The following is a 144,179-nucleotide window of genomic DNA, read 5'->3' on the forward strand; positions in this document are numbered from 1 at the left end:
TGTATATAACAAATTTTTCTAAATTTGAAATTATTTAAATGTAAAAAATCAAATGATAACATTAAACTATAAATTTACTAAAATCTACTTACAAAGGAAATCTGTCTATATCTATTGAAGATATGTAATCTACATTTTTTCGTACCTTTTATTTTTATCTTAATAATTACTAAATTTCAAAAATATAAATATAAATATATATGTGTGTGTGCGCGCGCTAGATATATATTTAATTTTTCTTCTTACTTATATATTATTTAAAAATTTAAAATTATATTAAATTCTATTTTCAATTTTCTAAAATGAATCAATTTAAATTTAAAACCAAAAAACTAAGACTTAATGCGAACTTTGTATATTTTTCTTAAAATATAGGTATCTATATTCTATTTTATATTTTTGCAAGCATATAATTTCAAATTGTAATTAATATGAAAACAATCTTTCTATGTTTTTTTTATAATCAACTTTTCTAAAAATAAAATCTAGATACAAATGCAATCTTTTTATTTTGTTTTAATTTTTTTTTGTATTTTATTGACTTTTTGCATTTAAAATTATAATTTAAGATAATTTAATTTTTTAATTCTAAAATTAAAATGTATATATAAATTGACTATCATTATTATTTTTAAGATTTGTAAAAAACCATGAATCATTGTCAACATATTTGATAATAAAAATAATAGAATTTCAATGTCTTTCATAAACAACACAGATATATGAATATATATATTTGTAGAGAGATGGATAAATTTGCAAATCAAATCCAGGCTATCAAAAATGATTTGAACAATAAATTGAAACAAACTTATAGTTATAAAATAAAGAAAATTTTATAACTAATATGATTTAGCCCTGGTCATATTTTTTGTTGTCATGCATGTCTTACCGTTTCTATTTGTTTCATCAACTTCCCTATAATCTATATGCATGCATTTTGTAACTACTCACTATGTATTTATTATTATATTAAACTCATCAAACAATTCAAACCAATATATAAACTTGATATAATCTATATGCATGCATTTTGTAACTACTCACTATGTACTTATTATTATGTTAAACTTATCAAGCAATTTAAACCAGTATAATACCTGCATATATGAAAAAAAATGAACATGCAAAAAAAAAAAAAAATCAAAATTATTGATAGGAAAAAATCTAATAGACACTACACAATGTTAGAAATGAGAGAAAAACATAGATTAATTGATAAACATATAAGTTAAATAGAAGAAAAAATAGAAACTTTTGAAGAAACAAAAGTAAGAAACTTCAATGATAAAGAAAATTTCAATTTTTTAAAATGAGTTTTTATATCAACTAAAAATCATAAAATCGAAAAGTCTTACAAATTGGGGAGTTCCCACAATAAGCCTCTCGGCTTAATTAAAAGTCCTTCGTCCATTCATTTAATTTACTTATATTTGGAAACACACCACTTCCAACTAGAGAATCTTCTTATGAATGATTATGAATGACGAGATCTAAAGAGAGAGAGATCAAAACATCGCAATACTGAGCAATTTCCATATTCCTTACCAGAACAAAATAGATGTTTGGAAGTTAGTGAGAACAAAGCAGAACATTCAATACGTACCACGCTCTTCTATCGCTTTATCAGGATACCAAATTGCAAGCGTTCTGTAGAATAAAAGAGATGGGGAGGTGAGGAAGGGAAAGAAAGGCAACTGGTGTAGCCATTATCATGGCCATATGCCATAGGATAGCTAGTCCATGTCCCGTTCTTTCTTTTTCTCTTCCACTGGTTTATCGGAAAAGGAACTTTATGGCACAGGCATCGTCATCGTCATTGAAAAGCTTTTCCTTAGGCAGGCGGGCGGTTTTTCTATCTCTTCCGCCTCTACTTTTGCACAACTACTGCCCTTCCGTTGAGGCCGAGGACTTTGAGACAGTAACACAGAAAGACAAAGAAGCGAGCTACACTTTGGAAAAAAGAGTAGGGGATGCCATCATGTTATTGGAGAAAGGGAGGGAACTGCAAGCCAATGCTGATTTTATCCAAGCACTCAACTGCTTCACTCAGGCCAGAAACTTTCCCCATCTTCTTTTCTTTTTTGGCCTAAAGCTTTTACCTATATGTATATACACGGGCACACACAGACTGGCATTCCATGTCAATGAGGAAAACAAGACAGGACAATGTACCTGGAGGTTTGGTTTAGGGACATGTGGGGTCAACAATATGCATAACTCTTGAGCCCTGGCCCAAAATTACCGGGTATCTAGGATTGAGGTGACGTTCAAGTTCTGGGTGGTTGATGGTATACAAATGCCCTTCATGGGGTTTTTGGTAGCTCAAGGATATCTGTATATGGTAATTGGAAAGGAGAAATAAAATAAGTGTGGACTGTGTTAAAGTGGTTGAGATGGGGAGTCACAATTCACCATAGAAACTTGCTTGAGCATGTAATTATGTCAATTTAAAGGGCAATGAGATGTGAATCTAATTCTTTTAGGCGCTGCATATTATTAGGCCACTTCAATGAACAATTGTACATGAATATTTAAATGGTATGGAAATCGATTTCGGTAGTCTGAGCATAAAATAATGTCAATTCAATAAGCGGAAGATACGAATCTTAAAATTAGAACCCGGATCCTTCTTTCCTGCTTAATTTAAATGCTTTGCATTTCATTACAGCAGATCCTTTAATCAATAGAAAAGACGCGTGGAATCTGAGATGGGGGTTTAAACTGCTTAATTAACTTGCTTTGCATTTCTTTCCAACAGATCTCATAATCGTTAGAATAGAAGCATGGAACATAAGCTGGTCAGTGGGATATAAATCTTGAAAACGGTATCTGAATCCTGCTTCCCTGGTTAATTTAAATGCTTTTCATTTCAATAAATAAGATCCCATAATCAATAGAATGCAAGCATGGAATCTGAGACGGGTTTAACCTTCTTAATTAGTCTCGTTCCCCTAAAATGAATCCTGTGCACCCGAACAACAGCTAGACTACTTTATACCTCGGTACCAGTGCTAGCCAGAAGAAATATCATTGTTGGCTGAAATCTTTCATCTGTGAAAACATGAGGCAGGCTGCTGTATTTGTCCACAAGGCCAGCAGCAATTCACAGACCAGCAGCAGCCTGATTAGAGAAAAGGGCGTTGTCAAAAGTCATTGACAAGGAGGCCGTAGGCAGGGCCCCTGGAACTCCTGCCTGACTGCATCTTTCCGATGCACATTATTTGATTTGTTAGCATAACGTTCTATTCATTTTTTTGCATCTCTGTGAGTCCTTTCAGATTTTGGATCCATAAATGTACTGCAGTTTGAGGAGTTTCCCGTCCCACACATAGGTCAGGGCCAGGTTTTGGTTAAAGGTCACACAGCTGCCTTCAATTCTGTGGATTTCAAAAAATGGCAACAAGGCATCTTTTGCAGTACTCATGTGCCATTTCATGCAGGTTCCCTCACCCTTCTCTGGGAGAATAATAATTTAGATCTTATTTTTGTTTATAGTTTGGCGAGTATTAAATTTGTTAGTTTGTTTTCAGTTGGTGCCTGGGTGTGTGACTTGGCAGGAGTGGGGGTTGATTTGGGTGATCGTGTATCCAAATTTAGCAAGGGTGACAATTATTATGACGACATTCAAGACTTCATGGCAGGATTGCCTAAGCAGGTGGGCACTCTAGTGCACTACACTGTTGTGGAAGATCATCTAGTTGCTTTTAAGTTGAACAATTTGTCGTGTTTACTGCTTGCTTTTGCAATGGCACAGCAGGTGTTAAAGACTGTCTGTATCAACAAGGGAGAGAAGCCAGAATATGTTTATGACAAGAGTGCCCTGTTTGTGTGGAAGAGAGCCAGCAGTAGTATGGCAGTCCTTTACCAGGTCCTAATCAATACTTGATTTAAGAACTTTACATTCTCTGTGGGCTTCACGTTTTTTAGTCTCTCGTTGGCTTCCAAATCCATCGGTACCCAGAGGGTGTTGAGTGTGGTGCAACTCCTGGGTTTCAGTATGGGTTTTCCAATCCATTCCATCATGGCCATCCCCATGGATCATCAGCAGCATATGACTTGAAAATGAGAGCAAGAAGTTATGCTTCCAAAACATTGCTACTCATTAGAGCTTTTGTCATTTTCTGTTTAATTTCTTCTAGATTTGCAACAATATATTTCATAAATGAGTGAAATTTAGTCATATTAATTGCAAGTTTTTTTCTGATTGTAAATTGAAGCAGAGAATTAAGTACTTTCTAGAAAACGCAGATATTGCTCAGCTTTAACCATATCTTTGAGCTCGACAAAAATTGCTGGTAATCATTGCTGTATCACAGTTAGATTCTGATACATGTTGGGAGAACCAGTAGATGCTTGTCTTGTATGCTGGTTGGTTTTCCGATGGGGTGTGTGACCTAGGAATTTGTTTTCACTGTTTCAGGCATTGATCCTGGTATTGATGAGAGGATGCATTCACTAATAATTTAATATTAGTTTTTTGTATTTTCTGAATCTTGATTTCATCTCAGCTGAGCTGAGTTCCATCTTTGTTTTGTATAAAACTTTTTGCACTCATAGTGGTAGCAGTTTAGGCTGGTTTGTAGCTTATGTAAACTTCATATTTCTCATCGAGTATAATCTTTGGCAGGTCCAAATAGATAAACAAATTGAAATAACATGTATATTTTGGCCAAAATTTGCTTCTTATGACTATCTATTCAACAAACAGTCCTATATTTTCAACTGTGCGATAAGTTGTATTTTTTTATTGTGAGCCTTTGATATGTGTAAGAAGATTCTTATGAAATGCTGTTTTTTGAAAAATAGGTTTGGAGTTTCATAGTGTTTCTGGCACATTTTTACCAGTTTCGGGCCATTCATGTTAAGTGATTTTTAATGTAAGGAGGATGATTGCCACGGGCCATGGCGATAAAAATAGAGAAGATGTACATTTGCATAGAAGAGATGGTTGGCAGTTGCCTTAAGACATGCCTTCTGTTGGGCATTATGCTGATTGGTTTCGAAAATTGGTAAGCTTGGATGCAGTGCATATCTTCACTGAAGTTGAAGAACCTAATGGGAGAATGATTCGTAGATAGAGCATTTGTCTAAGCAGGTGGCTAAGAGCTCATAGTGCTTGATAAATGGGCAAGTTGTGACATTTTTTGCTTTTGCTTTTGTTTGTTTCTTAAAGTGAATCTTATATTACACAGAGAAATGTAACACTACAGAAAATGGAAAAAAGAGTTGTTTGTGCAATTTCTGTTATGAAAGGTAGAAAAACAAGCCACATAATTTTTTTGAAGTCATTTTGGCTCTCTAGAATACATTCCTCCGAGAACAAATAAGTTCTGCTTTGAGCAATCTGTCTCCTTTAGATATTTGGAGATTTAATCTCATTAATGCTGCACCTTGTCTCCCAAAACAAATCAATAGTCAGATCTGTTGATGGGGGTTTTGCACACCAACACAGAATAAAATGCACCAATTATATTCCACTGTCTCTTGAACAAGGAAATCTCAAGTGCCATTAGGACTGATCGAATGAGATATCGTCAAGGTTCCAATCCTCAGGCCTTGACTAAGCGTGGATAGACTCAGTGGATATGATGTGTTTTGCTGGATTCACAAGGGGACTTATGCAAATGTTTCTCGACTATGGAAGCAATCCTTTCTCACTGCGAATAATTATACCTAGTCTAACTTGAAATCTTCAAAAGAGATATTAAGGGGATTAGGGCTAAAGAAACTAAGCTAGGGTTTTAGATCCCAATGCAATGATAATGATGGGTAATGCTCTAGATAAGTGGATACCAAACTAATTTCTGCTTAACTAGAGTTTTTACGACGCTACATAGATAGTGCAATCTTCTAGGAATACGAAGGAGTTTCATATCAGGTACATGCATTTGAATATACAAAACTGGCACAACTCAAATAGGCATCCACAATTGAACAAAATGCAACAAATTAGGTTTAGACTAACTATGCACTTCACCTTACGTCAACAAGATCCAGATGGTATAAACCAGTAATGCATTATGCATCTTCGCCTGTAACCATCAGAATCACCAAACCAAATTAACACGAAAGAATAGAAACCATGCGGACCTTAGGAGAATACAAGAGTGTTAAATCATGTAGCAATGAGACAGATCTTCTACTTAAGATATTTATTGACATGATCGCGATATGCTGCTGTTCGTTCCAAGTTTTTAGTGATGTTCATACTTTGTCATCTTCCATCGCTTCTTCTTGGTTCCTTTGGTTGAGATAATGGGTGTTGCACACATTGCATAATATTGTTATATTGTATTATTTTATTTTATTATGTAATGTTCCACCTAGAGGGACGTGCAACATGTAAAGATTCCCATGAGATATACTCGATGAGTTGTATTGTAACATTGTGATAATATTTCATGTAATTAATTAAATATTGGGGAAAAAAATTTAAATTTTCAATATTAAATGTGGGGTCAATTGGTTAGGTAGCACATGGTTTATGTAATACCACTTGGTGGTTTTGTGGGACTTGCTACTATATAAGCAGCCATAAGGGTAGTTGTTGGTGTGAGAAAAGTGAGAAGACAAAGGGCAAAAAAGGAACGAGTCGAGCGAGACAAGACTTGACAGGGTAGCCAATAGAGCATTTGTGAAGGTTGGAAGTATGGCATGGGATATGTGAATTCATGCTTATTCACATGGATTGTTTGGTAGTGGCTATGGCTTTGAAGGCTTCTATGGTTGTATTGCAATGGTATTTTTGCTGAATAATACATGGTGATGGATGCTTCTGGAGGCTGGGTTTTTTTCCCTCAATGAGAGTTTTTCAAAGTATATCTTGTGTCACATTTTTGTGGGTATGTTGTCTATTCTCTTGCATGTGGATTTTAATTTCGTGTTTATTTCAAATCTATTATGGCTTATGTGGAAATAGTTGTATTCTTTGTTGCAAGTTTCTTTACAAGTGGTATCAGAGCTATGGTTTTATTGTTATAACCCTAGATTGAATCCATGAGAATGCATGAGAGAATAAAAGAAAGGGCAAGATATATGAGTTGTTTAGTGCAGATCTGAGGGTTTTGGATTTGCTGTTATGATGGGATATTGATAGATTTTGGGCATGTGAAATTGTTGGACAAAAGAGTTTTTTGGATGTTTCATTTAAATGAGGGTTTTTGGGGTAATTTGTAGAAAAGACTTCCTAGGCAAAAACAGACTCTACTATTGGATCCAGGTCGACATTTCCATAAATTTTGATACATAATATGCCCTAGTTTGGCCATGTTTAGAGAAAATAAAAGAGTTTTTTAGTTTCAGCCCATGATGGCTGTCAAATTTAATCTCGTCAGAATTTAAAAAAAAAAACTCGCAGTGAAAATAGTAAAAAGACTATCTTAGTAAAACAACCATAACTTTCTCTCAGGATATTGAATTTCAGACTTCTTATAGGCCTTGGAAAGCTAATTCAGAGCACTACAACTTGATGTAGGTTTGGTTCCGTGATTTTGACATTTTGTCAGGTTCTAAGAGCCCGAAAGTTAGATGTTATTTATTTTGAGCACAAATTATGACATAACTTGGGTATATGGAGTCGGATTTTGGACTTCGAATAGTCAACAGAAAGCTCTTGAAGAGCTCTATACATTGATACAGATTTGGTGAAGGTTTGGCATAGTTTATTTGGTGATATATTAATCTGAACAGTTTATGGTATATATTGACTATGGTAGCATGAGTATATGGCATTGTATATTTTGGAGATTTGGATTTGATGTCATTGAATACTTAGTTTATATTTTAGATTGGTCTCATGATGATATGATTATTAATATTTAATTTGGATATGTATAATGACTTGTTGGGTCTACAAGTTGTGCAGTGTTATAAGTGGTCTATACGTACAGGTTCCATTTATAGCTTGGATATGGGTCATTTTTGTCCATTGATCTTTCATTATTGATGCATATTCAGATTGGTGACTTGGATTTGGGTTGTCTATGCCCTAAGTCACATGATTTGCTTATTTTTTGTTCATGTAGAAGTGATGAGATGTTACTAGGTACAGTCATGGTGGAGAATTGTGGTTGACTATTTTATGCTGAAAAGTTGGATGCATTGAGAGTTAGTTGCTCAGTTCATGGTGCCATAGATTTTTGGCATGACATGATTAGATATACAGGTACATCCTTGATGTTCATTGGCTTGGATTCCTGATTTGATTATGGTGGTATATCTTCTTGGTCGAGGATCATGGTTATTTGGTTTTTTTTGAGGAGCTCATGATGTGCACTTTGAGTTTTTTGATGGTTTGATGCCTTGGTTGATTCTCATGGTTAGAGGATGGTTTTTCATTATGATGTCATGTATAACTTGGATACACGGTTTAGTAGGAGCTTGTGACAGTGATAAGGTGACAGTGCAGGATTAGTTCCTGGTTTGGTTTATATCTTCTTGGTTTGGAGATCTTGTTTCACTTGGTACTGACACTTTGGTTGTGTGAGTGTAGACCTAGAGGATTTTCATGCAGGAGATGGATTTTATGATGCCATAGGTGACTTGGTATCACAATTTAGTGGGATTTGTTGGCATTGATATATTTATTGAGTGTTTGCAGATGTTGGAGATTTGTCTTAGATTTTGTTGCTGTAGAAGCATCTTTGACATTTGCATAGTACGCTTGGTTATCTTCATGGTGTGTGAAGATGGTTAGATCTTGAGGACTCATGGGGTTCTTGGTTATCTTCATGGGGTGTGGAGATGGTTCTTCATGGTATGTGGAGATGGTTTTCTTCATGGTGTGTGGAGATGGTTGCATCTTGAGGACTAATGGAGTTCTTGGTAAAGGTGTGGTTTATGCTTTCATTTGACATGTTATCCTTGTAGTTGGGATGATTTCATTATTATGTCATGAATCATGATATACTTTTGATACGTGTTTAGAGTTATGACATGTTATAGTATGTTCATATGGAGCATGCTATCTCTTTGGTTGAGATGGTTAGATCATGTTGTCATGTTTATGTTCTTGAGGCCATGGTTGGAACTTTGACACTTTGACATTGATCTTGGTTTAGTTTCTTAGTATTGAGTACATTGATCATAAGCTGGATACTTCATGATATTGCTATGTTGCATTTGGAGTTGGCATGGATTGATTGGTTATAGGTGCTCATGGATACTTAGAAACGATGGTGATGCTGATTTCTCTTGGATTAGAAAAGTATTTGTTGGGACGATTGATAGTTTTAGCAGGATAGTCCAAGGGGCATTCCCTTGATATGGACTTAAGACGAGATTGTTCTTAGATGAGTCTTCGTTGGAGACTTGGATATCTTGATGAGCATTCTCATTCCCCACTCTTGCTCTACTTAGCGGTTTGCTACTTGAGAGGTATAGCTCTTTGTTTTTTTTTTCTTCAGGTGCATTATATTTATGCTTGTCTTTCATTGATATGGATCTTGAGCTACGGTACATGAGTTAGTTCTGGAGGGTTCATTTGAGAGATGGTTTAGCATTGATTATCTCCATTTTGCATATGTTGTTATGCTGGTTGAGTTTGGGAGATGGTTTTATATTGAGCATATTCCTTGGTTTAGGAATGGTTTTATGTAATGGGCACTCCTGAATGTCCCAAAAACTAAACCAAATTGCTGAAAGGAATTATGTCAAACAGTTTGCATTCAACTTCTTAAAATCCCTTATAACTCTGGAAATCAAACGTTTATTTGTTTGTTGTGTTTCGTGCATGGAATTGGTATCATACAACATAAACAAGAAAGAAACTACAACAATATGCAAAGTGGAAATGAACTGTTGCTAATAAAATGTTATTTTCAGAATTCATAAAACCAAATACATGGCAGATTTATCAACTCACTAATTACTTCAGCAATATTGTCATAATACTCCAGCCCATGCTTACGAACTTGCTGCTACAATACTTTGTCCTCCAATCAGCCCACTACCTTCATAATACCATTCCCTCCAAGCGGCATAAGCGTCGGACAAGTAGTGAAGAAGATATGAGCAAAATATCAAATCTGCCTGTAGCCGGAAATGCAACTAAACTACCTGATAATGAAGCCAATAAGAAAGAATTCCAAAGGCCAAACCCCAAGGGAATGACGTCTAGAATGTTACAAGAGAGGATAGACGTCCTCAAATGCCAAGAACAAAGCTGCAACTCACACACCAATTTCTTCTCATATTCAACCTGTCTAATGAAGCCACAAATGCTTCCTTTTATTCTATTCCCACGGGTCCCCTCAACTCATATGGGCAATGTGGGATAAAAGATGTGTAATATAAAACATATATTAAAATACCCCTTATGTCTCCCTTGGGTACACATCACCATAAAATAAATATTAAAGTAACACTTTAATATTTTACAATTAAATTAGACGTTACTTTAATAAAACTTCAGGCATTAAAATGTATTAGCAATCGGACTCCGAATAATGCGAGTGATAGCTCATCGGAAAGCTCTCACCGAGGAGTATCGAATCCAATCACCAAAATTGACCTGCACTGTGTTCTGCCGACTTACTAAAAATAGTAAGTATGCCTGAAACTGAGTAAATCAACTTCGTTTTGGCCCAAACTGGAAATGACTAGGCCAAAACACTCCAAGATCCCATTAAACCCTTCGTTAGCCCTCGGGACCATGTAGAACAAGGCTAACGCGCACACACTTGGTCAACTGCTAAAATGGGGACATTACAGTCCGCCCCCCTTGAAATTGCTTGTCCTCAAGCAATCTCAGTCCAGCCTGCTGAATAACCTGCTCACTCTCCCATGTAGAATCTTCCTCCGGCATGTCTTTCCATTTGACCAAATACTACTTCACTATCCTGTTTCTAAGCTTCCTCTCTCTGGTATCCACAATGGCCTCAGGTACTAACACAAGCTTCCCCTCCTCATCCAAAGGGGGTAAATTTGCAGAAGGCACTACACTCTGACCAATGGCTTTCTTAAGCCTAGACACATGAAACACATTGTGCACTCGATTGTCCTTTGGAAGCTCAAGCTCATAGGCGACTTTGCCCACTTTGCGAATCACCCTGTAGGGACCATAAAATCTAGGTTTCAACTTTTCAGCTCCGCTCTTCTTGAGCGATGACTGTCTATATGGTTGTAGCCTCAAGTAAACCATATCCCCTACCTCGAAGCTACGCTCTATTCGGTGCTGATCAGCATACAATTTCTGTTGATTCTGGGCCTGTTGTATATTCTCTTTGAGCACTTTCAGGATGTCCTGACTATCCTGCAATAAGTTTTTGGCTTTGGGCACTCTACTGTCCCCCAAAACTAAATCCATGAAGCTAGGTGCTTCATAACCATAGAGTGCCATGAAAGGAGTCATCTTGATGGACATATGATAAGTGGTGTTATAACAATACTCTCCCATATGCAACCATCTGATCCAAGCCTTTTGTTGTGTAGTTACATAGTTCTTCAAATATCCTTCCGCCCATTTATTCACAATCTCTGTTTGCCCATCTGTTTGCGGATGATAACTAGTGCTAGGTGTAAGATCTGTACCACACAACCTAAACAACTCTTGCCAAAAAACACTCATAAACTTACTATCCCGGTCGCTGACAATGAATCTGGGCAGCCCATGTAACCTGAATATCTCTTTAAAGAAAAGATCTGCCACCTGTGCTGCTGTGTAAGTGGACGGAATAGCAATGAAGTGAGCAAACTTCGTCAAGCGGTCCACCACCACATAGATGCAATCCCTTCCCTGCACTCGTGGTAAACCAGTGATGAAGTCCATCGAAATACTTTCCCATTTCCTATCAGGAATGGGCAAGGGCTGTAATAAACTTGCAGGGAATGCGTGTTCTCCCTTATTCTGTTGACAAACCACACACTCCCTGACATACCTCTGAACATCATCCTTGAGCCCTTTCCATGAAAACCGCTCTCGGATCTGCCTATAGGTCTTGAAGACCCCCAGATGTCCAGCTGTGGGTGCATCATGAAATGCCTTCAGTATCGCCTCTCTCAAATGTGATGACGAAATCAAATAAACCCTATCCTGAACTCTGATCAATCCATCTATCACCTCATAGCGATCATCCTGTATGGTACCTGAAATCAATCAAGAAGCCCAAGCATCTTCGACATACTCTGCTATAATCCGATCTCTCCAATCTCCTGAAATCTCTGCCAAAGCACATAAGTGAGGTCTCCGAGATAAGGCATCAGCCACCACATTTTTCTTACCTTTGACAAACTCTATGTCAAAGTCATAAGCCTGCAATTTAGTCACCCATTTTTGTTGCCGGTCATTAAGATCACGCTGGCTCATGAAGTATTTAATACTGTTGTGATCAGTCTTGATCACAAAACGTCCACCTACCAAATATGATCGAAATTTGGCCAATGCATGCATTATGGCCAACATCTCCCGGTCATAGACAGAATAACTTTTCTCAACTCCTCGGAGCTTCCTACTCTCGAATGCAATGGGATGCTTCTCCTGCATCAATACTGCTCCAATCCCATCACCTGATGCATCACAATGAAGCTCAAAAGGCTTCGTGAAATCCGGTAGAGCTAGAACTGGACATGAAGACATTACCTGCTTGAAATGCTCAAAACACCTCTGTGCTGCCCCTGTCCACACGAAGGCTCCTTTCCTGGTAAGATCTGTCAAGGGTGTAGCAATCTGTGAGAATCCCTTAACAAACCTCCTATAAAAACCACATAAACCAAAGAATCCCTTAAGCTGTGTAAGGTTTGTGGGAGTAGGCCATTCTACAATAGCTCTAATCTTTTCGGGATCAACCCGAACGCCATCTGCACTGATGATATGCCCCAGGTAAAGGAGCTCAGTCATGCCAAACTCACATTTAGATTCCTTGGCATACAATGACTCTCTCTCCAGAATAGATAACACCTCCTCTAGATGATGTAAGTGCTCCTCCCAGGTCTTACTGAAGACCAAGATGTCATCAAAGAAGATCAAGACAAATCTCCTCAGCTGCTTCCTGAATACCTGGTTCATACAACTTTGAAATGTAGCAGGTGCATTGGTTAGACCAAATGGCATAACCATGAACTCAAAGTGGCCATAGTGACATCGGAAGGCTGTTTTCTCAATGTCCTTTGCTCTCATCCTGATTTGATGGTATCCGGATCGCAAATCAATTTTGGTGAAGAAGCATGCCCCATGCAACTCATCAATCAGCTCATCAATCCTAGGAATGGGATACCTGTTTTTAATTGTTTTCTTATTCAGTGCCCTGTAATCGATGCACATGCGCATCGTCCCATCCTTCTTCTTTACCAATACTACTGCTGAAGCAAAAAGGCTCTTACTGGGCCTGATATGCTCCATCTCCAACAAATCCTTAATCGCTTTCTCTATCTCATCCTTGTGTTTCTTAGGATGACGATAGGGAGTAATCATAACTGGTTTGGCTCCCTCCTCGAGCTCAATAACATGTTCCATCCCTCTGTCAGGAGGAACCCCATGAGGAATATCGCTAAATACTTTAGCGTGTCTATCAAGTATCTTCTGGACATCTAGTGGATGACTCTTTTCTTGTGGCTCTGGTGAAGTTGGCATAATGTGGCACTCTGCCGCCCACTCTATGTCATCATGACGAAAAAGTCTCTGCATTCTCCTCAAGGACACTACTCTGCAACCTCCATCTGAAAGCCCTCTAAGTACCACAGTTCTGCCCTCATGCTGGAATCTCATCTCCAATTTCGCTAGATTGAGTGTGAACTCAGCTAGTGAAGCCATCCATGTCATGCCGAGGATGACATCATAATCTCCCATGTCCACAACATAGAACTCATCCTCCAACTCGTAGCCATCTCCAAACCTGATGCGAAGATTAGATATCTTCCGAGTGCATAATAACTTATCACCGTTAGCCACCATGACTCTAAACCCATCATGCTCCTCTGTCTGTAACCCTCTCCTGGCTACCAACTGTGCATCTATGAAGTTATGTGTAGCCCCAGTGTCAATAAGAGATATCACTTTCTGCCCCTGGATAGTACCCCTGACCTTAAATGTGATTGCCTTTTGGGCCCCTGTCAAGCGTGCCAACGATCTATCATCCTTAGGAATGTTGCTCTCCTCTATAGTGTTACCCTCATCTGAATCGGAGTGCTGATCCTCCCCTTCTGACTCTGACTCTTCTGCTGAAAAATACTCCATTTGATTTGCCTTAGCCTTGAGAGAACATTTATGAGATAAGTCCCAAGGCTCTCTACAATGGAAGCACAGCTTCTTCTTTCGAAGTTCATTCAAGTTTTCATTGTCTAGTCCTTTTGATCCTTCTTTGGGTTTGCTATACTCTTTCTGAAATGATTTTTTGTCTATGTCCTTGCGGTAGGAAGAATCTGTTGAAGGGTTTTTTCCTTTGTATACCGAAGGGGCTAAATCTCGTGCCTTTTTAGTTGCTTCAGCTAACGTGAGTGGATCATGTCCCTTCACCCAACCTCGTAATGGATCAGCAAGACCATCACAAAATAACACCACCAACCTCCTAGGAGAGATATCAGTAACAAGTACAGACAAGCGCTGAAACTCGGCAATGTAAGCATCCACAGAACCTGACTGTTTTAACTGTGCTAGCTCCTTGAAATGTAACTCGGGATCCTTAGTGTCAAATCTCCCAATCAATGTTTCGGTGAATTCCTCATAGGATGTAATCTGATTATGCCCCAAAGTCACCATGCCATGATGCCACCATTCATGTGCAACGCCATCCAAGTGCATAGCCGCATACTTGATAGCCTCCTCCTCAGGCATAGGATTTAGCTGCAAGTATGTATCTACCTTCTGCACCCAAGCTCGTGCAGTCATCTTCCCTGAAGCATCATAATAAGGTAAAGAAAGTTTTCCAACTTTCTTCCTCAGCTCAAAGTTTTGATTCCTCCCTCCTGCTTTAGGCATGTGTCTCATCCTCAAGTCCATATAATCTCTAAGAGAAATATCCGCCTGAAACTTTGGTCCACTAGCCTCCCAGTCCCTCCTGAACTGATCCTGTAACTCGGTAATCTGCGGTTCGTTTACTGGTTGAACCGGATCTCTGGGTGGAAACGTGGGTAGAAGAGGTCTTGAGCTCGTAGTCCGTGCTGGGCGTGCAACGTGTCTAAAGTTATCAGCCTCATTCCCATTGTTGCCGTGTCCATTATTACCATTAATGTTATTCTCAGGACCATTGTTGTTGCCTTGGCCTTCATGGTTATTGTTTCCCTCGTTGTTATTGTTTCTCTCGTTGTTATTGTTTCTGTTGTTGGCATCATCTGGATTAATATTGACACCCATCTGTCTAGCCATGAGCTGCAACATCATGTCCATTCGCCTATTCTGCTCCTGCTGCATACGCTGCCCCTGCTCTAATGTATCCAGTAACTATCGAAACAGTACCTCCCCCTGATCTGGACCAGCATTTCTGCCTCCGCCTAATCCTGTATTCCTGTCATCTCGATCACCCATATTATTGTCCTGATCACAAAATATCTCCTCTGTGTCTGTATGGTTGAATTCAATGTCCCCCTGCACGGATGTACTAGACTGTTTGCTTTGCAAGTCTGAAATCCTATTTTGTCTTGCTCTGGTATCGCGGAAATTATAAGACCCCTGTCGCATGCTCAAACATAAATGCTTAGCCTGTGTTTTTTACTTACTTTTTCCCTCTATCCGGCTGTTCCAAATTCCCTATAAGACTTCCACAGGATGGCAGGACTTATAGCTCTGATACCACTGTAATGGGCACCCCTGAATGTCCCAAAAACTAAACCAAATTGCTGAAAGGAATTATGTCAAACAGTTTGCATTCAACTTCTTAAAACCCCTTATAACTCTGAAAATCAAACGTTTATTTGTTTGTTGTGTTTCGTGCATGGAATTGGTATCATACAACATAAACAAGAAAGAAACTACAACAATATGCAAAGTGGAAATGAACTGTTGCTAATAAAATGCTATTTTCAGAATTCATAAAACCAAATACATGGCAGATTTATCAACTCACTAATTACTTCAGCAATATTGTCATAATACTCCAGCCCATGCTTACGAACTTGCTGCTACAATACTTTGTCCTCCAATCAGTCCACTACCTTCATAATACCATTCCCTCCAAGCGGCATAAGCGTCGGACAAGTAGTGAAGAAGATATGAGCAAAATATCAAATCTGCCTGTAGTCGGAAATGCAACTAAACTGCCTGATAATGAAGCCAATAAGAAAGAATTCCAAAGGCCAAACCCCAAGGGAATGACGTTTAGAATGTTACAAGAGAGGATAGACGTCCTCAAATGCCAAGAACAAAGCTGCAACTCACACACCAATTTCTTCTCATATTCAACCTGTCTAATGAAGCCACAAATGCTTCCTTTTATTCTATGAATCTATTCCCACGGGTCCCCTCAACTCATATGGGCAATGTGGGATAAAAGATGTGTAATATAAAACATATATTAAAATACCCCTTATGTCTCCCTTGGGTACACATCACCATAAAATAAATATTAAAGTAACACTTTAATATTTTACAATTAAATTAGACGTTACTTTAATAAAACTTCAGGCATTAAAATGTATTAGCAATCGGACTTCGAATAATGCGAGTGATAGCTCATCGGAAAGCTCTCACCGAGGAGTATCGAATCCAATCACCAAAATTGACCTGCACTGTGTCCTGCCGACTTACTAAAAATAGTAAGTATGCCTGAAACTGAGTAAATCAACTTCGTTTTGGCCCAAACTGGAAATGACTAGGCCAAAACACTCCAAGATCCCATTAAACCCTTCATTAGCCCTCGGGACCATGTAGAACAAGGCTAACGCGCACACACTTGGTCAACTGCTAAAATGGGGACATTACATTTTATGAGTTTGATCTTCTTGTGAGAGGCTTACATCCATGATTAGTTTATATTGTATGGTTTGGGTGTTGTTGAAGCTTCTTGTTGGGGTTTTATGAAGGAGATCATACTTGCACAATTTACATCTAGAGGTGTGTGTAGAAGGACATGATACAGGTTATGATTTGCATGGTTTCTCTTTGGTCTTGGTTATCTTCCTTGATGTTCGGTTTCACTTATATTGGATTTGAGATTAGTTGGAGATTGTGATCACTGGTTTGTGCTCATGTAGGTCATGTAAGAGATGACATGGTTGTTACTTTATCTCTTTCCTTTGTTGGTTTTGGAGAGCTTGGGAGATTGTTGGAGACTTGTTATGAGAGTTGTTCTTGCAGGTTATTGGTCTATGTGTTGTGGATGTCGTTGAGATTACATGGATTCCCTTCTTTGAGATGTTGTGAGTGGATTGGTTATAGATTTGACATTATCTTTTATTGTGAGAGCTTCTTGGTATATATGTGGTAGGTATTGCTCTTGAGGCTTGTGATTGAAGGTTATAGATTGGATATGTTGACGATGTGAGATTCACTTGGTATACCTTTGGAGGTGTGGATAGTTGGATGGGTTTGGCACTTGCTGTGGGTGCTATTTTAGCTATGGATATTTTGACAATTACGGATACATGTGATTACCTTTGGATTAGGTTTTTTGCGCTTGGCATTTCAGTTGGTACATGATTTTATGATCTTCTAATGCAACAGTTTTGGTAGCTTTCTCTTTGGATGGCTTCTATGTATGTCCGGTGGCAGTGGCATAATAGGAGGTGAGATCATTTATGTTTGAGAAGTTGTATACTTTGATTTTGTTGTGGGTATCATGATAGAGCACATGGTGTACTTTGATCGATGATGGTGGATGTGCTAGGAGGGATTGTTCCCTTGTTCATTTATGTGGCTACAGATTGTCCCTATGCAATGTATACAACAAGTGGGAGATTGTTGAGATAATAGGTGTTGCACACATTGCATAATATTGTTATATTGTATTATTTTATTTTATTATGTAATGTTCCACCTAGAGGAATGTGCAACATGTAAAGATTCCCATGAGATATATTCAATGAGTTGTATTGTCACATTGTGATAATATTTCATGAAATTTTTTATATCGGGGAAAATAATTAAATTTCCAATATTAAATGTGGGGTCAGTGGGTTAGGTAGCACATGGTTTTAGCACATGGTTTATGTAATACCGCTTGGTGGTTTTGTGAGACTTGCTACTATATAAGCAGCCAAACGGGTAGTTGTTGGTGTGAGAAAAGTGAGAAGACAAAGGGCAAAAAGAGAACGAGTTGAGCGAGACAAGGCTTGACAAGTTAGCCAAGGGAGCATTTGTGAAGGTTGGAAGCATGGCATGGGATGTGTGGATTCATGCTTATTCACATGGATTGCTTGGTAGTGGCTATGGTTTTGAAGGCTTCCATGGTTGTATTGCAATGGTATTTTTGCTGAATAATACATGGTGATGGATGCTTTTGGAGGCTGGGTTTTTTCTCTCAATGAGGGTTTTCCAGGGTATATCTTGTGTCACATTTTTGTGGGTATGTTGTCTATTTTCTTGCATGTGGATTTTAATTCTGTGTTTATTTCTGATCTATTATGGTTTATGTGGAAACAGTTATATTCTTTGTTGCAAGTTTCCTTACACCTTTCTCTATGGTTCTCTATGATTGTGTGTTCTTTTTCTTGTTAAAGATTCTTGTTGAGTCAATTATTTTGGCAATTTTACTTGTTCACAGTTTTAAGATTTCATAATATGGCACTGCTTATTTGTTGTGATATATTTATTATCGCCTTTATTGTCTATTTGGCATCCATCAAGGCTCTATGCGATTGTCTTGATCCTCGCTGGCAATCACCGTGTGGAAGAGCCTTATTTTTATTCAAGTTATCTTGGAACCGATATCGGGTGGATGATTGAGTGTCTATTCATTAGATTCATTGCTATCTCTATTTTGCAGAGGTGATTATTTTCTCTATGTGGTTCAAAATAGTCTGGAGAGTTTATGACATTCTCATCTAGTTCACATGAAGTTGATGCTGTGAGGGATTCTTGCTTGAGGAACTTAGTATTTTGTGGGACATAGTTGCCAGCTCAGATATCTATGCGTTTCATCCCTTGGTCAACTACATAAGACTATTAATGTGTTGAGGGTGAATGAGCTATTCTTCACAACTGTCACTGCTTATGTATTAAAGATTTAAGTGTTAAATGGATTTGGCAACCATGTGGTTTCTTTAGTTGAAAAATTACAAAAATGACAATCTTAGGAACTGTCTTCTTTTGGTGTATCGTCTGCCCTCTGATGAGGTGTCAGGTATAGTATTTTTCGGGTATGGCATGCATCTTGGTAGGTCAAGTAACTGCAGTGATTGCTTTTACACACTCAGTTTTGTATTGTTCTCTGCAAGTTTGAGTAGCATTATTCTTCCGGTGCAGTGATCTTTCTCTACAGACTTTCAAGCGGATGAAGCTCTAATATTTCTGTGTTCAAAGTATTAATTTTATTATCTGTGAAAGTGTAATATATGCTACAACATCATTCAATATATGATCTGTGTGCATCAGATTTGTGTGGTAAGTCTGTCTTATAGATGAAAGTATCTGAGAGATACTTGAAGCATTTATATTTTGTATTTGAATAGCTGAAGTGTCCAATCTGTATATAAGGCTTTGTGATTGACATTTAAGTGTTATCAATCACAAGCTAGAAAACATTGTATTTGGTTTGAGAACTCAATAAAGGAGAATCTCTTTGGCATGGCTGGGTTTTTACCTCAAACAGGAGGGTTTTCCCAGGGTATCTCTGGTGTCCTTGTGGTTCTTGGTTATCTTTTGTTTATTTTTGCTATTCTGGTTCTAAAACTTAACATGGTATCAGAACCAGGTTGAGGACCAAAATGCATCCTTAATTGAGAATTGGTTATTGTATTGGTCAAGTATGACAGTTCTGACAGGGAAAAGTTGAAAAGGCAGTGGACTCTTGACAATGTTAATGCAAAAGGCAGGAGTCACTGCCAATGGAGTTGTGTGGGATCTGTTTTGAGGTTTCTTTCCAGAGATGTTTGAGGGCATGCACTGTTTACATCACTTTTGCCATTCCTGCATGACCTGGTATATACATGTTCAAGGCTTCATCAGAGGAGGCAAAACATTTACTGGCCCAGGACTTTTGTGGAGAAGCCCTGAGGCCTCAAGAATGCTGTTATTTTCTGACATCAGAAATCTTTGATCAGAGGTCAACTGTGACTGTGGAGGCCCAAATTTCTGAGTCTGAAAAGGCATAAGGGTTGATGACACATTCAATGCAAAGAGAAGTGAAGAAGATTTACAGCTTTTAAGTTTGCTCAGGATCACAAATGGCAATGCTGTGGAAAATGCAAGGGTATGATTAAATTGACATATGGATGCAATTGCTATCTGATGTGCAGGTGTGAACATGAGTTCGATTGCATAAATCTCACATAAAAAACTGGTAGTCTTTTCTGAGGTTAGGAATTGTCTGAAACACTTCTTGGTGGAATTTGTTCTTGACATACAACATGATTGAGCTGAAGTAATCTGTCCACACCTATCAAGTCGGTGCAAATCTCTAGCCCTATCTGATTCTCACTTGGGAATAAGTCTGGACAAAATCAAAGTGAGTAGAGTATGTATGTGGCGCTTTAGACCTCTGGTTGAAGTTAGGTTCATTGCAATCTGGGGATTCTAGAAGACAGAGGGTGTTGATGTGAAAACTCAAGTTGCTTGCTGTTCATATATTCTGGGCATATATGAAGATCAAATATGAAAGGGCATGGTTAAATTGATTAACAACAAATAAAGAGATAAGCATTTTATGTTTATACCTTGAATAATGATAATTTAAAATTCATGCATTAATATTGGGAGTAGTGATTGGTCTGTATATTTCTCTTCTGCGTAGTTTGATTTTGTGACTTATTATTGATCTCTCTAAAATGCTTTCAGGACGGATAGAGAAACAAACATACCCACTCGCAATCATGGGACTGATTTGATTAAAGATCCATTCTGTGTACTTTTGTGAAGGATCAATCTTACCATGGGATGGTGATGAGAAGATTGGAATCTTACCATGGGATGGTGATGAAAAGATTGGAATCTTCGCAGGTTGCTGCAGCTAACATATTAATGATGTCTCAGATTTAAGTGACTGATACTACTTCCAGAGACAATTATCTGATTTAAGTGATTTCAAATTTTATTTTTCAGAGGTGTCTTCTCAGCCATCATAGCTGGAGGTTTGCTTTCTGTCACAAGAAGACACGAGTCATTGTTTTTAAAGGTTCTTCATTACTGAGCCTACAACATGGGTGCACTAAGCTTATTTAGCTATCAAATCCGAGATCAAAGGTGCTTAAGGATGGTGATAGATTGCATTCAACGGAGGGAGAACCTGATGCAACCTACGAGGAAATTATGCAGGCTGAAGAATGAAGACTCAGACTGTCTTATGACCAGGATCTTCTAAAAGGGGGGAGATTACACTTAGAGAGAGCTTCTTTGCAAATCTCTAAGGCAGCAAGGATCAAGAGGGAGCTTTGTGAAGAAGTCTTTATGTCAGTTAAGAGGGTTGCAGTGTTGCAAGGCCAGATCCTAAATTCCGTGGAAAAACACTTCAACTGCAAAGAGCATAATTGCATGTCAATTTGGATTTGACATTTGGTAGCTTATCAAGCTTTCCGCATAGTGTGATCTGGGATGTGGTCAAGGACAGTCTTGGACTTTAGTTTTTCAGAAGTTTCAAAGGTGTGTGTAATCATTCCTCTAAGGCAAGCATTGCAGGCAATTTTGAACAAGGAGTTCGATGCAAGTGATTGAAGATCCAATGGGAGCTTGAGCAGCAGAAGGAGAGCACCAAATCCTTTTGTTGAGGCTCAACAAGCTCGTGTAGCAGTGTGACTGTTATAGCTCCTTGTTTGGTCAACATTGGAGTCAACTGTATTTTTTTGTTATGATAAATCAAAACAGTGAGAATACTGCTCCTGCTGAGAGGGAGTCTGATTATCCGTTACAGGTAACCTTGGACTAGGAGATCAAAAGGTTGATATCTGTCTCAGAGAGAGCCACTTCATCATGAAGTCTTGTTGATGAGATCATCTGTGTGAGAGAATTTTGAGGTGCAATCCCTTGTTAATGAGTTCTTCTCCACGAGAGAAGTTCGAGGCTCAATCTCTTGTTAATGAGTTCTTCTCTGCGAGAGAAGTTCGAGGGGCAATCCCTTGTTAATGAGTTCTTCTCAACGAGAGAAGTTTGAGGTGAAATCCCTTGATCCACCCTTTGTAAGTAGGCATGGTAGAAATGCATTCTTCCTTGGAAGAAGTCTGAGGTGTAAGCCTTTATTCCATCCTCTCCAAGTAGGTATGTTGGATCCACCTTCTGCGAGTAGGCATTGTGGAAGTCATGTGTGTGACTCCATGACTTCTTTTTATGCTTTTATGATTGTAACATACCATTTTTCCTAAGCTAAAAGAAGAAGCATATTCTAACGTAAAACTGGATTTCATAAGTGAATGACATAAAAGTAGTTATATTCGTTACTTTACTTAGAATGAAAAGCTATCAACTGATTTCATTATACAAGAATAAGTTAATAGAAATAAAATAACAATCCTTTGTTTAATTCACATGAACGAGAAAGAGGAGGGGTTTAATGTAAATAGAGGCTGACGTGTGCTGGAGAGTGCCTGGCTGTAGCTTTCGTCTCTTTGGCGGAAAACAAAATTGACTTGGTCAAGTGCGGGATTTGGCGTTAAACGAACTATTGGTTGAACCGATCCATTTGATAGCTGCTTCAAAGGCTGCCAATCTCTCCCAACTGCCCGTCAATGATCTAATCCTTCACAACCGTCTATCAATGATCTCATTTTTGACATCCAATTTTTTAAGGTTTTTACGTTTTGTTTTGATATTGGATGAAAATTTAAAAACGTCTTTTCTAAAGTCTTAAAAAAATAATTTTTATTTATTTTATAATTTGTGTTTTTTAAATAAATATTTACTTAGATATCAATTATAAATATTATTTTATTTATATTAATGTTTTTATAAAAATATGATATATAATTATAATAGATTTTAATAAAAAATGTTTTCTCTTTCAAAAATTAAAGCTAAATTAATTCTATAATTTATGAAATATATTATTTAAATATTTAAAATATGAAATTTATTTAAGTCAAATTTATTGTCAATTTTTTTCTTCGAATTTATGTCCTTGTTGAGCTTCATCCAAATTTTATACTTGCCGAACTTGAACTTGAATTCAAACCTTGTGACTTAGCTAGGAGGGATTCTCGCTGGAGGAAACTAGTCTTTCGTGTTACCTATCTACTAACTTAGATATCTACGTGTTTCATCTCTTGGTCAATCACATAAGACTTTGTATGCATCGAAGATGAACGGGCTATTTTTCACAACCATCTCCGCTTACGTATTAAAGATTGAAGCATTCAATGGATTTGGCAACCATGTGGCTTCTTTAGTTGAAGAAATACAAAAACAACAACCTTAGTAACTATTGACACATTGTTTTGGTGTATCGCGTGTTCTCTAATGAGGTGTTAGGTATAGTATTTTGGGGTATGGCATGTATCTTGATAGGTTGAGTATCTACAGTGATTGTTTTTAAATTTTACACAGTCAGTTTTGCATTGTTTTCACACTCAGAATCTCCTTGAAAACATTCTATTTCTTGGCTGACTTACTCTAGGTTCTGTTGAGTTTTAGAAATTTTGGAGTTGTTTCTTGAGCCTGCTCCATTGTTTTGTTCTGGCGATCGTACTTTGTCTTGACTGTGTTAACTTCATCTGATCCTTGAGTGACTCAGACAGATCCATTTCTCTTGATTTCTTTTGAGGCATTGTCCACATTCATATGTGAACACTTGCACAAGGACAATGCATAGCCACCACCATTCATAGTTGAGAACATCAAATCCACTATCATTCATATTCATTTCAGATCATCATAATCAAGGAGTCTCAGATCAGAATGAATGATGTTGATGTAATGGATAGGGTCAATGAATGATATGGTTTTGGATTTTTTACAAAGTCTTGTATTAGCATTTTCTATCCATTGTGTCATAGGATCAGAATTCATGTTTGGAATCATGGATTTTTGATTAGGATTCAGTGGAATAGGATTTTAGTAATCAGAATTGAAACTCTGATTTAAGATTTTCCAAGTTCTTTGAAATTCTATTTGGGATTTTGGAGTTTGATTTTTATAGGATTTGGATTTCATGATCAGACTTTTAGACTTGCCTTCTTGATTTGGATCAGGTTTTGTGTTTAGAACTCCTGATTTTGATTGGAATCACTGAAATGGAAGTCACAAATTAGAAGTTTGATTTGGGTAATTTAAAATTGGAAATACAGATATGGGGTTATCATTCTGAAACTAGAAACCTGATTTCTGATGATCCGGAGATCGGAAGTAGGAATCAGACTTTAGGTTTGGATTCTCAGATTCTTGAATCTGCAATGCGGATGTGGATCTCTGAATCTGCACCTTAGGATTAGGAATCTGCTTCGCACTCAGAATTGGAATTTTGCTTTTGGAATTGGATTTCTGAATTGGGAACTTGGATTTGTAATTCGGATTGGGTTTCAGATTTGAAAGCCTAGAATCTGGATGAGGGAAGATTGCAGAATGAAAATGGGATTGTTTATAAGGAGGGTGGGTATAGATGATGTCCAATGATTGACACCTTCAAATTTTCCTTACTGGTTGCACTTGATCATGATTCTTGGATATTGGCATTCCAGGGAAAAATTGGCACACCTGAGGGTAGGACAAAGATTGAGTGAACATAGGACTTGCATCAAGATTTGGTGCATGAGATAGAGGTTTTAGGAATTCCTTGTTAGAGATTGCTCCTTTAGCATTTTGCCTCAGGTGGCCTAAAGGGTGGTGGGTGAAGGGAGTATTGGAAATTTGTGATTTGTGTGTGATCCCCACCTATAAAGCTCATGTGTGTAACTCCTCTTGACTTAACATTTTTAGCCTTAATTGACTTGGGCGCATTTGGGAAGATCTTTTGGATTGGCACATGAAGGATAAATTTTAGGAATTTCCTTGTTATGCATTCATCCCCATCTAGACACTTTGTGCACCTCTTTCTTGTTTGACTTAGCATATTAGCAGTATTTCTTTCAACTCCTATAGTCCTAGGTGCATGAGGAGGGATTTTTGGAAATTTCACTTTTGAATCTATCCTTGCCAAACACCGAGGGCCGCCATCTTGCCTTTGACCTCTGCATTTCTGCTCTTGGTTTTAGTTTTGAGGTGCATTTGGAGGGCAAACAAGAAATGGCGCATAAATTGAAAATTTTGAAAATTTGTGCACAAGAGAGGAATTTAGAATTGGCGCATGAAGTAGACACTTGAAAATTTTCTTATTATGGCACAACTCCCATCAAGGGGCCTTGTGTGTCTTGTTTTCTTTCGACTCAGCACTTCACATCGTACACTTTCTTCTATCCTATCCCCCTATCATGCTTTGTGCATCTTCATTATTCACCTCTGCATCTTTCATCTCTTGATCTTCTTGTTTGACACACATGGAGGGTATTTGTGAGATTTTTTTTTTGGGGTTTGTTTCCCTCCAAGTGAGTCCATGCTCCTCATGCATTTAGGATTTTCCACAGTGCAGATTATGGTTTTCCTTGGTCAAAATTCTGATTTCATCATGGTTAGACTTGTTTCTTCTTAGCTCAGCTTGATTCCTTTAAAAAATGTCTATTTTCATGTTTGTAAATTGCTTTCCAGGTTCTAAAGATCACCTCTCCATCTGAGTTTTCTGAAGTCCACCTCTCTATCCAAATTTTGTTCCTTCTCATTTTGAAGGACAGCCTGACAACCTTTCTGTGGTAATAATTTCATGACAATCAAAGCCCTCTCTTCCAAATTTCCCTTTATCTTGATTTAGTGTGTTCCCCTTTAAGGAACTGCCTTCTATGCTTACTTCCTGGTGCCCTGGTATTCAGTCCGGTCAGAATTTTGAAAATTTCATTATTTTTGATCAAAAGAGCATTGAAGCATGTCAAATTTCCAGCTTTAAAATGGTCAGCTATCCATTCCATTCCCTGTGTTTTATGATTTCAAAGGCTCTGGTTTGTTTCCAGCTCCATTTCATTTCGAATATCCACAATTAGAGTCCTGAGCCAAAAGTTGTGTGAGTTTGGAGTTGGCGGGCTATTTTTCAATTGTTATTTTTTTTTGAAAATCTCAACTTTTCAAAAGTTATGTAATGTCCCCTTCTTCGAGATGAAATTAATAATGATAAAGATAAATATAAAACAAATAAAATGTAACATTGAAATAATGAAGTAATAATCGAAAATTAAGTAAATAATTAATAAAATCAATAATATATGTTAATTCTAATATAGTGTATATTGTCACATATATATATATATATATCCAATATGTAAATCTCCATTGAAAGACATAGATTAGTGAGTGAAGACATATAATGTAAAATTATTATATTATATAATTTTAATATACAATTATTTAAAATATGATGTATATATATTTTTTGATCGATAACATAGTATTTTATTTATAAAGTTTTCAAGATTACATCCGCGCCAAAAACATGGCTGAGAGATGTCACGCAACACCCAACCAAAGACCACTAAATAGGTAAATTTGCCTCATCAGGCTAATCCATACAGACACAAAACTTGCCCAAACCATGAAAGTATCAACCCGAGGGCCACAAAACTTGCAGAGGTCAAAACCATTACACTTCTGCAAACGGCTATCAACACACTTCGAGCCACTAGACTGGCCGAGCACGAAAATCTTTACAAAACCATGGACAGAGATGACAAAACACTAATGCCACTAAATTGGCAGCTTCGAAACCTACCCCATTGCCCTGTATAGAGAAAGCAAAAACAACAGACTAACACCAACCCATATTGACATCAACAAATTGGCCAAGAGACGACAAGGCCCCAAATCGGCTATTTAAACCAGATAGCAGCTTCTTCCTTGGAGAAGTTTAGGCTCACAAGACCACATGACGCCATCGCTCCACAAAATATGATGTATATTATCATAGTATGAATTTGAAATATATAATCAAACAGTAAATAAAATAGTAGCATAAGAGTATATCATTAAATATAATGATCTATAATTAATACAATAAAGTGAATAAAGTAATGTATATGTATATTTAGAAATACATCTATAAAGCATATCCTAAATATACTAATTTAAATATTTTATATTAGTCAAAGTCAAACCATTCAATATAAATCAAACTAATATTAAATATATTAAAATGGTCCTAACATAAGCTTATATTACACAATCGTGACCTTTCACTTAGGCACATATATTAGGGAAGGAAAAAAAGAACATTATGGGCTCAGAGAGGAATAAGAGGGAGGATTACATATGGATGGGGTCATCTAAAAATGAAGAGGAACGGTGAGATGGCAATCCAATAAGCAAGGAAGATAGGTAGAAGAGTGCACAGACTTGTCTACAGAAGAGGAAAAAACATTGGTCAAGACAACATGGAGAAAAACAAACACTTTTTAGCAGCCCCTTAAAAGTTAACTATTACAACTTAGCCCATAATCACTGTAGAGAGAACACAGATAAGGAAACTTTGAATATAGTCTACTCTTAAATCATTCAACCACCATACGGGTGAGAAAGTAATAGCCAAAGTTAGAAACATTATGAACCAGCGACTAATATATGTTAGAGGAAATGATGGAATAGACATCAGATTTAATCAGGTTTATTGAGCACAGCTGGCACCAGCTATTTGTGTGGACAGAGAAAATACAATGCTTTCACATGCTGAGGTTACGTCTAATGTATTTTGAACAGATAAAGACTCCTAACTTGGTCAAGTTCATAGGCAGACAACAATATAGAATTAATGTTTAAATGCAGTGATCATATCAGCTATTAATATTACTTCACAGGAGACCACAATTATAGTAAGTCAGTAAACAAACAACTCACCACTAAATAAGTGATGCTATTTTGAAATTAATAACGAAGTCTTGTGGCAGTAAAGATGGAAGGAACTATTACATACAGCAGTGGGGACTGTAAAAAACAATAGCAAGAGACAAAATGATTTTAAAGGGGAAAACGAAACACATGGAGACACACAAAATAAAATAAATATGTGTTACGGAGATTGGCAATCTAGAAGAAGTGTGATTAGCATTCAAAGAAGAAGAACTAATGAATAGACGTTGTATATGGCTATTGGGAATGCGACCCTCAATATTCAAGTATATGATATAAGAAGAATCAAAATGATTATTGTTGCAGGGAGGATTAAAACTATAATGGGACTGAGTATCCTAATATGAATATAGCAATGGGTGCTTATTAAATGGAAATGGCAATCACAAGAACTATATAAGAAAGTGTTAGAAATGTCAGAGATAGTCATACACTCAGGATATCAGAAATGGATATTATATATTGATCAAGATAAATATTTCACAAAGGGAAGCTATAACTTTATCCAAGTATTGGTACATATATTCAAATAGCTCAGATTCATAAACTATACTTAGAGATTCTATTGTACTGAACAAGGAATAAATAGACCAAATCATATAAGTGCATTATCAAATATATAATCGGTCTATCAATCTACTCCAATATCTTGTATATATAAATAAGAGATTGTGAAAACAAATCTCCATTTTCCATACAAGTGTTACTGAAACGAGGCTTGGGCAATGAAATTAGTCCCAAATTTCATACAATCAGATAGGGGACATTCCATTGGTATCAGAGCATGATCCTGTCATCCGGAAGGGTGAAGCATAAATAATGAATTTTATCAAAATTGAAGTATATGAAAAATGGTAGAAAGATTGTGGATACTTTATGGCAGCCCATGATTACATTATACAAGACATTGCAGAAGAATTGTGGATAACTTTGTAAAAGATTTGTGAAAGAAGTAAAACATTACTCCTTTGACGAATAATAATCTCAGAACCATCAACACATAATTCATTCAACTTTGATCGGCATCTAGCAAATTGCATCCATCTCAAGACATAACATGTACTTGGCAGCATATACAAAAGAAAGAACATCAATTACAATGAGTGGTCAGAGGAAGGATTCAAGAAAGAGGAATTGATTATTCAATCAGATGCGATTAAAAAGGGACACAACCGAAACATACAAGAGCAATAACTGATCTAGTGATTTCTTACAGTTAATGATAAATTCTATCTGAATATTGAATCTGTTGAGATCAAGAGAAAGAAGAAATATACTACTCCAAGTAGTCACTATTAAGAGGACAATAATGCATAATAATTCCCAGAAGGAATTAAGGCAGAGCTAACCTCTTTGAAGGACTTCGCAAGATATTCTATAAATGAATATTCTTAGGGAAGTAAGGCGGGGAATCGAGTATTCTCTGAAGGAACCTCTATATATTGTTAAGGGAAAAAAACATGTGCATATGTAAGGTTGGACCCACCCAAAGTGGGTATCCATAAGGCCTAGGATGAGAAAGAACTCTCTCCTACGAAGGATGGATATATCAAGATTGACTATCCATAAGGTTTTAAAGAGAGAAGTATTGTGAGGAGATGGTGCATAGATGGAAAGTTGTTCTAAGTTGTGCAAGACAAGTAGGACCCAAGAAGCTCTCCCAGGAGGCTAAGCATCTAGTCACAGTGTCAACTTAAGAAGGGCTTAGATTGGGAATTAGGATCTTATAGTTTATAGACTTACAAGATTGAATCATATTTTTAGTAATAATCTTATACATGTTTTCTTGGTGGAGTACTAATGTATGATGCAGGTTTATCTAACAAGTAGCTAGGCACCACCAACTCAGGTTGCAGAGACAACAATCTAAGTTTAGAATGTTTGGTTCAAAATATCATGAAGAAATAAATTTTTGTGAAACATCTCCTTGACCTTGGCTTATTTCAATTTCCAGGAAGGAATCTATCAAAGTTTCTAACATGTGTATGTGCTGTGTCTGCATCGTGTCTTCATGCACCTATGCATACATTTTTTGTTTCTTGTATATATCATCATAATTTCACATTTTGAATCTCTAAGTGGTTGTTCTATACACATATAAGAGAAGAGACCCTAGTTATAGAAGTAGGGTCATTATCAAGACCAATTGCAAAGCTTCTCATAATCAATTAATTGCTATGTTCCTCAGAGTTTTTGGTACGGGGATGGCGGGACGGGTTTTCGGAATGACAAATTTTTTTGGCGATTTTGGGGATGGGGGGGGGATGACAAATGGGGATGGCTATATATATAGGGAATTTTAAAATATACATTGAAATTTGCAAATATACATGTCATTCATATGAAACTAAGCACAAAACATGTGATTTAAACATTATAGAACTATAACATACAACATATGAATGCCATCTAGGAAATAATATCCGATTTAGTATCCAGTTGTCAAAATGCATATCAATATTAGTGAACACTGAACAATGAACATTAACAATTGTCAATATCATAATGTCATAATGATAAACATGATAAATCTGAAAATCAAAATCAAAATATGCCCAAAGCTATAGGCCCAAAGGGTAGAGGGCTGCCATAAAGTAATAAGTATCAATGTGTCATAATCATGTTCATGTTCAACATAAACAAAACATAGAAAAATGAAGCAGATTGCTGCTCCTATTCTGCCTCTACTGCTATGGCATCAAAATCAAAGTCCTCACTATCATCCTCCATAGGAAGCGTAGTCTCATCTAATGGAACCCCAACCAATCTTGGTGTTGTGTCATCCTCATCTATCTGGGCCACATCCTCAGGCTCAACATCCCATCACAAAGCTAGTGTTTGCTTATACTTTGGAGTCCGAGAATCTGCAAGTCGAAGAGCATGATGCACTATCACTAGCTTCTCCACTTTTTTAGAGGTAAGTCTATTCCTCTTGATAAAGTGGATATATGAATATGTGGACGAATTCCTCTTTGTAGCTGAGGAACTAGCAACTTGTGCAAGGAGGCGGTTGACAAGTATTTTTAACTCAGGTGTATCTCTTCCATGCCAAGTCCACCATCCAATAGGATCTCTCTGTGGTTGTGGCTTACCCAAGTTTGGGCCACAAAGGTTGGTGAAGTCAAGGAATTGTGCACGAAGAGTAGAGGCATCTTGAGCTGAATAGATCTTATCAATTGCTCTTGTGAAGCCATCCAAAACCTCAGGATCGTCACATGGGAGGCCCCTTCCACCCAACTGTGTATACCATTTGGAATTTAGAGCAAAGGCTGCCATATGAAGCCTGGTATTCATCATGTTCTACCTCCGCGTCACAATTTGCCTAATATGCTCCTCATAAAACCCCAGTGCAAGATCCTTTGCTGCAACAATTCTTTTCATCTTCCCCAACATGCTGTCAATAGTCTCATAGATCTCTCCCAAACTAGGAGCATCAGTATCAACATATCTAATGACATCTACAATGGGTGCTATGATAGAGCAAATATATCTGCAAGATGCAAACAAAAATTAAAATCAGAATTAAAATTTTAAGAATTTTAGACTATTAGTAGGAAAATCAGCAAGCAAAAGACTAACAGTAAATTTAAAAATCAGCAATTTACTTCATTGTGGACCACCAACTCTCATCAAGGATCCTTTGCCTCACCACTTTTGCTTCAGAGGACTTAGAATTAGACCATCGTCCCCACTTTGGATTCACCACCATCAATTGAAGGGCCTCATACACCTCAATCATCCTCTCCATCAAGACAAAATATGTGCAATACCTATAGTAACAATTATAAATTCAAATATTAATAAAGTTAAACTTAAACATTGATGATTAAAATTTAAAATTATAAGCATCACATGTTGATGTAAGTAAACTTATAAATAATTTTTTTAAATAACTTAAAGTTAAAACAAACTAAAAGTAAACTATAATTAAAATTGACATACTTTGTTTCGGTTGGTTTGAGGAACTCCTTAGAGAAGAACTTGAATAGAGCAAGTGAAGTGTGGTGGTTGCAAATAAACATTTGCACTTCTCTAGCTTCTAGCATCGCCTGTTTCACCGATTCAATCTTCCTTATGTCCTTCAATGCATTGTTCAATGAATGAACACAACAAGGGGTCCAAAAGATGTGCCTATAAGCACCCTCTATCGTCAAATCAGCTGATTTGCACACAGGTGCAGAATCTGTGATAACCTGTACAACACTAGACGACCCAATCTCCTCTATGGCATCTCTCAAAATGGTGAACTAGAATTCTACGTCATTCTTTCCTGAGCAATCTATGGTTTTCAAAAGATAAGAGCTAACAGGGGATGTGACAATGATATTGGTGAGTGACCGATGTCTAACATCGGTCCACCCATCTATCACAATAGAGCAGCCCATCCTAACCCAAATGCGTTTCATATCCTCAAATAACAAAGCAACCTCTGAGTACTCTTCATTTAGGATGGTGGTTCATAGCTTATGCTCACCAGGGGGTATAAATAAGGAATTCATCCTCAAAATATCTTTCACCATTTGTTTATAATACGTAGAATGGGCTGCATTATATGGGATACCATTAGCAACAAAGAATCTACCAATGGATGCCTCACACATTTCCTTTGCTTGTGCATTAAACATACTTTCCACCGAACCCTTCTCACCACTGCTCATCTTTCTCTTCCCTCTAGACTAAGTAGGGCTGACACTAGTACCAATGGCGGATGAAATATGCCTAGATGATTGTGAGGGAATAGATGGTGATGTCACTGTCAAATTGTGCCCCTCCATTTCAGCCTCTAAGTGCAATCTTTGGCATTCTGATTTTTGTTCATCAATCAAGTTAGGACAAGTTTCGACTCCTTGGCATGAAAGACCTAAAAAGTGTGACTTCACTCTTGTATAGCTGCCTCTAAAATCATCAAGACAAACATCATAATCCCACACCCTAGTCCCTCCTGAATTCTTTTTATCTTTTGGCCTAGGTGTGATATATTGGAGAAGAGGTTTTTTCCTATTGAAAGGACCCTTTGCAAAATTCTTCATAATGGTGGAAGGGCATATAAACGAATCAGATTTAGATTCAGGTTTTTTTGTAGTCTCACTACTAGCAACATCAACCCCAACCTCATTTTTTTCATCACTACTACTACTAGTACTCCCACTGTTGTTCAATGTGCTTTGTTTCGACTCTTGATGTTTAAATATGCAATAGATATAGGAGTTGAAACAATGAAAAAATAATAAAAAAATCAGACTTTGCAAGCTACGAATCTATTTAAAAAATGATAGATGAAAGTATAAAGAGTTTTATACTTGGTGCACAAAATAGAAGATCAAACCCTTGGTTAAACTCTTGGAAGCAAAAATATCACCTCTTCTTGCAAAATGAAAACTCCAGCCAGCTGCAACACAAAATGAAAACCAAACAAATGAAAAACAACTAAAATGTGTCGAGTTTAAACCTTTTAGGGCATTTGGAGGGGTGGGGCCCACCTGGCTGACCAAGTTGGAGGCTTTGAAATATTCTTTTTATGTTAACTTTTTAAAATTTTATGCAAACAAAAAAGGGGGATGGCTAGCCGTACCTGGTACGGTCAGGGGATGTCTAGATGTCCCCTTTTCGTGCTGGGTATGGCTGGCCGTCCCCCTTTTTTACCTTTGGTGTCTCCAAGTCTCCAAAACATCCCTTGCATTTTTTTACTTTTTGGGGACAGCTGGGGGATGTCCCATACTCCTCCCCCTGTCCCCGAATTGTCGGATTTTAGGCCGAGTACGCGTCCCCGGGGAACATAGATTATTTGTTTCAGGACAAACAATTTTGGGAAGGGCAGACTGTAATGCCCCCTTCTTCAAGATGAAGTTAATAATAATAAAGATAAATATAAAACAAATAAAATGGAACATTGAAATAATGAAGTAATAATCAAATAATAAGTAAATAAATAATAAAATCAACAATATATGTTAATTCTTATATATATATATATTGAAAGACATAGATTAGTGAGTGAAGACATATGATGTAAAATCATTATATTATATAATTTTATTATACAACTATTTAAAACATGATGTGTATTTACTATTATCATAATATGAATTTGAAATATGTAATAAAACAATAAATAAAATAGTACCATAAGAGTATATCATTAAATATAGTGATCTATAAGTAATAGAATAAAGTAGTGTATATGTATATTTAGAAATGCATCTATAAAACATATCCTGAATATAATAATATGAATATTGTTTACCGTACAGGGTAAAGATACTTAACGCATGTAGTATAGCATGATACAACACAGAACAGATACTTTATTCATATATGCAATATGCACTCAATGCTTACAATCCGAATACAATGATTACAACGATCATCTAAAGTCCATTTCGGATGATGTACATATACCTTCCCGAAGGGGTGACTCAAGTGTCACGCGCCGTTCGGATACTATTCTACTCGTCGGCTATACTATAGATTTTACTGACATCATCCCCCCCAAAGAAAAGTCGTCTTCGAACGACAATTAACAAAATGAAATACATTAACTGACTAACTATAGATTTGTTTATGTCACACCACTTTCACATTCATCCCATGCCTACACCAAACTGGTCTCCAAAACACGTTGTATCTATAGCCTCTACTAACAATACTGTCTCCTTAGCCAAGCTGACTGTGATAGCCACCCGTGTTGTGTCTCTGCTTCTAACTCAGGTACATTGAGCCAAGTGTTGCTCTTACTACCTCCAACTGGATGATCAGCTCCTCTTGAGCTCTCTATGCATCCACCAAGATAGCCTCACGTCCAACACCTACTCCGAGTTCCTCAAAGCGTAGCACCCCTCTTGAAAAGCTTGCTCCAGTGCTCTCTCCACCTCTGGCACACAAACACTCTATGCTAGCAACAGTTCCATGTCTCATCAACTGGTCACACTTCCCACCACTGATAATTGCACTAATTGGGGGTCTAGGGGTCAAGGGGCGACACCCTCGCGGAGTCCTGGGGCGTGCTCCCTGTTGCGATACAGGGAAGGGTTGAGGGGCAGCACCCCCACTGCCAAGACCAAATTAGCACTCTCAAACACACACAAAACTCCATGGAACACACCTTTTTTGTGATTTTCTTCCGATCCGATACTCTTTTTGCCAATGGCTTATGTTTTACTACCTTTTTATGTCTTTCCCTTCCCTTCGGTATCATACGTTACTCATTCTAAACTGTTTTGATTTGTCCTTTTTTTTTTAGAACCTCCTGCTTCTTGAAGAGTACGGCTTCTTCCTCTTGGTACGGTTGCTCTCTTCCAATGTGCGGCTATTTTTCCTGAGGGTATACGGCTTTTGTTGCCTGAATGCTCTGGTACGGCCTCCAGAGGGTTACTTTATTGCTACGGCTTCTCTGAATCCTTTCCGTATTGTTGTAGTGCTCTTTAGTGTATTTGTTCTCTTCTTGTCCGTACGGCCGATTACTGATTTACTATGCAAGGTATCTTTTATGTTGGCTTTTGTTGACGTACAATCCTTTTCTCCCAACCGTATGGCCTTCTTAAATGTCTTTTCCTTCTATGTCTATACGGTTTCATGTCTGGACGTACATGTTATGCTTGTAATGTCTGTTTGTACCTGGTATCTACTTGATCGTACGAGTTCTCCTCTTCTGACCATACGCTGTCTTCTGTTCTGGCCATATAGTTTCTTCAAGCCGTACGATAGCCTTATGAGTTCATATGGTGTTCGAAATTAGATGTATGGTATCCACCCAAGCCATATAGATTGTTTTGTTTCTTCCTTTCAGGACCTGAGGCCATATGGTCTTCAATACTACTTCTTATGGCCGTATGGTCCTTTATGCTTCCTTATGCAGTTGTATGGTTAGATATGCTGCTTATGATGTCATACGGTGTGCTTAGCAGCCACCTGCTTGGCTGTACGGTGACTTAGACCATAGCCCATACGGGCATTCAAGTAATCTCCAGCTGTACAGTGATAGCCTTGAGACATGTCATACGGTGAAACCTTTATCTTGTCTATCCCTTCTATCAGTCGTACGGCTACAAATCTCCTCCTTGTTTGTTCATGCAGTCTCATAGAAAATGCCGTACAGTGTTTTATTTCCTCTTTATAATATTGATGAATCTTCAAGGACCGTACTTCTTTTGTTCTTTATAACTTTATTACTTTTGTACCCATACTTAGGATTTATGTTCGACTCTATATTACATTAGCTTATCTTACATATATACATTATTTACTGCTTTTATACAGTCTCTCACTTGTTCGTCCATGGAGGTGCGCTATTTCTTTCATGGTAGACTTCCAACTTTGACTCATTCACTGTGTTAGCCACTTCCTTTTTGTCTAGTGTCCATAGTTTGATTGTTTTGTTATCACCCACTTTGTGGATTTTATATGGATGGACCCACTTTATTTTAAATCTACTTGGTCTGATCTCGCTACGCCCATTATACTTCAACACTAGTTGTCTCGATTGAAATCTATTCAACTTCGAGTGCTTGTCGTGCCATGCCTTTTGCTTGTTCTGTGTAACCTTCGTGGCCCATAACATGAATTCCATTGGCTACTACTCCTTGCCGTCAATAACTGTATTATTGATTCTAGACCCATCACTCCGCACAACTGCAGTTTTTGTTAAGCCCTTCCTCTTTGTTTCTTGTGCAAACCGTACAATGTGTTTTCCTTGCTGTTGGCACCTTTCTAATATATCTGTGGTGCGGCGTAACATTTTCTTTCTGTGCAGTCTATTCATCATGTACCGTACAGTGGAATCTTTCCTTTTGCTGGGTTCGTATAGTATGTTCTTCCCTTCAGCTTCAGTCGTAATTGCCTTTCCTTCTTCCGCTTCTTTGTATTCCTTTGGACATTCATTTTTCTCTCTTTTCTCACCTTCGTGGACTCTTATCATATTACAGCTCGAAAAGAGCTCGTAATCCTCCATCTGCTAGTGAAATAGACCATTCACCGAATCCAAATCGTCGTCCTTCAATCCACCTTCCAACCGTAGGACTCCTTCCTCATTCGGTTCCATTTGCTTCTTCCCTTCGTCCTCTCCTTCTAAATCGGATGATCTAGCTTCTTCTCCCACCATTTGTGTGTGTAAATCAATAATGAATCTCCTGCTTTTGCACTCCATGGATAGGGTGTTCCATTTCCAATCATGTTTTACCTTTGCTTGCACCAACCACCCCTGTTCGAGGATGGCATCGTACCCTCTTCTCTTCAGCAAAATGACCACAAAATCTAGTAGAAATGGTTGCGTCCCGATCGTTACTGGCTATGCCATCAAAGTTCCCAACGGTTTTATCCCATGCTGATCTGCCGTGAATAACTGGAAAGTAGGTGGCCATAACGTGGGTTGTCCTAGCTTTTTCCAAATATCTTCTGGTAGCACATTCACACCTGATCCTCCGTCTACAATTATATCTGTTAGTACAGTGCCCAGAATGCCCATCTCAACTATTGTCGGATGCCTTCCTGTCGTAAGTGCCAGTAGCATCGAGTCTACTGCTGTTGTTCCATTACTATTTGTTCCTGCTTCCTCCGTCACTCTCAGGGGTGGTGTCATATTCATAATAGCCGTTCGCGATTGTGGCTTCGTGAGAATGAGGTCATTTAATTTAATAGTAACTTCTATTTGCATTCTCTGCCTCATCATGTTCTGTTCCGCCAAGTTCCTCTTCAAAGTTTTGACAGTGTCTTTGACTTGTGATTTCCTTAATTTCATTTGCCTTTCTATCTTTGTTTGTGCTTTTTGTAGCCTTTCCTTCTCTTCTTTTGCATCAGGGCATTTTGCTTTCTTTGCCTGCTCTCGTGTGACCGCCAGGACCTTCTCATCACATGTTTCAATGCTTAATAGATTTACGCCTTGATTTGGGCATTTTGAATCTTCGTGGTCCCCCAGACCACACCATCTGCATAGTAGCTGCGACATCTCCTTCGTAGTACAGTCTCTAGCGAAGTGGCCCCAGAGATTGCACACACGACATTGAATCATTGGCCCTCCACTCGCGTTGTACTGTATTCGACTCTGACCTCCATTGTTACTGTTGTTGTTATTGCCACCCCTTCTGCGTCTATTATTGTTGCGATATTTACCCGAAGTTGCATTGTTGCTTGTGTTGTTTCTGGTGGACACTTCCTGCATTAGTAACACTTTCTGGTGTCCTTTTGATTTCATGTTAAACAGGAACTCCTTTAGGGAATGTCTCGCAACTTGGCTAATGTCACAAAACTGTTTCTTCGGGCATGAGCCCTTTGTATGGCCATCTTCTTTACAGTCTGTGCACCACAGTTGTCCCTTCACCATCTCTAGATTCTTTTTCAAATACTTAAATTCTTTCATCATTCAAAGCATATCTTTCTATAACGTTCAAACCTTCTTGTTTGATTCCTCGTCACTACTGCTACTTTTAGAGGATGAATTGTCTGAATCTGATGACTTATACTTTTTCTTCTTACTTATCTTTTGCTCGCTTTCCAAATTCATCGCACAATTATACGCATCGGCCTTGATGTGGGTGGTACAATCTTTATCTTCTTTTTTAGAGCCGGCTGCAGCCCCTCCACAAACCATCGTTTCTTCAATCCATTTGCCAGTTGACTTTCCATCTTCCCAACTAGCTCTTTTAGCTGTCTGGCATAGGCCCAGATTGTTTCATTCTTTCCTTGCTTGGTGCTATATATCTCTGCTACTATTTTGTTATTGTCTCGTAGCAATCGGAACTCTGCTATGAACTCTTTTTTAACATCCGCCCATGTAGTCAGTTTTTGAGGGTCGACTTTTGAAAACCAATCAATTGCCACACCCCATAGGGTTGCTGGGAACTGTCTAACCCAATTGTCCTCGTCCGTCACGCCATTTGCTGTCCATATGGTTTCGCACGTCTTGCAATGTCTGATTGGATATGTTGTACCATCACCATTAAATTTCAGTAATTTTTCTTTGGGCCTGCCATTACTACTTTCTTTTGATTCTGAGGTACCTGTTGAGCACCCACACTGTTCAAAGCACCCGTGCTGTTCTGCACAACACCCGCGCTGTTCTGTACAATCATGCTGCTTCATACAACTGTCCTACTTCTGCCAATTGCGTTACTTGGTGAGAAAAGGTCTTCCTCAAGCGAAGTTGTTCGATTCTCTTCCTGTATCCTTTCGTCAAGTGTATTGGAAACGAAGAGTTCACTCCATGCTTGTGCTCCCTCGACACTTCGAGCCGTGCGAGTTGCTTCCCTTTCGTTCAGCTGCTCTACCCTTGGCGTATACAGGTTAATGAACTCCTCCCTTGTTTCTTCCACCAAATTCAATCGCTGTCGAGTCTCCTCCAGCAATTCCTCGATACTCCTCGGCCTACTAGGTGAGTGAATTGCCTCCGTCTGTGCCCCTTCACCCCCTCGGTGTCCATCGGCAATTTGCTGAAGCTTCTGTCTACGCTTTGCCTGTTGAAGCTTCTTGTGTTGTACGTATTTCATCCTTGTCTTTTACCTTGTTCCTATCTTCGTTAAGCAAATTCGACATTAATCTTCATAACATTCCTTCGTTCCAGGTTCGTTTGGTAACGACGCCAAATGTTTACCGTACAGGGTAAAGATGCTTAACGCATGTAGTATAGCATGATACAACACAGAATAGGTACTTTATTCATATATGCAATATGCACTCAATGCTTACAATCCAAATACAATGATTACAACGTTCATCCAAAGTCCATTTCGGACAGTGTACATATACCTTCACGAAGGGGTGACTCAAGTGTCACGCGCACGTTCGGATACTATTCTACCCATCGGCTACACTATAGATTTTACCGACAACAAATATTTTATATTAGTCAAACCATTCAATGTAAAGCAAACTAATATTAAATATATTAAGACGGTCCTAACATAAACTTATATTACACAATCAACTAAATGGATAATCGTAACCTTTCACTTAGGCACATATATTAGGGAAGGAAAAAAAGAACATCATGTGCTCAGATAGAAATAAGAGCTGATTACATATGGATGGAGTCAGCTAAAAATGAAGAGGAATGGTGAGATGGCAATCCAATAAGCAAGGAAGATAGGTACAAGAGTGCATAGACTTGTCTAGGGAGGAGGAAAAAAACATTGGTCAGAGACAACATGGAGCAAAACAAACACTTTTTAGCCGCCTCTTAACTTTTGCAACTTAGCCTAGAATCACCATAGAGAACACAAATAAGGGAGGAGGAAAAAAACATTGGTCAGAGACAACATGGAGAAAAACAAACACTTTCTAGCAGCCTCTTAACTTTTGCAACTTAGCCCAGAATCACCATAGAGAACATAAATAAGGGAATAATACTGAAAGTTAGAAACATTACAAACCAGGGACTAATACATGTTAGAGGAATCGATGGAATAGACATCAGATTTTGTCAGGTTTATTGAGCACAGCTGGCACCAGCTATTTGTGTGGACAGAGAAAATATAATGCTTTCACATACTGAGGTTACGTCTAATGTATTTTGAACAGATAAAGACTCCTAACATGGTCAAGTTCATAGACAGAGAACAATATAGAATTAATGTTTAAATGCAGTGATCATATTAGATATTAATTTTACTTCACAGGAGGCCACAAATTTTAGTAAGTCCGTAAACAAACAACTCACTACTAAAAGAGCGATGCTATTTTGAAATTAATAGCAAAGTCTTGTGGTGGTAAAGATGAAAGGAACTATTACGTACAGCAGTGGGGACTGTAAACAACAATAGCAAGAGACATAAAGACTTTAAAAGGGAAATCGAAACACATGGAGACATACAAAATAAAATGAATATGTGTTATGGAGATTGGCAATCTAGAAGAAGTGTGATTAGCATTCAAAGAAGAAGAAGTGTTGAATAGACGTTATATATGGCTATTGGGAATGCGATCCTCAATATTCAAGTATAGGATATAAGAAGGATCAAAATGATTATTGTTGCAGGGAGGATTAAAATTATAATGGGACTGACTATCCTAATATTAATATAGCAATGGGCACTTATTATATGGAAATGACAATCACAAGAACTATATAAGAAAGTGTTAGAAATGTCAGAGATAGTCATACACTTAGCATATCAGAAATGGATATTATATATTGATCAAGATCAAAGAAACGTGAATCGGAATCGGATCGGAATCGGCAAGGCCGAATCGAATCGTGAATCGGCAATGAATCGGCGATGAATCGACAAATTTGAAAAAACCCTTTAAATTTAAAGATTTTAACAATTTAAAACTTATTTCATGCACCCTTTATTGAATATAACTTAAGCACACTATAACATCATCAAATAGAAGTTAAAACTTAACATACATAAACATGAAACATAAAATCCATCACATACGTAACTATGTTATCTAAGATTCTAAAATGTAAATTGTAGGCTAGCTGAAGTAAATAGAAATCAAATGATCATAATGATTTAAATCATAGAATGTATGTAAGATGATCCATAAGACATCAAATCATAAATTTATGTAAGAATCTAAGATGAAGATCCATGAAAGTTTGAAACTTTGAAACATATGTCTATCAATGATTCAGTATCAATATCTGTAAACAAAATATAAAAACAAGGCTCCAGCTCAAGCCTCAGGCTCATAGTCATCATCATCCTCAACATCATCCTCAAGCTCGGCTACAGCCTCAGCCTCAGCCTCTGAGTATCCAGTCTGCCTAGTAGCAAGTCGTCTAATGTAGGTCCTAGAGGACTGTCGAGCCATATCTCCCGCATATAAGATGGGCTCACGAATGTCGCTAGGGCCTGTGTCTGTGCGTGCACGTGTGCGTCTACCAATGCCTGAAGAACGTGCTCTAGCTGCCTCAGCCTCTATATCCACCTGGTCAATCCACGCACGGTCTTCCTCAGTGAAGACTGGATCTACAACCTCTGTGAGCCACTCTGATTCTGGATCAATCTCCTCCAGAATGATTGGAGAGGAGTCAGTGCCCAAAATCTGTCTGATCCTAAGACGAAGGTTGTAATGAACGAAGACAAGATCATTCAACCTCTGCACTGTCAACCTGTTTCTCCTCTTCGAGTGGATGTGCTCGAACATGGACCAACTGCGCTCACATCCAGAAGCGCTGCTTGGCTGACTCAGAATACGAATGGCAATTTTTTGAAGTTTTGGGGTTGTGGCCCCAAACATTTGCCACCATCTATCTGAAATAAGGGAAAATAAAAATAATTAGTCTCATTTACAAATTACAAATTACAAGTTAACTCTAAAATTACATAATCAACTTTAAGTTTAGAATCTAGATTCATAAACATTGAATATATTATTTAATTTTTACCTGGCTGTATTGTTTCCCGAGCATCTATGGCTACCCTGCTAGAGAAAAGTGGCCCTTCTTTATTATTGAACTTATCAAGCTCAATAATTGCAGCACTGCTATCCTCATCAGTACTCAACCTCTGGATCACTGTATATAATCCGGTGAGAACCTCCTCATCCGCTTTGAAGTCAGGACGGAAACGAAATGCCGAATTCAAAAAGTAAGCTGCTGCATGGATGGGTCTGTGGAGCTGATTCTGCCATCTCCTATCAATGATGTCCCAAATAGGGGCATACTTCTCCTGCACTCCTGCATACTGAGCTCTAATGGCCTCCTTGGCCCTATCCATGCCCTCATATATGTAGCCCATAGAGGGCTTCTCCCCATCAGCAGTTCGTAGGAGAGATACAAGAGGCTCAGTGGCCTACATATAAAGTAAAACAAAAATTTGAGTCAAAACTTAAACATAGAATAATTCAATAATATAAGGTAAAACTAAATCATTAAACAATTAGCATAGTAAACTGTAAAATATTAAATGTTAAATTGCAATAAAATTACCTTAAGTATTTCTCTAGCAGGTTTCCAAAAACCATCATCATCAAATATGCAATCCACCACATCTATCCCTGCAGTGGTCGTAGCATAGGAAGATGAAATCCACTCCCGCCCAACAAACATGCTCCTCAAATCATCCCTTGATGTCAACAAGGACTGCAAGGTGATGAAATTCGAGGCAAACCTCGTGATCCCTGGACGAGCTAACTCTTTGTCTCCTGTGTACTTCCTCATTGTGCTAAGGACAAATGATGATTATAAATAAACTTACATATGTTTTTTGCCCTTTCCACACATGACTTGACCCACTCAAGTTTGCCAATTTCCTCCAACATGAGGTCAAGGCAGTGTGCTGCACAAGGGGACCAAAATATGGTGGGGTGCCTCTCCATCAAAAGTTTGCCTACAACAATTTTAAGATAATTAGAAATTCAAATTTCAAACATGTTAGAACTTAGAACTTAGGAAACTTAGAAATTCTAAGTTAGAATTAGAAAAAGTTCAAAATTCAAATAAATTTATTTTCAAAACTTAAAAAGTTAAAAGTTTACCTGCAGCAACATAACTTGCTGCATTATCCGTCACCACTTGCACCACATGTTGTTCCCCCACCTCTGCTATAACTTCCTCAATAACCTCACATAAGTATGTGGCGTTTTTTACATGAGCAGAAGCATCAATGGATTTGAGGAACATGGTATATCCTACAAGTAACAAAACAACGAATTATAATTACTATTAGCAATCAACAAATCAAAATTTGAAATAGTCAATCACGATTCAAAATTATGTATGTAGGAAAGTAGAATGATCAATCACCTCCACAGGATACAAGAAAATTGAGGAGTGTTCTTCCCCTCCTATCTGTCCAACCATTAGTCATGATGGTGCAACCCTTTTCGATCCACTCCTTTCGGTTGTCCTCAAGCTCATGCCTCATATCCTCAACCATTTCCTCCAGGAGGTATCCACTCAACTCAGCCTCAGTTGGGGCTTTAAACCCCGGACCACAAATGGCAACTGCATCTATCATGTTCTGCCAATAAGGAGTCCTGTCACAAATAGATAATGATATTGATTAGAAATTTAGATGTCAAAAACTAAAATCATAAAACAAGTAGATATAATTAAAGTTTTACTTTTACTTTTAACTTTAACTTTGAAGATAACAAAGAAAAAAGAATCAATTACCTGGCTGCAATAAATGGAATGTTGCAAAAGTACCAGAATTTGCAAATCTCTTTTCTGGCAGCATCATGAATCTCCTTGTTCAAACCCATGCCCTCAAGCGTGGGTTGGGAGCCAGGAGTAGTGCGGGGCACAAAGTAACTATCCATTCTGCTTTTCCGCACTCTAGGCCGCAATAGGTTGGTGTTGGACTCTGTCTCAGTATGAGACCGACTGCCACTAACACTCACATGAGCACTAGCACTAGGATGAAAAGGAGGCCTAGAAGAACCCTCCCCAACACAACCTACGGATGCGGAAGCTGATGCAGATGCACTTGCAGATGTAGATGCGGTTGCGGATGTGGGAGCACGGGAGCCAATACCTCTTAACCCTTCAAGTTGCATTTTCTTAGTGAACTTGTCTTGTTCAATTTTTTCTAATGCCACTAAACAAGAGCGTTTTGCCTCAGTGGTTTGTTGAGTGCAAACTGTGACATCATGGCCAGGTATGCCAGCAATGTGGTATTTCAATCTATAGATACCTCCCGAATTTATTTTTTCTTTGCAAAATATACATTTTGTTTGATATTTGGTTCTCCTAGGAAACTCTTCATTATATTTCCAGCATTCATCTTTTTTACCCATTGTGGAAATTGGAAAATGAAAGCAAAGGGCTGCTGCAATAAAAAAATTCATGTAAAAAATCAAAGTTTGTAACTAATAAACAAAAACTACAAAACAACAAACCCTAGTTTGCAATTTAGTAAAACTAAAAATAAAAAACATTCAAGATTTGCAAATGAACACTAAAAAAATTTAACAAAAAATGCATACTACACTAACATGCAAAAAAAAAACCAACACTTACCTCTTGCAAATGAGTTGAGGAGTGTTGATATTGACTCCTTAATGCTCCCAATGCAATTTATGGCCTCCCCAAATGGACTTCTGATCTCTTTGGTGCTCTTCCTTCTTGCCGGTTGGAAACCTATGGATTCTCTTTTCTCTTCTTCTCTCTCACTCTTCCTCTCTTCTACTCATACTAAGCAAATAGAAGGCTCTTTAGGGTTATAACAAAGAGGAAAGTCAACTTAGAAAGCAAATAAAACATGTGTTTTTTTAAAAAAATTGAACTTTCTATCCTTGCTGCCGCGGCCGATTTCTGGAGATTCACGATGGCGATTTTGGCGATTTTTGCCATGAATCGCCGATTTTGGCGATTCAGGCGATTCACGCGAAAAAATCGCCACCAGCGATTTCCGATTCCAAAAAAATCGGGAGCCATGAATCTTATCGCGATTTCGGCGATTTCATGGCGATTTTTGGAACTATGATCAAGATAAACATTTCATAATAAGTATCATTAACTATTAAGGATACTATGCTACAAAGAGAGTTCTGGTTAAAAAGAAGTATCTTATAATAAGGTCATGAGTTAGAAGACCTTAACATTTGGAAATATATAGATGGGTGCATGATATATATTCTGATTCTTCTGAGCAATATTTCACAAAGGGAAGCTACAATTTTATCCAAGTATTGGTACATATATTCAAATAACTCAAATTTATAAACTATACTTAGAGATTCCTTGTACTGAACTAGGAATAAATAGACCAAATAATATGAGTGCATTATCAAATATATAATCGGTCTATCAATCTATTCAATATCTTGTATATATAAGTAAGAGACTGTGAAAACAAATTTCCATTTTCGATACAAGTGTTACTGAAAGGAGGCTAGGGCAATGAAATTTGTCCCAAATTTCATATGATCAGATAGGGACATTCCAAGTTAAGAGTTGTAATCTTAACTTTTTTATAAGAAAAGTTAAGAGTTAGAGGTTCGGGTTTGAGTTTTGCTTAATACAAAAAAATTGGGTTAAGAAAAAGGTTAAAATCTTAACAAACAGGTTAAGGTCTTATAAATAAGGTTAAGCAAGTTGAGGATACAATGTTTTCTTCAATATCCTAACCTTCAAAAAGTCAAGAGTTAGGGATTTCTAAATTTAACTCGAACCCTAAACTTTAACTTTTTGGTTTTGCTCTTGGGTTCAATATCTCAGGAAGCCATAACTACCTTATGAAAACTTCCAAGAAAATGCATTTGAAAGTGCAGAATTGGTTCAAGGCAGACATCATTGTTGTAGTTCAAAATTGTAAGATTATTGAAATTGGTAACCATCAAATTGCCAAAGAGGGAGGAGCCTATTCAGTTTTGGTCTAATCACAGGAATCCAGACAGAGCCTTGATGGCCCATCTCTCCTTAAAAATAATAGTCTGAGGAGCTCCAAAGGATCTATCTCACAAAGAACACTTAGTTTTGGAGCAAGTGTTTGCTTAGACAAAGACTCTTTAACAGCTGTTCCCAAAAGTTTTGGGTTGGATATAAAATGAGGAAGTCAAGGCTGGAAGAGTATCCCTCCCAAGACTGTTCAAATTGACACTGCTTGACTGGATTGCTGGTGTGCTTGGTACGATGGAAGGCATATTTGCCGGAGCATTAATGCCCTTGTTTGCCTTAGGAGTCACTCAGGGATTGGTGGCCATGTATGATGCCGATTGCAGTGCCACAAAGTCTGAGATACTTTTAAGTTTTTTTGTTTTATTTTGTAGCGCCGCATTGCTCACACTGATTGCACATGTTGTGGAACATTTCAATTTTGGAATGATGGGGGAACATCTTTCCCTCAAAGTCAGGGAGATGATGTCTACGACAATTTTGCGGAATGAAGTGGGCTAGTTTGATAATGACAACAGTGGCACGGTTTCATCTTGTCTAGCATCTGATGCGACACTTGTGAGGACACTAGTAGCAGATCGCTCCACAATTCTGATTCAAAACACAACCCTCATTGTCATTGCATTAATAATTGCTTTCTTTAAGAATTGGAAGATCATCCTGGTCATATTAGCCACATATCCTTTGCTTGTCATTGTACAAATGAGTGAGAGGTTTTCTTTTTGAAGGCTATTGTGGAAACTTGAGCAAGGCCTATCTGAGGGCCAACACGGTAGCCATAGAAGTGACTCAACAACAATAGGAAATCTCATCAGTAAACCATTGATGGCCAAGCCTCAAAACTCTTTGTAATCGGTTGATGACAACAACACATTATTTAAGAGGTTATAAACAAAATAAATTTGGTTTAACAATTCTAACCAAAATACATCTGTATGGTGTAAGAAGTAACTTGATGACCCCTGCCTACATGTCTACAATGAAAATGGGTGAATTGTTTGTGGGAATGCCTCAGAGAGAGGACGTAACAGAATGAAGAAATTATTGGCTGCATAAAATTGAAGAGGCTTTAGAAACTTTATGCAAAATTCAATTTACGAGCATAAAGCCGATTTCCATCCACTCGATCCATTTGACAAAATGTTGAGATCACTATACACGAAGGTGAGGCATGATATGTGTTACCCATAATGGTGAAATCCTGGTTTATGTGAATCGTATTATTGTCATGGGTACTCTTAGGGTTCCACCGAATGAAGTCTATGAAGACTGGACTATAAACCTTTCTTACTCCCAATTTACTACCAATACCAAGGATTTCAATAGTACAATTGCAAAGAATTGGCTATTAAAACCTGAAAAAGGAGGTTCCTACCTACCACATTCCCTAACTAGAGAACACATGATCCCAGAAGTAAAGAATATCATTATTTTGCTGAATAGGGTGAAAGGAAACCTACACACATTCCTAGGGGAGAATTGGATGTACTTTTTCATCCAAACCATCCTTGATGAAGATAAGAACATTGATTGGCATAAATTATCACAAATAGGCTTCACGAAGAACTTTCACAAGTTTCTGGGACCGTTAGTTTCTACACGTCCTACTTGTTCTATGTCCTAGCTTGTCGTAGAGAATGGGACGGGTGGCCACACCAAGTTTGGTCCGAGAATATGGCCATTTATGATTATTACCTTCCATTCCAAAAGAAGAAGAGTTCAGAAAATTTCAGAAGGTTGCAGGACACGTTCCTGGCAAGACTTGTTTTTGAGGTATAAGGGAAAGAAAGCAAGAGGCTATCCGAAGAAGCCATTTAGTTAATTACAATTTATGGCAGCTTCTTTATACAATTTTGTAAGTTCATGTACCTGAGGTTGGTGGGTTCTAGGGTGAACCGTTGAAGTTGCCTAGATATTGCTTGTATAGATATGTGTTAATTGAAATATGCAGGCAAATTGCTGATGTAGATAGAAGCTTCAAGGCTAGAAGGGCTTTCTTGTATGTTTTTCCTATTGATCTGGGTCACTACCACTGTAAAAGCATTCAGGATGCCTTTAAGTTGGAACTTGAAATAAAAGACATGAATTTAAAGCCTTACCATGCTAGGCCCAAATTTTACAGTAAGGTTTTGCTCAAAACCAATTTGAACTTGACCTTGCGTTCACACATGAGCCTTAGATGGTGGATTATTAGGCTGACTGTGAAGATGATTATGAAGTGAAAGAGATTATGGTCTAAGTTCACCTTGAGGCAAGTTGCTGACTTTCACCTACGTATGGATATTTATGGAATAGAAGAAGCTGAGGGTGAAGAAGTGCTCGACCCTAAATTTACAAATTCAGGCTCTTCCCATACCCAATATCGACTGGAGCATGAAGGAGGAATATGACCTCCAGATAAGAACCCTTGGTGTTGTGAACAGGACAAAGGTATGGCTTAAAGAAAAGATGTTGAAAATGAAGGAAACCAGGAAAAATCCCCAATTAGACTCAACAATTTCTAGTTCAGCCTTATTCGGAGCAGGCTGATGAAATCGTGCAATTTCCTCCTGTGGGTAACTTGAAACTTGAAATTGAAGTTGAACTTCCTATACAACAATAGGTAATCCCAATACCCCAAAGTGGTTTGATCTTTCTATTAGTAAGAAACACAACATTGTACCTTGTAACTGTCCCTATGGAAGATATGGTTAGCAATTGTCAGGGAAAGACACCTAAAACTAAGAAACCAAAAGTGGAAGACATGCTTGAATTGGATGAAAACACTGGGCATTGGATTGCTAATGTGTACAAGTTGGCTAATGTTAAGAGTCGAGATGAAATCATGCCTCAGGACTATGTTGTTGAAAGAACCGTCCTTGGATTAGTAACAAGGGTGGTTGATATGAAGATTTTTAATGCCAATAACCAAAAAATTGCTAATAGAATTTGGAAGGTTTGGAAGGATAAATGAGAGATGAAGCAATCTATAAGGTTGATGGCAGAATATATCTACACCCTACAAAATCTAGATGCCAACTTGGTAGTGGATGTTACCTCCCCCGTTAACCAGAAATTCCTAGATCAAATGAAAAGAGACAGACTAGTAGCTAGAATGTTCAATGATTGGATTGATTCGGTAATGGCTAATGCGGTAAATTATATCATAAGTTTTATTGAGACCAAGCTACAAGCAGAGAAAGTAATCAATGAATCAGAATCTAAACTTAGTGCCTGGGAGGTAGAAAAGGTCAAATGGGATGAGTACATCATTCAAACTAGTAAAGTACAAGCCTATGGTGTGATGAAGTTCTTGACTAAAAAACCTGTTGCTAGTGTTGATGATCATCTACTATTTCTAGCAAGGGCTAACCTTGAATGGAGGAATGCCATCATTGAACAAGGTTTGGATGAATCATTAGAGCTACTCAAGGAAATGGAATATCTCAAAGAAATCTTGGATAATGATATCAAATGTATTGATATCAGATTGATGGACTAAATGTTAATGCCTTATACTTTTTGGTTAAAATTGCCATTTAAAATATTCTTTTATAATAAGAATTAATCGAACAATCTTTTAAGGAAGTTGCAACTTGTAAATGCAGAGAGGTTGCTAAGAAAGAAGCTCAATTATTAGTGTGTTTGTTTTTCCTGATTAAGGGGATAGAGTTTGTGAATATGTTGAGATTTCAAGAGAAGGAAAAATTGTTCACTAACAATATGTATGACAAAATGCCTTTACAGCATGTAGTCTCATTCTACGTAGTGCTCTAAGCCAACAAAATACTTGCGCCAACCATGCATGTAACATGGGGAATCATAAGCAAGGTACATTAGCGAGTTTCTTGGTAAAATGCTTCAAAGACTCATCATGTCAGTTGTTTGACAGAATGATCATCTACTCAAATGCAATATAGATGCCTTGATTAAAGATGGACAAAACATTTGAATGCAATCTCATGTCATGGACTGCAATAATCACCATATATGCACAAACATGGCATTGTAAGAAAGCCGTCTGCATGTTTGAACCAATACTCGCAACCCCATGAGGAAGGAGTCCATGATCCAACAATGGAGTTGAAAGATGAAGCATTTTTGTCAAATAAGACTATTGAAAATGGCTGTAGGAATCTTCATATGTAAATCACAAAGTGAGGGTTTTAGACAAAGATGAGTTTGCAAAAACACTTCCAAAATTTTAAGCAGCCAACTAGTGTGTATGGGGGCAACCGCAATGTGTTTGTAATGTCCCCATTTTTAGTAGGTTCTTGCAGTTGGTCAGGTCAATTCACCATCGCGACCCTCGTGAGTTGACATTGGGATTTGAGGGTCTCAGTTGTGTGGTTATAGGCTTTCCAGTAGCCTAGGGTGTGTTTTGGCTCTGTTTGAGGGACTTACGATTCATAGTAAGTCAATCTGTTGGTTCTAAAGAGCTCAATTGAGTTAGAGGAGTTGGAGGATGCTCTCAGTTTTTATTTCAGGTTCTAGTTTGAGCTCCAAGAATCTTGGCGGGAGCATCTATTTATATTAAATCACCCCGTAAAGTTCATTCATCATCTTTCATCATCAGGATCACTTTGGTGTTGTCAAATTGTGATTTTGATGCCTCTTTAGTTGTTTTCACAAGACGGGTGAATTATTATTATTATTCATATTAGTACACTAAGGTTGCTATTTTTGATAGTGTTGTTGGTTGGTCACCTCAGTATCATAGCTCGTTGGAACCGGGACCAAAAGTTATAAATTATGGGAACAAGAAATAGTGGCCTTACGTGTCAGAATTTGAAGTTATGATGGAAAAAGGTCATTTTTGGAGCCAAAAGCAATTAATAAATCAGATTATAATGACATTTTATTATATTTTAATATTGTGTGGGAAGCTTCTTAAGTGAAGTTCATTTGGGAAACTTTGTGCCATTTGGAGATTATAAATATGAGCCCATTTGATGAGTAAAGCATCCAATTATTTGATTATCTTATTTTGCTCTTGTTGTCTTTGTGACATTTGTGAGTTTGAAGTTTGTGCCCTTGCTGAAGTATAAGGGTTTGGGATCTATAGCAGAAGTATTGTAGATTTAATTTTGAGAGTCCACAACTGAGGTATTGTGGATTTTTTGAGTTTTATTATCGTCTCCTCTTTCTATATGAATTGTGGCTGAGGAGCATTTATACAATTGAATATTATAATTTCTTTGTTGCTGGACGAGGGTTTAGTTTGCAGATTGGAGTTTGTTCTGGGCAGCATTTGTAAGGGTAGACTATGAATGCCAGATTGGAATTGGACTAGGCAGCTTTCAGTTTGACTTTGCAATTACATTCTACGACAAAGACCAGGTTCTTAATTTGTAAAATTCAGTTAATATTACAATGTTTCAAATTCTGATTTATAATCAGCCAACAATTAAATTCCCTTTTCATTATAGTGCTATATGTTTTTTTGATGAATGAATTTAGAGGCTAGTGTGAATCATTTCAGAATTGTTTATTGGCGTTTGGTATTTATTTATGCAAAATTGATAAGGCCAAAATTAAATAAATTTGTGATAAGTTTCCTGTATATCCTGATATTGTGTTTGAAAATTTAAGACATCATATATTTAGTGGTAATTGGGCTGCTTGCCAAGTGTTTGACAAAATGTCAAAACATTGAAATGTGAAAGAAATTGATGCTTCATTTAGCTATTACCAGACAGGGTTATCACAATGGTATTAGAGCGGTTTCTTGCCAACCTGCAGGAATTGGGCTTAGTTTTTATTTTTTTCGGTGTTGACTTTGAAGATTTTCAGATCTGATTTCTAGAGTGACCAACACTTTATTTTCTCCAGCTATGGACAGAAATAGGACTGGCAGTTCTAGAAGTCAGTGGAATAATGAGGAAGTTAGTGTAAAAATGAATGCTTTGCAGGAGGGTTTGGAGAAATTGAAGCTTCATCAACAAAGGTTGGCAGAGAGCTTGTCGAATCCTGTGAGAGTTGAGAGGGTAGCGAGGTTTATGGTTTTTGCCTTTAGAAGGCTAACATCGAGGTTGTAGGGAAGGAAGCTTGAGCTTTCCTCGACAGGTGTCCATGATGCTGATGTACCTATATTTAGTACGACACTTGCTAGCCTCATCCGCAGTGTTGATGATGGACTCATTTCACAGAGATCAGTAGATGTGTCAGTACCCTTGGTGGATATTGGCATTGAGCTTCAGTAGGTTAAGGCTCCCAGAGTTGTTGCAGCTAGTACAGAGACAATTGATGCAGTTGTTACTACTGACACTTCTGGCTCTCTCAAGGAGGGAATTATTATTGGAGATTTGTATGTGAGTTATTATAGTGTTTTTGTAGTACAGGAGGTAGTTGCTTCCTCAGGTGGGACCGAGGCATGTATGGAGTCACCCAACTATGATGTTGGTGATATAGGTGTTACAACGAAGTCGGGAGATGTGGACGTAGATACTATGAGCTTCACCGGGCATGATATCCCTTATTAGATATTGGGTGATGACTCCGAGGAGGTTTTTGATGAGTCCTAGGATTGATGTTTACATGATCTTATGTTTGAGGTGGAAGTTGAGACATGCGAGGAGATTGATATTGCGAGAGATTCCGTTAATTCGGATGAGGAGTAGTGCGAGGGTGATGGCACACGTATGAGTGATCTTGTGGTGGGCAGTTCTGATTTAGTTTCCTATTACAATGTAGTTAGTGAGACAGAGAGATTGCATAGGAGTCAGGGGTTATAGAGACATCATGTGACCAATTAGCTGAAGGTGAGTGATAGTGACATTTCTTCAGCTCTTGGGCATCATGATGCTGTCCGTTAGATGCTAGCTACATCTGGTTGGGGTGCTCCTATGTTTGATGAGTGCGGTGATAGTACTCTTTCTCTAGTAGAGGTTCATGTGCTTCAAGAGGTTGTTAGGATCTTGAAGCATAATTAGTCGCAACTAGTTACTAATCGGGATTACCTTTTGGAGTGGGGTGGCGCTTGTCATGAGAAATTGTTAGAGAAAGAGGAGGAAGTGGTGGAGCTCACCCAAGAGCTTGAGGTGATTGTGGTCTCTCTACAGTGTACTTAGTGGGCTCTTCAAGAGTCATAGTCACAATTGGACGAGGTGACCGTGGAGTTGGAGCATGTTTGGACCACACCATCCCCAGATCCAATTCAGTTGCATATTGTGGCTGGTGGTGAGTTTGCTTCTGTGGTTGGGGATGATGGACGTGATGATGTAGCCGACACATCCGTCCAGGATATGGGTGTAGTAGATACGGATGAGATGAGACTATCAGGGGAGTTGGGCTCTCATGCTGATTTGCTTCCTTTTGCTGGAAGTGAATCTATTTCTTCATCTCATATAGATGATAGCATTGGATAGTTGACTATGCCACATTTGCAAAGGGATTAGCTATGGGTCACAGCGGAGCAGGTTGATGCTTCCACATATAATTTCTATTGCATAGAGTCCATGGAGTATGTATTGGAGAGTTCAGATGCGAGGGAAGATTCATACAGATTGTCTGAGGGTACTCTCATCCGAGGCTCTCGTGCTATTCAGAAGTTGGTGGAAAGATTGTAGAGACTTTGTCTACTATGCTTCCCCATAGGGATTTCGAGGTTGGGTTTGCTGAGAGGGTTGCCCAAGATCCTTCTCGGCCAATAGTTTAGAGTCAGAGATTGGAGCCATCTTCTGATTCCCAGTTTGATGATGATGAGCCCTTGACAGAGATTGGGAGTTTTTATCGACATTATATTGTGAGGAGTGCTCATCACTTTTCTTTTGACCCACAGGTAGAGGACTTGGTTTTATGTCAGTGTGGGTTGGCTCCAATTTCATACCATCCATTATGGGATGGGTTAGCACCATCTTTTGCAGATGGGATTGACAACTACAAGCTAGACCCCTTGCAGTATCTACACATCGGGGACTGTTTGGCTGAGGTTGGAGTTGGTGGTAGTGTTTCAGTTACCTAGGTTGTTATCATCTCCACAATGCAGTTGGGTGTGAGTATCAATTTGATGGGAACTCAGGCGTGGACAGAGTTGGTGTTTCAGTTGGATTGAGTTCTGATGGGTTGTCATCACCATCAGTGTCTACAATTAGTTTCCAGATGATTATGTCATTCATATCAGTTATCTGGATGCTGATGCTATAGGAGTTTCTTGTACATAGCAAGGATAGTACATAGTTCTACCTTTGGGATCCAGGGGGATTGTGATGTTCATTTTGCTTTAAGATTGGTTTGGGACAAGCAATCTTAGGGAGGATTGTAATGTCCCCATTTTTAGCAGGTTCCTGTAGTTGGCCAGGTCAGTTCACCATTGCGACCCTTGTGAGTTGACAGTGAGATTTGAGGGTCTCAGTTGTGTGGTTATAGACTTTCCAGCAGCCTAGGGTGTGTTTTGACACTGTTTGAGGGACTTACTTTTTATAGTAAGTCAATCAGTGGGTTCTGGCGAGTTCAGTTGAGTTAGAGGAGTTGGAGGATGCTCTCAATTTTTATTTTGGGCTTCCAGTTTGAGCTCCAAGAATCTTGGAGGGAGCATCTATTTATAGTAAGTCACCCCATTAGGTTCATTCATCTTCTTTCATCATTAGGATCACTTTGGTGTTGTCAGATTTTGATTTTGATGCCTCTTTAGTTGTTTTCGCAAGACGGGTCAATTATTATTATTATTCATATAAATACGTTGATGTTGCTATTTTTGATAGTGTTGTTGGTTGGTCACCTTAGTATCATAGCTCATTGGAACTGGGACAAAAAGTTTTAAATCATGGGAACAAGAAACAATGGCCTTACGTGTCAGAATTTTAAGTTATGGTGGAAAATGTTATTTTCGGAGCCAAAATCAATTAATAAATCAGATTATAATGTCACTTTGTTATATTTTAATGTTGTGTGTGGGAAGCTTCTTAAGTGAAGTTCATTTGGGAAACTTTGTGCCATTTGGAGATTATAAATATGAGCCCATTTGATGAGTAAAGCATCCAATTATTTGATTATCTTATTTTTCTCTTGTTGTCTTTGTGACATTTCTGAGTCTAAAGTTGGTGCCCTTGTTGAAGTATAAGGGTTTGGGATCTACAGCTGAAGTATTCTAGATTTAATTTTGAGAATCCATAGGTGAGGTATTGTGGACTTTTTGAGTTTTATTATCGTCTCCTTTTTCTATATTAACTGTGGTTGAGGAGCATTTATACAATTGAATATTATAATTTCTCTGTTGCTGGACAAGGGTTTAGTCTGCAGATTGGAGTTTGTTTTAGGCAGCATTTGTAAGGGTAGACTATGAGCGCCAGATTGAAATTGGACTAGGTGGCTTTCAGTTTGACTTTGCAATTACATTCTATGGCAAAGACCAGGTTCTTAATTTGCAAAATTCAGTTAATATTACATAGTTTGAAAGTAACAAGCTGGCTTCAAATTCCGATTTATAATCAGCCAATAATTAAATTCCCTTTTCATTATATTGCTATATGGTTTGTTGATGAATGAATTCAGAGGCTGGTGTGCATCATTTCAGAATTGTTTATTGGCGTTTGGTATTTATTTATACAAAATTTATAAGGCCAAAATTAAATAAATTTGTGATCAGTTTCCTATACATCCTGATATTGTCTTTGAAAATTTAAGACATTATTTATTTAGTGGTAATTGGGCTGCTTGCCAAGTGTTTGACAAAATGCCAAACCATTGAAATGTGAAAGAAATTGATGCTTGATTTAGCTATTACCAGACAAGGTTATTATTGTGTTCGACAAAATGTTCATTTCACTTCCAGTGACATTATAAAAGCACAGACTTGAAACATTGACAACCTTAAAGAATGCATGAATGATGCCAATACCAATTCTTAGCACCCCACGAGACATAAGGTGCCAAAAATCAAAGGAATATAAAAAGTTTGAATAAGCATGCAAGTAGAAAAGGTTGGCGATAGTAAGAAAAAGTAGTACATGTAGAATGTGTAGCATAATATGTTGCTAGATATGGAAACTTGGGTAGGGTGCATCAAATCTTAGACAAAATGCTAGATCCACATGTAAAATGTGAAGTGAAATGTAGCCCCATGGTAGCTAATGATTGTAGGCATTGCACAAAATAGATGCGTTGAATAAGTTTTAAAAGCTTTCAAGCATGTGCAATTGATAGACTCAATAATAATCCCACAACATCCTTTGTTCGTGATCTTTATGTGCATCAAAAGTCTTTTAGTCATGAACACACTGTAGACAAGGCATGCGAGATGATTGATCGATTGCCCCACTGAGATGTCATCTCATGAAGGAATAGAGTTATGATGCCGTAAACTTAGAAGTTTTGCCTTGAAATATTTATGTCAACTGTCAAAAACGCTTATTTATTCATGGACCTACAAATTGTGTGTTAAATATAGAGGGTATTAATGTATTTGTATTTCTAAAGCAATGTTTCCTAGAATTTGATCGAACCATGAACTCGTCTGTTACATATGGTGAAGGTTATATTTTCTAAGAAATGTTTTGCACAAGGTGTAGTGAATAACGTGTCATATGAAAGCACCAAAAGAACAGAAAGGTGCGTAGTTCTAAGCAAACAAAGACCCAAGTGTACGATGTTTGGGCCGCAAGGTAGTTGAAGATCAAATCATTAAGTGTGTAATTTATAGTGAATAAATTTGATAGTAAGGCAAAGGAAGCTTCCAAGCAAATGCAATTGCCGCGTGAGAATTAATTCTATCATGCTTGTGTAATGGATAAGAAATTTTTGTTTAATGTCAAGTAATTGCAATTGCTGTGTTGACATGTATGTAGAATGTGGAATCGTGGACAAAGTTCTTAAACCTATGATAGGAATATGTAAAAGAGATGTCTTGCATGGGATAGACTTATAAATTTGTTGAAAAGACATTGTAAACATTTTAGCAGCTGCAATGGATTAGTGTAGAGATGAATTCCACATTCTTATCCAACTTACTTTATCTCCCTTTGATTTGAGATAGGTTATGGCCATCTATCAAAACGGGGATCACAATGAATGTTGTTGTTGTTAATATTATGGTAAACATGTGTGAAAGGTGGCAAGATAAATTATTATCATTGCGGGATACATACCTATTGGATTGTGGAATATCACAAAGAAACAAAAAGGGTGCATATTACGAGAGCATAAGGAACACAGACATCATGTTGTTCTTTTATGACATTAGTGCTAGCCTACATGGGAAAAAGGTTTATTGAATGAAGATTTGAAGGTGCATCAAAGAAAATGAATGTGGTTGACATTTTAGTATTATTTTATAATTTTTCTTCAAGGTGTCAAGCTCGATAAAACTGTCTATTGGCACATCCATCAAGGTTATTTGGTCAATATTACTTCTGTTTAATGAGATGGGGAAATAATATCACACTAGAGTGAAGTGTTATATTTACATGATTGATGTTATTATCTACGCTACATGTTTTACAGGACCATATGATCTTGTGTGGTTCAATGTAATGGAATAAAGCACAATTAGTAAGGAAATTGATAGCAAATGAAGATATACAAATGCCTCGACAACTCCTAACTTGAAATTCACATGGTTCAAGTTGTCTATTTGAAAATGTGACTATGTAAAGTTAGGATTTGGAGTTTCGATTTGTATGAGTTAGAGTAATGAAATGCATTTTGAATTTCCGATTTCTAATTTTTAAGGTAATTACAAACCCAAAAGTTGGTTATGATAGAAGGGCAGATAAATATCATAAGGGAGTCATGTAAAAGGGACTTTTGGTACTTATTGAATAAAAGAGCATCTGTACTACAGCTTCGTAAACATATACAAAGCAAGTTTTGGAAAGTAGTTATGATTTTGTTCTTGTATTTAAAGTACTTTTATTGTATTCTCGGTATGAGTATATGATAATGAATGCAAATTTTGGCTCTTTTACATAAATATCAATTGTCAAGATATTGGTTCATATTGTGGTGCGTGTTTTCATGGTATTTTCTGAATATACATCGAATATGGAATCATGTTCATGCCGATGATAACCTTTGAGTGTAGATCTTGAAAGTTTCATTAGTCATTTCAAGCAAATAAGTCTAAGCTTCTGAAGTTGTTTGCATATTTACTATGAATAGCTTTAAATTGAATCTTTGTTAAGTTGTATTTCTTTATTCGAAAAATCAAAATTTTGATCATATGAGGGAGCTGCCTCTCTCATACGCAGAGGAAGGTTGCAATTTGATAGTGATCGAGCTTCAATCTATCCAATTGTTGGCGTGGTTGTCACTACTCCTCAGGCAAACAAGGTCATTTTTGAAGAGGCACTTGTAGCGATAAATCTGTTTGCCAACACTTCCCAAGTTCCGTGGTTGGTTCTTGCTTCCTTAATTGACTCCCAATTTTTTTCCTCTTGGGTCAAAAATGGTGAATGCTTCTGTCATAGCCTAGATTTGATGAACTAATGGAAACTTCCCCATTGTTGCTTCAAATCCACCTCTTCACCATCATAAAGATTTCTGTATATCTTGAGCAATATTTCTTGATACTCAACATTGTCCAGTTTTCTGTGATGGTTCACAATCCCAAATTTCTTCATCTTGAATGCTTTTTTCCATTTGAGACTTATTTTTCTTTGTATTCTCATTTGGTTCCAATCTTGGGCAGTTTCTCTTGTCTTGACCTCTGCCTGTGCAAGGTGTTCTCCATGTTTTAGAGTGCCAAGACAGAGTGCAGAATGCAAAGCTACGACTAAGCACCAAACTTAACTAAGCTAAAGACTTGGAAAGAAAATTAGGGGTCCTTGTTTCTAATAGGGCGTGTGTGCAAGGCACATCAAGATCTGTTGCAAGTGACACACTTCTGTTTTGATGCATATGCTATTTTGACCTTAAAAGTTTTGCTTCCCAGTTTCTTGGCGTTTTGGCTTTGAGCGGTCTATGTATCACTGCTCTAACTCCTTCGTAGCTGCAAAGGCAATAGGATTGGGGCAAGTATCATTGCCTATTCCAAATGAGAAGGTAATCCCTGTCTCACCTTTAAGTTTCATCATCTTGTCATAATGCTGAAGTTGCCTAGCCAACTCCATCAAAACTATCTTGTCGGGTGGGTACCTTGGAAGTTTTTTGGTACAAACTGTACTTCCTACTACTCTAATATATGTGAATTACGGAAATTGGATGAACCAACTCCCATACTTCTTAACTTTTGCATCCACTTCCAATGAGAGCCTCCTAGCAGGTGTCCCTTGTAATATTCTTATTGTCTTCATGGTAAATGCGTCATAAAACATATTATAATCTTTGGTGTTGTGCAAATGAAGCCGTAAATAACACTCATGCACCAAACATTGCCCTGGCCCATTGCCAATCACTCCTAAGGTCTTAAGTCCAAGTTTTTCATATAGTTGTGCAATCAGATAGAAAGGGTAGGATCCCATGTAGAATTGCTTTTGGATTTGTATTTTTCTTAGTTGCAACTCTAAATTTTCACTTATAATTCTAGCCCAATCAAATTTTCTCTTTCTATTTTCAATTTCATCAATAAAATAGTACATCCAGTTCTCGAATTGCATACCTTGAGCCACGCCCATGATTCGGGTGAGAAGCACAATAAGGTCACCATACTCTGATTTGAAATTTGATTTGGTGAGCTTTGATGACTTGGTAACTCCCTTGTCTTCATGTAACCAATTCTGCTTTAGGTGAATGAAGTAGGCCTCCTGATTATCCTGAAAGAACTTGGTTATTTGATCCATCATTACATTGTCATGTCTTTATGCTAGGGAATATTGAATACTTCTTCGACCACTTGTGTGCTGATGTTAGTCAAAACTCTCTTCCCTTCATCAAAAACGATGGACTTGGTCACAATATCAAACCAGGATGCACACTTCATTACCAATTCCAGACAAGTCAAGGTAGGAGGGAAAGCCGCCGCGTGTACAATTCTGCTCTTGTAGATCTTTTTCGCTATGGGGGATTGTCCTTCCTTCAATCTATCCTTCAACTATACCATGTTCACCGTGCCAATATTGGTATCACTTATTCGCCTCACTTTCGAGAAGAAAGTATCACGTCCTTGTCTTTTTTGGTATTCGTTCCTTTTGGGTTCATTCTTGTACTAACATCCACTATCCTAAACACTTATTTCTGCCCCTTCGTTCTAAATGATATGGACTACACTTATCAATCTCCAAACTTCTTTCTATTGATGAAATCTAGCTTATTTCTGCCTCTCCAAATCCTATCTCTACACTTATCAATCTCCAAACTTCAATCCTAGGGGTGGGACTACCACTTATTCTGCCTCTTCATTACCTTAGGATGGACTACACTTATATCTCCCAACTTCAATCCTAGGGTGGTCTAGCTTATTTCTGCCTCTCCAAGTGTCCTATCATGAAATCTACACTTATATCTGCCAACTTGAGCCTATCAGTGGAAATGATGAAGTGGTGGATGAAAAGTGCAAGAAGAAGATAAGGGAAACGAACCAAGCAAGAACAAGGAATAAAATCCGCCTTTAAAACCAATCTTCACTTCAAAAGATAAACAAAAATCTTACCTTAAATTTGTCTTCTACCAACAAACGCGCATCTTCAAATTTAGATCTGATCTCAGAAATTTCAGTCCTCCTCCAAAATGTGATGCCCTAGCAAATGGATTACTTGCAGAAATCTGCCCGTTTCATCAAATTTCAACCTCCTTGCCAAAATCACGCAACTTGAAGGAAAACCGCTGCCTTAGGGCAGAAAAGTCTGCTCCAAATCAGAATTTTGACCATTTAGATTCGCCCACAATTGCAAAAAAAAACTAGATCACAAATTGCCTTGCCTCTTCATCAAAAAAAATCGGCATAGCTGGAGGAAAAATTCGCTGCCCTAGAAGGAAAATCGGACCTCCAAAAATCATCCAATCTTGCCTAAAATCAGATCTTCACCCACAAATTTTCCTTAGGGCAGAAATTGCCTATCTCCAAGGAAGAAATCGCTGCCAAAAATGGAAAATTAGACCCTCAAAAATCGCTGGCAAGGAGAAAATTGCTCAACTGGAAGGAAAAAGTGCTCAACCAAGCAAGAGGAGTGGAAATGGAATGAGGAAATAAGAGGGGGGAAGCCCTTTCTTATATCCTCCTGTTGACCTCCTTAGTGAGCCGACTTGCCTGAAGAGAAACAAAATTTAATCTAAACCCCCAAAGATGGCTTAGTTTTAAATAAAACATGAAAATAACTAAGCCCTATAGCGAAATTGCCCCTTCTAATTGCCAGTTTGACCTAGAATTGCAAAATAGAAATAAGGTAAGCCTAGGAGATGTCAAAATTTTCATTTAACAACATTTTGACAATTAAATATCATTAAAATCGAATCTACCAAGCCAAAATCAATTTTTAATTCCAAATTACCAATTTCCTTTAACATTTCTAAAATCCTCTAGGCAAAATTTCAACTAAATTAACGAGATTTTGCAATTTAATCCAATTTCAATTTAGCAATACAATTTCAATTTTTTAGCACAATAAATCCTTTTCCTGGCAATCGAAATTCAAACTCTAAATTCAATTTCACCATCAAAATTTCTTTTCACCGTATTTTTTTCAAGATTTCCAAAACAACTAAGTCCACAAATTCATTTTGAAAATGCTCAAGCTTATACAATTATATCAAATTTTCAAAAATCCATCTAAGACCAAAATTTGCGAATTTGTCTTGCCAGATATCATTTTAACCATCGAGAAAATGTTGTTGAATTCTGTTTGGCCTAAGGACGACATTACATGTTCCGGAAAATCAAATTTTACACCGGGTAAAAACAAACTAAATCCCCTCCTCGTCCGAAGGCCTCCAAGGTGTAAAATCGCCAATTCAAAAAAACCTCTGAACAACTCCAAATTTTGCTAAGGCAACTGAAAAATTTCCAACACCTGTGAAAATTGCCAAGACTTGCCCGAAAAAGGGGGTCCCCAAAAATTTAGGGGCAATGGTGTGAAAACCTCACAATAGGAACACGTATATTCCGATCATAATAGCATTAATTTTGTTTGGGGTTGACATGGCAAGTCTAAAGTATATATGGAATTCAATTGCTTAGGCTAGGAAAATTGCCAAAAAATTCTCAAAAATAAGGGAAAATTACTCTTATTTTCATTTTAATCCAAATAAAGGGAAAAAAAGATCTACTATTTCTTTTGGGGCAGGCCAAACAATTTTTGTGCTCTGCTCTAGAAAAACTAGAGCGGCAGTTTTGAGGCAACAGTTCATAGTGAAATGGAGGAACAACTCCCCTCTTTTGGTCTAGAGGCAGTGCCCATAGCATGTTCCTTGTAGCAATGCAAAGTGGAGTGAGGGGTAGGGCCTCCCCCTGTATGCCCTAATAAAGGCCTTTGGGGTCACAAAAACCTTTATAGTGTAGGCTGTTTCTCATATTTTATTGCATTCAATTAACCATTAATACATCCTTTCAAATGCAATCAGTAACAATCAATTCATATCCCCGAGTTCCTAATTGCTGAAGATGAAAATGACGAAAAAAGAAAAAGAAAAAGAATCAAGGCTTATGAAGAGTCTGCAAATTTTTTCTGATGGCCATGTCTGCATAGAAACTTGATAGTTTCTGGTGAGTCTCCAAAAACTCTTAAGTTCTGCAGGACTTGACATGAGTCTCTATCAAGTTACTTTATGAATCCGGCAAAAACTCGTCAAGTTCGCAACTAGGATTGTAGAAATATGGAACCAGAGGCAGGGGGTTTGACCTGATGAAGTTTAAGAATTCTCTGTCAGCTAATCAATTCTTCAAAAAAAATGATGGGGCCATGCATTATGTGTTATACCACGGATTTATAGGCATTGGGATTTAAATATGGAAAGGGAGTCTGTTCCTGCTTTCCTACTTAATTTACATGAAATACATGCTTTGCTTTTCAGTGTTTTCATCCTTGAAGACATAGAAGCATGGAATCAATGCTCTTCATAAAGCTTATAGGTCTGTACATCTCAGTTAGTGTGGATTTGAGCTCAACATCGGATGGTTATAGATGGAGTGGCAAACATCATAATTTTCACACAGTCTTCTTCTTTGGCACAGCTGTTTATCTTTATTGTACTGCTGAATACACTGTGTGTTGTATTGTCGTCATTCACTATATTGTTTTCTGTAAACACGTACCCTAGGCAATAAAAGTAGTTACATTGTGCTCTCATTAGGCAAGAAAGGAAAGAAAGTACCTGGCTCTGTGCTCTGGTTTGCCAAAGGAAGAAAGGTATCTGGTTTGTCCATATAAATAATAGCCAATATTTTCAGCTGATAAATAAACCTTGTGCTTTTCATTACTTCTTAAAAATATGAAATAGAAATAAAATACTTTTCACATGACCATGAAAATTACCAAATATCGGATTTAATTTCTATTTTCTTCTATAAAGAAATGCATCAACAATGTAGGGAGAGAAAGGGATTAATGTTTCATTCCATCATAGAATCTCTTACAAGCCTTGGTGTAATCAAGAGAGCATCATTAGGTGCTTTTTCTCTCAACCATAGGCCAACAATCCTCTGCACAACTTTCTACTAGAAGTGGCTCTACCCTTCACGAGAGTGTAGGCACAGGGCTAGGTTTGATGGCCTTCTGAGGCTGGTCACACTATAGGTACCTCCTAACTAATATGAGCCTTTTGACTAGACATGTACGTAGTTCATGTCAACTGACAATCACATTCAACTAATAGATGCTAGCACTTTTTTGTGCTGTTAGTATTCACCATCTTTACATGACTTATACAAAAACATTAGATTTCAACTGATTCATTGGTCTTAGCAACCAAAATAGGCTAACTGCCAGGGTCTATTGATATCAACAATCATAAGATCTTCAAGGAATTGTGATTCGCTAACAAGCGATTGCTCAATTGTCTACTGACTTAATGGTCATAATGACCTTCAAGGGATTAGGACCTGCTAATAGACAACTACTGTTAATTAAATCAGGTAATAATGTGTTTTCTGCAATTTCATTTTATCTATATTATCATGTTATTTAGGCTAATGAAGCCCTTCTTGCAGTTGTATGGGTGTTATTTAACTTCCTTCTCTATCTTGTTATGTTTTTGGCTTATAGTATCTTTGGGACTAAATCCCTATGTTAATACCCTAAGTTGCCGATTCGCGTGTGGATGCGGATTTTTTGGGCATTTTGGATGCATTCAGAAAGCATGTAACATATAATGTTGGTTATAAGAGGGTCTCAGTATTTTGAAATATCAAAATTTCTGCCTACTTTGCCATGTTAAAACTCAACTAGCTCAAGATATATCTCGACAACCAATAGAAGTAGACATTCAACAGAAAACAAATCCAACTTTTAAAATAATGAACCCTCAAATTTTCATAATTTTGAAGCATACCCAATTCTGTAGATCATTGATTGAATCTTTGTTTATAGGGAATTCATGTTTTGTTCATTTGGAAGCATTTATATATGACACCCAATCAATTGATCAATCTTGCCAGAAGTAAGATTGGTTGCATTGTGAAAGCTTGCAAATATGCCGCTTCTCCTGGATAATAGAATAATGTTCAAGATGAAGATGTTTCTTGGATAGGGATGTTGCTAATATATAGGTTGATTAGCTTGAATGAGTAAGAGTGAATGTGGTTTAGGAAATATGAGGGGACTATCTAGCACTGAAGGCTGCAGGCTAAATCTTCATTCTTTTGCTTGTATATGGCTATAACCACAGTGTTATCTCATAAACAATTGTACAAGCAAGTTGTGTTGATTGCTTTTTAACATCAATATTGATGTTTTTGTGCGTAGAGGCTTCTGGATATGTGCAGATGCACTAAGGAAGCTCATCCCAAGGTTGTGGATGTGTTGGAACATATCCATAGCCCTGAGATGCGCTTCTTGGATGCATCCTCTCAGTGCATCTATCTCTATATCTAGGCCTCTAGGGAGCGCATCGGTAACTTAGTTAATATCTAATCAAGATAGAGATGCTAAAGAGGGTGACTAGATTATGTTACAAAGATAAGTGTTCATTTTCATGAAGATGTTTACTATGGATCTTTATTATTATTTGCTTTAGATAAGATAAGAAAAAATTATTAATGTCCAACAAGAGACCAACAATAGTCTAAGGGACAATAAACAATACACTAGGGCAAACGCTAGCAAGGGGAGCACCAAATGGTGTTTGCGGAAAGAGCAATAAAGCAAAAGAACAGAGGAACAAAACAAGAAAAGAAACTAAGTACTCCTCATAGATGAGAAGTAGTCCATATTTGAAGGGTATGGTCCAGGACGAGAAGGTGCCCTAGTTTGACATCTCTAGGATTTGTTGGAAGTGGGATGGTGTTGTTGAGTGTGTCCTTAGCAAGGCCTCATAGACTTGGTGTGAATGGAAATAGGGTAGAGAGACTGCTTCATTCCCCGCATAGGAGACACGAGTGTGAAGGAGGTGATGAGCTGGTTTGAATTTTATCTCGACGGGAACTGAAGCTATAGAGTGTGATCCCGAAGTTGCAAAGTGTCCTGAAGATAAAGTGCAAGACACCGCTGGTTAGTGTATCTAAAAACTAATGAAAGGGACAGATAGTCCCTGAACAAGCATTGGAACCTCCCTCTGATCTTATAGTAGATGGGACAATGGAAAATGAAATGGGTCTTAGTCTCCACCTCCCTAGGGGGTAGAGGCAACAGATCCTGTCCTCTCTATCGAGCAAGTTAGTCTGGATACGAAGCCTATGAGAGCTCACCCTGAAAGATCCTAAGGAGATGCAAAGGGCATGAGTCCAATGACGAGTGAGGTAGCAAGGGCGCATAATGATCCCATCATTAATATCAATGAAGTGCTTGGCATAGAAGGCCATCCTTGAGCGGAGCCTCCCCAGAGGTTTACTGCAAATCATAAATGTACTGTTTGTATATGTCAAGTTTGACGTGCTCATTCAACTCCTGCCATGGCGAAAGGAGGTGAGCGGGGGCGTCTAGAGAGAATTGGAAGGGGGGAAGGCGGTTCATTGAAATACCACTCGAGCCAAGAAGGGAAAATGCGTGGGCGAACCAACAATAGGCTCTGCAACCAAGATCAAAATCGTTGACTGCCTTCAAAGAACAATGGGCCAGAAAGGAATATCTATGACGACCCTTAGAAGAGTCAACACACCTCTGAAGATGATGGAGAAACCAAATGAAATAAAAAATGGTCCCCAACCTGAAAGGGTGAGCATTGTAAACCAATGACATATGATAGTACGCCGAAGACAACGGGTTTGAGCTCTTTCGACTGAAGCCTAGGCTAACTCCAAGAGAGAGGTCCCCACACAATGGAGCTACATTAGGACAATCAGCTTGACCAAAGAGTCCAGAAGGGAAATCTTGATCTTGGCATCCTAAAAGTGGTGGTTGAAGCACTGTATCTCGATCATAGGAAGGGAGCCGAGCACTTTGTTGATGTTTTGTAGCTTCTGTCAGATAAATCTATATATAATTATACATGAGATATAATATATATATATATGTTTTCATCATATATGAGATAACTTTATATGAGAGAAATTAATAATATATATATATATATATATATAAAACTATGATTAAGTATTTAATTATATTAATTATCTAATTAATGAATAGACATGTCCTGTAAAGTGACATGTCTTTTCATCACTTATTCTAAATTAAATAAGAGGTCGTTGCTATTTGGAAAACACATACCAAATACAATGGCAATGCTTAGTACATTTGCAACGATCCTCAGAAATTTAACATGGTATCAGAACACCTGGCTGCAAATGTAGAAAATAGAAAAAGATGCAGAACAATTACTAATATAGCTGGAGGCAATCGAATGATATTTGCAGTTTATCTATTGTGATCGCATACTGTACATTAGAAGGGGTGCATCACCTATGGGATTCACATGCTAAATCTGCTATCGGAAATGCCAAGCTTGTGGGACATATTTCTCCTGTCACGTATCAATGATTTTGCTTGGTATGGACGAGCTACCATCGTTGCCCTTGAGCATACTTCAACACAAAATCCACAACAACATCTGATTTGCAGTCTAAAGTGCTTAACTGTGGAAGGTACAAAATGCTTGCAGGAGAAAATCCGCAGAAAGGTTTAAAATCTAAAATATAGCGATCAATATGTTTTTCGTACATGGTTTGAAAATTTGTTTCCAAAGTCTAAAGTCCTCTACATGCGAATATCTTCTCCTTGGCGCAAATACTATCAAGTGAAGGAAATTCAGAAAAGAAGAGGTCTTCACACCATTGAATAAGATTATGTGATGGACATAACCATATGTCAGAATATTATTCAGTTATTGCTGAAGATCATAGTCAACACCTATCAATAATTCAATAGTTGCCGATAACTATGAAAGTGGTTAAAATAAAAAGGGAGACGTTGATGCAAATACATTGAAGTGGTGGTGTTTGTCATAGAATTATCAAGTTATGGACACTTCCTGTATTTAGAGTTTGCTTTTCATATGAAAAAATTTCTTTCATTATTCTTGGCATCGTGGCTGCTACTGAATAAAGTTCCACAATTCTCATCTACTACATGTTGTTAGTGCAGTCTTAAAACATCACCAACACAATGGTTGCTATGACTGGAACTGTCACTCCAAGTTGTTGCAGAAGATTTATAGATGGGTATTTTGTTATGCCACGTATGTGAGTGGCTGTTCAACACGGAACTACATTGGAGGCCTTTCTTATAGCCTGAAGAATGCAGTTGGTGTTGGTGTGAGAAAAAATGTCATGTGTTGTAGGGAATGATGGAGCGATCCTGTGTTGGGATGGACTTTTGAAACTAACTGTTGGAGAGATTCCTTGTAGATGTGTGCAGCATGCTGAAACTAGAGTACGTTTCACAGCTAGTCAGGTTTTGTGTTCCTCTTCTCCAAAAGAAACAATACTGCCAATATAAGGTCAGAAATGAACTCTTCAATTTCTACAATTATTTGTAAACAACAATCTGGTTCTGTGTTTGAAGCATACTGTTTCACATAATGATCCTAAAATATGTCTATTGAGTTTTCATGAGTATTCATGGTTTTATGTTATGAAAGCAAACCATTAGAAAGTCATTAACATTATAGTATGAAAATTGTCAATATGGGTACATGTAAATTGTTTGACAAAATATCTCGAGGAGGAGTGCATGATTTTTAGTGAAGTACTTTTCCATAAGCAATTGGGAAGGAGGACTGAACAAATCCAAAAGGAGGAAAATCATTGCATTTTTATAAAGAGGCATGATTTTTCAAAAATAGTTAGAAATAAAGGAAAGACTCTCAACACGTAGCAAAGGTAAAATGGACCCCACTAGCAAGTATGATATATAGTACGCTGCTAATGTTGAAGATAGTAGCTGCGATAGAGATCTTTATCTCTGAAAATATGAACGTTATTACCGTTATTGTCATCTTCAGCTGAAAAAGACACTTAAAGTTTAATTTGTAATATTATAAATATAAATGACATGTGTCATTCACATGCATTGAGGCATGAATATTCGAAGAGTCATATTTAATAATAGGAGTTATGAGAAACTCAAGAGATCTTCGGTTAGAATATGAAGAGTCTCTTCTATTATTATATATTTGCATCATGCGATAAGCATTGTACACTTGAATTTCATTATCAATAAAGATATGTTTTGTTGTGTGGCTGGGTTTTTCTCTTCATTCTAAAAGGGTTTTCCCAGGATATTTCTGGTGTTCCTTGTTTCAGTTTTGTCTTCTATTTATTGCTGGTTATCTTCATGCATTTCTGGGCTTAAGTTTCAACATGGTATCAGAGCCAAGTCGTTATCAGCAATAAGAAGAAATGTTCAGTTCTTTTGCCTAATTTTGCGATATAATTTATTTGTCAAATGATGTTTGTTTTGGCTAATATTTGCTATCATTGATTATTCTTATTTTACTTCAAGAAACCTGCAATGCTTATTTATAATAGGATCAAGCATACTGCATTTTTTTTTTTTTTATGTCTCATTTCATAAGCTTCATCAAGCCCATGATGAAGTTTGTATTCATATCAGTACATACTTCCTGTAAACTTGTGGAGCGATGTACCGGTTTCATCTTATCTCATGCAAGGATATTCTAAGTTTTGTTTTCATTCTAGTGTTGGTTTCTTGTTTTTCTTTCTAAATACATACAATCATTGGGAAGATCGAATGGCGGTGACAATTTCTTCAAATTTTTGCTCTTGATACGCGTACGATTTCTTTCCACTTTCCACTTTCCACTTTCTACTTTCTACAGAATCATTCTTTGGGGGCACCCTGGTTATGCATTAAGTTCAAGGTGTGACATTGTAGTCAAATTCGAGCAGAAGATAAACAGAGACAGAAAAATATGTGTTTCAAGGGTAAAAACGAGCAGCAATGGCAGACGTGGCTCAATTTAATGGAGTTTCAGAGCAGCTTGATGAGAATAACACAGACAAAGTGTCTGCAAATCTAGAGGCATCGAAGGGCACGACTCATCTCATAAGTCATGATTCCTGGTATCAAGTAGGGTTCGTTCTAACGACTGGAGTGAACAGTGCGTATGTGTTGGGATTCTTGAAGTTTATAATGGTGCCGCTCAGTTGGATCGCAGGCACTATTGGCTTGATTATTGCCGCTGCCATTTCTTTCTATGCAAATGTTACCCTCGCACGGCTCCATGAGACTGGAGGGAAGCGGCATATTCGATACCGTGACCTAGCTGGTCATATTTACAGATCGAGTAAAGAAAGAATGCTGTGAGGAGCGGGACGGAAGTTAATCTCACACGGCCGCTTTAAATTGATGTTACGGTGTTCGCCCCCGGCCCTGTTAGGCAATGCTGATATCGGATCAAAGGAGGAAAGAAACACTAAGAGATTTAATGCCTCTTGGAAATCTTGCTTTCTTTCACGCGGCGCCAAATGCGAAAGAAGATGCGGTGGGATGAAAGCACCATTTGAATGGTGGAGGTAAGGCTTCATTCCAATAAGAATTAGCCTCGTCTTTGATTGATTTGACAGGAAAACTTAGATTGACTATTTTTTGCATTTCCTGTCTAATTTATTCACCTAACATATTCATTGTGACAAGTTTTTGCATGAGTTTCTGCATTCATTGTGACACATTACTAGAGTAGCGGGCAAGTGTAATTTGAGCACTTGGAAATTTGAGAAGTGCGATTTGCTAGCTATTAGGAAATTTCTTTATATCTTAGTAACCATTGACTTTCATTGTCCCCATATCAGGTTATTTTAAGAAGGCCAGTCATAACCATAGGAGCATATTTTTAGACCTTTGTCATTCTTGGCCCGTGTCTGTTTATCTTCGGGATTTATTCTTGTATATTTCGCTTTGTCTCCTACTTCAGCTTGAGTCTATATTTTCAGTTTTTTTAGTGTTGAAATTATAAGGAGGAAAGCACTCTAATGGAAATATAAAATGGCTCTTGAGATGCCAACTATTGTATCATAAATGACTACAAGCATTGTTGGACTATGGTTTCTCATCAACATAGAGATAAGTATTTTATTTACTTTGCATAAATCATAAATTTTTAACTGGAAATAGAATGCTTTTAGCATTGATATTTATGATCAATTGATAGTTGATTGCAGGATGCAACAATATAATGATTATAAGACTCAGAGGGAGCTTATCATTTTAGAGGGAGGTTTTTTTTTGTTATCTTTATAATGATTTTAATATTATAATTATATTGATGCTATGAGATTTACAGGCATTATTCTGAATCTCTTTGTTTATATGTGTTTATTGAGATTAGACCACAAAGAGATGAGTATTTATGATTATTGCTAGAAATAAAGTATGCTATTGTTTGGCATCTTTGACTGATTAATCTTTTATATCTTATTGTTGCAGCTGCAATAAGAAAGGCAATAGGTTGCTTTGGGAGATTTTAGCTTCAAAGGGAGGCTTCATAATTAAGAGGGAGTACTTATGGAATCCCAATTACTCTCATAGATGCTTGTGATGCTTGTGGTATTTATTAAATTTTGAGACTTGAATGGAACTAAGTCTTGTTTTGTTATGTTTATTTCCATTCATGTGAAATCAACAATGAAATTGTAAGATCAGCTATGATAACTCTTTCACTATGCAATAGTGAACATCATGTTGAGAGAGTCCATGATGTCATCACGTTGAGAGATTCTGTGATGGAAGTTGGATGTCATGTTGAGAGATTCCATGACAGTTCACGTTGAGAGAGTCCATGAATAAAGGCTTAGCTGTGAGTCTTACAAATCTTTTCATGTTGAGAAATTCCATGAATGTGATTAATTATTACAAGTTTTCATGTTGAGAGATTCCATGAATGTGATTAATTATTACAGGTTTTCATGTTGAGAGATTCCATGTATGTGATTAATTATTACAGGTTTTCATGTTGAGAGATTCCATGAATGTGATTAATTGTTACAAAGTTTTCATTCCATGAATGTGATTAATCGTTACAGGTTTCATGTTGAGTGATTTCATGAATGTGACTGATTCCATGAATATGATTGTTACAGGTTTTCATGAATCTTATAGAATATATTGTAAGATTTTATCATTAACATTTTGGTTGCAGTTTTGTGTACTAAAGATCTCTCTCTGGCTAAGAGGGAGTGTTGAAGATAGTAGCTGCGATAGAGATCTTTATCTCTGGAAATATGAACGTTATTACCGTTATTGTCATCTTCAGCTGAAAAAGACGCTTAAAGTTTAATTTGTAATATTATAAATATAAATGACATGTGTCATTCACATGCATTGAGGCATGAATATTCGAAGAGTCATATTTAATAATAGGAGTTATGAGAAACTCAAGAGATCTTCGGTTAGAATATGAAGAGTCTCTTCTATTGTTATATATTCGCATCATGCGATAAGCATTGTACACTTGAATTTCATTATCAATAAAGATATGTTTTGTTGTGTGGCTGGGTTTTTCCCTTCATTCTGGAAGGGTTTTCCCAGGATATTTCTGGTGTTCCTTGTTTCAGTTTTGTCTTCTATTTATTGTTGGTTATCTTCATGCATTTCTGGGCTTAAGTTTAAACAGCTAATGTCTATATATATATATATATGTATATTTGTTTGAGGGTAAGAGCCCGAAGCCAAGATTCATTATTATTATGTGTTGTGATTGATTATTATTAATATTTATTAAGCTCGAGTAGACTTGAACCCAAGACCTCCCAATATTTGGTTCACAATTTACCATTGTGTTGTAGGTTCTTGCCTCTATATTATATAAAATATTATAAATGAAATATAAGTTGTGATAAATAGATGATTGAACATATAAGAATAGGAAGGTTATATGAATATTCATTATCATGTTTTACATTTATATACATGTGAGTGTATAAATAATGTCTATTTAAGAAATGATTGATATTTTTTTTTGAGATCAATCTATAAAAATGTCACTTGGACATTAAAGAATAGAAAATTTATATTGTTTCGAGGCAAGCATCAATTTTACACTATGATGATGAATATCTGATTAATCCTGATATCCTTGAGTATTGTAGTTGTCTCTCTTATTTTTGTATTCCATTATGTCCTATAAGAGCTATCTGCCTTGACCTTTCTCAAGAATGTCGTTGCAGGAAAAGGGAGAATGATTCAAGACTTAGAAGGGGTTTGACACTTAAAGGTAAAGAAGTTCAGAAGATTAATTTGCAGAGGGAGTGTGACACATTTGTTTGAAGGAGCAGATAGAGGATATGATTTAGTCAACCTTTGGTGATCTTGGTCATATTGATTCAGAGGGAGTAAACCATGTTGAGGTGGATTCTCTAGTGATCAATAAATTGTACCAGTCAAGAGAACTGTGATTCATGAATATACCTTGTGACTGTGACTTTAATGAGCAACACATCATGAGGAAGTGACGACTTCTAGATGATGTCACTTGTAGTTGCAAAAGTTATTGAAAGGTGACAATCTTACAATAACTTAATTTTCTATTATGATGGATATCTTACGGTATCTATGTAGCTCGTGATAGATTATACTTTTGCATGTTGGATGTTTATACGGTAAGCATTATGAGAATGCATGTGGACATACTTTATAAACATTTTTTGAGTACATGATGAATGTCATGCAACCTGATGTTCTGGAAGGCCATTACATAGAGTACTTGGTGAATATCATGCAACTTGATATTCTGGAGACCATTACTCACAATACTTGGTGAATATCTCGCATCTCGACATTTTGGAGGCCATTACTCAGAGTATTTGGTGAATAGCATATGTTGATATTCTGTAGACCAATACTCAAGTGTGATATCAAAATGGTGAATATCATATGTTGCTATTCTGTAGACCATTACCTTATTGAGTAGATGGTGAGTATCAGGTGTTGATATTTTGAAGACCATTACTCAGACTATTCAGTGAATATCATATATTCTGAAGGCTAATACTCATGATATCAAATGTGATATCAAAATAGTGGATATCTTCTAATCAAAGATATGCTTAAAATTTGTAATGCTTAATATTACCAATGGTGTAATATTTATCTTGTGTTTATCCTAGCTAAGAGGGAGTGTTGATGTTTGGTAGCTTCTATCGCATAAATCTATATATAATTATATATGAGATATATATATGTGTTTTCATCATATATGAGATATAAGTTTATATGAGAGAAATTAATATTATATATATAACTATGATTGAGTTTTTGATTATATTAATTATCTAATTAATGAATAGACATGTCTTGTAAAGGGACATGTCTCTTCATCACTTATTCTCAATTTAATTAAGAGATTATTGCTATTTAGAAAACACATACCAAATACAATGGCAGTGCTTAGTACATTTGCAGTGATCTCAAAAAATTAACACCCTTTACTAACCTAGGGCTGCATGGTTGGGCTCAAACTGAAACAAGGTCCAAAGAACTTAACTCCCAAATAAGTGTATGAGGATGTGATCTCGATCTCCACACCTTGAAAGTAGAAATGAAGATGTGAGGTCTTCAAGCGATTGAAGACCATAACCCAGGTCTTACCTAGGTTCACAACTAGCTGTCGTGAGTCATAGAAGGAGGCCAACTCATCAAGAAGTCATTGAAGCCCCTCAGGTGAAGAAGCTAGGAGAACCACATCGTCAACTAATAATATAATGGAGATCAAAATCTAGTGCAAGTAGTAGCCATCCCCAGGGTGTGAGAAGCCTTAGAGGAAAGTCTTGAGCTTATCAATATAGATACCAAAAAGGGCGGGGGAGCCCTCCACCCCGATGGTGGTATGAATAGGATCCAAAAATTCTTGGGGAGTCCTAAACTTGCCCACAACAATCTCGTACAACCTCATGATAGCTGTCAAGGGAATCTTAGAAATCCCAATGTCCCTAAGCCTCTAAACGAGAGCTGCTTGAGGAACAAAATCAAAGGCTTTGCGAAAGTCTGTAAAGCAGTAGTAGACTTTCGCCAAGTGGTGTAGTGCCTCCTTAGTGATAGTCCGCAAAGTCAGAATGTGGTCCTTAGTCTAAAAATTTGTGTGAAAACCTGCCTGACCCCTAGCCCAACAGTGTCGCTGACCAAGCTCTATGGATAAGGTAGTATTCAACACGGTGGCATATAGTTTGGCAAATGTGTGCCCAACCATGATGGTCTTGTAGTTATCGGGGTTTGAGACCGACCCAAACTTATGGATCGGGTAGATAATATGCCGTAATCAAGAATCGGGGAAGCTAGTGCAAACCACTCTGTTAAAGAGCATTGTGAGAAAGGATCCCAAAATTGTAATACCAAGCTTGAATAGCTCTACTTGGAACCCTTTCTCATCTGCTGTCCTGCTAATGTTCATGTATCTAATTGCCTCTCTGATGTTGGAGAAAGAGAAGAGGTGACAACGGGCTAGAGGGGTGAGGTTGAGAGGTGGTTGGCTGGGGATATCATAGGGAGTGGAGGTGTGAGAGACAAGGGAGCCATGATCCAAGGTGGAGGGTAGGGTAGTGTGGTGAGGAAACATAGTGTGCTTAAGCAAGAGAGAGGCACAAAGGGATCTACATTGCATTAGGGAGAACTTCCACTTTTTGTGGCAGAGAAAGCGGCGGGAGGCAAGACTCAGCTAGGCGAATGAGAGAGACAAGGTGGAGAAAGCCGAGCGAACCGAGCGGCAAAAAGACTTGCAATCCTCATCGAACCACTGGTTCATGGGGCAAGTAGTCCTGTGCTTGGGGTTGTGAGTAAGGGAGGAGGTGCAGTGGGGACTATGCATCTTTACAATAATAACTATAGAAATTTATTATAATAAGAATCAAATGTTGTTATCATGATGACTAGGTTTGGACTGTATTTCCATGAACATGTTTACTATGGTCTTTATGATGACTAGATTATTTTTATTATTATTAAGAACCAGATCATAACTTTATTATCAGGTTTTAGAATGGATCTTTATAATTTGATAATATATATTCATTAACATGTGAGATGGGTTATTGTGAACCACTACTTATTGTAAATTACTCTTGATCTAAGTTACTAATGCGTCGGCCCGGGGGGGGTGCAGATGCGTATGCACACTGGTGCATGGATGCTTCCGAAGGCATGGTGGATGCTGCCAGGAAGCGGCGTTGTCTCCTACGGATGCACGCGGGGTGCTCTAGAGAGCATCCGAGCGCATCCCATGAGCATCCTACTATTTCCAGCGTTCAGTCACTTAAGTGACTTAAAAAACATGTGCTCAAAATATTTTTTTAGTGTTTTTTTTTCCTTCTATTTGCCTCACAACCCTAAAACGGCCCTAAAAGAGGCCATTCATTGCCCATTCTTCCCATTTTGTTTTCAGTTGGGCTCTCTTCTCATTTGGTCTCCATTGTGGAATTCTGAAAGCAAGGTTATTAGTTTTGAAGAGGATCATTCGTAGGGTGTCTATTGAGCTTCCACAAAGGACGAATAAGCATCTAAGGTAAGCATTCGATCCATTTCATGAGTTTTTTAAGTGATTTTTTTTAGTTCACGAATTTTTCAAGTTTTAGAAGAATTTTTTCAAGAATTTATTTATTTATTTTTTGTAAAGAAATGGAGTAAGTTTTTTAAAACATTTCTAAGTTATTTTTTTCTATTTTCTTATTAGATTCATAGTTTCTATTGTGCAAGAATGGCCACTACTGATAGTCAAAGTTAAGTAGCAGTGCAAGAACAAAGTGATAACTTCAATATTGATGTGGCATGCCTATTATGGAGACACCACAAGATCATCACAGGTTTTCGGAGGTGGGTCATACATTTGGAGATGCAATATATGTCATAGTAAACCATTCAACAACTCATATTCTTGGGTTAAAGCTCATTTTATGGGCCCTACTGGTAAAGGAATAACATTGTGCAAGGGAAGTAAAGATGGAAAAAGGTTGAGCGATGCACAGTTAACCGGATTCATAAAAGAACAAGAGGCTGTTGATTGTTTAGTGAGATAATAAAAAAAAGTTTGTAGAAACCTTCATCTGCAAAGAGCAAAGTGAATGGGCCCACTAATCATGTTGCATCCTCCAAACATCCATTCTTGGAAGTGGGAGAGGAGGATGATAAAGTAGAAGTTGTTACCCCCAAAAGAGGTCCATTGAATCAAGCATTCAAAATGGAGGCAAGAGAGATTACTGATGAAACAATTGCACGTTACGTTTATGTCAGTGGTCTTCCTTTCAATTTGGTAAGATCGACATATTGGAGGGAAATGGTTGCAGCCATCCTTAGAGCACCGGCTGATTACATTAGCCTATGAAAAGGTGCGTACTACTCTTTTGCAAAAAGAAAAGATTTCTATAGACAAAGCTCTTCAACCAATCAGGACATCTTGGAGAACTTCCGGCATAACTATTGTATCTGATGGATGGAAAGACACAAGAAACCGACCATTGGTAAATGTGATTGCAATGTCCCCCAAAGGGGCAATGTTTTTGAGGGCTATTGATTGTGTAGGACAAGTTAAGGATTCACAATTCATTTCTAGAATTCTCATTGAGGCAATAGAGATGGTGGGTAGTGAGAATGTGGTCTAGGTTGTCACAGAGAATGCTACGAATTGTAGGAGTGCAGGTGCTTTGGTTGAGTCTCGATACGACCATATTTTTGGACACCATGCACTGTACACTCTCTCAACTTGGTCATGCAACAAATTGGCACCCAAATAGATTGGGTGAAGCAAATATACCAAGAGGGAGAGGAGATACAAATGTTTGTGACAAACCACCACATGGGGAATCACCGCATAGGAGGGATAGGGAATTCACGACTCGCCACTCGTCGTATCAACAATAGCTAATGGAGCCATAGAATTGTAGGGCGTGCTGCTATTTTGCTAGTTATCCCCATAGGGCCTAAGCTAGGATTGTTGATGATGGGCTTACTAACCTAAAAGTGTCCTCCATCCTCTTCACTATGGGCTGGTAAGTCCCATGCTATTACAATCTATATTCAGATCATTCTCCAAGTTGGAGTTGTTGAAGGTAGATTTAAAATTGTAATTATTTAGTTTCATTTATTTTGAATAAGTTTTATATTCATGTTCAATATCAAATTTCTTGTTTATAACTTCGTTTTATATTTGATGTCTTATTGTCAACTTGCTTACAGGTAGTTGAGACTAGATTTGCATCTCATACTATTGTTCTGAAATGGCTCCTTAAGGTGAAATCAGCACTAGGCTAAATGGTTATTTGTAACCAATGCGCTATATGGAAGGCTTCAAATTCAAAGAGCCTTGAAGGTCAGGGGTATGATCTTGGATGAGCATTGGTGGGCTTGTGTGCCATTTGTATTGGATTTCACTGAGCCTATCATGACTATGCTGCAATTTGCCGATACAGATGCACCTTGCTTGGGGGATGTGTATGATGGCATGGACACCATGGTAGAAAAGGTAAAGCTTTCCATACAAGCACATGAGACTAACCCCACAAAATGTGAAGCCTTGTGCAAAAAGGTGGAGGATATCATTCATCATTGTTGGGAGAGGATGACTACCCCATTGCACCTCCTTGCATATGCCTTATCTCCAAGGTACTATAGCCAGGAAATACTTGCTATGCCGGATAGAATTGCACCATATGTAGATGAAGAAGTTGCTACTGGGTGCTACACTGCATTTGCAAGACTCTTCCCAGATGATGAAATACACGAAAAGGTGAGGCAAGAATTTGGCTTATTTGCTTCAGGATCAAAACTTACTCCATATGCAATAAAGGACCAAAGTAACATGGGAGCTATCACATGGTGGTATATGTATGGTCAGCCATTCAAGCATCTACAACCTCTTGCAATCAAGATCCTCTCACAAGTAAGTTTTCATTTATTTATTTATTTAGCAACTGTACTCTACACTTTATTGTTCAACATTCTCTAATTTGCTTTTCATTTGTATGTTTAATTTTAAAATTTATATTTTTATGAACACTATTCAGGTTGCAAGTTCTTCTTCTGCTGAACGGAATTGGAGTACATACTTCTATATCCATTCAGTGAAGCGCAACTGGTTGGGCTCAAAGAAAGCTGAGGACTTGGTTTATTTACATACCAACTTGCGTCTTTTGTCACGTAAGGAGGATGGATACAAGGAAGGGTCAACCAAGCTTTGGGATATAGCCCCTAAATCTGTAGATTTGGATGCAACGCTTCATGATCTTACTGTGATGACGGATGATGATATTGATAACATCATAGCACGTGCATCTAGCACAATTGGAACCATGCATGGTTCAAATGAATTTGCAAGTGTTGCAGCAGGAGGAGATGATGAGAATATGGATTTTTTTGAGAGTCCTTACGATTCTGAAAGATTAAATGTGATTTGTAAATCTTGAGCCTTGATTGGTCAACATTGAACCATGAACTATATTTTGATTTTGTAATTCAAATTGCATTGGAATCTTGATGTTTTGATTACTGTTAGTTCAATTTGATTATGATAATGATTCAATGAATGGTTTTTTTTGTATATTTGATATTTCTTGTATTTCTTTGCATACATTGTCATAAATTATAGTTGACAACTTTACATAAATACACACACATGCGTGCACTCATACACACATGCACACACGCACACACACATGGACGCACCCAAATGCATCTAGAATCCCCCCCCCAAAAAAAATCCACGCATCAGCAGGCCGCACCTGCATCAGCATCAGCACCAGAATCGGTAATTGATTCATTTCAGAAACACACATGTTTAATCGATGATAAATTACATCCTTGTTTGAATTTTCACAAGAGCAAATGATTACTTGAAAATGTATCCAGTGCATAAATACATCTGATCCTTGAGCAGGTGTAAGTGTAATGATAATAGTATTCAAAACAAGAATACACATAGATAAAGGAACAACATGCGTGTACATTCAACGAGCTAAATCAGAGATGAAGTTTCCTTGATCTGATACTTCAATTCAAAACAAGAATACACATAGATAAAGGAACAACATGCGTGTACATTCGACGAGCTAAATCAGAGATGAAGTTTCCTTGATCTGATACTTCAATTCAATGGTGGAAGTAAGATAATAACCAATCAGCGAGTGATCTTTGTCCGCTCTGCATATGCAGATGGAAATATGCTTGTAATTCAAATTATTAATACGCAGATAGATAGAGCTTCTTGGTTGGAGTGGATATTCGCAGATTGAAAGAAGTTCTTGGTTCAAACGAATGAATAATATACAGAACTTAAGATGTTCTTAGTTTGAATGAATAATGTGCAGCAGCAGAAGTATTCCTTCTTTACAATGATTCTTTCTTATTATTTTCATCACAGCTTAATGAAAATGCTTCTTTGCAATTAGTCAATGCAGTAGGAAGAGGAAATTATGTTCTTGTAACTCCACCGCAGCATTTTGTATAAGTTTGAATACACAGCTCGGCATAAAGTCATTGCAATTTGAGCTTGAATTTGAATTATGATGTTATAATGATAACATGCTTGTATATTAAGCCGCATGTCATCTACTTATGTATATAATCATACACATATATGTATATATGCATACATACATTTGATCATTTAACAAATGTATGTATCTATATATACATATTTATATACTTAATGTCCCTTGCATGTATATGTATTTTTATAACCATGAAGTTATCATTATAAGAATGATTGAAAGAATTGAACTCTTCTGTTTATATAACCAATTCTATATATTTAATTGAGAGTTCCCTTCAATGTTTGATTAGATTTAATCAATTCTAAGGATTAAACAAGAGAAGGGTCACCTAACCACACCAATTGGACAACTAACAATTTACGAGTACAACTCGACCCTTTAGTGATGCAGGAACATCTTAGGGAACTCAGCAATCCTGTATGCAAGGGCTTTGAGCTTGGATTTGTGGTGTTATGGTTCACGTAGTTAGGGGTGTGTTCAAGGCATATCGGGCAACCTTGTCCTAAGTGCGCATAGAGTTTGGAGTTATCATCTTGGAGTTAGAGCCATTTTGGTGACTGCTAGTTGTGTGTTTCTGATTTACTATCAGACTTTGGAGATTGTTTTCGCAAGCTTTGATCTAAGGGAGTTGATGTGTGCGCTCTTGGATTTGGATAGTTGGATGGCACGTGGACTTATGCCTAAGGGCGCGTACTTTCATGTTGTCATTTGAGTTAATTATGCATTGTAAACTTGGGGCTTGTCTTGAGTATTTAGTTATTTCATGTATTTACTATAATTAACCAAGTCAACTTGTGGCTTGAGGATGTATTTAATGTGAGTGTTTATTTAATGTCTATTATGCTAGGCCGACTTATGGCTTGGTTTAGTATAAGTAGGGGGTCTTGTCTCGTATTGAGTCATTAGGGAGCATGGAGTTCAACATGGAGTAGTTGAGAGGAGCGAAGTTTAGCTGAGCTAGTAGGTAAGTGTGGGCTTGGAAAACAAGAAGGTTGCGTGGTGGCTTGCAAGCACAAGTTTAGATTCTTCTTGGGGTTTTCTACCGAAGGCTAGCTAGGAGTTTGGATCTTGCGAGGTCCTGCAAAATTACTATTGTAATTGCTTTATATTTGGCCATAACCCGGAAGGCCTTACAACAGGGCATGCTGGGTGAAAATCTTACCATTCTATTATGATAGTTGACATTATTTGGATCCAAATCTCTGTGTTATTGTTTATATTCCGCTGTGATTATTGCTGGGGGCTTGGACATATCCTTTTGGGGATTCTCTTGCCTTGCACTGCATCATCTAGGGTAATCAAACAACCCAAGGATTACTTATCTCTTGGTCTTAGGCAAAAATGCTAACTAATACTTTTCATTGTGCCTGTGCCCCTCCTTGATGATACTCTCCCTCCCTTTTCTGAGTGTGATCCAACTTTCTACATCTGCTTAGGTACACAAAGGTAGCTAGACATAATCTTCTTATTATACTAGGTATCAATAAAATAAACAGTAGTTGCTAGCATTTTTGTCACAAATTCTATTAATCCATCAATAGATGTATGAACACATTTTCAAATAGCAACATGACATCTCCAATCATGCAATTTAAACAGTTATATAAAAGTTCAGTAAGAAGGGATGTAACAGAAAGGCAGTGGTCTAGAGGTTGTCTAAGGGCAGTCTCATCTAGAGTTTGTATCAGTGCTTAATGCTTTCAGTTTGCAGTGTTTCTTCCAACAGTTTGTGTGTTTTATGGCGAATTTCAGTCCATCATTTAGAAATGTAGTTTCAGATTTGTATTGCTGTTAATAACAGCTTATATCTCTGTTCTTGGCTTTTGTTGGGCTGTTATTTTATGTGTTTTGCTATTGTGAGCAACTGTGAGAAGTTTTGGTAGAAGTTGTCGCTGATTTTGTGTGTCTGGGTACCAAAATGGGGGAGTTCGCTCTTATAATTTGCAGCAGATGTTCATTGCGGTTATTTGATGCATTGATCAGAAAAAAGGATTTAAAATCTTGTTCAAATCTGTAATAAACGATTCTACATGAATTACATTAGTTGCAATAAATTAGGTTTCAGTTTGTTATGATTTTTGGAGGTATTTCATGTCCTTTTTCTGTTTGTGATCTATTCATCTATTGTCAAAATGTCTTTAACAGTTTTGTTGGCTATATCACATCTAAAAGTCATTGCAATGAGGAAGTGGTGTACCTAGGATAGCCCAGAATTTGGATAAGTCTAGGGGTAGGGAGAAGTCCTCTATGTCCCAAAGACTCTATATTGAGACAATTCAAAATCTGAAATTCATTACTTGTCAGAATTGACACTTGTGTTAGTGACTAGAGAATGTGATGATATTACAAAACATGTGTTAATAAAAAATACACTGTACGAAAGATCCATAAAATTTGGAAAATACACTTGGAATTTTGCTTAGAGACCAATAGGAGTGTAATTAGGAGGTAGTTCTAAATCTGTAGACCACATTTCATTCAATTTTGACGCTAGGCTGCTGTTTAGGAGGGGGCACATGGAAGATGAGGCCTAGGTTTGAGAAGTCCTGTTCTAGTTTTAAGGCTAGAGAGAGATCTTGTCTTGCACATGCGGCGAGGCATCGGATTTGAGAGAAGTCCCATGTTTAGAAAGAGTCGAAAATTTGTAGGGAGTTGGTTCTCTATCTTCTAAACACTTTTTTTGTATTGAAATTTGACACTTATGTTGATTGCTATGTTGAAATATTCTAACTAGCAGTTCTTTGGAGGAAAATAAAAATATTTCAGGGAATTATCACAAACTGATTCAAACACAAATCATAGGAAAAATTGAAGCTTATACAAATATCTTTGAGCTTCCCATTATTGAATTGAACTTGCTTACATTAGACTGCTAGGAATGTTTTAATAGAAATCACCATATAATTCTGACTGCCGAATTTGGATTTAAGCATACTAGATCTCTGTGCTCATAAAAGCTGAATTATCGAGCTTCAAGAATTATCTGTAGTTACCAGGCGGCTGCATGTATAGTCATCTCTCCAGCATTCTGTGATTACAATACCAGAGGATGGCATAAGGGTTCAGATCAGATGAACCTTGTGTACTTGCAGATCGCTCCCAAAAACCCTTGACTACTTTCAGAACAGCTATATTCCATGGCTTTCTGCTAGTATTTCTTGACTTGCTATGCTGATAAAATAGCCATCAATCAATATTTTGTACTGGGGTTGCATCCTGAACAGCTGTTGCCAGAGGGGTTTCGTTCCATACCAGGCTTACAAATTACAAAGAGAAAAGATAACAAAAAATTCATAAATTTGGCATGCATGCTTTCCTCTCGTCGAACTCCTTATAAATTATACTCTTTCTGAAAAAGCTCCAATCCCCTCACAAAATGCTTGATTTTAGGCGACTGGACTTAGGCATTAAGATTGCCATAAATTTATTCTGAAATATCCTTTCATGAATATATTTCCTAGTAAAATCATTTGCAACTTAAAGTGGTCCCATCAATAACTAAAAAATAGGAATGTAAGTCATAATGAATAATTAAATATTTTGTAACTCTACTTTAGCTTTTGGGCTAATGTTTTAATTATTTACTCATTAATTACCTGGCTCCAAATCAGGGACATTACATACGTATTTTCAAAATAACATGCTGTCATGCCCAAAAATACAAGGGCAAGAAAACATGCAATTTTTTTTTTTAAAGGTGTAATAATAAAATTCACTAAGTTTATAAACATGAGAAGGAATAAATCGTTAAATTTATAAAATCGTTATTATATTGATACCGACATTAGTTACGTTATTACATTAATCTTACAACAATATATGAAAATTATTGAATAACAATTTAAATGAATACGGGTCTAATTAATTTGAAATATTTAATCAAGAACTAATTAAAAGAAATATCACATATAATCATACACATAAATATACTTTATTTAACTTTGATCAATTATTAACCTCTTAGACGAACATCAATTGACGATATAACCAATTTATTTGAAAATCCCATTTAAAAAATATAGACTAAATTATGCGAAACATTTAATTAAAAGAACTTACTTAACTAAAATAACGTCTCTTATATGATTGAGTGAACTTTATTTAATTAAAATCTCAATTTAACAATTATTAACAAACTACTCTATTAATGCTAACTTAATAAAACAAGGTAATAGGTAACACTAAGTACGCTAAAACTTAAAAAAAATTAATTAAATTTACTACTAAATGTAAAACTAATTTCTAAATTAATCTACAATCTAACACTTTTAATTTTTTTAACTACACTAACTTTTAAACTAAACTAACTTTTACAAAACTAAACAAAACTTCATTAAAATATAAATTTAAAATATTAGCTAAAACTAATCTAAGTAACATATAATAACTAAATGCTATTCCTAACATTAATACTAATTTAAATACATAATCAAATCCTAACTACCCTATTTTTTAATTCTCCCCACCCCACGTCAACTACCATACCCCAAAACTTTAAAACCAAAAAAAACATTACAACTGCTCCCCATGCGCTAGATTGAAATTGGAGGAGGTGGCACGCTGCTCCAAGCGTGGGCCCACCCCAATACTTGAGCGCCAACCAAGGAGATTGATGGGTGTAGGTTTTTTTTTAAAAACAAAAGATCAAAGTCTCCTATAAACAAGAGCCGCCCACCCTATGGAAAATCAAATGCATGGAAAAAGTTGAATCTACCAGGACATAGGGCACGTGGGACCCCAAAGCAACAAATGCATCCTGTCAAATCAAATTCGCAAGCAGGCAGAGAGAGCATAGACTTAGTTTATTTTATTTATAAAATCCAATTCCCTCCACTTCTCAAGGTGGCGCCTAGGCCCACGTGGAGGTAAGGAGAGATGAAGATGATACAAGTCAAATCTTCAACTTCCCATGCGCTAGAGTTATGAGATGAGAGTAAAGGGGGTTAGGTGAAGGTTTAGATAAGGGGGGTATTAAAAGTTAAAAGTTTATTAGGTATGGATTCTAAGATATTTAGGATTATTAAAAAGTATATATATTTTTTTGAATTTAAGTTTAAATTAAAGAATCAACAGAGAATATTCTCTGTTATCAAATGAGAACAAATAATTTTCTTGCCATACAAAATCCAGAATGTTTTTACTCTCTTGGGGCAATTTGTTTTTTCTAAGTGTTAGAATTGCTAATTATAAAATTTACCAAGGGGGAATATTTTGAGACTTATATTATTTTTTTTACAAGAGGGATATATATATATTTTATCAATCTAATAGAACTTGTTACAACCTAGTTAAACCAAGAATTTGAATGATCCATTTTAACAACAATGCAAAATTGATTTTAGTTTTCAATAATCACGAAAATGAATCTACGATCATAATATAATTTTCGTCTCAACATATATGAAAATTGAATTTTGCATAATTGAACATCATCGTTTCATCTTATTTTTGATATACATTAATATAACTGAAAAATACGAAAACCTCATGAGAAGCGATATTACTCAATCACTATTTTATTGACAACTTGATTCAAAGGCTCCGCCGGGAAAGAACCAGGAAGAAAACTCGACATCATTGCCACTACAACAAGAGTTTAAAATACATTTCTACACAGGATTTTAATCCTGAACATAATTGGTTTTCAACAATCAAATTAAATTTCCATCATGGCCTTTAACAAGGGATACATTTCATTTTTGTAATACATCGCTGAGGTTGTGGAGGGAACGAAAACTGACCAGGTGACAAACAAACATAACAAGGAACAAAATCAGACATTCATTTCCATACTAGGTTTTCACAACAAGATTCAACATTGAATCAAAACTAGGGAAAGGTGGATTTTTCCAATAGGAGATGTCAGACACAACACCAAACCAGGTGCCCAATTGGGGCTATAATTCAAGAACTTCCGTTCTTCTATACTTTTATGCCAAAATTCATACGTGGTTTCTGCCGACAGGTAGGGGCCCATAACACCCTACCCTCTCTCCCTCTTCCCATCCTGAGAAGAGACTCTACACTGTTGGAGTCCAACTGAATACCTTTCTCGAAATTGGCCACTTTTGCCCTATCCAAGGGTGAGTAATGCCAAAACACCCATACAATAAAACTTCGAAATTCAAGCAAAAAAAAACATGAAGGAAAAGCATTCAAGAAACAACATGTTTTCAATCCTCCCCAAGCATACCCAACATACATACAAGCATACCAATGAACAACACAATAACATAAGCATGAACCAAGCATGAAACAACATGAACAACATGAACAAAGGAGATGAAGAACTCCTACCTTCACAAAGAGGTTATGGTAAAATGAACAAGTTGAGAAGAGCTTTTCCTTCCTTTCCTTCAATCTTCCAAAACTTTACTCTAAAACTAGAGATTGGGTAACAACCAAAACTACTCAAAAAAAGCCTTTAAATAAGATCCAAACTCAACCACCTAAAAAAAGCAATAACTTCTCCCACTTGCCTAAAAATCTAGAGGTTTCTAACTCAACCAAACCTAAGGTTAACCTCTAAGTGGGTTAGGGTCATTCAACCCATGGTGAAAATATTCTATTTTCGCATTAAAGCAAAAATGGACTTTTTGAGTGACCTCAAAAGTCAACAAAAGGGGCTAGGGGGTTGGAAAATGCCCCCAACCCATACCCATACCCCTTGGGTGCTTAGATTTCATGATTTTAGGGCCTTAGGGATTGATTTGGGACCAAACAAAAGCTAGGAATTTTTAGGACTATCTAACAACTCCAAAATGCAGATTAAGCACTAATCCGGATTAGGGGTAACTAAACTTGATTAAAAACAGATTAGCAAAAAGGGCACTAACTTAGTTCGACTTAGGTCCATAGGTTACACAGTTAACCCTAACTAGCATGTTGGAATGCACATACAATTCACGAGTGTCAAGCGACACTATAAAAATACTGTTACAAAACATTAACATTTACTGAATACAGAACAATACATTCATACATCTCATGATACAAATAAAATACGAACAATGGATTTCCACAAATGGCACATAGGGATCAGTTTCGTTCCTCTGTCGGGTTTCTCGGCTAAAATATCCTGCACACTCATTGCACACATCAGTAGCTCCAGAAAATCACCTGCATATATGTATATAGCATATCAGGGAAACTCATAAATTAAAACATTCATCTTTCAGGTAATTCAATTGTTTTATCATGTTCTACTCATATTCTCAATCATTAAAATTTCAAAATCAAAGTGTTAATTTTGCATTCACTTACTTCAATACACATGTTCATAAAGCATTAAATAACTAAACCAAATATCTGAAGGTAAAACTTCACACAATATGAAATAATATAATATGTTCAAAGTATCCGATAGTGTCTCGACATATCGAGTCATGAGTATCAAAATAATAATGTATCACTATGCTACGATGGGTCGGGGCGAGGCCTCACACATGCCAGTGCAAAAATCAGTAAGTTAGCTCCCTTATGGGCCTTAAATAACAAATCCACATGGCATGTAAATGTTGATGTAAAACTGATAAATAAAATGTCTATGCAAAGAAATCATGCCAATTCAAAACATAAACAATGATTAGTAACTATGATGCAATATGAGCATGACAGGTAGGTGTTGCTTGGGAGATGACCAAAAGTGATCAAATGACAACAAAACTTGACAAATGTGGTATGGATGCATAGTTGACTCAGGTAGGAAGGTAATTGATTTGGTGTAAAAATCATGTGGTATCAAAACTTGGTAAAGAAATGCTGATGCTAAATTTTCAAATTCTCACAATGGTGAAGGGTGAAAGATTAGCTAACGAATATATGTATTTTTGTGAAATGTGACTTACAGTGCAAATTAAGGGTTCATAACACTTCACTAGAGCTAGGACTATTGAAGGGAAGATAAAATGCAATCTAATAAAGACTAAGTTGGCATTAATTTTTGTGCAGCCACATCTTGGACATTTGACTTTGAGTTGATGTATGCCAATCATATTTTTGGACCAAGAGCGGGAAGCTGTGTTGAGTTAAAAGAGCAGATTAAATAATATCAAATAGCATAACTAAAAACAAAGACAATCAGTGAAGAACACTTAGCACAGTAATTACATGGTTCATTATTATGAAGATAAGACATAACACAGTGAAATACATGGTTCACCATTAAAGGTTACATCCTCGGGAAAGCAGGGTAATATTTTTATTCACTGTTAAGCTAATACATAGTTTGCACTCATCATTTTATAGTTATACAAATGTTTAACTCTTTAAATATGACGAGACAACCAGCAAATGAAGAGATGGAGGAAAGAAATGGTCAGATGACCATTGGACTTAACATTGTCAACAATCTTTCACTTAAAAGTCCAACCTGTACAGTCACAAACAATGATATCCTCTGCATTTCATCTCTTAATGGCACATTTTTATCAAGCCTGGAGAGGCTTTGTAAGACTTAATCCTCTCCAAATTTTGTTAAAAAATACTTTGGATGAGTCTTCTCTAGGTCATGTCAGAATCAACAATTCTACTGTAAAAATCATCCTCCCTAAATGAGTGTCACTGGAAGTGGAGAGCACTTCAAAAACACCATCTCCGACTTAAAACACAGTGAACACTGAAACATCAAACTGTCCATCACCAAGATAATTTCATTTGTACTTTGTTTCAAATTCATATGCCAAAGAAGCAACAGTTGATTCATTGATAATCCTCAAAATTTCGAACTAGTGATTTGCAGAGCATCCTTGACTTGCATCTCTGTATACCAAATCAAAAAGATTTTCTAGGATATCATTTATTGTTGGCACAAGGTTTTGTTTTAAAAGTTATAATCTTGTAGCAAATGGATTTAAATATATGCAATTCATATAAATATTGTGTAGCTGTGCAAAGTTAGGGGAGAGTGCAAAACTGAACTTGGTGGAGTACCAAAACACAATGCAACATGAAGATTCATTGTTGCTGATACTTTAGTCTTTGACTATCTATTGATAAGGAAGTCATTGAATAAATTTTTTCTCTGTAATAAAAGGAGAACAGAAACTTGGGCGCTGCATTTTAGTATTCTTCCTTTGGAGTGATGCGTGGAGCAGCAGATTTATGGAGCAACAGTGAAATATAAATTGAGGCACCACACAATATTGTGGCTGTATCATTTTTTGCAATCTGAAATCCTCAAATATAGATAAGGCGCCAAATATGTTGGTATTATCTGTATAAGCATTGTTTGCTAGGTTTCATATCACTGTTGCATTGAGAAGTATGGTACACATTCTGCAGTTTGTTTCATTGTTGGTTTTATGAGCATTGAAAATAAATGCACAGTTCTGGCGTAGGGGAACTATTGGAACATTTTGTATTCCACCTTTGCAAGTGCAAAAATGGAATAGTGATTGCAATTACATTGTAGAGAATATGCAATTTTATGCATAAATTGGGCAAATGTGTGTGTCATGTGGAAGCGTGAAGGGATCTTGGCAAGAAAATAAACTTGCACAGATTATCTCAAGGCACAAATTGGTTGAGGGATGGGAATAAATAGAAAATAAACAAGATTGGAGTATGGTGCATAAAATTATTGTCAATATAGTGTTTAAAATCTTTGTAAGGTATCTGTGACTTGTGCAACAATGTGATATGAAATGGCCCAGTCTACGTAATGCCGCATATAACAGAATGTTGACAAAAGTACATGCAAAATATGAAGGCATAGACAATGCAAGTGACTTCTTTGACAGGATGCCTGCTATGCTATATTTGGTTACAGGGTATAGTGAAATTACTTTATGGGCAATGTATTTCACAAGAAAGTGATTCACTCTCAAGTGAAGTTTAGTATATGAAAATCATTTTATTACAGGGTATATCATTCACGGGAAATATTTGCAACTTACATTTTATTCTAAGTTGCCAGTATGGGTACGTGATACATGTACTAGTATGGCAATTTTTTTCCCTTGGGTACAGTGTGTGCGTGTAAAGAAATATACATAAATTGTAAAACTAAATACATTTGATAGTATGATTTTAATTTTCATGAAGTGAATTAGTTTCTGGATTCTATGGATGATTCCCCCATTTAGTTATGTCTTTCATCCTGCACAAGCTTTGTAGTCTAAAAGACGTGTAGAAGAGTATGCCAAAATTTGTGATACTCTTCGTCTCTCTAAACTCACATAACATAGTGGATGCTTCCAGATTTCCTCGAGCATTTAGTCCTTAATGTCTTACCACATCAAATACCACTCAAAGGAGATGATAATACCCTCAAACATGTGTGAAGGTCGCTTGCAAAATAGAAAGCACAGAAAAATGATTTTTCAACACAATATGAATGAACATAGATAAATAGTGTATTTTATTCATTAAGCACACTAGTAAGCTTAGAATGTAAAAGTTATACATGCTTATTGAGTTTACTAGGGATTCAAACCAACTTAAAATATCTGCCTTCAAGTTCACACATTGCTGCAAAATGGGTCGAGCTTCGCACATAATACATGTCCCTTTTGTTTTACAAGCATATATACAGTATTTGAGGACCTAGAAAAGGAAAGAAAGGAAAAGAAGACACAAGATAGGAAATAATAAATGCCTGGATAAAATAAATTTTAGAAAATCCTTTATGAAAATATCTGCCAGTGAATCTGCCAGGAAAGAGAGTCATTGTGCTTGCAAACATTAAATAAATTACAATTTGAAATTTGCCCGAACGTGCCTAAAAAAGCCCTCCATGCCTTTGGTCACACTCGATAACGTACCTTGTGTACAACCAGGTATACCCTTAGGTGAACCCATATCCATACGTACTAGATATTGGTGCTGGAGGCCTTAAGGGCATATTTGTTAACTCAGATTCTACTCTAGCAAAAATAAAGAGGGAAAATGGGCTAAAAAATGCTGTTCAAATTTTATTGTACATCCATGTGCAGTTGCAGATTATAGGGCTTAAATGGTGCCAAGTGTTAGATTTATGGCCAATCCAATCATTCTTCTTGTCATAAAGTATAACTTTTGGGTGTTGTTTGAGGTTGGTCTTTGCTAGGCTAAGTTACCAGATTCTCTCTAGCAACCCTCAAAGTCTGGTTTGATTCTATACAAAGTCTGGTCCTTGTCAAATTCTATCCAAATTCTCTTGCAAAACTACGAATTTACTGCAAATTTTGTCAAAGGAACCTGGCAGAATTTGCAGCGAATTTGAAGAATTTTCTGCCCAGTGGCCAAACTTGGGCTAAATTTGGTCTCAAAACCATTTTTTTTGACCTTTATAAAGTGTTATATTTTTGCCTAATTCAGTCTATTTGATCCTCCCAAGCCTAAAGTGACCACTAAAAAGACCAAAAAAGATGGTTTGTCTGTCATTTATGAATTTGTGGATGAAAATGAACACTTGCTTATACAAGAAACGCAAATTGACAATAGTTGACATCCAAATTGACGATTATAGAGGAATTTCATTAAAAAAAATATGATATCATTGAATCCAGGGCTTAAAATTTGAATCTCATTTTTTGATCTAGCCTAGTAAGAAATCCTCTAACCAATACAAAAAAAATTCAGATTACTGCACTTATCTTTTCACAATTACTTTCATTGTCAAACTGTCCCCTTGATATGGAAATATGTTCCATGCATGTGATCAAGCAAGTGTATCATGTTGTATGTATGACTAATCCTATTGAACCGAAACATGGATATGGTGGTGTATTTTGCTATGTTGCTTTACTATTAGCATAGTGATGTATGGACTTATTTGTTGTTACATACATACATATATATATACACACACACACACACATACATATGTTTAGAAAAACATATGTTTTTGTACAGATGAACCCAAAACGAGACCAAACCCAACCCCAATTTTTTTGGATGAATCTTGAACCCGAATCTCGAACCTGCATCCGTACCAGAATCCAAACCGGCAACTTAGTTGCTAGGTCTTGTTGTGCCTTACAAGTCACATCCCACTTGATCACTTGATTGAGTGGGGGCCACATTCTTTTTTTGCCTTTTTGTTTTTTGGGCCTTCGATGATTAGAGTATGAGGGATATCGAACACCCAAGTCTAATTTCCCTTGCCTTTACTTGGTTTTTCTTTTTTGATCTTCTAGCAATTAAAGGTTCAGGGATGCCATGGAAACATGACACACCTAATGCCCTAAACCCTGATTGGTCCTATTTGTTCTTAGTGTATAGGGGTTGGCAATCAACCTTTTGGGGATGCCATGGAAATGTGATGCCCCCAATGCTTGATAGTGACACCCTTGATGCCCTGACCCCCAATTGGTCTTGCCTGTTCTATGTTGTTGGGGTTTGGCAAATGACATTTTGAGGATGCCACAGAGGTGTGACATCCCCAATGCCTAAAAGTACGATGCCTTGAAGGGCCACAACCTCAATTGAACACGGAAAGATCACTTGGTGGCTTACACATACTTGTGTCACTTGACCCTTGCGTCTATAAAAGAATATTTTAGACACTCATTTGTGTAGACAACTTTCAGCAATCTGAAAGCAATTATTGAGCAACTAGTGCATCTTTTGTGAGGGAGATTTTATTCGCTACAATTTAGTGATGTCTTGGAATGTGCGTAGCATGGATCCAATGACTAGCCTTTAGTTTTTCGTCGATTTGAGGTAGTTTTCTCAAGTTTCACCCTTGTTTTTGCTATTTCCCTTGTTTTCTTTTCAATCGCTTCTTTGTTTTCTTTGTTATTGGTTGTTTCGTCATTGTTGTTCGATAATAGCAGTAGGCTTAGCAGTTGAGTAGAATAGTTTTAGGGGTTTAGCATAGTACCTTCATGCTTTCAATCAAGTGTTATTTTATCATTTGCTATCCTAGGAAACCATGTAGAATCCATGCAAAATCCATGCCCTTGGCAAATTTGGAAGGCGAACGATAAAAAAAACCCTAATCGAGTGTATGAATTGAACTCAAAACGAGTTTTTCAAATCTTAAACTAAAAAACTGAAAACCCGCTTAACCTTAGTTGCCAGATGAAAATTTGACTAAGTCCAGTTAACCTTAGTTGCTAGATGAAAATTTGACTAAGTGCTGAAATTTCAAACATTCGATGCCCTAATCCTTGAAAGACCATGGTCTTTTTGATCAAGGGATCAAAAGGTCCCAAGTTTCCAAGAGGGATCAGGGATCCTAGTTCATTCGAAGTTTTGTCAGAGGTTAAGGGGATAGTCATTTTAGATTGGGCTCTAATCTCATCAGGGTTTAAACCCTTTACATATGCTTAGGGGACTATTTGAGGTTGTCACCACCCCTAAACTCCAAAAGGGTTGAGGATGGCAACACCCTCGATCCTTGTAAGGTTATGTGCTATAAATGAAAGACAAATTGCATCCTTCAAACAACCGTCACAAGGTCTTCAACAAAGCCATTTTTAATGCAAATGTGAACAAAGTAGAGCTTGAAGACATGAAGAATTGGGCCAAATATGTTTTAAAGTGTACTCAAGATTGACTTACAATGTCATTGAAGATGGACCTCATGCTGAAAACTAATGGAAAGGATTAGATACCCAAAAGAAACCCTAGCTCTTCAAAGAGTAGGAAAGAAACACCTCCAAAGCAAACCGCTCCTCACAGCTTGCTAGGCATTCTAGTGCTGTATTTGAAAAAATACCAAGCCAAGTGAGGAAACAACAAAAAGAAACAAGGAAAGATCCATTGCTGCCACTGCTAGCCCTACCACCACTAAGACCACCACCACTGTTGCTGCTGCTGCTGCTACTACTTCTCCTACTATCACCAAGACCGCCACCACTACCACTACTCCAACAATGGCTAATGCAACTTCTCCTATTGCTAGTGTTTTTGCTGCAACTACAACATATGTTCCTTCTTCTCGACACAAAATTCAACCAATCAAGATAATGTGGAAAAGAATAAATTTGGGCAACCTTCTAGGCTCTACAAGAGATTAATGAAAGGGCCTCCACTTCCTAAGGCCATGGAAGCACAAAAGAAGAAGAAGAGGATGCAACTCCCTTGTAAAGAAGGAAAGCTACTAGGTCTTCTGTACCATGGACTCCTATTGTAGGAGAGACCACATCTGAGGAGAACCTTTTAGAACCTCCTACTGAACAAGAGAACCTTTTGGAGCCTTCATCTCATGACATCCCAAAATTCCATGGCATTGAATTGGATCTGGACATTGGTCTGAATACACATGAGGAAGGGGAGGTTAAAAAGGAAAAGGAGTTTTTTTAGATTGATCTCTTGACATCACCAGTGTCAAAGCATCACATGACACTATAGCGTATAGCCATTGAAGGATAGCTCTAAGGAAGGAATTGATTTGCACACGATGTTAGGAGAGATGGATGTTGGAGGTAAAAGTTCCAATAGATCCCCAAGAAGGACTCCCAGGATCACCTCTACAACAACAAAAGGAAGCCACTCTCAAAAGGGTGCAACCTTAGCAAGTTGAGGAGACGGAAAAGGGAAGTGGAGTGAAGAGTAGAGGAAAGATGATACTCCTTGGCAAGAAGCCCAAGATACCCCATCTTCTATAGGCCATTGAGCCACTCCTATAGGCCATGATACATCCTCACGAAGACAAGATGAAGAGGTAGAGGGCACAATTATTGTTTAGGTATGAGTACATATAAGCCATCTACTTCAAGGTCCTGATGTGAGGTTTTCACACCATCGTCCCATTGCGAATGGGGACCCTATCATTTTGCCAATAGGTTAGGTCTAGGTAGTAGTGCAAGTTTGGTGGCAATTCAGAATTTTGTGAGTCTTCCCAAATCAAGGAGTGTTAAAGTTGAGCAAAAAGTTGCAAAATTTGGCCAAGTGTGAAAATTGGAAAATTAAAATTAAAGTTGAGCCAAAAATATATAAAGTTGCCTTAGAAAATCGCCATGAAAGGGAAATAAAAGGAAAATTATAATTGAAATTAAAATAATATTTGAAATTAAAATAATATATCTACCTTCTCTAATGATAGGATTGCCACATCAAGGAGTGGATTCCACCTTCTCAAATGACAGGGTCACCACATGAAGAAGTGGATTCCACCTCTTCAAGTGGCACTGACACATAGAGAAGTGGTTTCTACCTTCTCAAGTGGCAAGGTTGCCACATTGAGGAGTGGATTCCACCTTGTCATCTGGTGATTGTCAAATTAAGCAGTGGCTTCCACCACCTCAAGTGGCAGGTTGCCATATTAAGAAGTGGATTCCACCTCCCCATGTGGCAAAGGAAGAAGTTAAGAGTTATTGGACAAAGTGAAGAAACTTAATTTTAAGGATTTCATAAAGAAAGATGAGGCCTTAAAATGAGAAAGGTTGGCCCAAGCTGTAGTGTGTACGTCTGGTCTAATTAGACCAGGCCTAAATTCAATTGAATATGGGCTTAAATATGGTCCCAATGGCTGATGTGCAGATCTAATTAGGCCAAGCACTATATGAAATGTGTGACCAGTCCTCTAACAGCTAGTGTGTGGCCTTGGGCTTTCAGATCAGACCTAAAAGTTTAAAACCAATGAAGTATGGCCCCAAACTGTGAAACATGTGGACCCAACAGTTTTAGGGCTGGCCCTTGCTCAACCGTATAAGCTTAATCAGGCCCAAAACCCAATAGGATCAGACACAAGTTCAATTTAGGATGGGCCCTATCATGAAACATATGTACCTTAATTCTAAACATGGGTCAAAATGTAACGTATGGCTCAAAACTCAATGATGGAGCCTTAAATAATGATAAATTACCCCAAATAGGTTGCATGTGGGCCTGGTCTGATTAGACCAGACCCTATTTCGATCAAAGGAAGTGATGAATCGATTTACAGGGCAAGGCATAGGCCCTAAACTTGTAATGTGTGGCCTTCATGCTAAGAATTAAGCTTACATTTGAACAAGCTAGGCCCAAATCAGGGCTAAAGGTGATGTGTGGTCCAACGATTAAATGCAGCTGCATTTTCATGCAACGCTCGGGTCTAATTAAGCCCAAGTTATATAAGAATAGGTCCCAATTGGAAGCGTGCAACCTCAGCATTGTGGGGGCAGCCTTGTCAAGCAATTTAACTTCAAATCTGGGCATTAATAAGATGCAACATGCCCAATTGAAATGTGTGAGCTTAATTGAGCTGAATTCGAATACGCATTTAAGTGTTGGGCTCTAAACTCTAAGAGGGGAGGTCTTAAACAAAATATGTCTGCTCATGTGGCTCTAGTTGGATCAAAATTTAAATGCAGCTCCCTTTTATGAAGCATAAAGATTCTAACTTCAATGCAAGCTTGGTGCCGTCCTAAATGTAAATTCAGTTCCATGAAAGGTAAAGGGCGAACAGAACTCTATGCAAGGCTGCTAACAAACCAATTAGAAAATTAAATCAAGAGAGAGGTGGTCTATCTAAGCAATGGGAGAAATTCGATCCAATTAGAAGGCCTTAAATTTGAAATTTGAAATCACAAGGAAGTATTAAATTTAATGCAAGATGCAATCATCAGGATAGACATTCAATGACTATCAGTCCAAATTTGAAGCCAATCAGCATTGCATTCGGGAAGTGAATCCATGACATCAACTATAAAAGCTGTGCGTTTCAACCTTGCAAATAACATATTCAAACTGAATTGCAAGCATAACTGAAAGATCTTGAACTAACTGGGGCAAATTATGGTGTTCTTTCTAATCATTTCATTGCATGACTCCATAAAGGAGTTGATAAAGTTTCAATTATATCATTTTTTTCTAAATTTGCTGGTCAAAGGTTGACGATTTACTAGCGTTCACCAGAAATGAACCTCTGATTTCAGACCATCCGTCACCAAATTGAACTTAGTTCTATCAACATTTCAATAAAGGACTGGGATTTAAAGTGATTACCAGTGCAAATATTTAGATTTTAAGCATCTACTGTCAAGTTAAAGTCTGATTTTGATCATCATAGATGATTTCAAGGCCTGCATTGAAGAAAAGTCATCATAAGACTTGAAATTTTATGTTTTGCTGCTATATACAGTGATTTTCAGAGTCACCCAACTCTGTATCAGACTTTGTTATTTATAGCACAGTCCCCTTCTTTGTTAATATCAGATTGAAATAGAATTGGTAAGAGTGCCAGGGCATCTATGATTGAAATTTGATCAATTTTCCAATGTTTTTCATATCATTGTGTGTCCTAGGTTGACTAGGTTTTACGTCTGATATAAAATTGCAGGAGTTTGATTTCCATACATCAACATGTAACAACCATAGATTTTAATTTAATTTTCATGTAATCAAATAAAAATTCTAATTAAGAGTTGGTGTTGCAGGATAAAAAATGGAGAAAGGTGGTGTGAGCTCAAAGTCTAAGGCCAAAGTTAAGGAGAAGAAGGATCTACCAGCTAAAGGGAGATGCCTCAACAATGTAATGGTTTTCAATGTAGATATGATGAGGATTGAGCAATAGGAAAGCGATTCAAGGCAAAGTCCTAGACCTAAGAAGGAATCCAAAATTAACATGAAGGATTCGATGATCACAAGAGGGCAAGATATCAATTCAAAGGGGAAATTTCCAAGAATGAAGATGATAATTCATGAAGATGAAGCACTTGGAGAATATGAGTCATTCACAATTAAGGGCTCAACAATGATCTCCCATCATCAAAGGGGGGTATTTCTAGTTTGTAGGTTGAGCATGCTGTGTTGGTAGTCCTTTCCCTCAACCAATTAGACTATGCCAAGTGTCACAGTGGAAGAACTTCACAATACTCTGTCTAGATTCATTGAATGTACTAAAGAGAGAAAAGGGATAAAGAAAAGAATATTTTCAAAGGTTGCTTAGTGTAAATACAACTGGTATCATCTTATTGGTCCATTAAATGGTAGCTTCTTTTTCATGTTTTTTTCTTCTATAAGCTTCTATCTAACCTCTTCTCATTGGCTTGCAAAATATTATAATTATTTGATTGGCCCATTTGTTTGTGCATCTTATCTAGTGGTTAAGCGCAATCTATTTTCTTGTTGTTCCATGAAGGCAATGTAATTTTCTAATTGGTCCACATGGTGGTGCCTAATGTAATTGGGTAGGTATTTAATATTTGTAGCTATGGTTATGGAAACCCTAATTAGGGCTTATTGGGCCATTGACTTTGATTTTATCTTGTCCATTCATTATAATAGAGCCCCTATATAAAGGCTTGCTATCATCATTTGTAAATGCTATGTTGGAGAATTGATACTACCAAAATTGTTCTTTAGCCTCACTTGGCAAGACGGGGAAATATATTTGGGTCAACGTTAAACAGTTCAAGGGCATTTTAAAACGTAGACTTGCTCGCTTGAAATGTTCACATGAAAAGCAGAAACACGTGCAGCGATTGCATAAACAAGAGAAGAAACAAAAAGATGCTGTCAAAATGTGCCCTCCTCCGCACTTAGGTGGTGACAGTCATTTGTGCAGTAGCAGCAACTTTGTTGACCCTGTCATGTATAGCCCTACCTCCACACCTCTCGCTTGGTGCCTAGATCTTTATGTACAAGAACTTTTAAGAGCCAAGAGGAGGTTGGAGCTCCTAGAGGCTAAGGAACAAGAAAGTTACTGCAATATACAGGTGCTAGTTGCAGCAAATAAAGCTCTTGCAAACAATAACAACGTTTTAAAAGCTCAAATCTCAACATTGCAAGAAACACTTTTAGCAGGGAAGCTTGAATGGCAGAACATGAAGGATGAATGGAAAAACTTGAATGCTACATTGGAAGCAAACAAGGTCACAGCAAATACCAAGCCATCTCATAATAAGGAGAGAACGATTCTTCATGCTAGTTCGTTGGGAAAGGCAGAGGTTGAAGAGGAAAAGAGAAGTTTTTTAGAAATCACCAAAACTTCGGACAAAAACAGCAAACACCTTGATCTGGCAAGGGAAGAGGCAAAGATTCGTGTAAACAAACAAGACAGAGAGGTCAAGGAAAGGCAGTTTAGGGCATCCAATATAATTATCAAAGGAATAAAAGATTATGGGGAAGGCGAACATACCCTCGACTTAACGAGGGATTTCCTACAAGAAGTGTTGTTGTGGCAAGGTAAAATATGCCAAGCTTGGAGGGTTGGCAAATCACACGCTGAGAGAAATAGACCCATCAAGGTAGTCATGCCCAGTATTAGCGACAAACAAAATCTACTTAACAAAAAACAGCTCTCGAGGGGTTCTCACTTCTTTTTAGAGGAGGATCTAACTATGAGACAACAAGAAGAAAGAAGGGTGGAAATGGAAAAAATCAGAACAACTAGAAATGAAGGCAAAAGAGCTTGGATTTTCAAGGGAAAAGCAATTATTGCTCATTTTGGCCACCGCCCCAATGAAGGGCAACAAGTAGGCAACAAAGGGGCGACAGGGGCGATAACAAACACTTTAACATGCAGCGATACAACAAGATCAACAATCACGCTTAGTGATGATAACTCAACTCCGAGTCTTCCACATCAAAACAAATAGCAATCAAGCTCAACCCAGGCGTCCTTAAGTTTAGTTTGTTGGAATTGCAGAGGTTATCCATGGAGACGTGGGCCTGGGTTAGGGCCTATTGCGGAAGGCAAAGACATTATTTGTCTCATAGAGACACATGAGCATGTGGGATGTAAGACCCCATTGTTTGAAGGCTACTGGAAGCTGGCAGTGTGGAATGAGGCAACGCGAAATGGTAAAGGTCATGGAGGTATAATGGTTCTAGTAAAAGAAAGAGAAGGTCGTGCCATTCAATTGGAAAAGACTGATTCTAATAAGCAATTTATATGGCTCAAAATCGTGGAAAATAATACTCTTCTCAGGATCGCAGCTTGTTACTTTGCTCCACAGGTATCTAAAACTTATAAAAAGTGCGGCTTAGATCATAATGACCCCTATGCTGCGTTAAAGAAAGATGTTGCTGTTTTTTCGCAGCGTGGGGATGTTCTTGTTGGAGATTTCAATGCTAGGACAGCAAATCGGCAAGCAAGTATTTTCAGCTCCCAAGTAAACGATAACCCTATTTGGCTCACAGAAGAGAGAAATCATCAATGGGAAAGAATATCCGAGGATGCTAAAGGCTGCAATCATTTTGGGGAAGAATTGATCATTCTATGTGGCACATTTGATCTAATAATATGTAATGGTTTGACTAGATGGGCTAAGTTGGGCAATTTCACTTGCAACACATACAACGGGGCAAGTGTAGTAGATTATGTAATTTGTTCGCAGAATTTGTATGAGAATATTGAAGAAGTTGAAATTGGAGAGCACATTTGGGATCTCAAATGAGATCATAGACTGCTGTATATAAATCTGTATTGGGCAAAGGATAGGCAAATTGGGGCAAAAAACCAAGGCCCTCAACACCCCCCTTCTCAGGGCAGAATTTTGTTGACTTCAGAAAACAGTAACACTTTCAGAGTTACTCTTGAGGAACTTTGTATGGGACACCCTATGTATAAGCGTTTTGTTAATAGTCATGATTTATCAAATCTGATTCATGAGGCTCTTTCAAAATGCAAGAGAGGAAAAAATAGAAAATTTGAAATTAATTGTTTTCCAGTCAATTCATGGTTCGACAAGGAATGCAAGAGGGCTAGGAGAAACCTAAGGGAGTCAAATAAAACTAACCTTGACATTAAGGCCTACAAACAGATCCTAAAGAAGGAAAAAACTGATTTTACGTTCACAAGGAGAGAGGAGCTAATTTTCTTGGGCAGAAATAACCCCAAACTTTTTTGTAAAGAACTCCAACCAAGGAAAAAGAAAACTGAAAATAATATTACTGCCACCCAATGGTTTGAATATGCTAAGAAACTTTATGAACAAGAGGGTGGAGTGGGACAGCCACCTTTGGTCAACGATACTACAAATCTTTTCACTATGCAAGAGATAGAGATAGGGATTAAGAAGTTGGGTGGAGGTAAAGCAAAAGACCTTGTTGAGCTTTAAGCAGAATATCTGAAGTGGGGTATGAAAACTCTTGCACCACACATCACTGAAATCTTCAACAAAATCTTCCCAGAAGGGTTTCCAAAAGATTGGACGATCAACCTTGCAATACCACTTTTTAAGAGTGGTGATGTTAACAACCCCTCCAACTACAGGACTAGAATGATCAATCCCCTCTTTGCTAAACTTTTTGGCAGCGTGATAGAAACTAGGATCAGCAAATGGGCAGAAGAAAACCATAAATGTGCTAAAGGGCAAGCTGGTTTTAGGCCAAAGCACTTGATAGTGGATCACTGTGTCACTCTAAGGCACATTATTGAAAAAGAGTGAGAGAAAAAGGAAGAGGTTTGTTGTTGCTTTGTTGACTTTAAAAAGGCTTTTGACACTGTCCCTAGAGACAAGCTTTGGCTCAGGATGGAAGAATTGGGGATTCCTATGCATCTCAGAGCTGCTGTTCATAGGATGTATGAAGAGGTGAAAGTCAAAATCAGAACTTCAAATGGCATTTCAGAATGTTTTAGGAGCGATTTCAGGGTCAAGTAGGGTTGCCCTTTATCTCATACTTTGTTTGGTTTATATATTGACAAGCTAGAAGAGTGGTTAAACATGCAAAAGGGTGAAGGCATTCAGCTAGGTGAATTTGTAATAAAGCTGCTCCTATATGCGGACGATCTCATTTTGATTGCCAAATTTGCCTATGGTTTACAAGATCATCTATCTTCTCTTGAGAGCTTTTGCAGAATGGTGGGGATGCAGGTCAATATCAGCAAGATTAAGGTTATGGTTTTCTCTAATAATAAAAAATAGCATCAACATGAGTTTTATTACAACGGAAATGTTCTTGAAGAAGTTGCGGAGTATAAATACTTTGGCATCGATTTCAACAAAAAACTAAGCTGGTCTAGTTGCAGGCATAAAAGGGCATTAGGTGGGTGGAAGGCTTTTTATGCTCTTCAGAACAGGTGTTGTGAAGTGGAGTTGTGGGGTTGGAAAACTATCCAAACCTTGTTCGGTCTTCTTGTGCTGATGGTTGTTCTTTACGGGTGTGAATTATGGGCCAACAACACTACTATAGCACAATGGAAACAAATCAAAGGAATCCAAAAGCGTTTGATCACAAGCAAGTTTAAAATAAAAAACATTGTTCCATATGATATCATGCTAAGTGAAATGGGGGCTGCTCCTATCAAGGCACTTGCTATGGTTCGCCTTTTAAGCTATCTAAAAAGAATCAGAAAAATGGAAGAGGATAGATGGCCTAAAGTTGTCTTTAGTGATACACTATGTAAGCGAAAAAGGACATGGATGCAACAAAACATCAAATGGATGAGTAAATGGAATATTCAATTCAATATGTGCCCCACAAATAATAAAGAAATAAAGGTCTTTGTTATGGAGAAATTCTACAAGAGAAATTGGGGAAGTGAGATCGGGAGGAAGAAAATATATTATATAAATGAGTTCAACCCCACTTGTGATCAACTCCAAAAAGCGTACATAGGAGCCAACATTTCTTGGAGGGATAAAATTCTTATCACTCAGCTGTGAACCAACTCTCACCAACTTCCTTGTGAGACCGGGCGTTGGAAGAGGTCAGAAGAGAGAATTTGTAGATTCTGCAATTCTAGGAAAGTGGAAACTGAACAACACTTTATTTTAGAATGTGAGGCCTACAAGGACAGCAGAGATAAATTTGCGGATACTATATGTGACAGTTCTTGGCATAACCTATTCAACAAAGAGTACATTGAGCAATTGGGTGGGCTCATCATCATCCTACACAAGAAACAAACGGAGCTACTTAAGTCTGCTTAAGTTGTGTTGCTGTCCCATAGGCTATTTTTAGCCTCGTGGATGTTAAATTTTTATCTATCTATCTTCATTATGGTGCTTGCACAGTGGATATATATGATCATTTTGGAGTATTGCATGGTTCTTTGCATCTCTCACTCATGTTAGGATTTCATTTCATGTTGAATAGAAGTAGATGGATGAAGGATATTATTGAATGGTGATTAGTGGTGGAGCTAGTGCCCATACCTTTTGGTACTCGTTGTCTTGTATTCTTTTAGACTGAGTTAGAATTCGTACAACCTAGTCCTTTGCAATTGTTGGTTGGAAGTGAGTGAATGAATAGCATAAGTCCCTTCGTGATAACTTGCATATCACATCATTATAATTGAGTGTAAGTTCACAATAAGAAGGAACCTTGGGGTTTCTCTTTTGATCACACAATTTGCCTATATTGCTTATCAAATGAGCATCCTTACTCAAGAGAGTTGGAAATTTGGTGTTCAATCTCAAAATACTAAGTATTTAAATTTGTATGTTGTAATGGATCAAAAGTCACATCAACATGTCCACTCCTATGTGGTTATCTGAGATAGTGCATCAAAGGAAGTAGATCTATCAAGATGTGGATATTTGAGATCTGTTAATTTTGGATATTACCTTTAGAGCAGCAAAATTGAGGAGAAAAGCATGCAAGATATCCCAAATATCTGCAGATGCAAGGGAAAATTGAAAGGCTCAAACATAAGTCTTGCTTATAGATAAGATGGAATAGGACATGGTAGAAGAAGACTATTAAACAGAGGAGTTAGATTTGGGTGTACCCATTGGAGAAGGTGAAAAAAGTTGCTTGCATTAATTTGTTACAATCATTTTCAAAAGGATGCAAAAAGGTGAAGGCACCAAGGAAGACCTACAGTTGTAGGTTAAAGAACCTAAAAGATATATCTATTGGCTAATAGGCCCAATTGATGCTTCTACACCCTCTTCAATCTTGCAGGCAACATTGAACTCTGTAGGCCAATCATCCAAAAGAGACTCCTTTTTGCTAGCATGTGTGGAGTGGAGGAAAGAGATAGAGGAGTTAGGGGAAGAAGTGATAAGGACAGTTTTGACTTTTTATGAATTAATGGCAGAGAAAATGAGTATTCTTTGTAATATAATCATAGGAGGATGGAATCGAGATTGAAGAAATGATGCTTATGTCGGATAATTACATCTTTAGGTTGATAGTAATGAAAAGCACGAGGGCTTATGAAAGCAACCGTTGTTGAACTTGAAGACTCAAGGTTGTTGGTTAGATGGCTAAGGGTTGTAAAATTAATCATTAAGCCATGTAGGGAGATAAGGGAATGTATGCTTAAAAGAGAATTAATATAAATATCTTGATGCAGTGGGTATAAAATTTTGTAAGAGTTTTCATGCACATTTTGGGAATCAGATACAAGGTGAGAATTGTTGATGATATTGTACATGAATTTAAGTATATTCTTCATGGAGAGTGTACAAATAAATCGTGCTTATGAAAGCAACCGTTGTTGAACTTGAAGACTCAAGGTTGTTGGTTAGATGGCTAAGGGTTGTAAAATTAATCATTAAGCCATGTAGGGAGATAAGGGAATGTATGCTTAAAAGAGAATTAATATAAATATCTTGATGCAGTGGGTATAAAATTTTGTAAAAGAGTTTTCATGCACATTTTGGGAATCAGATACAAGGTGAGAATTGTTGATGATATTGTACATGAATTTAAGTATATTCTTCATGGAGAGTGTACAAATAAATCCTTTATTTGGATGGTTAGGGTAAATCACGAATTGTCAAACACGGAGAAGGAGAATCTCTAGTTCAAGAATAAGAAGAAAGAGCTGAGTTCTTTTCGAAAGAACTTACAAGTTACTTTGTGCTGGAGTAGAACTCCATTGCCAAGATCACAACCTTCAAACATGCCTACATAGAGAGAAGACAATATTTGACTAGAAGATGAAAATGTATTGAGATAATAAATTAATGCACACAGAGTTGGTAATAAGTTAATAACTGACAAGCAAACTACCAAAACTAAAAATTAAATTGGTTAAGTAAACTTCATAATAGCCAACACCCCCCTTACATGAAACTTAGGGAGAATATTATTATGCAAAATGAGCAAGATGTAACATGCAAGATGGGTTCGACAAAGTGGAGGAAAGGAGAAACCACACGGGAAAGAACTCTACACAAGAGAGAAACAAACAAAATGCATGTATGGAGGACTCAATTACACCTCTCAAGTACTAGTACATCATATATACAATCAAATATTCCCGTGTGGGAAGAAAAGAGACAACATAGCCTCCTATAATGAAGAAGCTCCAATGTCGATGAAGGATGCCTACACACAAAAGATGACCCAATGCTTACAAGCTATACATCTCCCCTTCAGAAGAAACAAATCCACTGAACAATGAGAAAACCACTCCAAGGAAGTCTCCGAATAGTAACCTTTGAAAACGAATTAGGAGGCTCGAAGCACAAGAAGCCTCCTCATACTCATGATCAAATTGAACCAATAAATGTGACAAAGCAAGTGAATGAGGAAACTCATTGATATTGATCTCCAAAGATGTATCGACAATTGTGCTATCACCAAAGAGGAGAGAAAACCTTTCAAGTATGTCTCCCAAATCTGCAAGATGAGACTAAACAAACATTTCTTAAATACCTGCCAAATACTCATCCCACAAAGCTAGATCTAGAATACAATGATCAACTTGTCGAATACAAGCAATCTCCAAATGTTGACAAGCAGGCAGTGGAGGAGGAAGATCATTTCTATTATTAAGAACAAGGTTCAAATGACCAAATTTCTCACAAACATGATATAGGTCCTTGGTGGAAGGGTGTACACATCATCCAAAGAAACACCAACATCAACCACACTTGTAGAAATAGTCTCTCTATTCCCCACATCTCTAATGAATGCAAAATCTGAAGTGAACTCCACTATCTTACCTTGTGCTCCATAAGTAATTTGATATATTGAAAGGAGATCAATGGTCAAGGAGGGTACACAAAGAACATTATTGAATGATCCCTCAGGGCCTCACCCATATCAATAGAACTTTTCCAATCAATTTTCATGTACATATTTTTACCCATCAAAATGTTTGGTGAATTACAAGACTCAAAAGTAGAAAACATATTTGTAGAAGATGCCATATGGCGATGCACTGAATTCAAGAAGCCATCTACCACTCTCAGGAGTAGTGGAACCCAAGAGTGCATTACATTTTCCAAAATATGTATTTCTTGATTGTGTGGATGAAGATGAAGAAGCTGCCAATTGTGATGTTGAAGAAGATGGAGACACTGATGAGGACAACAAACATTTTGTGTTTGAAGGTGTGAAAGATCATTAATCTTCTTAGCATAACACTTTGTGCTTATTACCTTGTCTTTCTTAATAAGCACATTTGGTCTTCTTTTGTGACGATTCCTCTTTAGTAGAGGTCTTGGACTTAGGAGTAGGCTATGAAAAATGATTCTTAAATCTCTCAATATAGAATCCTTATGTTGTTTCTTGTCGTTGCCACCTGAAGCTTTTGGATGTGGGTCCTTTACAAGAAGTGCTTGTGACCTCGAAGGTGTCAATGTGCCCATTTGTGCCAACTTTTCTTGTTCCCTTATGAGTTGTACCGCAAAACCATCAAGAGAAGCTATTTGTGTGCACTACCTAGAGCATTCATAGTAGCATAAAATGTAGAAACAAATGTAGAGTAATTAAGACCAAGCTTAGAGAGAATATATAGTATCAACTGCTCATCATCTTTCTAACTCTACATTCAGATAGTTGGTTGTGAAGAGAATTGAGCTTGGTGAAGAAGTCTTGGATACAATTAAAATGTCTTGGATCAAGATTAATTAGTTCATTCTCCAAATAAAATTTCATCATCTTATCTAGCCTACCAAAGAGATTCTACAAGGTGGTCCAAATCTCATTGGGATGTGTAGAAGATGCAACTTGATATAAAAGATTAGGAGAAATGGACAAAGAAGAGTACTAAGAGCTTCATTTGGTCTATCAAATCATTATTTATTTTCTATGGTACTTGTGAGTCAGGATCTTAGCCATATGTGATTCTACGCAACTTCAAGGTTAGTAACAATCCATTTGTGACCATGATAATTATATGGAGTTAGAAGTAGATATTAATTTTTTATTTTTATTTTTTTATTAATGCCCAACAATAGACCAACAAAGGATCTAAGGGATTGCTACGGACAAAGTAGGAACCCAAAACAAAGTAGGAGCACCAAACGCTATTTGGAGGAACCCAAAACTTTGGACCAATCCATGATTAAATAAGACAATGCAACAATATTCTTTACAATATCCAATCAACTCCTGCTGTGCACAAGAAATTGAGCAAAATTAACATTCAACTTCAATTGAGTAAAAACATCAATCAAGAAAAATTGAGAAAAATAACCCAACCACTGCATGGATGATAGATTTCTTTTTCATTGATATATGATGTGCCAAAAAACCCGATTCAAAAGTTTTATTGGTTTGCAGAAAAACCTATAAAAGGCATTTACTTTAGCCTGGGCCCGACCCTTCTCTCTCTCCCTCCCTTGATTGTTCACTAATGAGCACTTCAGATTCCTTCCTCACTCTCTTTGTGGCAGCTAGGGAGAAGCCGGGCCCTTTTCATAAAGGAATTGGAACATAGGAGGCTCAGGATTCCTCAGAGGACCAAAATCAGGCTTATAAGCACCAAAATCAGGCTTATAAGCACCTGAAGCTCACCATCTCACTGCCACGATCCAATTAGTAGCAAAAATGTAGTGGTCCCTTCAGGGCGATTGTTGATACTATTTGTGATAACACATGCCAATTACCAATGCTACAAGCAGCAACAAATAAACTGTCAACTCAAAGTCACAAACAAGCATGAATATCATGTGAGAGTACTAGCAAAATATGCGAGCCTATTGTAATGTCCCCATTTGGAATATGTTTGAAAAGTAACTGATTATTAAAGTCATAAAAACATTCTATTTAATTATTTAATATTTTTTATCAACTGAATGATAAATATTAAATATTTTGATTTATTTAATAGACTTTAGAAAATTAATTAAATAATTAATTCATAATTGTGGTATGGGAGTGGAACTGAAAATAATTGTTATAAAAGAGTTCTATGAAGAGGTGAATGGCATGATTTGGGGTGTGCTTATTATTTATTTGATCTAAGAAGTTTTCTCAAAATTTGTTCTCAGGAAAAGGATGCCTGAGAATTCTGCTTTCAGCAGCAAAAATCTACCCCAAGTGGTTCTGGAAGGATTAATTCCAATTCTTCAAATGAGCTTTAATGGAGATTGTAGGAATTTTCATACACTGGAAAATCATTGATGTGTTTGCTAATTCTAGAGGTAGTTATAGGTAAGAGCCTGCAACACAATGGTAAATAGTGAGCCTCTCATCAAGGAGGTCTTGGGTTCAAGCCCACTCGAGCTTAACATATAATAACAATAAATCTCAACAAACAATGATAATAAATAAATAATAAATAATGTTGGCTTCGGCCCCTTATTAAAAAATAAATAAATTTAAAATGAAATTAAAATAAAATAAAATTCTAGAGGTATTTATCTAAGTTACCGAATCCTTTGGTTTAGCCCAAGATCCTGGTTCCGGTGTGAGCTTGATGCTGATTCTGCCTAGATTTCTCCTGGATTTCGGCCGGGCATATAGATTCTATGTGGGTTCCGGCCAAAATCTGGGGGAATCCAAGGCTGTGGGTGCCCACAAACAGGCTCAACATGCCATTTTTTTCTCCTTATTTCAGAAACATACTGCAGGTCTCCAGTAAGCCGCTGCCTGTGTTCTTGATAGATATTATTTATAAAGTTTTCTAGGAGCACCCTTGTGAGTTCAGCAGGGCTCAGAGTGTAGAAGAATCATCCCATTCTTGTTGTATTGGTCTTTTCTTGCCCTTTTTTGAATTATAGGTTTTTCCCTTTGACTAGATTGAATAGATCCTTGGGTCTGAATATCGGGGCTCATCCTTTAGAATTGAGAGGAAGAAAATCTTAGGCTGCCCAGTAATGTAAACTGATATGAACATACTATGGCACTGGTGTATGTGCTGAAACACAATGACATAACAAGATTCACTTTCTTTGCAATTTTTTGTGAACCCGTCTAAGGTATCTGAAAAATGAGGTCAGAAGAGGGAAAATGAGAGCAGAATGATAATGAGGCTCGGGGGCCAGGGGGGGGGAGGTGGGTGGCTGGGCGCGAATGAGGGCAAAATGGTAATGTGAATGAATGGGAAAGGATCAGGATGGCATGTGAATGTCCAATGAGGGTAGGCATGAAAATTAGACATTAAAAACATGTTGGAAATCAAGCTAATGAAATCAAAATCCTTTGCAAGCTTTTAAGAAAAGTTTAAAAAATAACATGATTTTGTTAAATGATTCAGCTGTAGGTGCTAATAAAGTCTTAATATGGCAGCTTGACTGAAAGCCAACTTCATATAGAAATGCTTTAACCACTAAGATACTTCTATTCCTTTAGGGACCCACTCATAAGTTGTTCTCAAGTTGAAAATTTGTTGCTACAATTTTGAATTGAGAGGTGGTGATTTTATTGCGTTTTAGGTAAGATCTTGCTTTTGAAATGTAGTAGGCCTTGTTGGTGACATTATGACGATTTTCTTATGAAAATTTGAATTTGATTAATTGCAAGGACTCAGCTGTAGGCCATTCACCCAACACCAGGTAGAAGTCATGAGACTGAAAATGGCTAATTTCCTAAGAGCACTTGGGAGAAAGGTTTTCCATCTAGGGGTGGTGCTCACTTAGCTCAAGGAGATTGTAAGGTTGAGATTTTAGGGGCTTGGAAGTAGTTATCCCAAATGGGATTTCACTAAAAAGTTTGATTAAGGCGATAACAAGGTGGTAAGGTGAAAAGTTAACCATTAATGCAAAGGGGAAGCTACCTAGAATGGTAGTCCTCTTTTCCTGAATTGCTTGGTCCCCAAAAATCGTAAGATTGTGAGGTGTTGTAAGTATTTTGAAACCATTTAAACAACTGCGAGGTGTTGTAAGTATTTTGAAACCATTTAAACAACTTCCCAAGACCTATACACACTTTCATGACAGTGCCGAGTGGTCAAAGATGTAATCCCAAAGATTCTTTTGAAAATACCAGTAGATTCATATTATTTTTATTTCTGTGATAATCTACAGTGTTACTTGTCTTTGTTCCGTGGCAACCTAGATGAGATGAATAGTTTTTGATTTTTTCCAAATTTCACCTCCTAGATAGAGAATTGTACTACATTATCAGTTACTGCAGTAATGGATTTAGTTTTGAATGTTTCCATAACCGTCATAAATAACCTTCACAAGAACCTCAAGTTATTAAATTTAGTATTATCATAGAATCAAAAGAACCAACTCAATTTTCCTAGTAATCATGATATATTACAATGTTGTCCGAAAACCCAAAACAAGATGGGATGCATGCTGTTCCGAGGAGTTTAATTTTAATATTGATTCTAAGTCATAAGCAAGGAAGCTGACAAATATGTACAAGTTCATAAGAGTTTGGAATTCCTGCCTTCATTCCTTCAAAAATCACACGAAAAATCGAGTATCCAATATCAGACGAGGTTAGTCAGAAATGGTGTCCTAAACAACTCTCTAGATTTCCATTTTATCCCTTGTAAGTTTCATACATATCTAGCACCCATATACATTGTTTGGTAACTTACCTACTGATCATTAATGTGATCAAGTTCACACCAAATTATTAATTAATATTACATTCAATATTGTGAAAACCTTTGTGTTTCTACTCTACTTTTCCCATTTTTTATGCAGGATTATGACTTTTTTCTAATTGAGCTTGGATACAAGTGCTGGTACGAGTTTTAGCTGTGGCACCAGCATTGTCTCAAATTGTTGAATTTGAGTTTCTCTTTTGACTGGGTATGTGCTCATCATCTTCAAGTGATGTGGCAGACAAAGAAGTTCGTAAGTCTTATTCATGTATAACTTGCTAGAGCAACACAGAATATTGAAAGCCAAAAGCTTGAGTTTACGAACGAGGAGCCATCCTGTGAGTAAATTGTTTGTTTTCCAAAGGATACAACTGGAAATAAAGATTGTCTTCCTTAGAAAGATTCAAGATAAAATGAGCTCTAGAGGAAGCAGTAACCATGTTAGAGAGCTCATAGAAAAATATGTACCAAAGCTGATGACTATGAGATAATCTCTCTCTCTCTCTCTCTCTCTCTCTCTCTCTCTCTCCCCCAACTCCCTCCCCCCCCTTATTGATAAAAAAACCATCTAAAGTAAGTATAGTTCAATAACAATGTATTACTATAATGTATCTATTGATGCATTCTATCAATATTTATGATACACATGTTCGCTGACAATGCACCAATATACACACATACCAAAAGATATGTATCTTTCACAGTGTTTCTGCATATGCATCTTTTGGTGGGTTCATATCTATGTGCATGTTTATATATATATATATATATATATATATATATGAGAAACTCTTAATCTTATATCTTAGGACAGATGTATCCATTCAATCTGTGCATGTCCCTAGCCAAAGGACCGGATTATCTTATTCAGATAAGAGCATGTACATTCCTCTTAAACCACGTCTCTAAAGGCTAAATGTTTCACATTTTCATTGAAATCAATTTATGATTTTGTGATATTACAAACAATTGTTTAGAAAATACTGATCGATCAATTTCCTTTTAATGGTGACCTTTGTTGTAGATGCTACAAGTAAGGGACATCTCTTCTGTGAAATCCATGACATGCAATCAGCCTCATTCATTAGGGTATGCCACACCCGACTTAAGAATCTGGTATTTCACCCAATTTCAACATTACATCACACCCCCTTGGGACTTGAATGTGGGGCTCCACTTAGGAAGCGCCAGTATTAACCATTTTAGGTCATTGCATTAAACAAAGAAAAGAAAAATTATGAGTATCAGCTAAGTGTGGAGCATTAATCATTCTTTTGTATCAAGTATCAGAAGAACAACCAAATTGTAAATATTAGTCCCTAAGACAGTCACAACTAAAATACTGTAGAAATGTTCTAATTGCAAACATTTGTTCCCAAGATAGTCCCAATTAAAAAGCACTACCTTTAGTACAGTCTATTCAAACACTGTTTAGCGCAGTTAAATTTTGATAAAAAAGCTCCAAAGAACTGACCTGATGGACATTACCTGCTGTTTACTGAAAATAATGATTCATGTTTGGTTGTCTTTTAACTCATTTGAAAACCTTATACCCTCACTCCGACAATTTCAGATACTTTGGAGAAAATTTTAGAATAAACCACCAAAATCATGTAGTACTTTGCAAAATAATTATATTATCAATCACATTATGTCTTTGGTTTATTGCAGGTCATTGATATATATGGAGATCTAGCATTAACAGAGTATGCAAGGGTCGGGCGAGCCATTTCACTTTATGAGGTCGGTGATAGAGAAGAATCTATAGCAGAGATGGAAGATGTATCAGTCTCTTTAAAAGGATATCCAGGTTTATTCATCTTTGATAGTGAAAGATATGAACCCTTTTTTATGTCGCATCTGTTTTTCTTTTCCAAACATTCATTCACTTTCTTCTTTTTGTGAATTCTAAGCAGAGGTACATGCAGCTTTGGCAGCAGCATTTTATACAGATAAAAAGGCTCCTTTGCTTGCTGAACGACAATTCGCAATAGCCACATTGCTGGACCCTCGCTATACGGACTTGTCCTATGTAAGGGATACAAAACATTGGCCCCCAAGCCTAATAACGTCCTTAGAAAGGTTTATTAACTTGAGTTAGCTGGGTTGAAGAAACCCATGCAACCTATCTAGTCAATATGGTCATTTTGGATGGGGTGAGCACATTTTTCTGTGTTAGTGGTACACTACTTTTGTAAAAGTAAATTCCATCAAGTACATGTCTAATTTGAGTATTCCCCCCTAGCAATTGTATTATTTTATTACACCATTTCACCTCATGTAATATCAACTTCAAAATTTTGCTTCATGTTAGTGTCCAGCCAATCATAATGAACCATCTTTAACATATGTTCACAAGAAACCATCTCTCTTGAGCTTTAATGGTGGACTTGTTAAGATTGCATGATGAGTTCTCTTCTTGTAATTCTACTGTTATTTCCAGTGTGTTAACTGTTATCAATAAAAGCATCTATTATATCAGGTCTGTGATGAATATAGTAATTTTTTTTTTCAGTCTTTCAAGAGTAAAGCTGCATCCGAGAGTAAATATCATTAGCACTTGATTACTAAAGCAGCAATAGTGCAATTTGAGGGAGTTAAAAGGTGTTACTTGATTTCATTTTTAATCTCTGTTTTGAAGCTTTTAGAGATTGGCTGAATGAATTCTGTTCCCTATTCTCAACTAGAATCACAATGAACTATGAAAAATTTCATTTGAGAAATCAAAATATGCCATATTCGGCCCTTATAACTCCTTCCAAATACATTGTATGTAGAAGCACCTTTGGGGCATTTATACATCTCATCCCTTACCCTTTCCACTCCCTCATTTCCCCTTTTCTGTTGGTTGAGACCTCATAGAGGAGAAAGTGGTTTACATCAAACTTAGGCTGCATTTCCAGCCACCAACTTAAGCTAAAACCAAATATGAAAGAGACTCAAAGCACCACCTTAAAATGCAAACTTCGCTTTAAAAGATATAACAAGAACTTAATGTTATGGGACATTGGAGGGGATAACAAGTACCTCTGAGTTTGCTTTCTTAGGCTGGGGTCCCATGGAAGGGGGCTTCCTTTAAAATAGAGGGAGTGGCCACTGAGATTCTTTAGGAATATTTAATGGTGAGTGGTGTACTATGAATTTTTTTAGCTTATTTCAGCCAAAAATTTTGAGCTCCTAAATTTAAGGAAGTTGATGGTCCCATGAATTTTAGAGTGATCAGTCTAATATTTTAAATTTATCATTTAGTATTGGTGGAAAAATAATGAGCAAGTGTTGACACATGGGAAAAAAATTCTCTAAGCTGGCGGGGCCATTTCTCCTTGCCCAAATTGAGTGCCAAATGATTCTAAATAAACCTTTACTCCCCCCTGAGCCCAAGCCCCCCTCATTAGACGTCTGCCTTAGTTCACCAATGATTAATAAAAACTTGATATCTTGTGTCCAAAGTAGTCCTAAATAGTGATAGGATACAAATGGTCTATTTAGTTGCCCTATAATGTCTCATTTGAAATCTTAATAACCTAGAAGGGAATACCAAATTTAGTTTTCCCACAATTCGCAAAGCTTTTGAATTGTTTGTACCATGGGGGGCTTAAGCACTATTTTTGTGGAATAGGAGGTCCTATGACAATACATGATTACCCATAATCATTTGCACAAAAATCAGAGCTTCTACTTTCAGTTTTGTAAATTTAAGTAAGGGCGAGACTAGTAATCCCTCCACTTATTTTTATCCTGTAAGCACAAAAATCTCCCTTAAATTTTCAAGCTTAAACTTTTAAACTAAAATGCTTTACAAAATTTGTGAGATCACTAACCTTCAAGTATTCTTAAAAAATCTCAACATCACAGCTCTATATTTTTTTGAAGCTCTCCTCCATGGGAACCTAACTTTAGATCCATCGTATTATTTTTCCATAATGTTTTGTTTTTAGGTATTAATTATGGTTATTGACTTATGAAAGGGATCATTAACCAATTGTTGTGAATTAAATGCTATGATATTCTTATGCTTATAAGAATATCAACACTTTTCTCATCTATGAAAATCTATCTCAACTGTGTGACATTTCTTTCCACCATGTCTCTGATATAATGGTAGGGGATCTCAATGTGTTTCGATATGTTTTGAAATATTGTGTTTACTAAGAGTTTTATAGAACTCCGATTATCACAATATATAGAAGTGGGGCTCATAGATTGTCCAAATAATTCTCCAAGTATTTTCCTCAATCAAATGGCTTCTTCAGCTCCCATGGATGCTGCAATGTACTTGGCTTCTGTATAACTCTATGTTGCTGAAGATTGCTTTCTATTGAATCAAGATACTGTGGCATAACCTGAGCTAAAACAACTCCCTATGGTGCTTTACAATCAACAACGCTACAAACCCAATTTGAGTTTGAATATCCATGTAGACATTTATCAACATTATCATATTTTAATCCAAGTCCAATATTTCTACACAAATACCTCATAATATGTTTCGCTGCTACAAGATGTATTTTTATGAGTTCACACATGATCTGGCTGAGAGTATTTGTAGCATTACAAATGTTTGGCCTAGTATTTGCCAAATACATTAAGAACCCAATTCTCTGACAATAGAGAGTAGAATCTACAAATTTTGACTTAGTGGTTGCATTTTTTAACTTATGTAGATTTGTTTGCGTGGGTGTAGACATAGGTTTGCAGTCTATCATTCCAAATCTATTAAGAATGTAAATAGTTTATTTTCCTTGATTTAGAATGATACAATTCTCTTCTTGCCATGCTTCTAGTCCCAAGAAGTAATGTAGGAGACCCAGGTGCATATTAAATTCATAGGCAAGGTCTTGTTTGCATTTCATAATGAGATGATCCTCTCCTTTGATTAGTAAATCATCAACACAAAGACCTAGGATTAACATATCACCATTTGTTACCTTGAAGTAGAGGTTAGGTTCTGTTTCATTTTTGGAGAATCCCAACTTGGCAAGATGACTATCTACCATTTCATACTAGGCTCTAAGAGCTTGTTTGAGGCCATAGAGAGTTTTCTTCAGTCTACATACATGAGAGGTTCTATCATGAATAATTAACTCTCAAGGCTACTCTAGATATACTTCTTCTTCTATAATACCATTTAAGAAGGTAGTCTTTATGTCCATCTGATGTATTTTCCATCCTTTTGAGGTGACAATAGCAATTATGGTCCTTACAGATGTGTATCTAGCAACTGGGCAAATGTTTGTTCGTAATTTATTCTAGCCTTATGAGAGAATCCTCTGGCAACAAATCTCACTTTGTATTTTTCAATACTTCCATCTGCTGCATGTTTGATTTTAAATATGCATCTGGATGAGACAAATGATTTCACTCTAGGCTTGGGTACAATGTCCCAAACATCGTTCTTCAGAATGGATTGATACTCTTCAACCATGACATCTTTCCAAACTTGGTGTTTTAGTGCTTCTATAATATTTGAAGGTTCAAACTTAGTAACTTCATTCATAAGAGCAACATAATTTGAGTGACCTCTAGGTTTCTTGTTTTCTTTGGATGAGCCATTCGATGCAGCATAATTTTCTGCTTCTTCAAGAAATTTCCTTGCTTAGACTGGTCTTTTTCTATTATTAACATGTTTAGGGGGTTCATGAGTAGAGTTCATAGGTTCATAATTTTCTACAATTGTCTCCCTGTGAAGTTCAATGTTTGAATCCTCTTCTATTTCTTGAGGTGACGCATCATCTCTCACTAATGTTTTTAGATGTTTTGAATGCCATGTCCTCTTCGAAACTTAGATATCTTCTTAGTTTATTAATATTCTGACCAAGAACATATATCTTGTAAACTTTGGACAATTCACTATATCCTGCAAATATCCCTTTCTTTCTTGATGGGTCGGGTATTGATCTTTTCTCCTTAGGAATGTGAGTATAGATTGGAGAAACAAATATTCTTGAGTGACTTAAGTCATGTTTGTTTCCAGTAAAGGTTTCTTTAGGAGTTGCAAGACTAGAGTCCGGACATCTGTTTTGAATGTAGATTACAATGTTAGAAGCTTCTGTTCAAAATGAGGTATGAAGATCTTGATCATGCATCATCTTGATCATGCATCATAGCCTTAGCCTTTCCGCTACCCCATTTGTTGAGGATTATATGGGACACTATACTCCCTCCTAATCCTAGTAGAATTAGAAAATTCTTTAAATTTTTTAGAGATATGGTCTCCTCCATTATCTAACCTTTGAGTTTTAATTCTTTTCCCAGTCATATTTTCAACTAAGGCTTTAAATTCTTTGAATTTTTCTAATACTTCATTTGCTTCTTTAAGTTTTGAAGAATAAATCAAAGTCTTCTTAGTCATCAACAAAAATAACATAGTACAAACATCCTCCTAAGGAGGGTGCTGTCATTGGTCCACATAAATTTGTGTAAATAAGCTCAAGTACATTTTTAAATTTGTGTCAACTATAGTGAAAAGTCCCTTTAGAATTATGCAAAAAATTATTGGACATTTGTAAAAGTTTTAATAATAATATATTGAGAAACTCTAAAATGACAAACAAAGTGATTCCTGTGAACTCATTGAAATTTCTAACAAGGCAGGTCATCAAGAGCCTGTGCACCACTTCAATAAAACAAAATATGCCATTGATTCACTGATCAATCTATCTAATAGGTTCATAGCCCTGGATATCAATCATGTAAACACCTAGAAATCAATGCGCCTCCCATCACAAAAAAACCAATTAATGGCAAATCAAGCTTCCGGGCTCTAGAGAGGAAACAATTAGCAAATCAGAGAAGTTTTTTTTTGAAAAAATTAGATACACAAAATCAAAATTGAAGACCATAGAGGATCAACCAGTGTCAATCCAAGCAAGAGATCCACAAGTCTTCAGTGAATAATAATAAAAGAACAAATGGATTGATGTTTCCAATAAACACATCAATCAAAATAAAAATTAGCTCCCGACAAAAAACCCTATACAATCCAAGACCAAAAAATGTATCAGAAGTCAATAGTGTTCCTCCAAGGATAAAACCCCTGCATGATTCGAGGGACAACACAATTGCCCCAGAAACCTTAGCCTTCTAAAATTACAAACTGAAACCTCTCAATAGGAATCTCCTCACAAATGTCTATATCCCACCACATTAGATGGGCTTGCATCTCCCCACCCCTCATTATCAAAGCTATGATAAGCCTTCAAGCCACAAACCTGGCCCTAGATAGATCCCTAAACACTCAACTATGACCAACATAAAACTCCCACTGAGTCCCAACATGTCAAACAACGATAAATTTATGATTATAAGTAATACATACAATGAAAATCGATGGCAATGATGTCAAGAACAAGGAATCTATGCTTATTGGAACAAACCCACAACAAAAAGCCCTAAACTTATTAGATGGTTGAAGGACTTTTGGGGAAACTAGGTAAGTATCTCTAACTTCTCTGGTCATTTGATTTACATTCATTGTCTAAGTAGAAATATTAGAGATGATTTTATTTCGATAGTTCAATGTTTCTATAAGGGCTATTCAACAACCTTTTTCAAGTGGGAACCTAATTGTAATGAAGCTAGGTTAAGGAAAACCCTAGTTCTAAGTTGTGTAACCATCAAATCTCTTCCCCAAAAACTCAACCATATTCAAATCCTCAATAGAATAGGTTTTGACATACGTGAACTAATTGGTATAAAAGACAGATATAAATTATCAAAAGACATTAACCTTCTTATTAATATGGAGATAGGACCATTGGAATTCAATCCTATTAAGCTGATGACAAACAAATCTATCAATGAACTAAAAATCACAAAATTTTGAAGGACAAATAAAAAAATCATCAACATGAATCCTTTTCACAATAGTAAATCCATTAAACATCTAAATAGATTCAACCTTGAAAGGAGCATTTCCCATAATGCAACCAAGATAAAAAATAGAATCAAGGAAGGGAGAGCAATGACTATTGAGCGGCCCTACCAAAGGATTCAGAAAAGGAAGAAGAGATGTTGAATTCAATTGCAGATCTAGAGAAAGGGGAAATTAGAACAATCAATGGAAACAACAGGGAAGAGACACATATCTCAAAACCCCAATTAGAGAAGCCTTTGACAAAGGAAAAAATATGAGTTTCAGATTATGATTGAAACTATCACTAAGGAAAGAACCAATGTTGAGGAACAAATTGCAAGAGTTCTACAATGTGACCTATGTAACCATTAAACTTAATTTGTTGAAGATATAAAAAGAAATATGGTCACCATTGATAAATTAACTTATGACCTAATGTTCACAAAGAGTGACATTAGTGATCAATTCTCACTGTGGGAAAAAACTCACTGGAATCACCTATATCCTGTAACCACACTAATTGCTATATGCAATAAAAAGAAACCCGATCTAGAAGAAAATAATGAAATAAATAGACTCACACCAAGCACACATAATCAATCAACATAGGATATCTGGGAAGACAATACACCAAAGTGTGAACAAACAAATGTTCACAAATAAAGGGACCTTCCTAAGAAGGAGACATCTCAACACATATCCTCAAGAAGCTCTCAAGAACTTTTGTCAAGACAAAATTTTTTAGAAACGTGCACATCAGTCATTGTAATGGGAAAGAAGAACACTGGAAAGGAAGAACTCAAATTCTGAATAAATGAAAAGGAAAGCATTGAGGGCCCCACAAAGAAACGATAGTTAGTCAAAAGGAGACAAAGAAGACAACTCGATCTAAGAAGAGCAAGGGGAGTCAAATCCAAAAAAAGGGCAATTGTACTAGCCAAGTAGATCATGCAAATAATCCTAACTCCCCTGTCATTATTGGGAAAATAGAGCTAATTACTAACCGAAAAAAAGAAAGAAAGAATTCTTACAAATTTTGGTAGACACCACCTAATGGGAAGGAACCATTTGACTCTATAATATATGGACGAAAGGGCTCAAAAGATGACAACATGAGTAACATTCCCTTATAGGTAGAAACCCTATTGAATGAAGTTTGGACAACATGTCCTTCTAAATGAAAGGAGATGAAGTTTGGGAAAAAGAGAGGTGCTATCCAAGGAATATTGGTAGGAATTTGGAGTCATAGATTTAATGACCAAATATCAAAACCCAAGCATGGAAAGCAACATAGAAAAAATAGAAGGGACATAACCAGACTTGGAGGAACATGAAGCAAACATCAATGAGAGGATAACATAGGAAATCTACCAAGAGGAACAAGAAAATGAAGAAGGAACTGACATGAACAACTCTCAATAGATAGAAAATCCCTTGGGCAAGTTGGGTCTAGCACAAAACTTGGAAGGCCTAGAAGTCCCAAACTGTGGAAAACAACAGAAGAGAAAGAGAGGAAGGAAGTCTTTGGAGAAGCTAAGAGATGAAACATACAAGGCAAAAAATTAGATAAAGATCCAAGATATCCTAAATGAAGGGAAGGGGAAGAGCTTCCCGATAAGAAATGAGGCTAACTACTTGGAATGTTAGGGGCTTAAATGCCCCTAAAAAAATATTTACTCAAGCACACAATGACTATATTTAATTCAGAACTAATTATGATACAAGAAACCAAACTAAGCAAACCAGAAGGGGAAAAATTAAGTAAATCATTGGGATACTAGAAAACCATAATGGTAGAGTCTATTGGAGCCTCAAGAGATATACGATTGATTTGGGATTTGAGGAGAGTTGAATTTAATTATTGGATTACAAAAAAAATTAGTTGGGCAGAAAAATCAAATGCTACAAATCAGATATACACTTTATCATTAGAAACACATATGGCCCAACATAGACAACAGAAAAAAGGACATTATGGAATGACATAATCCTACTCTTGGACAAGCACAATACAATTTTTTTTGATTGGAGGATACTTTAGTACCATCTTAGAAGTAGAGGAAAATACTGGAGGAATAGAAACCATCTCTCAAACAATGACGAATTTTAGAGAATGGTACCTACGTGATAACCTAATTGACATCCCACCAACAAATGTGTTATTTACTTGGTTTAACAAAAGAAAGGACTTCTATTAGATAGTTGAAAGGTTGGACATATTCATCTTCAAAGGGGATATACAAAATTTCAATTACATGATGCAAATTCAATCCTCCCTAATGTTGGATTTGACTACTTCCCAATATGTCTAGAAAAGAAAAGCAACAAAAATCATCTAGAAACCCATTTAAGTGTGATAAAATGTGGTTCCTAGATGATATGTTTATGGAAAGTGTAAGTATTTGGCTTAGTCCAGAATTCACCCAAGAACTAAAGAACTCAACACAAGCAAACAATAAACCAAAATAGATAGAGTATGATCAGAATGACGATATTCATTCAATATGTTAGCTTGAGAGTACACTAAGAGTGCCTGTATATAAAGGCCTCAGGAGAGCTTCTAGAATGCATAGAAGTCAACATCATGATCATACAACCAAGCACATGTCCACTAGATATGGGTTATCCTCCATTGAGCACAGGATTAAGTGTGATGATGTGAGGATAAGCCTACAATGGTGTAGCATGCAAATCAATGGTGTAGACAACATGTGCTAAATGAGGAGTGTGGATAGTTGTGTTGTCAACATGACAACTCAGTGAATGATGCATACTCTTGTATTGTAGACACTATGTGCATAATTAGAGTTGCGTAACTCAATGAGAGTACACAAACTCCTAAGTGTCTCACCTAAAATAATAAAAAAATAATGCAAAATAATTAAATAATGCATTAACCTAAGTAAACTTAAGTAAGTGTAATAAGTAAATACTTATTTACACCAACACCCCCCCTTAAGTGCAACTTAGGGGAATGCCCTTAAGCTTATGAAATATAGGATGTAATGCAGAATGGGTCTCGACTATTATGCCATGTTAGGTACCCATGTACATAATGATATGCAATCTCCCATAAATCGAGGAAAGAGGGAAAACCACATGGGAAAAGCCCTTCTCCAAAAAGAAAGATAAATAGGGATGCATGGATGGATGGAGTAATCAAGACCCCACCATTACGACATACATCTAGTATATACATAAGAGAATGATGAGAAGAGGTAGAGAGATAGGATAGGCTCCCCCCCCCCCCCCCCCCCCCCCCCCAAAAGAAGAATGCCTGCCAATGACTGCTCCGATGAAGAAGCTGATCCAAGACTGCAGAATGGTGTTTCTCCCCTTAGGAAGAAATAATGCCAAGGGTACAAATGAGACGCTTCCACTATGTGTGGAAAGAATCCCATGAATAAGTGATGTTTCTGAAACCTGCTCAACTAGCTGAAGAACCTATCCCATAGAACTGTCTGTCTCTGCAACTGATGAAGAACCTTGCTGCAACTGTTGATCATAAGTATCCACAATCACTTCAACCTATAAGGATTGATCATGTAGAGAATGAAAAAGAGATTCAAATGAAGCTCTCGTGACAACTGAAGAAGGTAATTCTGCATCAAGAAGAAGAGGCAGATCATCAATACTGTCCCCTAAATCTGTCACTGAACCTGTATTTGGAAGACTAGATGTACCTTGTTGTTCTGGACCTATCACTGTGGCAATGTATGCATGTGGACTGAACTGATAAAGTGACCTCTCACTGCAACTGTTGATAGAACCCCACATGTTTGAATCTATTGAAGCACTATCGCTAAAATCATTATCAATCTCCACATTGTATGATGTGTGGAGAGGAGTAGAGGACAAGCTTGGTGAACTTTTCTCAAAATGTACATCCTTCTTCACAAATATCTGATGTGTCTTTGGATCTAGAAGTTTGTATGCCTTCACACTGTCTTCATAACCAATTAAGGTACAAGACCGAGGTGACTGTGCCTTACATCCCCTAGAAGATATCTTTCCCCATGCAAGAGAACCAAAGACTCGAAAGTGTGTCACAATAGGTTTTCTGTCACATCATGCCTCAAAAGGAGTTTTTCCATCTAAGGTTGGATGAGGAGAATGATTAAGAATGTGAGTGGAACTTGAGATTGCTTCAACTTCTAATGATGGATCTAGAGACTTGGCATGAATCGTACAACTTTCCATAGACTTAAGAGTGCGAATCCTCAAAGTTGCAACATCTGTCTTATGCGGACTGAATGTTGCTAGAGTTTGAAGATCAATTCCCTCATGTCTGCAAAATTCCATAAGTCTTCTGTTCACATACATGCTTCCATTGTCCATTTGGAGTACTTTGATGGCCTTTTTGGATTTCTGTTCTACATGAGTCTTGAAGGCTAGAAATGTGTCCAACACTTCATTCTTACTATGCAGAAAGTAGACCCAAGTGAACCTTGAAAAGTCATCAACAAAGGTAAGTATGTAGCAACCCTAGTTGAATGCAAAAGGACCTACTAATACCATGTGAACCATCTGTAGAACACCTGTTGCTCTTGAAGACTTCCCTCTTTGTAACTTTCCCTCTGGACGCGTATCCACTGAATCTGTTGAACGTTCACCCTTAGAAAAGTTGATTTGAGGTAGACCTTTGACCATTCTGTATGTGCAAAGTTGCTAAAGATAGCAAAAGTCAAGATGACCATACTACTCATGCCATAATTGCATGTTTGAATTATATTGTGATAACAAGGCCTTTGAAGGAGAATTGGGTACAAAATGAGAGAAAGAGTACAACCTTTTGTTATGATTCACTTTCCCCACTGCAACCAAGGAATCATCTTTAAGACTGTGCACTTTTACTGAGTCTGGAAGGAACTCAACTCTATGTCCATCTCTGAGGTTAGTGATTTGGTAGATTGAGGGGAGATTTGAACTTAGGTTTGGAACATAGAGAACCTCTTGAAACTCTCCATTTTCCATTTCCACGTTTCCTTTTCCTTCAACTTTCATTTTGCTATCATTTCTCATGAAGATGTGTGGTACCTTTGAGTGATTCATTGAAGAAAAATCCTCCTTTGAAGAACCCATAAGATATGAGGCACCTGAGTCAAATATCCATTCCTTTGAAGAGTTTGAATTCGCCATGAGTGCTTGTCCTTTGCCCTTTAAATCTAAAGAAGACCCTTTCTCCTTGTAAGAATTAGGCAATGGAACATTATGTTTCTTCATGATGTTGGTCAACTCATCAATCTTCTTAAGATAACACTCATGCTCTTCATGACCCGATTTCTTGCAATAAGCACACTTCTTCTTCTCCTTATTGTTGTCCCCTTTCTTGTTGGAATTCAAGGACTTGCCTTGTTGATTGAATTGTTGTGTTGTCTTTTTTGCATCCTCAGATTTGTCTTTCTTCCACTTCTTCTTACCCTTTCCTTTACTTGAAGACTATCTAGCTGAATTTTGAGAACCCTCACTGGCCACGAATGCTTTAGACTGAGGTGATTTAAGAATCCCCATTGATTTCAACTTCTTTTCTTCATCATCCAACAATTTAGCATATTCATCAAAAGTGACTTTCTTGTAGGTAGACCCTAAGGTAGTCTTCGAGGTGTTAAAAGAAGATACAAATGTGGAATATTTTGATGGCATCTTGTTATGCATGAGATAGATCAGTTTGTCATCTTTTATAGAACTCCAACAATCACTAAGCTCCGTCCTTAATTCATTCACCTTGATGATGAAGTCTTGTATTTAGTCATATGACTTAGGATCTAAGGATACAAGCTTATCTTCAATTTTGAAAACATCCTCTTCAGACACTTTACCATAAAGGCTTTCGAGGGTATCCCAAGCTTCCTTGGATGTAGTACACTTCTTGATTTGATACATGATCTTATCATCTTCCCCCAAACATATATCACCTAGGGATTTCCTATCCATTGCTACCCAAGCTGAAATATCACTTGTTGAAACTTTATCACCTGCTAGTTTAGGAAGAGTACCATCTACATATTGTGAAACTCCATTATGCATTAAGTGATACAACATTTTGATTGACTATGAAGCATAGTTATGAAGAGTTAATTTAAGAAACTTAAAGTTGCCCATAATGCAAAAAATGAAAGAAAAGTGCAGAAAAGAGAGAATACAACACAAATAACACCCCCCCTTTTCACTAAATCAAGAACCCCACCCCCCCCAAAAAATAGATGCTTTGGGCACTTTATCAGTAGTGCCATTACAATGGGCCACTTGCCAATTTTGGCCTTCGTGGACTTCTGATTTTGCTTGTTACAACTTCTAAAATGATTACAAATCTAGAACTTTATAATGTGCTACAATTACAAAGCAAAGAAAGACCCTATTGCTGAAAGTGACACTTTTGTCCACACAACCTTGCAATCTAATAGAAGATCTAGAAAGTAGACAAAAAATAACGCACTTTCAAAAAAAAAATAGACCCTGTTTTCAATTCTAGATGTGTTTGTACAGAGCGTTTGAAGTTGCAAAATGTAGGATTATGCAGGTACAGTCACCAAAAAATGCAATTTTTGAACAGTTTGTGCACCAAAACTAGAAAATAGCTATACCACTGAAAAATTTAGAAAATTCTACCCAATTAAAAAAAAAATTGCACTTGATTTGGAGTCCGGATGTCCGAGTTATGGCCTCCTGAAGTTGGACTGCAAAATCCAAAATCAATTTGGACAGTGGTTGCATCAGTGAATGAAGGGATTAAATTTGACGGTCATACGACCATCGCAGTAGTTATAATTTTCCCTATTTTGACATCCAAACGGGTGTCAAATTTAATGCATGCAACTGATGACATCAACAAAAATTAGACCTCCTGCTGACGTGGCAGTACAAATGCTGATGTGGAAATTGTACGGTCGTATGAAACAATACGAAAAAATTGATATGGTGCGTCTTGCTATCGTGTGCACTGTTGGCAGGTGGGAATAAATTGAAGAATGCCATGTGTTTGTCAAAGAACCGCTGACTAAGTGCCAAGTGTCTGTTGGCAGGTTTGACAAAGCATAGGTCGCAGAGTTCTTTGGGTGAGTTGTGTATCACCGCATGGATCCGACTGTGCGATTTCAAACAGAGCTGCAATAGTTGTTGGAAATCGTGAAAAGTGATGCTAGGTTTGTATTTTACAGTCGTCGGATTAGTGCAAATTATTCCCACATTTGTGGGGTTTTGGGCTTCGTGGCTATTTAAATACAATATGTCGCAAGTGTATAAACAAAGCACTATCCTCTGGGGCATAGGGCTCGTTGTCTGTTGATGAAATTTGTGGAGTTGTCGATGCCAGGGTTAATGTGGGGACTATTTACGGATGTCGCGGGTATGACCTCTGCAGACTTTCAAAGGTACGACTAGGTCTAGCAGAGGTAGTGCCCATAGATTAATAAAACCCTCTGAATAATTAATCCAAAATTACCACATAATTACAGAGCTGAGCTTCGGCCACAAAATTTTCTCTGTTGGACAATAATTCCAATTTTTTTTGAAAATACCCAGATGGAAAAATAATTTGCAGAGAATAAATTAAATGTAGATTCAAAAATTAAATAATCAGATTAATAAAACGATCATACCTAATTTGCAAATCGGGCCTCCGGGTTTCGATTTGTAAATTTTTTTGGCCTCACGGTCGACTTTCACTTAACATAGTCAAATTTATAGTCCATCTTAATCGAATCAATGCTCCAGACGCAACGGTGAGGCCAGATATGGCTCTAAACACTCCTAATTTTTGCAGATCCTTCGGATTTATGTCAAGATATTGAAGCATGAACGGTCTTGAACGACTGTGTAGAGAATCTCCCTCAGAGCTCTAATACCATGTAAGAATTTGGCTTAGGCCAGAATTCATCCAAGAACTAAAGAAATCAACACAAGCACGCAGTAGACCAAAATAGGCAGAGTATGATCAGAATGACGATATTCATTCAATATGTCAGCTTGAGAGTACACTAAGACTGCCTGTATATAAAGGCCTTAGGAGAGCTTCTAGAATGCATAGAAGTTAGCATCATGATCATACAACCAGGCACATGTCCACCAGATATGGGTTATCCTCCATTGAGCATGGGATTAAGTGTGATGATGTGAGGATAAGCCTACAATGGTGTAGCACGCAAATCAGTGGTGTAGACAACATGTGCTAAATGAGGAGTGCGGATAACTGTGTTGTCAACATGATAACTCAGTGAATGATGCATACTCCTATGTTGTAGACACCATGTGCATAATTAGAGTTGCGTAACTCAATGAGGGTACACAAACTCCTAAGTGTCTCACCTAAAATAATAAAAAAATAATGCAAAATAATTAAATAATGCATTAACCTAATTAAACTTAAGTAAGTATAATAAGTTAATACTTATTTACACCAACAGAAAGCATCAATTGATGGTGGCACAAAGGCAATTTTGAGGGTTGCAGAATGTTTTGTTTTGTCTACAAACTTAAACTACTTAAAGAAAATATACATGTATGGAATAATAATCATTTTAACAATATCTTAAAAGAAAATTTGAATATAGAAGATGAACTTAAAAATCCAAATGAAGAAGTCATAAAGCACACAACCCAAAATACAAGAGAGAAAGAGAACTCATGATAAAACAAGAGAATATACTAACAAAAGAAGAGATGTTTTGGAGACCAAAACCCAGAGAAACATGGCTCCTAAAAGGGGATCGAAATAAAAATTTCTTTCATAATAGCATAATTAAAAATAAAAATATCAATAGGATATCGCAAATCCAAAATAACTTAGGTGAACTGGTAGATAATCCATCCCAAATAATTGAAGTATTTGTAAATTACTACATAGATATTCTCAACAATTATGAACACTAACTTAATAGCCCAAAATGCCATGTTATGCTCATTTCCAAAGCTAATAACAAGATAGGATAACAAATTGCTAAATAGAGCTTTCACAAAAGAAGAAATCAAAACTGCCTTATTTAGCATGATCTTTGATAAATCTCTGGGCCCAGATGGATTCTAGACATTTTTCTATCAAAAGTGTTGGACAATTATAAGGGAGGACCTATGGCAAGCCATAGAAGCCACTAGAAATTTGAGCTGCCTCCTTGCTGAAAAAAAAAACACTTTCTTAGCTCTTATCCCTTAAAAAGATGACCACAACAAACTTGGAGACTTCTGACCCATAGCTCTTTGCAACATAATATATAAAATATTGACAAAATCCCTAACCAATATGCTCAAAATGCTTCTACCCAAACTAATCTTAGAGGAACAAACATGCTTTGTCCCAAACAAATCAATTTTAGATAGAATCATAATATTTCAAGAGCTAATTCATTTAGCCCAGTCAAAAAGAGAGCTATGCATGTCAGTGAAACTTGATGTATAAACCTATATTTTAATTGCATCTCAACCCCTAAATTCTCACTTCTTATTAACAAAATTCCTAAAGTTTTTTTGGCTCATCAAGGGGTATCAGACAAAGAGACCTCATTTCCCCCTTTTTATTTATTATAATGGCAAAATCATTTGGCAAAACCATAAATAAACCCAAATAGAAAGAAAAATTAAAGGTGTATCGGTCACAAAAGGACTATCAAACATAACACATTAACAATGATACTATCCTCCTAGAGGAAAGTACATTAGAAGAAGCAAGAAACTAGAAACAAATTATTAACTTATACATGGAAGCCTCAGGACAAAAGGTCAGTGGAGAGAAATCGAGAATCTTCTTCTTAAACACTAATCCAACAATAAAAAGAAACATTTTTCAGCTGATGGGTTATAGGAAAGGATATTTCTGATGCAAATACATCAGGATTCAACTAGAGAAAGGGGACAGGGATAACAAAACTTGAGACCCCATTCTTGAAAAAATGGAAAAGAAAATTGAAAGCTAGAAATGCAAATGGTTAACCAAAGCAGGGTGCACAACAAAGATCAAATCAGTCTTAACAACTATACCAGCATACCAAATGTCACATCTTCCCCTTCCCAGGGGAGTTAAACTAAAAATAAATAAGAATCTAAGGGATTACTTTTGGAAAGGGATGGAGGAATGATTAAGTGGGAAAATATATGCAAACCTAAAGAGCAAGGGGGTTTAGGAATAAAAAATCTTAGTTGGAAAAATGAGGCCTTTGGAGCAAAACTAATTTGGAGAATGTATAAGGAGAGAGAAAATAAATGGGCCAATATCTTATATCATAAATACCTTAAGAATGTTGACCCTCTATCAATATGTTGAACAATCAACCCCCTTAAAGGCTCCAAAACATGGAACTTCATGATGCAATGGAGAACCATTATGAGTAAGAACTTAACATGGGATATAAGACAAGGAAAGGAAGCACTATTCTAGGAAGACTCTTGGGATGGACTCTCTCCACTAGACTCACTCAACCTCCTCCCAAACATAAAAATTACACTAACTAATCTATGGGGAACCAAAGTAGGAGACTATAAACAAAAAGTATTTGAAGGTCAAGTTGGAGTATGGAAGTGGAAAACATTAGAAAAAAAAAAATTATCTGAACAAGAAAAAACAACTTTTTGACCATTTTATTAACAACAAGATGGTTAATCATAAGGACAGACAAGACAAATTGATTTGAGGTGAATAAAAAAATGGATCATACAGTGTCAAAAGAGGTTATGAACTCATAACCAATTCTCAAAGGTGGGACCAAATCGACATTCCCTTCGTACTCCTCTAGGACTTGTACTCTTCTAGGATTGGACATGCCTACCTAAGGCAGGTGTCTTCCTATGGGAACCTTCATAGAACAAAATACTTACGTTGACATATTTATAAATATGGGCTTTGAAAGGTCCTTCAAGATGTCCAGTTTGCAAAAGAGATTGAAACAACAAATGACCTATTATTTTTTGTAATGGATTTGTCTTAAGCTAAACTGGTGTACAACCTTACTAAAAACCGTATGGGATCACTTGAAAAGTTGGCCCAAAGATGAAAAATCCAAGAGTTAGAATGCATTATGGATGATATCCCCATCTACCCTGTTATGGGATTGGAAGGATAGGAACATAAGAATTTTCACCAATGAGGAAATGACATCCCAATCCCTCCTAAATAAAATAAAAGCATGTATTACCAAGGTTCTCAATAGCCATCTTAGGAATACAACCAAAGAAGAAGGATAATTTTTAGAGTGGGATGCCACGATGAAGAAAAATTGGAATAATCTAATTAGTCCCATAATGACTTACCCTAAAGCTAGTAAGTAAGCTAGAATAAATTGCATAGGAGAGCCCCCACCCACAGGGTGGGTAAATTTGAATTTTGATGGAGCCTCAAGGGGGAATCTAGGTAAAGATGAGTTGGGATATTTTTTTGTCTTCCTCAAACTCTTGGCTAGTCAAGCAAGCCAAACCTCTCGGTATAACCTCAAATAACCTAGCTGAATTAGAAGCTAGCAAAAGGATTGAAACTGAGCTTGGAGATGGGAATCAAGAAACTAGTCATAAAAGGTGACTCTTTAATAATTTTACATGCATTAAGAAAGAGAAGCACACCGAACTGGACACTTAACTCAAAATTGGAACATGTCTTAATATTAGCAGATAAATTTGAAGAGACCAAGATTCAACATATTTATCAGAAAGGTAACAAAGAAGTGGACAAGCTAGAAAATCTAGGAGTTGATGGCCATGATTTGATTACTAAGAATAATGATATTTGATATTATTGAGCACCCTCAATAACTTAACACTAGACAATTTAATTTTTCATAGGAAAATCTATAAGCTCCTAAAAAAGAGACTATGAATCACACCCTTGACAACACATTTATAATAACATGCAAACTAACTCCCTGGACAAAACATATGCACTTATATTATAGTTAAATCTACCTACTATAAACATGATAGTTAAAATTGCCACCAAGATCCCACATTGAAATTAATCATGACAACAAAATCGATAGAATTTGGTTAACAACATTTAGGGCATATATTGATTTAGAAAACCAAATTCTAAATTCTGCAAGTAGAATAATTTAAAGGAGACCTTAAATTTGTTAGATGGTAAGGAAACAACCAAAATACTTCAAACAGATGATTTTCAATCCTCCCATGTTTTGTGGATAAGGGGTTGTTTAATTTCATACATTTATATTAATATGCATATTACCATGGTTATTCCTTTGAAATCCAACACTCATCACCCTCTTCATATAAGAACTCACTTTTTCGTTGGTTAAGAACTTTAAAATCTTCCTTAACATTCAAATGTATAAGACAATTTCATTACTAAACAACTATATTAATAATTTCACAATTAACTCAATAATATTGTTACATAATTCTGCTAAGATATCTAAGCAAAATAACTTGAATTCATAAATGGGATGTAGCTGGTAGAAAGTAACAAATCCAAAAAGAGGATAAATAGATTATAACCAAATAGGAAGGTCTCATATTCAAAAGGTCCCCCCTGTGACCAAGGATAATGTATCAGTTTAAAATAATCACACCCCTTAAGTTAATGAATCTCCACAATAACCAAACAATTTTCAAGAGAAAGCAAAATCCATTCTATCTTAGGGTCTGCCTCTTAATCAAGGATAAGTTATAGATTAAATAATAACTAAGGAGGTAGATGGTTTTCTTAATGAACAATCAATGCTCAAAGATTCAAAACTTAAATGACAATCAACAAGAATGATGGACATGAAAACCCATAACAACAATCTTAACAAAGGAATAAAAAGTTAAAACAAGCTGTGTTAAAACAAGCTGTGTTAAAACAAGCTATGTTAAAACAAGTTAAGAACTAACTTATCAACATGAATTTTCAATGATCCATTGGAACGATGAATTAGATTGGGAGGCACAACTGGATATGATAAATTCAAATGATTTTGATAATCAACATAGAAGTTTCAGATCCATCGGTACAAATTGATTTTAGAAAAGTATGAAAAGAAAGACATAGAGATGAGAGTATTTTAATTACTTTTATGCTAACTTTAATGTGAGTTGGAAGCTTTTCTTAAAAGATAGGAAATTAGAAGACCTAGACGAGGGATCACCATTTTATTTTAGTTTTTAGTTATAAAACAAGGACTAGAAAATTCAGATAGCCAAGGCATCTTCAAAGTAATCTATAGAGGGGACCCTTAATGAAAAAGGTGGAAGGTTATCTACATTTTCAAAATGTTAACGAAGATCAAATAAAGGATCATTCATTCATTCAATTATTTGGACTCATTTGAGAGGGGAAAGCCCTCATTATACTCTAAAAATTGGGTTATGCCCCTTTTAATTCATGTAATAATACAAGACTTAGGTCCTGAGAAAGACTAGAGGTTTTCTTCTTCATTCTTTCCCAGCATTGCCTATTTGAATGATGATTTTTATTCTATATTTTATTTTATTTATGTATATAATATACAAGGCTTTGGCCTTTTAATGATAAAAAAAGAAACAAAAGAAAAGTCCCTTTAGAATTCTTTCCTAATGCACATATTCCATCATGTTCACATTTTAATTTAGATAATACTAAACAATTTTTTCTATAGAAGGTAGGGCACAGAAGTTAAGGTGCCATAGTCTTCTAAGCCAAATTTTATTTTGTTATAAATGGAATACTACTTTTTGCACAAATATGGATATAAAATATTAACCTTAGACATGCACAAATAATCAAATTGAATAGCGATAATAAGCATGGGCCAAAGAAAATTATAACACCATATTTTGTTAACTAGGAAAACCCTCACCAAGGAAAACCCTGATGGGGATGGTACTCACAATATGATCCACTAATCAAAACTACCTTGTGAAAGGTTTTAACCATGTTAGGAGTTTATTACATACATATACTATATCTTTCCTTGTTAGAGAACTTGACCTTGTTAGAGGCTTCAACCTTGTTAGGAGTTGTATTACAAAATGATGAGCTCACTACTCTACAACTACATACAACTTTACAAGTAGTATAGAGTGATGCTAAAATATGACTTTGTTGATATACTAAATTTTTGATTAATCCTTTGTTGTTCCTTGCATTTGATCATGTCCATATACCTCTTGTAATGTTCCTGTTATGAAATAAATCATTTATCAAACTATTGTTAATGGGCTAATTGATTTAATATATCTTGGACCCATTTTTTTTTTGTTTCCATAGTTTGTGTCACCATCAGCTATCTTTGTACACCCTTGAAAAGTTTCCATAATGGGTATTTAAGCATGGCTTGTAGGTAATCTTTAGCTATGCAATTTGGATTATTTTCTCTATACTATGAATTCTTGTTGGGGATTCTTTGTTGTTCACCATTTTAGAAGTGAAAGATCTTCCTTACTTGGCTATTTTCAATTTTGATGGGATTTAACCCTCACGCTATTCTGTCACTTATACCACTTCGCTTGGATATGGAAAATTAGAGCACCATCAATTTGTGAATTGGATATATATAAATTGTTTAATTGGTTATGCTCTTTTTGTGTTCAATTTGGAAAATGTTTGTGTTCTCTAGCATTATTAGTTGTATCACCCCTACTCTTTGTTATTTGTATTTCCATGCACTATTAGCTCTGTGCCTCATCTGTACAACCATTGGAAAACAACTTAGCCACTCAATGTATGACCTCCATAGCTGCCCATCATCTATACAACCTTAGACCATCATACTTTTCTCCCATCATTCGTATAGCTTGTAGGTGTCCACTGTACGACTTGTCTTCAAGTCACCATATGGCCTATAGGTGTGTACCGTATGACCACCTTATCTGCTACTGTACAACCTGTAAGTGTTTGCCATATCACCACCCTGCCTAGCACCATATGACCTCCCTCATCATTTGTATGAACCTCCATATCTTGCATTTTCATATGGCCCACAAACCATTGTATATGGTACATTGTTTATCACACAGACAGAGGTCTTGAACATTACAGTGGTATCAAAGCTTCAATCCTTCTAGCCTGTGGATAGTGAATGAGAGTTTATAGCCTGAAGAGAAGAAGAACCCATTTCATTCATAGAATGGCTACCAAATTGGAACCCACATCTACCAAAATCATGGCACTACTAAGGGAGCTAGTGAGAATTAGACATAGATCAATGATACTCAATAAATCATGGGAAAAAATCTCAAGAAGTTGGTAGACGATAAGATATCTGGTGAACAAAATGGACATAGCATAGACTTGGTATCGGGTAAAGAAAATCCTCATCCAACACATTCTCAACCTTCCATGCCATCTTTTCCACCACATGGAGGGAAACAACCAACCTTTGAAGAAATACAAGAGCAACTGAGGGAAGATTGGAAGAATGAAAATTTTGAGGAAGATGTATCCTATAAAGATTATGCAGATCTAAGAATGAGATATTCGGGGGGTAGAAACAGAGGATAATTTAATGATGATCTCAGAAGGAAGTTGAGTAAAGTAAATTTGTCTCCATTTGATGGATCCAAATCCATATCCACACAAGCGTGGGTAATGAAGGCCATACATACTTCCATCTTAATCCCATGCTAGAAGAAGAAGTAATCAAATTTGCAGTATTGCACTTGGAGGGAGTTGCACATGAATGGTGGCATCACAACACCATCACACTAGAGCATGATCAAATAAATAATTTTGCAAAATTCACTAGAGATTGATAGATTGATTTGATGGTAAAGATCCATAACTCAATTTCAAAGATTTGGCACAACTGAGATAAACTAGATCGATCGACCAATACATTGCAGAATTTTAGAAACTCTCTATTTTGGTCACAAACATTTTTGAAAGAAGACAGATAGTGCTCTTCATGGATGGACTGATAGAACCATTGAAAGGTTGGGTAAAGGGGTTAAATCTTGCTACCCTATCGGAGGCCATTAAGAAGGCACCGAGTATGGCATCATCATTGACATCATCCTTGCGAAGTTACTCACATTCCAAACCTCTGATGTTTCTGAGGGATAGAGATAATAAACCTCCACCCAAGAAGCTGTCATTGGATGAGGCCACCAGATAAGAGCTTTGAAGGAAGAAAATATGTTTCAATTGCAAGGGACATTGGGAACTGGGCCACAGATTGTAGTGCTTGACCCTAGTTTACATTTTGTTATTATTGTCAAACTCTTTTAAGCCAATTTTATGCTTGATGATTAGTAGCATTATCTTTTAGATTATCAGATATTGTTTCATATTCAGTTGATTTTATGATGAGATTACTTGGTACTATTTACTTCATGTTGTCATGATGATGATTATTATAGTGATTTCAGTTATTTGATGATGATTAGTTAGATGGATTATCATACGTGTTTTCTTATGGATACTTACTCCATACTACATGTGTATGGTGTGCATGTATATTTTCTTTATGTATGATGTTTCTGATGTGGTTAAGGAAGGGAGTCATAGTCACCTGCTAGTCAGGATCTACACAATGCACCACTTCCTACCATTTCCTGTTTAGCTTAGTATATATGTGTTTGTACATGTGTGGATTTTATATTGATTGTAGGTACTGGGTATCGACTTCCTTGAATTTATAGGATGAGCATACTCTATTGCATTATCTCAATGGTAAGAGAGGGGAGATAAATTCTTGAGTCCAAATCCCAACCTTTAAACCTATTTGTCTTAGAAAACTAGGATAAGTATCTGAGATGGTTACCTTTCGAATGCGTCATATGATGTAAATTCATGATTATAACCCTTTAGTTTGATCTTGTATGTGGTATTTTATGATGGGTTTTTGTATTTTTTCCTATAGGTCTGTGGTGATTTTTCTATTAATTAAGTCCAATTAAACGATTAAATTAATGATTTAATTTAATGGAAAATTATTATGATATTTTCAATATTTAATTATATTTAATTAATTGGGAAATTAACTAAATAAAAAGATAAAATTATAAGTTTAATTTTAGAGCGTAATAATATTTATATAATTTAATAATAATATCTTTAGGAGATCATTTTTAAATAAATGCTAAATATTATTATTACTTAAGTTAATAAATATTTTATCAATTAACGCTTTGAAAATAAATTAAAGAATGGAAAAGATATTAATATATTAAAGAGTTTTAAAATTGCATAAAGTATGCATGAGTTTAAAATATAATAAATTAATTAAAAAGAGAAGGCAAGTGAAATTAAATAAAGATATTTAAAATTGCATAAAGTGCGCATGAGGTTTCGAAAAAGATAATAAAGAGTTAAAATGTTGTGAGCAAGGAGTACTCTCAGGTGATCGCACAATTAGTGCCCCAAATTTAGGAGAGAACTCCTTATCAACAATTAAGGCTTAATTTTCAAGGGCCTAGGAATGTTGGAAAAGAAATTTTCAGAGAGAACCTTTTGAGAGAAGAAATTTCTCTCACAAATCTTTTGGGTGTTCATGATTTTAGCATCAAAACTAAGTAGATTCTAGTGTTTTGATTCACCCAGTTAATTATGTTATTTAATTATTCCTGTCTTCTTCGTGACTGTGAATTGTTTATCTGAATTTCTTTGTGACGAATATTTCAATATTGTAATTTGGAATTATTGGTATGCATGTTAATTTTTTCTGTATACGTAAAGATTAAAATATCATAGAATCCTAGTTTAGTAATTTGACAAATTGAAATTTAAAGTGAGAAGGGTTTTGAATTGAAAAGGAAAATTTAAATTGAAAATTTGACTGGTTGGCCATATTTTCTCTATCAGAGTATCGCTAGAACTTTTATAAAAAAAATTAATTATTAAAAAATTATTATATGGGAGGGTTTTGTTTGTAAAAATTTATTATAAAATAAAGGAAAATAAAAAATCATTATTGGGAGGGGGTGGGGAATCCCCACACCCCACCGTACCTGCTGGCATATAATGCCATGGTAGCAAGCTAGACTGTCGGTCACAGAAGCAATAAATACTACTATTTGTGGCAGTAGTCAGACTTGTCATTGCAGGTCAAAGGCCGGTGGGCCTTTTACATATAAACACATTATGTAATTTGCAATTTGTTTTAAAATATTTTTTTAAAAAGTTATTTTTATTAATAATTAATAATATTAAATTTTAAATTATTAATTATTATTAATTTTATTAATATTTATAAATTTAATAAATTATTAATAAATGATTATATATAGTTTTTTATTATATAATTATTAATTAATTTAATTAAATATAATATAATTAAGTTTAATTGATAATAGAAGTTATTTAATAGAGTTGTAAATTTATTTACTTATTATTAATAATTCTGATTTAAATGAAATTGTAAATTATTTTATTTAAAATCAATAAGTATTATTTTAATAGATTAAATAAATAATTATCCTTAAGTTATTTGGAATAATGGACTTGAAATCAAATTAGAGTAATTGTGCATTTTATTCAAATATAAGAATGGGGTAAATTGTAAGGGTTAAATTGTAAATCATAGGTACTCGCAAACTTACATTGAAATAAATATTTAAACCTTATTGTTGACTCAACTATGTGCTTTCAAAATCAAACCAAACTATGAAATTACTTTGTTATCTATATGTTGTCTATGTTTTGAGTTTGGGTTGACTAGAGTGTTGACCAATTTTAAGACGTCTACTAGAGGCTTGGGAGTTCTATGATTGTGGTATTATGCTGATTTGATCTTTATCTTTTAAACTCAATCATGGTCATGTGTTGGTATGCTCTATGATGAGATTAATTATATTGTTGGTGATTGTTTTTAGTGTCCTTGTGGGATAACAAGAGGGATGTTATGACATATTTGACTTAACCTTTTTGAGTCTTCGATCAGTACTTTTGGGATGTTTTCCAGTTGCTTGTAAAGAATTGATGGGTTATTGTGAATTATCTTTTGATGCTTTCCAGTCACCTATATAGGACTAAGGTGATATACTATGATTCTTTGATTTGTGATTTCATGAGGTTAGGGTAGATTATCTATATGTAATTTCGGGAAGTGGCTTGCAATGGAGGCTAAGGTCCAAAGTGGCTGCCAGGGTAACCCATTGTAAGTTGTTTAATAAGTGAAAAAACTACACTAGATGAAAGTAAAATGAACCTAATAAGAGTCTTTGTATGTTCTCACCCATGTCTCAAGTGCTAGTATAGACTAGGATGGGAGTAGAGAGAAATCTTGGTTGCGACCATGCATTGTTAGTATGCCTTGTCAGTATGAGAGGATACTAGTGCTGATTAGAGTCATTAGGGGGCCAGGGTCAAGTTAGACTGCTAGGGTAACTCTAGCATTGATTTGTGCGATGACACTTTCTTGCTTACATAGTAGGTTTCCCACATGTTTGTGTTTGTCTTTGGGTCTAGATGTAGATATATGTTGGAACCTTTGAGTAAGATTACTTTTAGGGTTTCTTGGACTTAGATATTACTTTTTATTTTGGGATTGATATCTTGTTTAAGACTTGAGACTATCTCCTTAGCATGGTGGGAGTGGGCCTTTATGGGTTACCACACGGTCAGGTAGTAGTGCTTTTTACTCTTACCATTGAGATCCGTTCGTTAACTAGAGTTCTTTGTCTGCTTTTCCTTTCATTCTATTTTTGTGTTTTATGATGGATGATTTTACTTGTTGTATTATATTTGCCTCATGGATCCAAAATGGATGATGTAACCTATTTTTATAAATATATATTCTTTTAGCCTTTCATACCCTGTGACATGTACAGTGGATGATTTTGCATTCTGAATTTTATTGCCAAGTGGAATTCATAACAAATATATATATTTTAAATGGACTTGGACTTATAATTATTCTTTCATGTGGATGTGGAATTTGTTAGATTTAGTATTAATTAAATTTAAATGTGACTCAATGTCTTGGGATCCTTAAGGAATGTAATCTATTATGTTTGCTTTCGTATGATTGTATGTTATTGCTTCTGCTACTTTATGATTGATGTGTATGCTATTCTTTCTTTAAAAGAAAAAAATGTTTGGTAAACTTAGTAAAGTTAATTCTTTTGGATCCCTTGGCGAGGTGTTACGTAGATGCATTCGAAAAGGGAAGACCCATTACATTGAGGTTGTGTTCGATGATGAGGATGAACAAGAAGAAATATCCACTAAAGACAATCAACATCATGACAACACCAACATGGTCAGTTTGAACCATACAAAAAGAATTACAACATTGGTATGGCACAGAGGAACTATCGCCCTGGCTAGCAGCCCAAGGTGCATGGTGTTTCATGTACACAAAACCATTCAAGGACACAGGGTTATGGTGATGCTCGATAGCGAAGCCACTCTAAACTTTATAAACTCATCTTTGGTGAAAAGAGGTCTACCTATGAAGATGAAGACATGAGTTCAGGTCAAGGTTGCCAGAGGGACTCTTCTGCCTTGCACACACCTTGTTTCTCAACTAAATCACATGGTGATCGAGGATTTCTTCAAAGTGGACCTTGATGGCATGGAGGTTATTTTTGGCATATAGTGGATGGAGACACTTGATGAACACACTCAGAGCTTCAAACAAATAGATTTTACCTTTTTTGTGGATGGGAAGAAGGTTGTTCTCTGCAGAATGGAAAATGAGGGTCTGAAGGAAGTTTCTGCGCATCAGATGGAGGCAATTTTTCAGCATGATGACATTTCTTGGGATACACATTGTTTTGTTTCAATAGAACCTATAAAAGGGTAATTGACACCTCTCTAGGATGGTGATCTCTAGAATATTTTAACTAAACATGATAAAGTTTTTATAGACATTCCTCATAGCATACTACCTTATTGAGGATTTGAATATACTATTGAGTAGAAATAGGAGCCAAGCCGGTCATAACCACACCTTATTGCCATCCTAAGAAATTCAAAGATGAGATCAAAAAGACGATTCAAGACCTGCTAGAAAAAGGATGGATCCATCCTAGTTCCAGCCTCTTCGTGTCATCAGTGGTTTTGGTAAAAAAGAAGGATGGGATGATGCACATGAGTGTGGACTACTATGCGTTGAACAAAAATAAAAAAAGAATAGATATCCCATTCCAAGGATAGATGAGTTGCTAGATGAATTACATGGAACAGTCTATTTTTTGAAAATAGATCTCTATTCTGGATACCATTAGATCCACATGAGGGAGGAATACATGGAAAGGATGGCCTTTCATTGTCACTATGAGCATTATGAGTTTTTGGTCATGTCTTTTAGATTGACAAATGCACCTGCTATATTCCAATCATGCATGAATCACATCTTCAACAAAACAATGCATAATTACTTATTGGTATTTTTGGATGATCTTCTTATTTATAGTAGAACATGGGAAGAGCACCTGAAGCATCTAAATGAAGCCCTAAGGATCATGGAGGAGTAGTATTTCTTCACCAAACAATCTAAGTGTGAATTTAGTATGACAAAAATATTATACTTGGAGCATGTTGTCAGTAAATATGGAGTTCAAGTTCATCAGGAGAAGATTTAGGCTATCCTTGATCGGCCTCCCCCAAAATCACTCACAGATTTGCGAGGGTTTTTAAAACTATGTAGTTATTGCCAAAGGTTTGTTAAAGGATTCTCTTAGCTTAGTGCACCCTTAACGAATCTGAAAAGGAAGGGGTCTTTCTAGTGGAATGAAAAGGAACAACTCACTTTTGATAAGTTAAAAGAGGCAATGAGCACTTGTCCCATACTTGCATTACCTAATTTCACTCAACCATTCATTTTGGAGTGTGATGAATATAGAGAAGGCATTGGCATGATATTGATGCAAGATGGACACCCCAGAGCTTATGAGAGTAGGAAACTTACACAAACATAACACTTATATTCCATCTACTACAAAGAAATGTTTGCCATCGTACATATAGTAACCAAGTTTCAGTAGTATTTGGTGGGTGTCAAGTTTGTCATCTGTATGAATCACAATAGTTTGAGATATTTTTTGGGGCAATGGGACTTGAATGAGAGGAAAAAAAAAGGGTAAGTAAGGTTTAGGCTTTTGATTTTGACATTGAATATGTGAAAGGAAAGAACAATGTGGTTGTAGATGCCTTGTCCAGGAAACTTTCCATTTGCACACTAAATTAGATTCAGTTGACTGGAAGGCATATTTGTTGGTAGAATATTCCAAAAACACATTTTCTTGTGAGCTAATGGATGGAAACACCTAGGATGCTCGATACAAAGTGGTGGATGACATCATCTACTATAAGAATAAGATATTTTTAGTGCTAAAATCCAATTTGAAGAAAAAAATCTTGAAGGAAGTACATGACTCACCCTTGGCAAGACACTTGGGCTTCCTCAAAACATACAAAAGTCTTTGAGAGAGGTTTTGATGAAAAGGAATTAAAGGAGATGTATTGTAGTATGTAAGAGAGTGTGCGGTCCACTAGTAGAAAAAATCCAAACATACTCTACTTGCCGGGTTATTGCAACCTCTACCAATTCTAAAACATAAGTGGGAAAGTATCTCGATGGATTTCATAACAGGGCTTCCCAAGGTGAATAGAAAGGATTTTATTTTCATGGTGGTTGATAGATTGACAAAGTACACACATTTATTCACCATCCCCTCAGATTTTCAGGTCATATAAGTCGCCGATCTATTTTTTAGAGAAGTCTTTCATCTGCATGGGTTACCCCGAAACATTGTTAGTGATCAGGATGGGCGATCCATCAATATCTTTTGTATAGAACTATTTTGATTGGTAGGGATGGAATTGTCATCAAGTACTAGTTACCATCCTTAGAAAAATGAACAAATGGAGATTGTGAACAAGTGGCTCAAAGGTTACCTTCAAAACTATGTTTCGACACAATAACGGGTGTGGGTTAAGTTGATACACCTAGGAGAATATTGTTACAATACCATGTATCACATGTCCATTGGGATGGCACCATTTAAAGCTTTTTACGGGTAAAAATCTCTCTCCTTCATTGACACAGTACTGGGAGAAAGTCATGCACTAAGGGTGAGGGACTAGCTTCAGGAGGGACAAGACATCCTATGATACGTAAAGGAAAATTATGATGGGAATAGAATCAACAAAAGATGTATGCCAAAAAACACTGAATGGAGAGAAGTTTCGAAGTAGGGGACTTGTTTTATCTTAAACTCCAACCATATCAACAATCCCCATTGAAGGAAAAGGGAAAAGAAAAATTAAAGCCATGATTTTATGGCCCCTATCACATAGTTCGTCGCATTGGTGAAGTCGCTTATGAGCTAGAACTTCTAGAGAGAAGCTGTATTCATAACATCTTTCATGTTTCATACTTGAACAAAGCCATGAGGTAGAATGTCATAATAGCCACAAACCTTCCACAACTCAATGAAGAAGGAAAACTCATATTGGAACCAATTCAGATCATCAAAGTACATGAGAAGACCCTATAGAACTACACAGTGAAGGAATATTTGGTGCATTGGAAACACTTACCATTGGACGATGCGACATGGGAGGGTGAGCACATTCTCCAGCACCTGGCACTACATTTTCTTATGGAAACAAAAAATTTGGGATGGGAGGATTGTAATGTTCCCATTATGAAATAAATCATTTATCACACTATTATTAATGGGCCGATTGATTTAATATATCTCGGACCCATTTTTGTTTTGTTTCTATAGTTTGTGTCACCGTTAGTTATCTTTGTACACCCTAAGAAAGTTTTCTCGACAGGTATTAACAATGACTTGTAGGTAGTCTTTAGGTATGCAATCTGGATTATTTTCTCTATATTGTGAATTCCTATTGAGAATTCTCAGTTGTTCATCATTTTGAAAGTGAAAGATCTTCCCTACTTGGCTATTTTTAGTTTTGATGGGATTCAACCCTCACCCTATTTTGTCACCTATAACACTTTGCTTAGATTTGGCAAATTCGAGCGCCATCATTTTGTGAATTGGATATATATAACTTGTTTAATTGGTTCTACTTTTCTTGTGTTCAATCTAGAAAATGTTTGTTTTCTCTAGCATTATTAGTTGTATCACCCCTACTCTCCATCATCTGCATTGCCATACACTATCAGCTTTTTCCCTCATCACTATGGCCATTGGACAATGACTCAGCCACTGAATGTACGACCTCTATAGCTGCCTATCATCAGAATGGCTTTAGACCACCATGCAACCTTGCCTTCATCATCCGTATGAACTATAGTTGTCCACCATATGGCTTGTCTTCAAGTCACTGTATGACTTGTAGGTGTCTACCGTATGGACACCCTATTTTCCACCGTACAACTTGTAAGTGTTTTCTGTATGACCACCCTGCCCACCACCATATGACCTCCCTTATTATCCGTACGACCCTCCATAGCTTGCATTTCCATATGGCCCACATACCATTGTATATCGTACATTTTTTATCACACATATAGAGGTATGGAACATTACACCTCTTCTCTTCTCTGACCATTAAAACATAATCTAACCAACAAAAACAAATCTTGTAGCCATCAATCATAACCTAACATAACCATTGGCAACTTCACTTATCAAAATATTCTGCCTTTGTACTCTTTTTTATTAAGTTTCCTGTATAGATAGCCTTGTACATTATCAACATGCTACCAAAACTTAATATTAAAATTTGGTAGGTAAGGGTTGACATCTAGGATGTCGTCCCTTCATTCCTAAGTGCCTGATTTGACACCTTAGCCAAAATATCAAAATTGTCCAATGTACTCTACCTCTCCAATAACAAACCACTAATTGGCATTTCATCTAAAACTTGTTACAACTAGAAAACTAACATAAGCAATCATAGAGTTATCATGTAGACTCTTCATACTACCATATTCCAAATTTTGATCTCTCTAGGTTCTTCTTATGAAGCTCATTGATGAAAACATTGGCTATTTACTATTTTCCTCTAATGCACTTAAACAATTTCTTCAATTTAACATACCAAAACTATAAATCCATAATAAGTAGTCATAACCCTACATAATGTTTCCATTAATGAAAACATTCATGAGGTTTCCTCAGCCAACTTTCCAACACATCTATAATGAAAACATCATGAGTTAGGGCTTGATTTTGAACATTACACAATTTGTACAAATGTCCATCACAAACCTCTATTATATATGCATTGCTGATGTTAGGTTTCTTAGGCTACATGAGAGCCTTCCCATCTAAGAATGTGATAGGGAAACTCCATTTAGTTGTAGGAAAACTCTAGAGTTTTAATGAATTGTGCAGGTCCCAATTACTTTCACATGGTGTGCAAAGTTATCTCTAATAATTACTTCTTCATTTGAATTTTCATCAAGGCTATCGAATTATTCTTTGAATCCAATAATATGACATGAAACTTCACTATCTATGACCCAAGTATTTCTACTAGTCATTAATTTACTTGATAGTGCTGAACTGAATACCATTCTTTTTATATCCCTGACTTTTGCTACAGAGGCTTGGTTCTTGATTCTTTTAGGACATTTTATCATGAGATGTCCAAACTTATCACATCTATAGCATTGAACTTTAGACATGCCCCTCTTCCTTTTGAATGAATTTTTATTGTTGTTTTTTTCCTTGTTTCATTTGAAATTTCCCTTCTTTCCTTTCTTGTGAGAATTTGTATTTAGAACTTGAATATCTTCACTAGTTTTATTTGCAATAATTCCTCTAGTGATTAATGTCAATCCTTCTTGAATACAATTAGTTTCCAATCGATCAACTGTGTGAATTTTTGATCATGCACTTATACCTTATATGAATGATTCCCAGGATGTGGGAATCAACCCATTTAGGGCCAACATGGTTAATTATTTATTTTCAATTATGTGTCCAATTGTAGATAAT

The 144,179-nt window shown here is 36.7% G+C and overlaps 3 protein-coding genes across 5 annotated transcripts; 1 reads left to right on the plus strand and 2 right to left on the minus strand.

The window, feature by feature from the left end:
- The first annotated feature begins 1,353 nt into the window (after window positions 1-1,353).
- LOC149534040 (uncharacterized) lies at window positions 1,354-113,047 on the plus strand. Of its 3 annotated transcripts, none has more exons than XM_089803971.1 (5): window positions 2,604-3,443; window positions 3,561-3,658; window positions 3,758-3,871; window positions 112,238-112,376; window positions 112,483-113,047. In XM_089803971.1, the coding sequence occupies exons 2-5, from the start codon at window positions 3,638-3,640 to the stop codon at window positions 112,665-112,667; spliced, it is 459 nt and encodes a 152-aa protein (XP_089660097.1). In that variant the 5' UTR covers window positions 2,604-3,443; window positions 3,561-3,637; the 3' UTR covers window positions 112,668-113,047. The 3 variants fall into 3 exon arrangements, with proteins under 3 accessions (XP_089660096.1, XP_089660097.1, XP_089660098.1); XM_089803972.1 differs by having other exon boundaries at window positions 2,609-3,443; window positions 3,761-3,871; XM_089803970.1 differs by lacking the exons at window positions 2,604-3,443; window positions 3,561-3,658; window positions 3,758-3,871 and adding an exon at window positions 1,354-2,053.
- Window positions 41,349-43,303, minus strand: LOC149534041 (uncharacterized). Its single transcript, XM_089806464.1, has 3 exons — window positions 42,798-43,303; window positions 42,255-42,660; window positions 41,349-42,120 (listed from the first exon to the last, which is right to left on the minus strand). Exons 1-3 carry the CDS (start codon window positions 43,026-43,028, stop codon window positions 41,540-41,542), a joined length of 1,218 nt encoding a protein of 405 aa, XP_089662590.1. The 5' UTR covers window positions 43,029-43,303; the 3' UTR covers window positions 41,349-41,539.
- On the minus strand, window positions 43,319-44,368 carry LOC149534042 (uncharacterized). Its single transcript, XM_089803337.1, has 3 exons — window positions 43,986-44,368; window positions 43,614-43,846; window positions 43,319-43,498 (listed from the first exon to the last, which is right to left on the minus strand). Exons 1-3 carry the CDS (start codon window positions 44,366-44,368, stop codon window positions 43,326-43,328), a joined length of 789 nt encoding a protein of 262 aa, XP_089659463.1. The 3' UTR covers window positions 43,319-43,325.
- Window positions 113,048-144,179: the final 31,132 nt, after the last annotated feature.

Source organism: Cupressus sempervirens, chromosome 10 (genome assembly GCF_028749045.1).
Source record: "Cupressus sempervirens isolate cs-2001-9-10 chromosome 10, ASM2874904v1, whole genome shotgun sequence".
NCBI lineage: Eukaryota > Viridiplantae > Streptophyta > Pinopsida > Cupressales > Cupressaceae > Cupressus > Cupressus sempervirens.

Coding starts and splice junctions, on each gene's coding strand:
- LOC149534040 (XM_089803970.1), top strand. CDS start 1,715: ATGGCCATATGCCATAGGATAGCTAGTCCATGTCCCGTTCTTTCTTTT. Junction 2,054..112,237: donor CACTCAACTGCTTCACTCAG/GCCAGAAACTTT, acceptor GGTTTATTGCAG/GTCATTGATATATATGGAGA. Junction 112,377..112,482: donor CTCTTTAAAAGGATATCCAG/GTTTATTCATCT, acceptor AATTCTAAGCAG/AGGTACATGCAGCTTTGGCA.
- LOC149534041 (XM_089806464.1), bottom strand. CDS start 43,028: ATGAGGAAGTACACAGGAGACAAAGAGTTAGCTCGTCCAGGGATCACG. Junction 42,661..42,797: donor CTGCTAGAGAAATACTTAAG/GTAATTTTATTG, acceptor CTTTATATGTAG/GCCACTGAGCCTCTTGTATC. Junction 42,121..42,254: donor TCGGGAAACAATACAGCCAG/GTAAAAATTAAA, acceptor CCCTTATTTCAG/ATAGATGGTGGCAAATGTTT.
- LOC149534042 (XM_089803337.1), bottom strand. CDS start 44,368: ATGCAACTTGAAGGGTTAAGAGGTATTGGCTCCCGTGCTCCCACATCC. Junction 43,847..43,985: donor ATTCCATTTATTGCAGCCAG/GTAATTGATTCT, acceptor TATTTGTGACAG/GACTCCTTATTGGCAGAACA. Junction 43,499..43,613: donor TTTTCTTGTATCCTGTGGAG/GTGATTGATCAT, acceptor TGTTACTTGTAG/GATATACCATGTTCCTCAAA.